This window comes from Anomalospiza imberbis, chromosome 30 (assembly GCF_031753505.1).
Source record: "Anomalospiza imberbis isolate Cuckoo-Finch-1a 21T00152 chromosome 30, ASM3175350v1, whole genome shotgun sequence".
NCBI lineage: Eukaryota > Metazoa > Chordata > Aves > Passeriformes > Viduidae > Anomalospiza > Anomalospiza imberbis.
In genome coordinates this window covers 2,492,826-2,634,482 of record NC_089710.1, presented here as the reverse complement: position 1 = coordinate 2,634,482, position 141,657 = coordinate 2,492,826, and the positions used below count along the sequence as shown (strand labels likewise).

Genomic DNA, 141,657 nt, shown 5'->3' with positions numbered 1-141,657 from the left:
TGTAGTCAATCTGCCAGGCCCCCCCATACCTGTACTTGGACCACTGCCCACCATACCACAGGGGCTTCACTCACTTGGCCTGCTTGATCTCAGTGCACATCTCACAGTCATGGATAACCTGAGAAACACTGTCCATGGTTAAATCCACCCCTCGGTCTCATGCCCACTTAGAGGTGGCATCTCTATCCTGCTGGCCTGAGGCATCATGGGCCCATTGAGCTAGGAACAACTCCCCCTTGTGTTCCCAATCCAGGTCTATCTTTGACACCTCTATCATTGCAGCCTGATCTACCTGCTCCTTGTTTCGGTGTTTCTCATTAGCCCGACTCCTGGGGACATGGGCATCTACATGACAGACTTTCACAGACACATTTTCTACCCAAGAGGCAATGTCTTTCCACTCATCAGTAGCCCAGATTGCTTTTCCTCTACGCTGCCAGGTGGCCTTTTTCCACCTTTCCAGCCAGCCCCACAGAGCATTAGCTACCATCCAAGAATCCATATAAAGGTCGAGCTTTGGTCACTTCTCTCTCTCAGCAATGTCCAGGGCCAGCGGAACGGCCTTGACTTCAGCAAGTTGACTTGATCCACCTTCTCCTTCGGTAGCTTGTGCTACATGTTTTGTGGGGCTCCATACGGCTGCTTTCCACTTCCAGTTCATCCCTACGATGCCACAGGAACCGTCCGTGAAAAGAGCGTATCGAGTTTCCTCTGCTGGTAGTTGGTTGCATGGTGCACCTTCTTTAGCCCTTGTCACTTGTTCCTGCTGCTCTCCGTCAGTGAGACCAAAGTTGTCACCAGCAGCCAGTTTGTAATTATCTCCAAAATCCCAGGGCGATTCAGGTTTCCAGTCCGGGTGTGCTGCATGATGAGAGTAATCCATTTGCTCCATGTGGCAGCAGTGTCATGGAGGGTAGTGGGAACCTTTCCTTTAAACATCCACCCCAGTGCTGTCAGTCAGGGTGCCAGGAGGAGTGGTGCTTCTGTGGCAATCACCTCGGAGGCAGCTTGAACTCCTTCATAGGCAGCCAAGATTTCATTCTCTGTGGGAGTGCAGTTGGCTTCAGACCCTCTGTAATTTCAGCTGCAGAATCCCAGTGGTCGGCCTCGAGTCTCCCCAGGCACCTTCTGCCAAAGGCTCCAGGACAAGCCATTGTTCCCAGCTGCAGAGTAGAGCACATTCTTCATCTCTGGTCCCATCCTGACTGGGCCAAGGGCTACTGCCTGAGCATTCTCCTGCTTGATCTGGGCGAAAGCTTGTTGCTGCTCAGGGCCCCAGAGGAAATCGTTCTTCTTGCAGGTGACCAGGTAGGGAGGGCTCATAATCTGGCTGTACTCAGGAATGTGCATTCTCCAAAAACCTATGGCACCAAGGAAAGCTCGTGTTTCCTTCTTGCTGGTTGGTGGAGGCATCGCAGTGATCCTTTTGGTGACCTCAGTGGGAATCTGACACAATCCGTCTTGCAACTTTACCCCCAGGAACTGGATCTCTCAGGTAGGTCCCTTGACTTTGCTCTTCTTGATGGCAAAGCCGGCTTCCAGCAGAAACTGGATGATCCTCTCTCCTTTCTCAAATACTTCCATTGCCGTGTTCCCCCACACAATGATGCCATCGATGTACTGCAGGGGTTCTGGAGCTTCACCCTTTTCCAGTGCAGCTTGGATCAGTCCATGGCAGATGGTGGGGCTGTGCTTTCACCCCTGGGGCAGTCGGTTCCAGGTGTACTGCACGCCCCTCCAGGTGAAAGCAAACTGAGGCCTGCATTCTGCTGCCAGAGGAGTGGAGAAAAACGTGCTACCAATGTCAACAGTGGCGTACCACTTTGCTGCCTTGGACTCCAGCTCGTACTGGAGTTCCAGCATGTCCGGCACAGCAGCGCTCAGTGGTGGAGTCACTTCATTCAATGCATGGTAGTCCACTGTCAATCTCCATTGTCCTTCAGATTAACGCACAGGCCAAATGGGGCTTTTAAAGGGTGAGTGGGTTTTGCTGACCACTTCTTGGCTCTCCAGCTCTCGAATCATCTTAAGGATGGGAACCACAGCATCTCGAGTTGTTCTGTACTGTCGGCAATACACTGTTGAAGTGGCAATTGGTACCTTTGGTCTTCTCCCTTCAGAAGTCCTACTGTAGTTGGATTCTCGGACAGTCCAGGCAAGGTGTTCAATTGATGGACGCCCTCTGTCACTGCAGCTGCTATCCCAAATGCTCACCTCAGTCCTTTTGGGTCTTTAAAATACCACCTTTGGAGGTAATCTATGCCCAAAATGCATGGGGCCTCTGTGGCAGTCACAATAGGGTGTTTTTTCCACTCATTTCCAGTCAGGCTCACCTCAGCTTCCACCAAGGTAAAGTCCTGTGATCCCCCTGTCATGCCAGCGATGGAGACAGGTCCTGCCCCCACGTCTCGATGGGACTAATGTGCATTGTGCACCAGTATTGACCAAAGCCTTCTATTTTTGTGGTTCTGATGTGCCAGGCCAACGAATCCACACAGTTCAGAAAACACGGTTTTCCCTCGCCTCTACCTGGCTAGAGGCAGGGCCCCTCTAAGCCTGTTTATCCTTCTTTCCTTGGGCATATGTCTTAGAGCTTCCTTCAAGGGGATCGGACATGTCATCATCATCATCATCATCATCATCATCATCATCATACCTGGCAGCTTGGCTATGGGCAACTGGAGCTGCTTTCCTTTTGGTGGAACTTCCTCTCTGAGTCTTGCCTTCCTTCAATTCACGCACCTGTTGTGCCAGAGCAGCAGTAGATTTTCAGTCCCATCTCCTCATGTTTTCTCCGCAATCACTTAGGAAGAACCACAGCTCAGCTCGTGGGGTGTACCTTCTCTCCCCATCTGGGGAACGTCTGCGTTGGATACCAGGGCCTCTAATTTGTACTGCCGACATTTGGAGAAGGTCCTCTTTAATCTCCTCCCTGAGTTTCTTGTGATTCTCCTCTATCTTGTCTTCTAATTTCTGCAGACGTGTTTCCACTGCTGCAATTCTGGCGTCTGTTGGGCCATGCACAGCATCTGCATATGCCCGGAGCTTCTTTGCCATATTGAGCACGGTCTCATCCATCTCATCCGGCTTCATTATTGCTAAAGCAGAAGCACATTCATGTGGCCCCAGCCGTACAAGTTTTCACCACATCACAGATGTACATGGTACCATGTCTGAATTCCTAGTTGTTATGTCATCTGAGAAGATAATCTCTGCCACTGCCATTTCTCTCAGGCGTTGGATCCCTTGCTCTATAGTCTTCCACTGGGTCTGCTGCATATGAAGATCATCTGCACACAGGTATCTTTGTGCTACACTTTCCAGGAGCCGTGCCCAGAGGCTGTGAGGTTTAGCCCCCCTCATCATTCCTTGGTCGATGACAGGATCATGTGACAGGGATCCCAAATGCCTCACTTCAGTGGCGTCCAGAATTGTAACTTCACCTGCAGCATCCCAAAGACAGACCAACCAGCTAATTATAGACTCATCAGGTCAGCGAATGTAATCCTTTCTTAGGCCACGGAGGTCCTTTAGGGAAAAGGACTCAATATTGGCCTCTGATCTTGTATCAGTTTCTTTGACTCCAGATTTTATGTCAGGGGGCGTTGAGGGTCCTTCTCCTGCATCATAATCATCATCGTCATCCACTGGTCGATCAGTCTTGTCTGTGCACTTTCCACTTCTCGTGCTGGTAGCAACAGCCACTGGTTTAGCTGCTGGCCTCGAGCCTGGGCTGTTGGCTGCAGCCTGAGTGACTGGGATCGCTGCTGATTTATCTCCCTGCCCCCCTTCCTCTGCTGCCCTACAGGACCTAGCAGAGTGTGATAAGCATATGCCAGGGCCCAGCTCACTGCAGTGATCTTTTTCTCCTTAGGGGTATCATGGCACTTCTCTTTCAGGTACTTTGTCACCTCAGCTGGGTTCTGAATTTCTTCACATGGAAAGTCCCAGACTATAGGGTCAAAAAACTCCTTTAAGATTTGGCCCATTCCCCACACCACTCAGGATTTCTCACGCCTGGGTCTACTCCTGGGTCAGGGGTCTCATCAGCCCTTCTAGAAATCTCAGCCCTCATTCTAGAGAAGCTGCAGACTGTATAGAGAAAGCTTACCAAATTAAATACCAGAAAGATGGTCTCTTTAACATTCAGGGGAAACTGAACATTCTCCAATAGGGATGTAACAGATTCAGAGGAGAAGAAGGAAAGCAAAGGCTGAAAAGCCTCATCTCCTGCTTCTTCTCTGACAAACTGGGTGCACAACCGTAACCATGAACCAAACATTCCTGGAACAGACTCCAGCACCTTTATAAACCTCCTGCAAGCCATTACAACCAAGCCCAGCCCAATGGATATTCTGGTCAGTGCCCTTCTACTGCAAAAACTACATATTAGGGACAATACCAGAACTATTTCGGGATAAGAAAATAAACCTAAGGACCATAGAGGTACTACGACCTCAAAAAACCCTAGGGACCAGAAACACATGCACGCCTGCACCTCAAGAGACATTATGAATTCAAAAAGCATAGCCAGTAACTCTCTATACCAGCCCAGAGTAATTTCAACCAAAATATGATTAGAACAGGGTTTTTTCCACTCTCTCGAGCCACGAGTTGGGTGCCAAAATATTTGTCCTAGATTAGGGCAAATTTGGGAGAAGACCTCCGGAAGGAGCCCCCAGAAAGCAACCCCCCCACGGCCCCTCACCCACCTGGTTCAGGAAGAATTTCCTGGGAGAGAAGTGGAAAAAAAAACCACATTTATTTAACAAGCAAAACACTCCCCAATACAAAAAACAACACCAGATGACAAAACTCTTTCATCATTCTGAAGAGATGACAAATTCAGAAAGTCTCTCTGGGAGTGGTCGCCCAGTTATCGGTCTCCGGTGCTGGGGATGGCTGCTGCAGGTCACAAAATGCAGGCTCTCGGTGTTTCTTGGTGTTTCCCAGGTTCCAGTCTGGAGCAGGTTGGGATGGTATTCAGGAAAGGGAAAGGAAAGAAAAACAGTCCAGGGTAAAAATTGGATTGCCTAGCTAAACTAACTAATAAGCAAAAGCAAAAAGCAGGAGTGAGAGCAAAGCAAAACAAGCAAGCCAGCAAGCCAGCCAGCCTCCCCTAGACACAGACCATGGCGGGGAGTTGAGCCGGCTGATAACAAGACAAAACAAACCTTCACTTTCAGGGTCAGTCCTGAAGGCACAGAATGTAATATCAGGTACAAACAGAACACACGACTGGGGATGCAAGCACCATAACGTCACCTAGGACACTAACCGAGGGAGTTCCACTAAAGTGAAGATAGTCTCAGCCTCCCATGACTGAGCAGCTGGGTATGATCTGTCAGATCCCATTGAAGATACCTCTAACATGTATGTCCAGGAAAGAAATAATAACCAGGGTTAGAGCCTCTAGCCAGAAAGAGGCACAGGAAAACTGGATCTCCTGGATGGTGTGGATCCAATGGCCTGGCATATCAGAGCCACAAAAATGCGACGCCTTAGTTGACACTGGTACGCAGTGTACCCTGATACCATCAGGACATGTGGGAGTTGAACCCGTTTCCATTGCTGGGGTGATGGAGGGATTACAGCAATTGGCCCTGTTGGAAGCTGAGGTGAGCCTGACTGGGAAGGAGTGGCAGAAACAGCCTATTGTGAGCGGCCCAGAGGCCCTGGGTATTCTGGGCATAGACTTCCTCCAGAACAGCTATTACAAAGAACCAAAGGGACTCAGGTGGGCTTTTGGCATAGCTGCTGTAGAGGCAGAGAACATTAGGCAATTGAACACCTTGCCTGGACTGTCAGAGCACCCATCTGCAGGAGGACTCCTGAGGGTGGAAGAGCAACAAGTACCAATTGCCACCTCGACAGTGCACTGCTGGCAGTATCGGATGAATCGAGGTGCCATGATCCCCATCCACAGAATGATCCGTGAGCTGGAGAGCCAAGGGGTGGTCAGCAAAACCCACTCACCCTTCAACAGTCCCATTTGGCCTGTGCACAAGTCTCAATGGAGATTGACTGTGGACTATCGTGCCTTGAATGAAGTGACTCCACCACTGAGCGCTGCTGTGCCGGACATGCTGGAACTCCAGTACGAGCTGGAGTCCAAGGCAGCAAAGTGGTACGCCACTGTTGACATTGCTAACACGTTTTCCTCCACTCCTCTGGCAGCAGAATGCAGGTCTCAGTTTGCTTTCACCTGGAGGGGCGTGCAGTACACCTGGAACCGACTGCCCCAGGGGTGGAAGCACAGCCCCACCATCTGCCATGGACTGATCCAGGCTGCACTGGAAAAGGGTGAAGCTCCAGAACACCTGCAGTACATCAATGGCATCATTGTGTGGGGGAACACGGCAATGGAAGTACTTGAGAAAGGAGAGAGGATCATCCAGTTTCTGCTGGAAGCCGGCTTCGCCATCAAGAAGAGCAAAGTCAAGGGAGTTGCCCGAGACATCCAGTTCCTGGGGGTAAAGTTGCAAGACGGATTGTGTCAGATTCCCACTGAGGTCACCAAAAGGATCACTGCGATGTCTCCACCAACCAGCAAGAAGGAAACACGAGCTTTCCTAGGTGCCATAGGTTTTTGGAGAATGCACATTCCCGAGTACAGCCAGATTGTGAGCCCTCCCTACCTGGTCACCTGCAAGAAGAACGATAATTCCTCTGGGGCCCTGAGCAGCAACAAGCTTTCACCCAGATCAAGCAGGAGAATGCTCAGGCAGTAGCCCTTGGCCCAGTCAGGATGGGACCAGAGATGAAGAATGTGCTCTACTCTGCAGCCGGGAACAATGGTCTGTCCTGGAGCCTTTGGCAGAAGGTGCCTGGGGAGACTTGAGGCCGACCACTGGGATTCTGCAGCTGAAATTACAGAGGGTCTGAAGCCAACTGCACTCCCACAGAGAATGAAATCTTGGCTGCCTATGAAGGAGTTCAAGCTGCCTCCGAGGTGATTGCCACAGAAGCACCACTCCTCCTGGCACCCTGACTGACGGCACTGGGGTGGATGTTTAAAGGAAAGGTTCCCACTACCCTCCACGACACTGCTGCAGCATGGAGCAGATGGATTACTCTCATCATGCAGCACACCCGGATTGGAAACCTGAATCGCCCTGGGATTTTGGAGATAATTACAAACTGGCTGCTGGTGACAACTTTGGTCTCACTGACGGAGAGCAGCAGGAACAAGTGACAAGGGCTAAAGAAGGTGCACCATGCAACCAACTACCAGCAGAGGAAACTCGATACGCTCTTTTCACGGACGGTTCCTGTGGCATCGTAGGGATGATCTGGAAGTGGAAAGCAGCCGTATGGAGCCCCACACAACACATAGCACAAGCTACCGAAGGAGAAGGTGGATCAAGTCAACTTGCTGAAGTCAAGGCCGTTCAGCTGGCCCTGGACATTGCTGAGAGGGAGAGAAGTGACCAAAGCTCGACCTTTTTATGGATTCTTGGATGGTAGCCAATGCTCTGTGGGGCTGGCTGGAAAGGTGGAAAAAGGCCAACTGGCAGCGTAGAGGAAAAGCAATCTGGGCTACTGATGTGTGGAAAGACATTGCCTCTTGGGTAGAAAATGTGTCTGTGAAAGTCTGTCATGTAGATGCCCATGTCCCCAAGAGTCGGGCTAATGAGGAACACCGAAACAAGGAGCAGGTAGATCAGGCTGCAAAGATAGAGGTGTCAAAGATAGACTTGGATTGGCAAAACAAGGGGAAGTTGTTCCTAGCACGATGGGCCCATGATGCCTCAGGCCATCAGGGTAGAAATGCCACCCACAAGTGGGCACGAGACCGAGGGGTGGATTTAACCATGGACAGTGTTTCTCAGGTTATCAATGACTGTGAGACGTGTGCTGAGACAAGCAGGCCAAGTGAGTGAAGCCCCTGTGGTATGGTGGGCAGTGGTCCAAGTACAGGTATGGGGGGGCCTGGCAGATTGACTACATCACACTGCCCCAGACACGCCAAGGCAAGCGCTACATGCTCACAATGGCAGAAGCCACCACGGGATGGTTGGAGACCTACCCTGTGCCTCACGCCACTGCCCGGAGCACCATCCAGGGCCTTGAAAAGTAAATCCTGTGCAGGCATGGTACCCCTGGTAGGACTGAGTCTGACAACGGGACTCATTTCAAGAACAGCCTTATCAACACCTGGGCTAGGGAACATGGCATTGAGTGGGTATACCATATCCCCTACCATGCACCAGCTGCAGGCAAAGTGGAGAGGTACCATGGACTGTTAAAAACCACCTTGAAAGCATTGGGTGGGGGATCTTTCAAGAACTGGGAGCAGCATTTAGCAAAGGCCACCTGGTTAGTTAACACCCGAGGTTCCACAAGTGGAGCAGGTCCTGCCCAGTCTGAGTCCCTGAATATAGCAGACGGAGATAAAGTCCCAGTGGCACATATCAGAGGTTTGTTAGGGAAGACAGTGTGGATCAATTCTGCCGCGAGTACAGACAAACCCATTGGTGGGATTGTCTTTGCTCAGGGACCAGGTTGTACACGGTGAATAATGCAGAAATATGGAAGAACACGATATGTACCTCAGGGAGATCTGATTGTGGGGTGAGACTCATAATGCAAATATCACTGTTTGCTGGATGTTACTGCCACTGTCTGTACATTAAACCACACAGACATGAGACAGAAGGAAATGTGTAATTGTCATAGGTTTGAGCAAGAGTGATAGAAGGAAATGTGTAAGTGTCTAAGGTTTGAGCAAGTGAGGTGGAAGGGTGGGTAAGTGAAAGATGGAAGTTTTAACTTGATGTAGTTTTTTACATGATGTTTGGTAGTTATGTTGATGATTCGGAGATAAGGGGTGGAATGTCCTAGGGTGACATTATGGTGCTTGCATCCCCAATCGTGTTTTCTGTTTATGCTTGATGTTATGTTCTGTGCCTTCGGGACTGGCACCAAAAAGTGAAGGTTTGTTTTGTCTTGTTATCAGCCAGCTCACCTCCCCCATGGTTTGTGTCTAGGAGAGGCTAGGTTTCCTTGCTTGCTTGCTGGCTTGCTTGCTTTCGCGTTGCCCTTGCTTTTGCTTTTGCTTATTAGTTAGTTTTTTTTTTTTTTTTTGTTGGTTTTTTTTTTTTGTTTTGGTTTTTTTTTTTTTTTGTTTTTTTTTTTGAATTGGGGAGTGTTTTGCTTGTTGAATAACAGGGTTTTTTTCCACTTCTCTCCAAAGAAATTCTTCCCAAACCAGGAAGGGGAGGGGCCGTGGGGGGGGGGGGATTACTTTCTGGGGGCTCCTCCTGGAGGATTTCTCCCAAATTTGCCCTAAACTAGGACACCTTGGCATGTCAAGTGCTGCTTCTCACCTGCCCTGAAGCACTGGGGCTCGTGGCTTTCCTTCCTATTGGAGAGAACTCTCCTTCTCCTCCCGTGACCCAGAGCCAAAACCGGGATTCCTTCTCCAAATTTCTTTATATGCAAAGATTGTTCCCAGATGAAATCTGCCAGGAGAGACAGGTCTGGCTGCCTTGGCCACTCAGGGCCCACCTCTCATCTGCCTTTGAGACACTGGGACCATGTACTTTTCTTTCTTATGGGAAAAAACATCCATCTCAACTAGGCACCCATGGCCAAAATTGGGCATCTGCCTCCAGAATTCCCTATATCCAAGGATAGCTCCCAGATAAAAGCTGCCAGGGGAGACAAGTCCGGCTGGCCTTGGCTTCCTGAGGGCTGGCACTCATGCGCCTCTGAAATGCTGGGGCTCTGTGCTTTCCTTCCTAATGAAAAGAACTCATCTTCCTGTCCAGGCGCCACGGCCAAAATTGAGATTCCACTTCCAAAATGCCCTGTGTCCAAGGATAGCCCCTAGACAAAAGGTGCCAGGACAGACAAATCTGGGTGGCTTGGCCTAAGGGTGGCCACCTTTCATCTTCTTCCAGAACACTTGGATTTTGTGCTTTTCTTTCCTATAGGAAAAAAACATCTATACTGACCCGGCACCCATGGCCAAAATTAGGATTCCACCTCCAAAACTCTGTACATCCAAGGATTGCTCCCCAGTGAAAGCAGCCAGGACAGAAAGGTCTGGATGCCCTTGGCCTCTAGGGAGCTGCTTCTCACCTGCCACAAAACACTGGGACTCGATGCTTTCCTTCCTATGGAAAAGAACCATCCATCTTCTCAAGGTGTCCATGGTCAAAATTGAGATTCCTCCTCCCAAATTCCATATATCCAACGATCCTTTCATGACAAAAGATGCCAGTACAAGCAGGTCTGGCTGGCTTGGCCTCCCAGGAGCCACCTCTCTCCTCTTCTGCCTTTGAAACACATGGGTTCTGTGCTTTCCTTCCTATGAAAAAGAACCGTCCTTCTTATCTATGCAGAAATGGCTGAAATTTGGGTTCCAACTCCCAAATTCCCTATATCCAAGGGTTGCTTTCAGAAAAAAGCTACCAGGACAAAGGTCTGGCTGGCCTTGGCCTCTGGTGGCCACATTTCATCTGCCCCTGAAACACCGGTGTTCTGTGCTTCTCTTTGTATGGAAAAGAACTGTGCTTCTCCTCCGGGTGTCCATGTCTGAAATTGGGATTCCACTTCTAAAATTCCCTATATCCAAAGGTTGTTCCCAGCCAAAATCTGCCAGTACCATCATGTCTGGCTAGCCTTGGCCTCTGGTGGCTGCTCCTGCCACACTGGGGCTCGGTTCTTTCCTTCCCATGGAGATCACTGTGACACGGTGGGGACCTCATGGAAGCAAGGGGATCATTGTGGCACCACTGGAGCCCATGGAACCAAGGGGCCATGGTGACACAGCGGGGCTTCATGGACCCAGAGACCATTATGACTCTGTGGGGCCTGATGGAACCATGGAGGCCATTCTGACCCTTCAGGGCCTCGTGTCACCAAGGGGGCATTGTGACACCTCAGGGCCTCATGGAAGCAAGGGACCATTGGGACACTGTGGGGCCCCATGGAACCGAGGGAACATGGAACAGGTCTGGCTGGCTTGGCCTCCCAGGGGCCACCTGACAGGTCTGGCTGATGTTGGAATGCCAAGGGCTGCCTCTCATCAGCTCCTGGAGCACTGGGGCTCGGTGCTTTCCTTGCTATGGGAAAGAACTGTCCCTCTTTTCAGATGCCCATTGCTAAAACTGGTAAGCTCCCTAAAAAATTCCTCCATGCAAAGGTATCTCTCAGAGCAAAACCTGCCAGCTCTGGCTGGATTTTGCCTCTGGTAGTCACCTCTCATCTGCCCCTACAACAGAGGGTTCTGTTCCTTCCTTCCTATGGAAAAAAACCCAGCCTTCATGCCAAGGACCATGGCAAAAATTAGAATTTGGCCTCCCAAATTCCATATTTCCAAGGATCACTCCAAGACAAAAGTAACCAGGACAGACAGGTCAGGCTGGCCCTGTCCTCTGGTGATTTTCTTAGATTATGAGCTGAATGTTTTCATTTGAAAACATCTTGGAGAGGGCCCAGAGATCCCCCAAGGTGGGGTTTTGGGGCCTCGGGCACATGACCACTACATATGGGCAAAGGAGCTCTGTGCTCTGTGCTGTTGTGGTGGTTTTGCATCATGGAAGTGATGTCCTGAGAGAAGCTGCTAGCAGTTTCCTTGGTGTTTGACAAAAAAAGCAATCAGTAATTAGTTTTAAGAGCTGACAATCTGTTAAACCACTAAGGAAACTGCACACGCCTCTGTGAAGACACAAGTTAAAGATGAGAAAGCCTGGCTGGGTCTGTTTCCCTTCTGGCCAGCAAAGAGGTGACCAGGCCGGCCCAGCCCCTGTCTTAGCCAGGCGTGAGCCCCGTGGTGCATTTGGAGCTGAGACCTGGAACCTCAGACCCTGAGAGGAGATTGCACAAACCTTTCCAGGAGTCTAAGTCAGAAGAAAACTCCAAAGTGTCTCAAAGCATAAATGGGTCCCACGGAAGTTCATCCCCAACACAGGCTCCTCATGGACTCCTTGGAGGAGAGAACTGGAGGCCAGGATTGCACAAAAACCTCTCAGAGACTCAAAATGGCACAAAAACCTCTCAGTGTGGAAAGGAAAATCCAAAGTACCTTAAACTCCTTGAGTATCTCAAAGCATTAATGAGCCCCACTGAGTGTCAGTGCAAAGCTCTCAAGGGACTCGTTAAAACAGATAATTGGGGCCACGATTGCACAAACCTCTCACAGAGTCTGGATCAAAAGGGAAACACCAAGTACCTTAAAAGAACTGAAGTACCTTGAAGCATTAATGAGCCCCACTGAGTGTTGTTCCTGACAAAGCCTCTCCAGGGACTAATTACAGCAGATAATTGGAGGCCATGATTGCACAAAGCTCTCAGAGACTGCAAGGCAAAAGCCAAAGCCAAAGTGCTTTGAAAAACCTGCAGTCCCTGGGAGCATGAAGGAGCCCCCAGGGCCATTCCTGAGCAAGGCTCCCCAGGGACTCCTTCCAGCAGATCCTTGAGGCCACTGGGATGTGGGCTAGGGGGGGATGCTGAGGGCAGGACAAGGGGCTGACAGTGCCCAGCCTGGCTGGGGCTGTGCCAGGAGGCCCCAGTGCCTCAGGACAAGGTGTCTCCTGACAGCCCTTGGTGGCACAGAGCCTGCTGTGCCCCAGGGCACCAGGACTTGGCTTCTCTTTGTCCCCACCTGTCATCAGTGCCTCCAGTTCTCTGCTCTGCCTGGGGCCTGGGGACACTTTCTCAGTCGTGTCCCTCAGTGGGACCCATTAAAAGTCAAAGAAACTTTGGAGTTGGATTCTGACTTGGAGCTCTGGAGAGGTTTCTGCAGCTCCCTCTCAGGGCCTGATGTTCAGGGCCTGAGCACAAAGCCCCAGTGCCCCAGTGCCCCAGTGCCTCAGGACAAGGTGTCTCCTGACAGCCCTTGGTGGCACAGAGCCTGCTGTGCCCCAGGGCACCAAGACTTGGCTTCTCTTTGTCCCCACCTGTCATCAGTGCCTCCAGTTCTCTGCTCTGCCTGGGGCCTGGGGACACTTTCTCAGTCGTGTCCCTCAGTGGGACCCATTAAAAGTCAAAGAAACTTTGGAGTTGGATTCTGACTTGGAGCTCAGGAGAGGTTTCTGCAGCTCCCTCTCAGGGCCTGATGTTCAGGGCCTGAGCACAAAGCCCCAGAGGGTCATTAAAGTCCTTGTGCTGTGTCTGTGCTGCTGAGCTGGGCCGGGCTCCTGGCCCAGAGGGTGATACTGGTAACCAAGGAGAGCTTCAAAAGCACATTTCTCTGGATGAGCAGCTCTTCTCCCAGCCCAGCAGGGCTGGGGCACTGCCTGCAGCCAGCCCGGGCACAGCACAGAGGCACAGGGAGCTTCCATCAGTCAGGGCTGGGAAGGTGCTGAGAAGTGCCTGGGGCAGAATCCCTGGCAGCCCTTGGCACAGGAACCTCTGGCTGCAGGACAATGCAGCTGCAGCTCCTGGAGTGATCTCCTACAGCTGGAACATCCCAATGCCCACAGACACTGTGAGTGCATTCTCTGATCATCTCTTGTGCAGAGCAGCCAGGGGTGCCCAGGGCTGTCCTGCAGAGCAGGGTCCTGCAGCCCAGGGCGCTGTGCTGGGCCAGGGACTCTGCTGCCTGCCAGGGACAGCTCTCAGCCGGCCCGGGGAGCTGCTCCCAGCGCTGGGGGACAAGATGTGGGTGGAAGGAGACAGCTGGTAAGGCTTGGAAGTGTTCTCCATGTGTGCTGAGGATGCTGCATTGTTCAGGACTGCTCCCAGCATGGCATTTAACTGCAGAACATTTCCAAGTAGATTAAATGGGAGCACAGCAAGGCAGGGGCAGCATAAAAGGGAAAATCCTGCTTTTTTAATCTACTGACCTGTGTGGATTGGATGGGAAATTGCACATAGATATTCATCACTCAGTTCAGGCTGAGAGAAAAATAAAAATGTTTTCTCTCAGGAGTTAATAAACCAGGCACTGACAGAAATCAGCACAGAGCCCCTCACAGGCAGCATCAGTGCTGCTTTTCCAGCCTCCTCCGGGTTGCTCTTGCGTTGCCATCAGAGCCTGCAGAGCTTAAGCTGCTTCTGGGCAGTGCCAGAGCTGGGAAGGGTGTGCAGGGCAGAGCTGAGCCCCCAGGGCTGGGCTGGGCTCTGGCAGCACTGGCAGGGCCCAGCCCTGGGCACAGGGAAGCAGCTGCTGGCAGGGACAGCTCCAGGCAGCAGAGCCCTGGGCAGGCAGAGAGGGAAAGAGCCCCCAAGCTGGGCTGGGATATTTAAAGTCCTCTCAAAACCCAACTGTTCCATGATTACTTTTCTTACAGGTCCCCATGTGCAGCCACAGCCAATGTCCAACAGCAGCTCCATCAGCCACTTCCTCCTGCTGGCACTGGCAGACACGCGGCAGCTGCAGCCCCTGCACTTCTGCCTCTTCCTGGGCATCTCCCTGGCTGCCCTCCTGGGCAACGGCCTCATCATCAGCGCCGTAGCCTGCGGCCACCGCCTGCACACGCCCATGTTCTTCTTCCTGCTCAACCTGGCCCTCAGCGACCTGGGCTCCATCTGCACCACTGTCCCCAAAGCCATGCACAATTCCCTCTGGGACACCACCACCATCTCCTACGCAGGATGTGCTGCACAGGTGTTTCTGCTTATCTTCTTGATGGGAGCAGAGCTTTTCCTCCTGACCGTCATGTTCTACGACCGCTACGTGTCCATCTGCAAACCCCTGCACTACGGGACCCTCCTGGGCAGCAGAGCTTGTGCCCACATGGCAGCAGCTGCCTGGGCCAGTGGCTTTCTCACTGCTCTGCTGCACACGGCCAATACATTTTCCCTGCCCCTGTGCCATGGCAATGCCCTGGGCCAGTTCTTCTGTGAAATCCCACAGATCCTCAAGCTCTCTTGCTCCAAATCCTATCTCAGGGAACTTGGGCTCATTGCTATTAGTGTCTCTTTAGGACTCGGCTGTTTTGTGTTCATGGTTTTCTCCTATGTGCAGATCTTCAGGGCTGTGCTGAGGATCCCCTCTGAGCAGGGACGGCACAAAGCCTTTTCCACCTGCCTCCCTCACTTGGCCGTGGTCTCTCTGTTTGTCTGCACTGGCATACTTGCGAACCTGAAGCCCCCCTCCATGTCCTCCCCATCCCTGGATCTGGCCCTGTCAGTTCTGTACTCGGTGGTGCCTCCAACCCTGAACCCCCTCATCTACAGCCTGAGGAACCAGGAGCTCAAGGCTGCAGTGTGGACACTGATGACTGGATGCATTCAGGGACATTAAACTGCTGGCCAATTTCTGCAAATCACTTTTAATAAAAGTCATCTCTGGAACTTCTTGTTAGTTTCATTTTGGAGGTTCATATTTTTACTTTTTTGATATTGTCCACAAATAAAAAATAGACTCTGTGCCATTTCTCACTCTGTGCCATTTCTCACTTTGTTTCTCTCCACCTCCCCTGTGGCCACAGACTGTGCCAATGAGGGGCTGCACTCTTGGTGGCTTTAAAGGAACTCAAGGATCTCCCAGCAAAGTTTTCTGCAGAGATGCCCTTTTGTTGCCTTCTCTGGAGCTGCAGCAGCAATGTCTGTGTGCAGAGCTGGGGGCAGATCAGTGCTGGCACAGCAGCTGTGCCCAGCAGCAGCAGCACTTGGTGTTGCCAGTGCTGCTCCCGTGGCCCTGCCCCGCTGCCCTGGTGGCCCTGGTGTTGCTGCAGGGCCTGAGTGCTCTCGGGGCTGGGCACAGTCCTGGGGGTGGCAGTGCCGGGGCTGCAGCAGGGACAGCCCATGGGCACTGCTGGGGCAGCGCTGACGCCTCAGGCCAGGGCCTGGGGGCTCCAGGCTCCTTGCCCAGGCTCTCTCAAGAACACGGCCAGGCCAATGCTCAGCACAGAAAACCCCCGTGAGCAGCCCCAGGCTGGCCGTGGGCAGGCTGGGGGCAAACAGCATGGCTGGTGCTCTGCAAGGGCCCTGGGGGAGACGGGAAGGAGCAGCAGAGCAGGGGCTGATCCATCCCCAGTGCGCTGGACAGCCCAGGGCAGCGTCCCAGAGCGTCCTCATGGAGCTGCCAACAACATCCCCCCTCTGCAGCCCTGGCCTCTCCCCCAGCTCACACAGGTGCCGCATCCTTGCAGGCACAGCCACGGCAGCGCTGGCTCAGGAGCCCCTGTTTGCATTGCACACAGCAGGCGGGAGCAGCCCCATGCTGCTGCTGTGGGGACATGAACCTGAGCGAGCACAAATGCCATCAGCCCCTGGGGCCAGGAAGGGCTGGGGGACGCCAGGGAAACCACTCAGCTTTGTCCTGGCCTCTGCAGTCAGCCAGAAAGTTTGCTCCCATCAGCTGGGAGTTTCCTGTCCCACTGCAGACGCTGTTGCTCAGAGCCAGGGCTGTCTGGCAGCCACCCCCAAACTGCCCTGAGCATTTCCTTGGCTTCTCCTTTGCTTTCTTTGCTCTTTCTGCTACAAATTTCTTTCCATTGCCCATCCCTGTTCCTTCCCCTGCAAACAGCCCATCCCTGTTTGCCCTTTCCTCTCTGGCCCCACTCCCCATTCCAGTTCCTGACTTGGCACCATGGGATCGTCCCTTGGGGAGCAGGATCATCCCACAAGTGCTGCAGGAATTGTCTGCAGGCTTCTGCAGTGCCTCGCGCTGCTCCCTTGCCAGAGGCAGCCCAGGCCAGGGGGACACATCTGGGCTGCTGTGTCTGGCTGTGGGGCTGCCTGTTCTGGGCAGTGAGGAGGGGCTGCAGAGGCTCTGCAGGACTGACAGGATGGGCTTTGGGGCTGTGAGGAGAAGCTGAGGGACCTGGGCTGCTGGAGCTTCTGAAGAGGAGGCCCAGGGCTCCTCCTGCAACTGCTCCAAGGGTGGTTTCACAGAATCCCAGAATCAGCAAGGCTGGAAAAGACCTTGGAGATCATCAAGTCCAACCTGTGCCCTGACACCGCCTTGTCTCCCCTGAGCCTCCCCTTCTCCAGGATCAACAACCCCAGCTCCCTCAGCCGCTCCTCACAGGACTTGTGCTCCAGACCCCTCACCAGCCTTGTTCCCCTTCTCTGGACACGCTCCAGCCCCTCCATGTCCTTCCTAAATTGGGGGCCCAGAACTGGACACAGCATTCAAGGTGCTGCCCAACCAGTGCCCAGCACAGGGGAAGAATCACTGCCCTGGTCCTGCTGGCCACACCATTCCTGATCCAGGCCAGGAGCCATTGGCCTTCTTGGCCACCTGGGCACACTGCTGACTCATGTCCAGCCTGCTGTCCATCAGTCCCTGCAGGTCCCTTTCTGCCTGGCTGCTGTCCAGCCACTCTGTCCCCAGCCTGTAGCGCTGCAGGGGTTGTTATTTCCAAAGTGCAGGATCCAGCACTTGGACTTGTTCAACCTCACCTTGTTGGATTTGGGCACTGGATCCAGCCTGTCCAGGTCCCTGTGCAGAGCCCTACTTCCCTCCAGCAGATCCACACTCCCCGCCAACTTGGTGTCACCACGGTTCCATGAGGACCCAGAGTGTCCCAATGGTCTCCATGATTCCATGAGGCCTCCCAGTGTCACAATGTCCCTTTGGTGTCACAAAGTCCCTTGGATCCTTGGGTCCTGCAGTGTCACAATGGCACCGTGGTGCCCCAGGGCCCTGCAGTGTCACAATGGATCCTTGGTTCCATGAGGTCTGGCAGGGCAGCAATGCTCTCCTTGGTTCCCGCTGTCTCCCACACCTCCCACTGTCAGGCTATAGAAGGACACCTGGCTGATGAAGGGAATGGGAGTGGGTACCTACTCGAGGAGGTAATAATAAAAATCCCTCCCAACCGCCTCTCCCAAGCCAGGTGCCCCTTCAGATTCGGTATGATCCCCTGGATCTGGAGAGTCAGCCAGATGGTTTAGAAGAAAATTATCTGCCGAGTGAGCCTCCCAATTATGATTCATCTGTGAGACAGATCAGCACCTCTAACATCAAAAAGGAAAGAAGGGTAATCGTGGTGGGTGACTCCCTCCTGAGGGGAACAGAGGGCCCCATATGTCGACCAGACCCACCCCACAGAGAGGTCTGCTGCCTCCCTGGGGCCCGGGTACGGGATATCACTGACACACTGCCTGGGCTGATTCAGCCCTCTGATTATTGCCCACTGCTGATACCCCAGGCTGGCAGTGATGAGATTGAAAAGAGGAGTGTCAGGGCAATTAGAAGGGACTTTAGGGCATTGGGTCAGGTGGTTAATAGGACAGGGGCACAGACAGTCTTTTCCTCAGTCCCTCTGGAGTCTGAGAAAAACGCTGAAAGCAATAGGAGAGCTCACATTATCAATGAGTGTCTCAAGGGTTGGTGTCATTGGCCAAATTTCGGATTCTTTAATCATGGGGCAACTTTCACAGCACCTGGCCTCCTTGGACCAGACGGGTTCCATCTTTCTGTGAAGGGCAGAAGAATTTTAGCTCATGAACTGTCAGAACTTGTTGAGAGGGCTTTAAACTAGGTCTGAAGGGGAAGGGGATGCAGCTGGGTTTTCTGGAAGCAGGCTCATGGGTGGTAAGCCTGAGTTAGGGGTTAAATCAGCAGCCCAGCTGAGATGCATGTACACCAATGCACACAGCATGGGTGACAAACAAGAAGAGCTGGAGGCCATGGTGCAGCAGCAGAGCTGTGATGTAATTGCCATCACAGAAACAGGGTGGGACGACTCACATGGCTGGAGCGCTGTACTGGATGGCTGCAAGCTCTTCAGGAGAGACAGGAGAGGGAGAAGAGGTGGAGGGGTGGCCCTTTACATTAGGGAGGCTTTTGATGCTACAAATGTTGAAACTAATGATGATGGAGTTGCATGTCTATGGGTAAGACTTAGGGGGAAGGCCAACAAGGCTGACATCCTACTGGGAGTCTGTTATCATCCACCCAGCCAGGAAGAAGAGGTGGACAACTCATTCTATAAGAAGCTAGAGAATGCTTCTAGATCATCAGCCCCTGTTCTTGTAGGTGACTTCAATCTGCTGGACATCTGCTGGGAACCTAATACAGCAGAAAAAAGGCAGTCCAGGAAATTTTTAGAGTGCTTGTAGGAGAACTTTTTGTTTCAGCTGGTGAGTGAGCCCACCAGGGGAAGGACTATGTTCGATCTGCTGTTTTCAAATCGAAATGGGCTGGAGGGAGATGTGGTGGTTGAAGGCTGCTTGGGGCACAGTGATCATGAAATTATAGAATTCTCAATATTTGGTGAAGTCACGAGGAACACTAATGAGACTTTTACATTGGACTTGGGAGGGCAGGCTTTGGCCTACTTAGGAGACTTATTCAGAGAGTTCCTTGGGAAGGAGCCCTTGAAAACAAAGGAGTTCAGGAAAGGTGGGAAGCTTCAAAACAGAGATCTCGAGAGCACAGGAACACACTGTCCCTCTGTGCCCAAAGATGAATCGACAAGTCAAACATCTAGCCTGGATGGGCAATGAGGTTTTGAAGGAACGTAGGAATAAAAGGAGGATGTATCATCTTTGGAAGGAGGGTCAGGTCTCTCAGGAAGTATTTAAGGGGCTTTCTAGGGCATGTAGGAAAGAAATTAGGGAAGCCAAACCTCAGTTTGAACTTAAAATGGCAGCTTCTGTAAAGGCTAATAAAAATGTTTTTACAAATATATCAATGGTAAAAGGAAGGGTAAGACAAACCATTGTTTGTTATTAGATACGGAAGGGATTTTAATAACTGCAGATGAGGAGAAGGCAGAGGTGCTTAATGCCATTTTTTGCCTCAGTTTTTAGTGAGAAAACGATTTGCCTTCAGGACAACTGTCCTCCTGGGCTGGTAGATGGTGTCAGGGAGCAGAGTGGGCCACTGTTATCCAAGAGGAGGCAGGCAGAGGACTGCTGAGCTGCTTGGATGTTCATAAATCTCTGGGACCAGATGGGATCCACCCCAGGGTGATGAGGGAGCTGGCAGATGAGCTTGTCAAGCTGCTCTCCATCATTTACCAGCAGCCCTGGCTCACTGGTGAGGTCCCAGATGACTGGAAGCTGCCCAGTGTGACACCCATTCACAGCAAGGGTGGGAAGGAGGATCCTGGTAATTACAGGCCAGTCAGCCTGAGCTCAGTACCCGGTAAGGTCATGGAACAGTTCACACTGAGTGTCATCACACAGCACTTCCAGGATGGCCAGGGTGTCAGACCCAGCCAGCAGGGGTTTAGGAGGGCTAGGTCGTGTTTGACCAACCTGGTCTCCTTTCATGACCAGGTGACCCTCCTGGTGGATGCAGGAAAGGCTGTGGATGTGTCTCTTTGGACTCCAGCAAGGCCTTTGGCACTGTCTCCCACAGCACACTCCTGGAAAAGCTGCAGCCCACGGCTGGGACAGGAGCACTCTGTGCTGGGTTCAGAACTGGCTGGATGGCCGGGCCAGAGAGTGGTGGTGAGCGGTGCTGCATCCAGCTGGGGACAGTCACCAGTGCTGTCCCTCAGGGCTCTGTGCTGGGCCAGCTCTGTTCAATATTTTTATTGACCACATGGATGAGGGGATTGAGGCTTTCATTAGTAAATCTGCAGATGACACTAAGCTGGAAGCTTAGTTTCCTACTCCTACCATCTGTTGGAATGCAGGAGGGCTCTGCAGGGAGACCTGAACAGTGTGATGGATGAGCAGATTCCAGTGGGATGGAGTTTAATAAAATGACTTGCCAAATCCTGCATTTTGGCCACAAAAACCCCCTGCAATGCTCTAGGCTGGGGACAGTGTAGCTGGACAGTGCCCAGGCAGAAAGGGACTTGGGGGCACTGGTCGACAGCAGGCTGGACATGAGCCAGCAGTGTGCCCAGGTGGCCAAGAAGGCCAATGGCTCCTGGGCTGGATCAGGAATGGTGGGGCCAGCAGGAGCAGGGCAGTGATTCTTCCCCTGTACTCGGCACTGGTGTACTTGGCATTCTTCCCCTGTAGTGGCACCATTCCTCGAGTGCTGTGTCCAGTTCTGCCCCCTCTGTTTGGGAAGGACGTTGAGATGCTCGAGAGAAGAGCGACAAGGCTGGTGAGGGGCTTGGAACACAAATCCTGTGAGGAACAACTGAGGGAGCTGGGGTTGCTTAGCCTGGAGAAAAGGAGACTCAGAGGTGACCTTATCGCTCTCTACAACTTCCTGAAAGGTGGCTGCAGTCAGGTGGGGTTGGTCTCTTTCTCCAGGCAACAAATGTCAGAACGTGAGGACACAGTCTCAAGCTGTGTCTGGGGAAATATAGGTTGGATACTAGGAAGAAGTTTTTCACAAAAAGACTGATAAAATATTGGAATGGCCTGCCTGGGGAGGTGGGGGAGTCACCATCTCTGGGAATGTTCACAAAAAGACTGGATATGGCACTTGGTGCCATGGGTCAGTTAAGGTGTTTAGGGCATGGGTTAGACTTGATGATCTTGAAGGTCTCTTCCAACCCAGTCATTCTGTGATGCTGTGAAAGCAGCCCACACCTAAAGTCAACATCTGTGCAGACCAAAAGGCAATGCTGTCATCCTTCCTCAGCCCGCTCTCCCTGACCAGGCTGCCTTGCAGTTGGCATGGGTGGTGGGGCAGCAGGGTCATGACATGCACATGCGTCACAATGGCCTCTGGGCACGATGTCACCGCGGGTCACAAAGGCCTGGTGGGCATGGCCGCCTTTCTGCCAGAGGCCTGGTGGTTTCCATGCAGATGTCCCTGGACACAAAGGCCTTCTTAATGCCTTTGCCCCTTGACTTTGCCTACTCTTGTTCCTCTCTCAATGATCTGCAGCTCTCTCTTGTCCCACCTTTGTTCCTCCCCTCAACATCCTCAAGGAAGCTCTGTGCCAAAGTGCCAAAGTGCTTTTCCCACCCAGCCCACCCTGGGTCCCAGCACTCGACCCCAACTTTCTGGCAAAAGATCATCAGGAAGGCAAAAGCTCCATTTGGATTAAATCTGGTGGCTACTGTGGAAGACTATAAAAAGTGTGTTTTTAAAAAAGATTAATAACAATGTAGGGCCAAGGAAAATGTCCATTCTCTATTGCAGGGATTGGGGGCTGGGTGGGGAGGAAGGGATTCTGGTCAGGAATATGCCAGGGGCATCCTGGTTGTCTGTGCCAGCCACAGTGTGGGCAGCAGGACCGGGCTCTGATTGTCCCTCTCTGCTGGGCACTGGGGAGGCCACACCTCATATCCTGTGCCCAGCTCTGAGTCCCTTTACCCTGTGGCTACATTTAATACAAATTACCAACTCCTTGAACGGTAATTCAGTTATCTCTTGTGTCTTTGTCAAAAATATGTGGCATATTGCAGATTAGAGGTAAGGGTGAAATTAATTGATAAGTTTTCTAATTTATGGTTCAGAAATACTGCAATTATATAACATTTCATGTACTGAGTTCATTGTATGTGGTTTACATGTTGGATGGATATAATTTGGTTTATCTTCTGACAGGATATGCAGGATTATTATAAACAGGAAACAGAATAAAGCCTAAATAAACAAAGCTACAATTGGATGCAGCATTAAATTCAAAATTCCAGTTGCTCTGTGTGGCCATCCCAAAATAGTTTCCCACCAGCAATGTTCTCTATCTTTCTTCCCTCTTTCCAGGACATGGTGTATCTTCTCTGCCTGACGATGGGTGGTAATGTGGGTTCCTTGTCTGGTGTGCTGTTGTCCATTTCAGCATGGACTCAGACCATTGCAACAGTTTCTTGCCAATGCCAGATTCACTCCAGCAGTGACAGGCAATGAAACTTGACACGGTGTGCAGTTGGACTGTAGCAATTGGTGAGTTGTGAGGGAGCTGAATTGTTAAAGCTGCAGCCCATCATTTTGCTAAAACTACAGATACAGCTATTAGAGCGATCAGATGTCTCTCAGGTGGTGTTTTCTGTAAACATAGAATCACACAGAGTTCTCATACAGATACATCCATTTCCAACATATGCAAGTACAGTTGCTGGGGTTTCAACACATATTGACATTTTCTTAAAGGTCAAGGCAAATGTCTTAGTTGTCAATAGTATTATTTTCACAAAGAAATCCTTGCTGTTCCTGTCCAGTCAGGCATCAACATCCACAGCTGGCCATGTGCTCCCATTTGGGGCTCACACTGGTATGTTCTAACAGGCAGAGGACAGTTCCATTGGGATTTAATCAGCACTATAACTGGATATAAGGCATAGAGTATTGTTAAAAGAAAAGCTGTGGCTTTACCCTCAATGGGATAATAAGTGTCACTAACAAGATGTCACCAAGATTGGAAACCCCTTGAAAGAGACTGTCATAATCCCAAATTACCTTTAGTTTATCAGTGGTAAAGATGCCGTTATCACCTTCCCTTTTAATTGCTATTACAGCAGATTGCAACCACATCTGTGGAAGACATGTGGTGCATGGTGTAGAATTGAACTAAAGCTACATTTATTATGATTTATGCTAATCAATTGGCATAAATAAAGTAGTAAGGGTCTTCAGCGTGCGGGTCAAGCTGTGTGTATGTGTATTTTGGGTTCTCCTTTGAGAACGATCAGCAGTCCAGGAGATAGTCTACAAAAGTCAACAACAGGGAATTTATTTAACAATAAATGTGCGGCAGACAGATAGAAAGGGATAGGAGACAGGAGAGTGAGAAGGAAAGAGTGGGGGTGCACGGGTGTGGGGAAGATCAGGAGTGGGGTGGGGAAGAGATCAAACAGAGGACAGCACACGACTCTTGGCTCCAGCAGTGTCCCATCCATCCTTGGTCACCCTGCGCTTCTCTGAACTGGAGTCACGGTGGTTCTTGTGGAGGTGGGGAAACAAGGTCATTCATCTGGGGTTATCTTTCTCTGGTCCATGTTGCAGGTGGCCAGGGAACCGTTTTCCTCTTTGCCATGTGAAGAGAGAATGGGTTTGCCTTCATTTACCTGCAATGCTGAGGCCCAAGGAGCATTTCTAAGCTCCTAAACCACCCTCCCTGGGGCAGGATGGGGATGCACCTCCATAATGCCGTTTAGCAGGTGGGTTGTGCTGTGCTCGTTCGTCCGCGCGGGCGCACGGTGGGGTTTTTCTCGGCTGCGGTGTGAAGCTGGGGCTTTAAAAGAGGCCTCTGGGGAGTGCGGTGACCCGGAGCAGGAAAGCAGGGGCATGGCACGGCTTTGAGGGCGTGGCATGGCAGTTTGTGTAGCAGTTTGCACTGCAGTTTGCGCAGGCAGGGTTGCAGGTTTCCAGGTGGCCCCTGTTGGAAAGGTTTGCTGTGTGTTGCTTTCGGTGTTTTTGTTGTTTGGTTGCAGGGTTTCTGTTAGTAATGGTCTTCACACAACCAAAAACGCTAGTTAGTGCAAATCTGTGTAACCAAAAGCAACTCTCCAGTAGGGATGTGTTTGTACAGACTCATTCTTGTGTGGACTGTTTGAGCTTAGCAGTGGTTTCAGGGACAGTGCAGAGGAAATCTGCCTGCGGTGTGAACAGGTGAATGATCTCCGCATCCTGGTGGCCAAGCTTAGAGAGGAAATTGAAAGACTAAGGAGTATCAGGGAAAGTGAAAGGGAAATAGATTGGTGGAGTTCAGCCCTTCCATCCTTACGGGAGGCCCACCAAGGGTCAGAGGACTCCCATGCCTCCCACTGTCAGGCAATAGAAGAATGCTTGGGAGATGAAGGGGACTGGAAATGGGTCCCTGCTTGGGGAAGTATTAATAAAAACTCCTCTCAGCCCCCATCCCTTAGTCAGGTGCCACTTCAGAACAGGCATGAGCTCCTGGATCTAGAGAGTCAGGAAGATTTAGAAGAAAATTATCTGCCCAGGGAGCATCCCAATTCATCTGTGAGACAGATCAGCACCTCTAAGACCAAAAAGGAAAGAAGGGTAATCGTGGTGGGTGACTCCCACCTGAGGGGAACAGAGGGCCCCATATGTCAACCAGTCCCACCCCACAGAGAAGTCTGCTGCCTCCATGGGGCCCGGGTACGGGATATCACTGACACACTGCCTGGGCTGATTCAGCCCTCTGATTATTGCCCACTGCTGATACCCCAGGCTGGCAGTGATGAGATTGAAAAGAGGAGTGTCAGGGCAATTAAAAGGGACTTTAGGGCATTGGGTCAGGTGGTTAATAGGACAGGAGCACAGACAGTCTTTTCCTCAGTCCCTTTGGAGTCTGAGAAAAACGGTGAAAGCAATAGGAGAGCTCACATTATCAACGAGTGGCTCAAGGGATGGTGTCATTGTCCAAATTTGGGATTCTTTAATCATGGGGCAACTTTTACAGCACCTGGCTGCTTGGACCAGATGGGCTCCATCTTTCTGTGAAGGGCAGAAAAAGTTTAGCTCATGAACTGTCAGAACATGTTGAGAGGGCTTTAAACTAGGTCTGAAGGGGAAGGGGATGCAGCTGGGTTGTCTGGAAGCAGGCTCGTGAGTGGTAAGCCTTAGTTAGGGATGAAATCAGCAGCCCAGCTGAGGTGCATGTACACCAATGCACACAGCATGGGTAACAAACCAGAAGAGCTGGAGGCCAAGGTGCAGCAGCAGAGCTATGATGTAATTGCCATCACAGAAACAGGGTGGGACGACTCACATGGCTGGAGCGCTGCACTGGATGGCTGCAAGCTCTTCAGGTGAGACAGGAAAGGGAGAAGAGGTGGAGGGGTGGCCCTTTACATTAGGGAGGCTTTTGACACCATAAGTATTGAAACTTATGAGATGAAGTCAAATGCCGATGGGTAAGACTTAGGGGGAAGGCCAACAAGGCTGACATCCTACTGGGAGTCTGGTATCAGCCACCCAGCCAGGAAGAAGTTGTGGACAGGTTATTTTTCAAGCAGCTAGAGAATATTTCTGGATCACCAGCCCTTGTTCTTGCAGGTGACTTCAATCGGCTGGACATCTGCTGGAAACCTAATACAGCAGAAAAGAGGCAGTCCAGGATATTTTTAGAGTGTATGGAGGACAACTTTTTGTTGCAGCTGGTGAGTGAGGACAACAGGAGAGGGACTATGTTGGATCTGTTGTTTGTAAATAGAGATGGGCTGGTGGGACATGTGGTGGTTGGAGGTCACTTGGGGCACAGTGATCATGAAATGATAGAGTTCTCAATATTTGGTGAAGTCACAAGGAACACTAATAAGACTTTTACATTGGACTTTGGAGGGCAGACTTTGGCCTACTTAGGAGACTTATTCAGAGAGTTCCTTGGGAAGCAGCCCTTAAAAACAAGGGGCTTCAGGATGGTGGGCATACTTCAAAACAGAGATCTCGAGGGCACAGGAACAGACTGTCCCTGTGTGCCGAAACACGAGTCGACGAGACAAACATCCAGCATGGATGGGCAACGAGGTTTTGAAGGAACTTAGGAAAAAAAGAGGATGTATCATCTTTGGAAGGTGGGTCAGGTCTCTCAGGAAGTATTTAAAGGACTTGCTAGGGCATGAAGGGAAGAGATTAGGGAGGCCAAAGCTCAGTTTGAACTTTAAATGGCAGCTTTTGTAAAGGATAATAAAAAAGGTTTTTACAAATATATCAATGGTGAAAGGCAGGGTAAGACCAACCATTGTTTGTTATTAGATGTGGAAGGGAATTTAATACCTGCAGATGAGGAGAAGGCAGAGGTGCTAAACACCATTTTTTGCCTCAGTTTTTAGTAAGAAGACAATTTGCCTTCAGGACAACTGTCCTCCTGGGCTGGCAGATGGTGTCAGGGAGCAGAGTGGGACACTGTTATCCAAGAGGAGGCCATCAGAGAACTGCTGAGCTGCTTGGATGTTCATAAATCCATGGAACCAGATGGGATCCACCCCAGGGTGATAGGGAACTGGCAGATGAGCTTGCCAAGCTGCTCTCCATCATTTACCAGCAGTCCTGGCTCACCGGTGAGGTCCCAGATGACTGGAAGCTGCCCTATGTGACGCCCATTCACAGCAAGGGTGGGAAGGATGATCCTGGTAATTCCAGGCCAGTCAGCCTGACCTCAGTACCCGGTAAAGTCATGGAACAGTTCACACTGAGTGCCATCACACAGCACTTCCAGGATGGCCAGGGTGTCAGACCCAGCCAGCAGGGGTTTAGGAGGGCTAGGTTGTGTTTGACCAGCCTGGTCTCCTTTCATGACCAGGTGACCCTCCTGGTGGATGCAGGACAGGCTGTGGATGTGTCTGTTTGGACTCCAGCAAGGCCTTTGGCACTGTCTCCCACAGCACACTCCTGGAAAAGCTGCAGCCCACGGCTGGGACAGGAGTACTCTGTGCTGGGTTCAGAACTGGCTGGATGGCCGGCCCAGAGAGTGGTGGTGAGCGGTGCTGCATCCAGCTGGGGACAGTCACCAGTGCTGTCCCTCAGGGCTCTGTGCTGAGCCAGCTCTGTTCAATATTTTTATTGACCACATGGATGAGGGGATTGAGCTTTTCATTAGTAAATCTGCAGATGACCCTAAGCTTGGAGCATGTGTCCATCTGTTGGAAGGCAGGAGGGCTCTGCAGGAACACCTGGAACAGCTGGATAGATGGAAGATTCCAGTAAGATGATGTTTAATCAGTCCTAGTGCCCAGTCCTGCATTTTGGCCACAATAACCCCCTGTACTGCTCTGGGCTGGGGATGGTGTGGCTGGACAGTGCCCAGGCAGAAAGGGACCTGGGGGTACTGGTTGAATGCAGGCTGGACATGAGCCAGCAGTGTGCCCAGGTGGCCAAGAAGGCCAATGGCTCTTGGCCTGGAGTAGGAATGGTGTGGCCAGCAGGAGCAGGGAGGTCATTCTTCCCCTGTACTTGGCACTGGTGTACTTGGCATTCTTCCCCCGTACTGGCAACGTTCCTCGAGTGCTGTGTCAAGTTCTGGGCCCTTCCATTTAGGAATGACATGGAGGAGCTGGAGCATGTCCAGAGAAGGGCAACAAGCTGGTGAGGGGTCTGGAACACAAGTCCTGTGAGGAATGCCTGAGCGTGCTGGGGGTGTTCAGCTAGGAGAAGACTCAGAGGTGACCTTATCACTCTCCACACTCCCTGAAAGGTGGTTGCAGTCAGGTGGGGGTCGGTCTCTTTCTCCTCACAGCAACTGACAGGACCAGAGGACAGTGTCTTAAGCTGCACCAAGGGAAATTAAGGTCGGATATTAGGAATTTTTTTTTTTATGGAAAGGGTGATAAAGTACTGGAATTGTCTGTCCAGGGAGGTGGTGGATTCACCATCATGGGATGTGTTTAAAAAAAGACTGGATGTGGCACTCAGTGCCATGGTTTAGCTGAGGTGGTGTAAGGGCATGGGTTGGACTTGATGACCTTAAAGGTCTCTTCCAACCCAGTAAATCTGTGATTGTGTGATTGTGTGACATCACAGACCATCATATAGTTGGCTGTGACATCACTGGTTTATTATGTGACATCACAGAGCAGGCTGTGACATCTCAGAGCAGGCTGTGACATCATAGAGGAGGTTGTGATGTCACAAGTCGGCTGTGATATTACAGGCTGGCACTGTGACATCACAGAATGGGCTGTGAGGCCACTGAGAAGACTCTGCCATCATAGAAAAGGGCTCTGTGACATCACAGAGCAGCTGTGTGATGTCACAGAGAAGGCTGAGACAATGGAGAGTGGGTTGTGACATCACAGAGCTGACTATGACATCACAGAGCAGGCTGTGACATCACAGCGAGGCTGCATAACATCACAAAGGTGGCTGTGACATCATAGAGATGGCTGTGACATCACAGGGTGTCTGTGACATCACAGGCTGGGCTGTGACATCACAGGGCAGATTTTGTGATATCACAGAGCAGACTGGGACATCAAAGAGCAGGCTGTGACCTCACAGGACACCTGTATGAAATCACAGGTGGCCTGTTGCATCGCAGAGTGGGCTGTGTGACATCACAGGTGTGTGACATCACAGGGGCTGTGTGAGGTCACTGGGGAGGTCACTCCGCCCCAGTCCCCCCTCCCAGTTCCCCCAGAGAAGTCCAACGCTGTTCGTGCACTGCGGGGTCCCCTGTCCGCCCGGGTCCCCCCGCCCCCGGCGCCGCAGCCTCCCCCAGAGGATGTTCCACGAGATCGACCCCAGAGCCTGACACGGGGATGGGAGCTGGGGCTGTGGGGTTGGGACAGGGGGACAGGGACCCCCTGGCAGCGTCCCCGTGTCCCCCAGGGCCAGAGCCTGGGCCAGGGCTCCTTCAACCTGTTACCAACGAGGGCTTGAGAGCGCTGAAAAAATCCCCAGCAAGGGATCAGCAAAAACCAGATTTAATATTAAGCGACAGCACGGCAAAGTTCCGTGCCAAGAGTCACTCTGCTCCTGGAGCCGTTGTGATGGTTGCTTGCCATGGAAACCTGCCCTGGCCCCTTGCTCAGGGCTGGTGTCACTGCCCAGAGCCAGAGGGGATCCCTTGCTGGGGGCTTGTGCCATGGCCACCTGCCCTGTGCCGCGCTGGCCGGTCAGGCGCCGCGGAACCAGCAGCAAACGCCAGGGCCAGGGCCAAAGGCCAGGTCAGCCAGACAGAAAGGGGCAGTGCTGGGCACTGTTTCCATGGCAGCCCTCACTGGGGGTGACACCTGGGTCACCTGTCCTGGCAGTTGCCATGGAAACCCGGCTCATTGGGAATACAAGGGTGGACAAAGGTTTTAGTAGGGCCTGGCACAACGGGACAAAGGGGGGTGGTTTTAAACTAAAGGAAGGGAGGTTCAGATAAGAACAGATAAGGAGGAAATGTTTGATGATGAGGGTGGTGATACACCAGGACAGGTTCCCAGGGAGGTGGTCAGTGCCCCATCCCTGGAAACATTCAAGTCCAGCTGGGACAGGGCTCTGAACAACCTGATCTGGTGAAAGATGTCCCTGCTCATGGCGGGGTTTGGATGAGATGAGCACTGCAGAGCTCTTCCCATCCAAACCATTCCAGGACTGCATGGGCAGAAGGGGCTGCTCAGTGCACTCCATCCACTGCCTTGACTCCTCATGGTCTCTGCTGGACCCCACATCCCACAGCCAAACCCAGCCCCTTCTCTGCCTTTCCTCCCCCTGCCCCAGGGGCTGGCACAGCCAGGGGGGCACAGGTGACCTTTGGGCTTTGCAGGGCTCAGGCACAAGGGCCATGGCAGAGTCAGGGCTGAGGTCACACTCTGTGGGCTGGGGCCGAGCCCAGCCAGAAATGAGCCCTGAGGCAGCAGCTCTGCAGTGCTGGCCACCAGGCCGGCTTGCCAAGGGAGGCTTCTGGCCATGCCCTGCAAGCAGCTGCTGCTGCCAAGGCGCCTTTGGTGCCTCAGGCTCTCCCTGGCACAGCTCCCAGCACGGCACTCTGCCCTTGCGCCCGAGGCCTTCCCTGTGCTGGGGCTGGCCTGGGGCTTTTCCTGCAGCGGGACCTGCCCTGCTCCTGGCGCAGGAAAGGCAGTTCCTGCTGGAGCAGGAGGCTCTGCCTGCAATGGGCTCAAACCACTCCTGCAAGGCCCTGTTTGCAAAGCCCCAGTGGGAAATGAAGGAGGGGGGTCACGCTGCTGTTGGGGTGAATAATGCTCAAACCAGCCTGACTCCTCCATCCCAAAGTTCCACATCCTCAGAGGGAGCTGAAGCTGTGGCAGGGCTGGAAAAATCCCCAGAGAAAGGAACAACCAAGTGACACCACTGAGAGCTCCTGCAGAGCTGCTGAGCTGGCCCAGCCTGGGAACATCTGACTGACAGGGCAGCACTTCAGACTAGAAAAGCCCCATCCAAATTTTAATGGCAGTGTCTCCTGACATTTCCCTTCTTGGAGGCTGTGGAGATTCCTCCCTGCAGTGGGGACACCCCTCAAGGTCACTGCTCCAGGCTGAGCCAGAGATTTGCCCATGGTGGTTGGTCGGGGGGAGTGACATCAATCTCTGCTTAAGAACTGGTGTTTGTTTAATACAATTGCTTCAAAATTGCTTCCTGTTTCAGCCTGAGTGTCCCTGCAAGAACAGGGCATCTTTCAGGCAGTTCCAGAAGCTCAGGGATCTCATTTCATGAGGAATCTGGGATGCAAATGGCCTTGTAAGAAGGACAAAAGCAGAAGCAATGGACTAGAAATAATTAGAACAAATTACCCTTCTGCCAGACAAAGTGCACCAAGTCATTCCCTGCATTTCTCCTTTTCAAATCCATTCCGTCACCTACTCTCAGAGGTCCAGCCTGTTCTGATGCTTATCATGAACTGACTGTGCTCTTGATTTATACCAGCACTGGAGATGTAGAATCACCCAAACTGAACACAGAAACAAACTCCCTCTGTCCCATTTTCATGTTCTAGATCACTTTCCAGGTGTCCATGGAGATGTGGGAATGATTATCACACAACTCTCCATTTCTGGCTGCGGGCTCTGGAGATTCCTTCTCTGCATTCAGTCAGGCTTGCATTCCCTAACAAGTCCTGGTTCCACCTCCTGTTTCCCAAGGCTGGAACAGTCACAATGAAAACCTCACCAATGGCACAACTCCCCAGCTCACCAGGAAAAGAATGGACAAGCTGTCAAGTTCTCCAAACCTTTGTCCTGCTCTGCTGCAAGTCCTGCTGCACACCCGCTGTGGAAAGCCAAGAGAAGCTGCAGGTGGTGGCACATCTTGTGACAAGAGCTCAACCTGGTTCTCCAGGAAAGGTTCTTGAGAAGAGCAGACAGGACTGTGGAGAAGATTCCTGGAAAACTGAAACAGCTTTCCAGAAGTGAAATGAAAATTGAAAGAAACAGTCCAAGATGTTTTCCTCTATTTATTTCTCTGCTCCCTTTTTCCATCTTGCACTACTTCTCCATCCCATTAATTCCAAATGCATCTCACCTCTAAGATCAGTGACTTAGCGAGTTCTAGACACTCTAAAGTACCATGAGCCACACAGTTTGCCTTCCAGTTTTTGCTGGAAAGCAACACTGGAGCCATAAGTGCAGGACCAGGACCAGGGAATCCTTCAGCCAGGAAATGTGCCCCGACAGGGTTTGATCCTCAGCGGGGACAATGCACAGCAGCGACCGAGGAGATACCTCTGCCCCCGTGCAGGAGTCCAGACTCTGGGTCTGGGCTGAACACGGCAAAGTTCCCGTGTTTGGACAGGCTCAGGGGCTGCCCCCGGGGAGCGGGGGGCTGGGCGTGGGGGTGAGCGGGCAACGGAAAAACGGACACGGGGACAAACGGCCCCGGAACTTCAGTTGCAGCAGCAGCAGCGGCGGCGGCAGCAGCAGCAGCAGCGGCAGCAGTGATTTTGTTGACTTCCGATTCTTACTCCTCTCCCTCTCCTTCTCCCGCTGTCCCGCTCTCCCTTTCCCGCTGTCCCGCACCGTCTCCAGCTCTCCCTTTCCCGCTGTCCCCTCCTCTCCCAGTCTCTCTCTCTCCCCATTCCCGGCCGGGCCATGCCCCCGGCCCGCCCCCGGCTCCGGGCGGGGCTGCCCCATCCCCGCCCCCGGCCGTCCCGCCGGGGTCTCGCCTCCGCCCGGCTCTGGCCGTGCTGGCGGTGGCGCTTCTGGGCGGGCATCGGTGCCTGGGGCTGGGGCGGCATCGCCTCGCTCTGGCTCCGCCTGGCCCGAGCCTGGCCCCGGCCCCGGCTCCTCCCGGGCCCCGCGGAGGACACACGCGGCGCGGCCGCTGCCGCCGCCTCCGCTGCGGCTTCCCCGGCCCGAGCTCCGCCGCTCGGCAGCGCGGCCGCCGCCCCCGAGCCGCCGCTGTCCCGTTGCCGGGAGCGAACGCCTGGGGAGGGCCGGCCCGGGGCGGTCGGGGGGCGCTCGGGGGCCGCTCCTGGCCCCGGGCCGAGCGCTGACAGCCGCGTCCCGCCCGCAGGGAAGGCGCAGCAGGGCCTGAAGGAGCGGTACCGGCTGGGTTCGCTGCTGGGCAGCGGCGGCTTCGGCAGCGTCTTCGCGGCCACGCGGCGCTCGGACGGCGCCCCGGTGAGCGGCGGGGCCGGCGGCGGGCGGAGGAGGAGGAGGAGGAGGAGGGAGAGGAGGGGGAGGAGGTGGGATAGAAGGAAAAGGAGAAGGGAGAGGGGGAGAGGGGGGAGGAGGAGGAGGAGGAGGATGGGGCTGGAGCTGGGGCTGGGGCTGAGGCTGGGCATGGCGGGCGGCGAGCTCAGCCCGCTGCTGCTCTTGGCTTGCAGGTGGCCATCAAAAGGGTGCCAAGGAACCGCGTCCGGCACTGGGGCGAGCTGGTGAGTGAGCGGGGCCAGCGGCAGAAGCCGGGCCGTGCCGGGCGGGGATGAGCCGAGGCCCAGCAGGGTGGGAGCCACCAGGACGCCTCGAGGGAGAGCGGGCGTGGGGCCAGCGCAGGGCGCAGAGCATCCCGTGCTGGGTGAGGGGTTCCTGACCCCCGGCATGGCATCAGCCCCACTGACGGCATCGTGCTCCTCCTGCAGCCCAACGGCACCAGCGCACCCCTGGAGATCGTGCTGCTGGAGAAGGTGTCCACTGGCTTCCCCGGTGTCATCCAGCTGCTGGAGTGGCTTGAGCTCCCCAAATACATCTTGATCGTGCTGGAACGCCCGAAGCGGTCTCAGGACCTGCATCATTTCATTCGGGCACGGGGGTTCCTGTCCGAGGAGGTGGCGCGGGATCTGTTCCGCCAGGTGCTGGAGGCCGTGCAGCACTGCACCAGCTGTGGGGTCCTGCACAGGGACATCAAACCACAGAACATCCTGGTGGACCTGGCCACCGGGCAGGCCAAATTGATTGACTTTGGCTGTGGCACCTACCTGCAAGACACAGCCTACACTCGCTTTGCAGGTGAGCCCATGCAGGGGTGTGCTCTCGGTCCTGGCATCTCATGGCCCAACATCTCACAGCCCAAGCTGGGTGTGGCAGCGGGGATTCTCCCTTTTGCTGCCCTTCATGGCACTGAGATTTCAGCTGAGTTGCATTTGAGCAGGGCTGGGTGGGGAGCCAGCTTCCAGCCCTGCTGGCAGCCTTTGCCCACCTCTCTGGGCAGGACTGAGGCTGGGGCTGGGGCAGCCAGCCCAACAAAAACACGGGTGGGTGGGGGTAGCAGAGAGGGGGGCCGTAACCTGTGTCCCAGCCGGTTTGGTGTGCAGGTGAGAAAGGGCTTGGACTGCTCCACTCACCTGGTTTGTTTTCGATTCATGATGTTTTTTGGGCAGTGCAGGCAGGGAGGATGAAGGCATGGTTTTCCCAAGAACTGGGTGGGTTTTTCCTCCTTATGGTCGGGCCTTGCCGGGACTTCTGCTTCCCTCTTCCAACCCCAGTGGCTTCTTTTCCAACCCCGAGTCTGTACACAAGTCCCAGGTGCTGGCGAGAGGGCGGCGGTCACCCCGTGTGCCACTGGGGCAGCCCCCACACGCCCAGGGATGCTGGGGCCAGGCTCTGGGAGCAGCAGCATCCCCCTGATGAACCCCATCTGTATTCCACAGGAACACCGTCGTACAGCCCCCCGGAATGGATCCACTTTGGATTTTACTACGGCAAGCCAGCTACCATCTGGTCCCTGGGCATCCTGCTGCACCAGATGGTCTGCGGGCAGCACCCTTTCAGGAGGAGCCAGAACATCAGCTGGGACCATCAGCTCTCGCTGCCACAACGGCTCTCTCAAGGTGGATCCTCATCTCTGGCCACGGGGGCAATGGCAGTGCTGGGAGACAGCAGCAGGTCGTGAGCATCCCGCTCTGGCAGCTGCTGAGGAGGTGGCACATGTCCTGCTCTCCTGCTCTCCTCCAAAACAGGGAATTGATGGGGAAGTTTAGGCCCAGCTCTGAGCACATCCAGCATGGCCTGGGCACGGGAATAGTGGGGCAAAGCCAACAGGAGCCTTCTCCAGCTGACCGGCGGGTTCTGGTTTCTCTGCCCAGAGTGCCAAGATGTGATCAGGCGGTGTTTATCCATGCTGCACTCGGACAGGCCCTCGTTAGAAGAGCTGTTCTGTGATCCCTGGCTGCAGGATATTGATCGGCCCTAGAAGAAGGGAGAGAGCCACAGGCACACTTTGATGCAAGGCCCTGGTAAGTTGCAGCTCCACACATGCCTTGGCAATCAGAAGCAAAGGAACCCAGACATTTTGTCCTGCCTGAGTCACTGCCCAGGGGTCATCAGATGGGGACATGCAGCCCTTGTGCTGGAGCTGAGCTGCTCTGCCCAGCACTGGTGGCCGCCATCTGAGCTGGTTTTGCTTGTCCTGGTTCCCTGACAGCTCTGGGCCCTGGGCAGAACCCTGACAGCCTGGGCTCACCCCCAGGGAAGGAGAAGGAGCCCCTGGAGAAGCTGTACCAGGTGGGGCTGCTGCTGCTGGGGACAGCGAGGATGACATCAAGGATGACAACCTCTTCCTCCACCTGGCCACCGGCAGCTGAGGATGATGGACTTTGATTCTGGCACCTTCTCCAAAGCCAGGCTCCACAGGAAATTTGCAGGTGAGTCCACACGCAGGGGGATGCTCCCAGATTTGGGCATTGCACAGCCTGGCCAGGAACCAAAGGTTCCCCCTTTGCTGGGGCAGATGCAGCTGATCCTTCAGTCGGCTGCCAGGCTGCTTTTGGCAGGGCTGGAGGGATGGGCTGGGGTGGTGATGAAATGGGAGTGGGCTCCTGGCCCTGCCAACAGCCCCAGCACCCACCGTGCCCCGGGCTGGGGCTGGGGCAGCCAGCCCAACACAAATAAACCCCCATGGTGGGAGCAGAGGTGGGACTCCAGAACCTGTGCAGGGGCTGCTTTGCTCTGCAGGCAAGGAAGGGCTTGGGCTGCTCCACTGCCCCTGTTTGCTTTGGGATCACCGTTATTTTGGGGGGCAGTGCAGGGGGGAAGGGAGAAAGTCTGGGCTTCCCTCACCTGTGGGTGGGTTTTTCCCTGGCATGCAGGGGTTGGGCCTTCCTCAAGTCCCTGACAGTAATATGATTTATGACCTTTTTTCTTGTTCCCCTTTTTGTCTGTAATCTATTTTCAATAATTTGTTGTGTGTTTTTCTAGAGGAAGCGTTCTAGATGTGGTCCAGTCTGGTTGGGGAAGTGCTTGGGAGCAGCTGTGGTGTGGATGGGCCGTGCCCTTGGAGAAGGCTGAGGACATGGTTTGGGACCAGCTTTTCTTCCAGCGGGGGATGGCGTCAGGTGGGTCCCATCTGTTTGGAATGGTGGGATCAGAGCTTTGGGGAGATGGCAGCGAGCACGGGAGCATCCTGCTCTGGGCAGCTGCTGAGGGCTGGATGTGCCGTGGCCGGCTGCAGGCTGGGCACATGTCCTGCCCTCCTGCTCTGCTCCCAAAGGCAGCAGGGATGGGCAGCTCTGGGCACAGCTCTGGGCACGGCCAGCATGGCCTGGGCACCGCGGGCGGCTGGGACAAGGGGACAGGAGCCTTCAGCTGACGGGCGCTTTCTGGTTTCTCTCCTTGCAGCCGGGCTCTGCGGGTGCTGAGGCTGCTCTGGGCTCTGCCAGGGCTCTGCTGGAGCTCAGCACCGGGCCGCAATCAGCCAAAGAAGAAATGGGGTGACCTGCAGCACAGACCTGCTGGAGCATTTCAGCAACACAGCTCAAGTGTGCAGAGTGTACACCTCCCAGGGAAAACATGACACCACCCCAAAATAAACTTGTTCAATAGCTTCTGAAATGAAATCAATCTGGGATGACCCCAAATGACATTTTGCAGCTTGCTCAAGGTGTAGCTCAGCCCTTCTTTGAACTGTTCTCTCCCCCACCTGCCTTTTACTTCCCAACAGCTCCCTCTTTTCCCCCAGTGAGTTCCCAGCCCATGGCAGTCTCCATCACACTGTTGCCTTCCTTGGTGCCCCTCACCACGAGGAAGGCTGAGCCCCAGGCTTAGGGACTCATCCTGTCACTGGCTGAGGAGCAGCAATGTCTCAGAGGTCCAGTGGGATTTTAGTGTCATTCAGAGCTGCTCTCCAGCCCTCAGCTCTCCTCACTGCTCAGTTCCCACTCCCTTTTCCTCGTCCTTGCAGCAGGATGAGCTCTGTGAATCCCCTTGAGCCTCCCCACTCTTCCCAGCCCACGCACCCACCTCAGTTAGGCTGAAGCTGCAGCTTCTCTGTCTCCTCTGGCACACCAGTCCAGTCCCCTGTGCGGGGAGCCCCAGCCCCAGAGCACAGCACTCAGCAGTGCAGTCCGGGCTGGAGCAGTTGCCCTGCAGCCCTGGCTTGGCTGTTTATGGCAAGGGAATGCTCCCTGTTTGCAGCTGTCCCTGCAGGATGGCCCCAGGGCCGAGCCCAGCCAGGCTCCCACTGCAGCCCCTGAAACTTGGGGTAGACAGTGGTTCCAGAGCTGAAGTTCACGGGGAGCACCCAGAGCTGTGGCTTGCAGTCAGTGTTGGCAAATGTTGTGTTCTCATCTCCTGCAGCCTGTGGGGAAAGCCACCTGTGCTGCCAAACCTGTGTGTGCCAGGCCTGTGTGTGCCAGGGGCTCTTGGATGTCTCTGTACCCATGGACAGAAGGCTCTGTGTGTGCCAGGGGCTCTTGGATGTCTCTGTACCCATGGACAGAAGGCTCTGTGTGTGCCAGGGGCTCTTGGATGTCTCTGTACCCATGGACAGAAGGCTCTGTGTGTGCCAGGGGCTCTTGGATGTCTCTGTACCCATGGACAGAAGGCTCTGAGTGTGCCAGGGGCTCTTGGATGTCTCTGTACCCATGGACAGAAGGCCCTGTGTGTGCCAGGGGCTCTTGGATGTCTCTGTACCCATGGACAGAAGGCTCTGTGTGTGCCAGGTGCTCTTGGATGCCTCTGTACCCATGGACAGAAGGCTCTGTCTGTGCCAGGGTTTCCATAATGTCTCTATACCCATGGGTAATGGAATAGCATGGGCCCTGAAAGTGTCAGTCCTGTTGCTTGCACGCTCCTTCCTTTGTATACAAGACGCATCCATGCACACCCCCATGTACAGATACATTAAAACGTCAGGGAGGGACAGAGATTTCCCACAGAGCTCTAACTCGGGCATAACTCACCTTTTAGCCAGTGGCCAGGGGATTTTTTTCCCAGCTTTGTGTGAGAAGGTGTCCAGGAGCTGAAGGAGCAGCATTTAGAAGCAGTTTCAGGATTTCTAGGCAGGAAGTGGAGCTGACAACCATCCACGTAACTCACCGTATTCATCAGGATGTGCTGCTGGTTCTTTGGGAATATGGCCCAATGGAGACATGAGCCTTGGAAAAATCCCAGCTCTCTGTGGGTTTGTGCAAAGGGGGAGCAGCAGAAGCACTTTGTGTCTGCTCTGGGGACACAAGGCCCAAGGAGCTGCAGTGGCAGAGGGTGACCTGGGCTGGTGGCAGGTGAAGTCCTGGTTCATGACATCCCAGAGTGGCACAGGACAAAGCTCCAAGCCCTCCCAACCCCACTGATGAAGTCTTTGTGATGCTGCGCATCCTATAGGAAAAGCTGCTGTCACACAATACACTGGGATTTGTAAGTTTCATTTTCAATACTTTAGGTCCAAGTTTCAAACTGCAATATTTTTGTACTCAAGACACAGTCGTGCACAATTCATCTCTCATCCTCCTATTGCTTCAACTCCAATTAAAAAAAAAAATCTTAATATTGGAAACAAAACCCAAAGTCTTTAAAATGGATGCTGATGTCAGTCCGTAAGATGGATCCAGGCATGAGAACATGCACAAAGTATATGAGTTCTCCCTTTAAAAAGATCAGTTACCTCTTAATCCAAAGTTTAAGAAGATTTCACTACACATTTGTTTCTTTTTTTTCTCTTTAATATTTTTCTCGGGTTTTTTTTCTTTTTTCTTTTTCTTTTTAAGAAGATAACACATTCTGAAAAAGAAATGTTCAGCAAAATGAGATATATTTCTGATAAATAATGAAAATATTTACTCCTCTGTTTACTTTTCTCTGGATACCCCGATGTAAAAAATCTAGCAGATATGAGCAGAGGTGTAAAGTGTTTGCTTTGGACTAAGCTGGAGTTCAGCACTGCTGACATCCTGCTCCAGCCAAGAGTTGCAGAATTCTTTTGCACACCTTGAGCCATGTGTTTGCAGGCACAGCACCTGCAGAGCTGACACACCAGTGCACGTGAATAACTCTGTTACTCCCTCACAGAATTTGGGCTCTGCCCCAGAACGAGGTGCTCCAGCCCTTGGCTCCTGGTTCCCGTGGGGAGCAGCTCCCTTCCCTCTGGCTGAGCTGCTCAGGCAGAGCCCGGCAGCTCCTGGCCCTGCAGGGCTGAGGCTTTTCCCCGTGGCTGGGCACAGACGGATGGAGCAGCACTGCTGGACACGGGCACACAGAGGGACCAGCAGCAGCTGCCTTTGGCCACCTGAGGCTCCAAGGCCCAAACTCTGAGCAGACAGGGCTGGAAGAGACTCGCAGGCTCCCTGCTGGCTCTGCTGCCCCACTTGTGCCCACCTGGGAGCCCCCAGGGCCAGCAGGGACTTGAGATGGCAGCCCTGGGCTCCTGGAGGTTGTGCAAGGAACGGAGCTGGGGACTCCCTGTCCATGGGCAGCTTCCAGATGGAAAAGGCTGCTGTGCCCAGGCAGCTCCAAGGGCAGAGAAAGGAGGGTCTCGACCACGGGATCCGTGCCAGTCCCACAGTCCTGGGCAGCAGCCACCGAGCCCTGGGGGAGCAGAGGGCACAGCAAGAGGGACAAAAGCAGGCAAGGTCAGAGACTGGAGAGAGCCAGACCCGGCAGCAGGAACAGCTGCTCCATTGCACTCTTGGAGAAAGCTCCTGGCTGGTTCAAAGTGCTGAAAGGCGCGAAGGGCAGGGAGGAGGCCACAGCAAACACTGCTCCTGTTTCCACAGCCTCCCCTCTCCGTGTCCCAGAAGGAATTGGATGGACTGTGTTCTTCTCTCCGAGTCGTCCTGTTCAGCACGAGCAGCTGAGCACCAGGAGCTGAAGGAGCTGAAGCCTCAGGCCACAAGAGCTGGGCCTGAGGAGACTTTGTGAGCAAATGAATGCTGCTAACATGGACCTGGCTGAATGCAGCAGATGGAATCATGGAATTGTTATGTGTATTTTAGATAATTCGTGCTTGTGAGAAATAGATGTATGAAAAATGTTATATTGATAAGAAATATTCTGTAAGTTTTTTTAAGCACCCCACCAAGGACGGGAAGGTTGCTTCACAGTATTTCAAACCCGCAGCTGGCAGCAGGGAGAAAAGGACCTAATTTGCAAACGAATGGACGTGGCCAGCTCGGAGATGGGTGCTTTTCAGCACTGGTGGGTTCCTTTGTCTCCCTGGTGCTACACTGCAGCTCCTGGCATGTAGATGTTAGCAAAAAGGATTCTCTTTGCGGAAAGATCTAATACTCAGATCCTTTGGCATTCATCATTTTTCAAGTATCTTATGTTACATTTTACATATTTGTCGTGGTTTGACATGGAAATGAATTTTTTCAGGAAGTTGGGTCAAACCAATCAGTGGTCAGGTTTGGATATTGGCACACTATTTTGAATTCTTCTGATGAAAAGCACCTACTTGGCTGCAGGCTCTTTACTGCCAAGCTCTCAGCAGGGTGGCTGGCTGGAGGTTTGCTTTGTCCCTCATCAGCTTCAAGGAGAAACCATCTCACCACCACAGTGACTGCTCAATGTCCCAGTGCAGAATTTTTAAAACACGGGGCTTCTGTTCCCCTCCTATTCTCCAGCATTAGCCAAGGTATTTCAGAATGTTTGTACTGATTTGCTGAATCCCTCTGGACATTTAGAAAGTAAAACATTACTGAACTGCTTTGCTGGCTGCTTTTGTTTTATTGGGAGCTGCACATTTGAGCTGGTAAAACGGTTTGCTGTTGCTATTCCAAACTTTGTTCACTAACCTACCATGCTATTCTATATGCTAATCTTTTTGTTTCTCTCTTCATTCTCTTTCCCTCACGCATCTCGTCTTTTTCTCATTTTATGAGCCAATTCCCTTTCTCTAATTCCCTTTTTCTGCGTCAAATCCCATATATAACAAAGTGTCCGAGATTTTACTCTGCAAGTTGTTGTATGTAATAAACTTCTGTATATCTTATCCAGCTGAACACAATGGCACCACTTACACGCCCTAAGTGACATGTACATGTTTGGAACGCCCAAGGAGAAACACGCTATAAGTAGTTGAGAGTGAGATAACCAGACCATCAGGGAGATACATCTGAATACCGAACTCCAGGAGCACGATCGATTGGACGGGTTCTGTTCAACTTGCCACAGTGAAGGAACTCCACATGAATAGGTGCAGCCCAGAAAAGAAGAAAGAGACTTTGCCTCAGGCAAGAAAAACCATCTATAAATCACTTGGACAGAACAGTCGGGGTGAACATAGGGGACCCTATGCTGTAGTGGTCAAACCTGTGTCTCACCCAGCGCCGATCCCGGGCTTGGCACTGACCTTTTTTTGATAGTGGCTTTTCGTTGTTTTTCTCTAAATTTATATTTGGACAATTTAATAAATTTTCTTTAATTAATAAATTGGAGCATTCATTTATAACAATCTTGAATCCATCTATAACATACTAAAAATCCTAAAGCTTAAATTTCTTACCCATGTGACATACTAAACTCCTCTCTACAATCTCTACAATCTATTTCACACTTTTGTGGTTTCTAGTTTACCTTGAGGCTTTGGAAGTTTTCTCCATGAATGAGGGTCAAAGTCAGTGCTCCCCTGGGGGTCAGGACACCCCAGAGCAGACAGAGAAATCCTCCCGGTGTCCTGGGTTCCCACAACATCCCTTCCTCCTTTATTCATTATACACAATTCACAAAGTTCTATTGTGACATTTGGGTCTTGGCCAGTCCTTTTCTGTAGGGTATTCAGTGTCACAGTGAGCAGCCAAAGGTGACATATTAGCATTGTCAGCCTTATTTCACATTATCAATTTTTAATTCTATCTGAAAAAAAAATGTATAATCATGTTCTATTTTTATATAACTGTTATTAATGATGATAATAATAGTATTATATTTCACTTGCACAAATGAACCTGAGCTCAAGTTTTAACCTTCCTCTGTCCCTCCATGTGGGAGCATTCCAAAAGCAATTCTTCCTTCTGTTGGTGCTGTTTCCAATGTGCCATTTACAAACTTCACCCACATATTCCCAAACCCACAATTCTTTGCCTTCTTCCACATGCAATTTTTGGATGCATTTGAAGACATCCAGGGGTTCAGCCTCTTTTAACAGAGTGCCCCACTGCTGACACCAGTGCTCTGACCTCAGCCCACTCCAGAGCCAGGGAACTCCAGGGAAGGGCTTCCCATCTGGGAATTTCTGATGGGACTGATTCCTCACATTTACATTTAAAAAGTGACATTTTGTTGCGATCTGGCCAGACAGTGCCAGTTTTGTTTCACCAGTGGGCAGGGTCAGCACCAAAGACACAGACACCAACTGAAGGACTCAGTGTCATTGACTGTAGCTCAAAGCAGCAAAGAATCACAAAAGGAGCAGCTCGGCAATGCACCCAGCCATCAGCACCAAAGATTGCAGCAGTGATTAAGAAAGATCCAGCAGCAGTTACCCTCAGGCTTTACCATGCCCCAGATCCACACAGCAGCTGGGAAAGCTGTCACAGCCAAGGGCTGCAGAGCCACTCCTGGACACTGGGAATTCCTGCAGGTGCCTCCAGCCACAGGTGAGGCTCCAGCCTCGCTGGGAGAGGGCCCAGCTCTGACAGTGCTGAATGAACAAACTGACAGCGCTGCTGGTGCGGGAACATCTGGTTTCATCCTCCTCCTGGGTTCCTCCCAAAGCCTGGCCAGGGCCCAAGAGGAACCAAGGGAGGTGACTTTGACCATTCAGCCCCAGACAAGGCCAGATGTCAGATTTCATGGCCTTGTCTGGCTTCTAAACACAGAAAGGTCAATCCATGTTTCACTAATGAGTGGATACATCTATCACAGCGCTAATGACCATGCATATTTCATTAGTGAGCAGATACAAAGATAACCTTTGGTTGGAAGGTTCATCCAGAGGCCACCTTTGGCTCAGGGCCTCACTCAGGGCTGTTGTCCAGGCCTTGGCACTTCAGGGACGTGGTTTAGTGCTGGGCTCGACTCTGCTGGGTGACCGGCTGGACTGGATGAGCTCAGAGGGCTTTTCCAACAGAAAAGATTATGTGATTCCATGACTCCATCTGCTGCATTCAGCCAGGTCCATGTTAGCAGCATTCATTTGCTCACAAAGTCTCCTCAGGCCCAGCTCTTGAGGCCTGAGGCTTCAGCTCCTTCAGCTCCTGGTGCTCAGCTGCTCGTGCTGAACCGGACGACTCGGGGAGAAGAACACAGTCCATCCAATTCCTTCTGGGACACGGAGAGGGGAGGCTGTGGAAACAGGAGCAGTGTTTGCTGTGGCCTCCTCTCAGCCCTGCACACCTTTCAGCGCTTTGAACCAGCCAAGAGCTTTCTCCAAGAGTGCAATGGAGCAGCTGTTCCTGCTGCCGGGTCTGGCTCTCTCCAGTCTCTGACCTTGCCTGCTTTTGTCCCTCTTGCTGTGCCCTCTGCTCCCCCAGGGCTCGGTGGCTGCTGCCCAGGACTGTGGGACTGGCACAGATCCAGGGGTCGAGACCCTCCTTTCTCTGCCCTTGGAGCTGCCTGGGCACAGCAGCCTTTTCCATCTGGAAGCTGCCCATGGACAGGGAGTCCCCAGCTCTGTTCCTTGCACAAGCTCCAGGAGACCAGAGCTGCCATCTCAAGTCCCTGCTGGCCCTGGGGGCTCCCAGGTGCCTCAGGCTGCTGTGACACCGCTGCACAGGGGAGGGAAGAGTGGCAGGGGCTGTGCTGAAATTCAGCTCCACGTGCTGCTGCTGCTGGGGGTCATTTGTCCAGCCCTGCCCCAGAGACAGGGATCAGATCCAGGCCCTGCTGCTGCTCCCTCGGGATCAGCCCCAGTTTGGGTGTTGCTGTCTGGGCCAGCAGAAGCGGTGGCTGCAGCAGCGGGTGCTGACGGTGCCCCAAGCCCCGGGGCTGGAGGGGTCCCTGGGCTGGGGCTGGGAGGGAGCTGCTCCAGCCCGGAGTGCACTGCTGAGTGCTGTGCTCTGGGGCTGGGGCTCCCCGCACAGGGGACTGGACTGGTGTGCCAGAGGAGACAGAGAAGCTGCAGCTTCAGCCTAACTGAGGTGGGTGTGTGGGCTGGGAAGAGTGGGGAGGCTCAAGGGGATTCACAGAGCTCATCCTGCTGCAAGGACAAGAAAAATGGGAGTGGGAACTGAGCAGTGAGGAGAGCTGAGGGCTGGAGAGCAGCTCTGAATGACACTAAAATCCCACTGGACCTCTGAGACATTGCTGCTCCTCAGCCCGTGACAGGATGAGTCCCTAAGCCTGGGGCTCAGCCTTCCTCGTGGTGAGGGGCACCAAGGAAGGCAACAGTGTGATGGAGACTTCCATGGGCTGGGAACTCACTGGGGGAAAAGAGGGAGCAGGTGGGAAGTAAAAGGCAGGTGGAGGAGAGAACTGTTCAGAGAAAGACTGAGCTACAGCTTGAGCAAGCTGCAAAATGTCATTTGGGGTCATCCCAGATTGATTTCATTTCAGAAGCTATTGAACAAGTTTATTTTGGGGTGGTGTCATGTTTTCCCTGGGAGGTGTACACTCTGCACACTTGAGCTGTGTTGCTGAAATGCTCCAGCAGGTCTGTGCTGCAGGTCACCCCATTTCTTCTTTGGCTGATTGCGGCCCGGTGCTGAGCTCCAGCAGAGCCCTGGCAGAGCCCAGAGCAGCCTCAGCACCCGCAGAGCCCGGCTGCAAGGAGAGAAACCAGAAAGCGCCCGTCAGCTGAAGGCTCCTGTCCCCTTGTCCCAGCCGCCCGCGGTGCCCAGGCCATGCTGGCCGTGCCCAGAGCTGTGCCCAGAGCTGCCCATCCCTGCTGCCTGTGGGAGCAGAGCAGGAGGGCAGGACATGTGCCCAGCCTGCAGCCAGCCACGGCACATCCAGCCCTCGGCAGCTGCCCAGAGCAGGATGCTCCCGTGCTCGCTGCCATCTCCCCAAAGCTCTGATCCCACCATGCCAAGCAGATGGGACCCACCTGACGCCATCCCCCGCTGGAAGAAAAGCTGGTCCCAAACCATGTCCTCATCCTTCTCCAAGGGCACGGCCCATCCACACCACAGCTGCTCCCAAGCACTTCCCGATCCAGACTGGACCCCACCTGGAACACTTCCTCTAGAAAAACACACAACAAAATTTTGAAAATAGATTACAGACAAAAAGGGGAACAAGAAAAAAGGTCAAAAATCATATTACTGTCAGGGACTTGAGGAAGGCCCAACCCCTGCATGCTAGGGAAAAACCCACCCACAGGTGAGGGAAGCCCAGGCTTTCTCCCTTCCCCCCTGCACTGCCCCCCAAAATAACGGTGATCCCAAAGCAAACAGGGGCAGTGGAGCAGCCCAAGCCCTTCCTTGTCTGTAAAGCAAAGCAGCCCCTGCACAGGTTCTGGAGTCCCACCTCTGCTCCCACCATGGGGGTTTGTTTGTGTCGGGCTGGCTGCCCCAGCCCCAGCCCGGGGCACGGTGGGTGCTGGGGGCTGTTGGCAGGGCCAGGAACCCACTCCCATTTCATCACCACCCCAGCCCATCCCTCCAGCCCTGCCAAAAGCAGCCTGGCAGCCGACTGAAGGATCAGCTGCATCCACCCCAGCAAAGGGGGAACCTTTGGTTCCTGGCCAGGCTGTGCAATGCCCAAATCTGGGAGCATCCCCCTGCGTGTGGACTCACCTGCAAATTTCCTGTGGAGCCTGGCTTTGGAGAAGGTGCCAGAATCGAAGTCCATCATCCTCAGCTGCCGGTGACCAGGTGGAGGAAGAGGTTGTCATCCTTGATGTCATCCTCGCTGTCCCCAGCAGCAGCAGCCCCACCTGGTACAGCTTCTCCAGGGGCTCCTTCTCCTTCCCTGGGGGTGAGCCCAGGCTGTCAGGGTTCTGCCCAGGGCCCAGAGCTGTCAGGGAACCAAGACAAGCAAAATCAGCTCAGATGGCGGCCACCAGTGCTGGGCAGAGCAGCTCAGCTCCAGCACAAGGGCTGCGTGTCCCCATCTGATGACCCCTGGGCAGTGACTCAGGCAGGACAAAATGTCTGGGTTCCTTTGCTTCTGATTGCCAAGGCATGTGTGGAGCTGCAACTTACCAGGGCCTTGCATCAAAGTGTGCCTGTGGCTCTCTCCCTTCTTCTAGGGCCGATCAATATCCTGCAGCCAGGGATCACATAACAGCTCTTCCAACGAGGGCCTGTCCGAGTGCAGCATGGATAAACACCGCCTGATCACATCTTGGCACTCTGGGCAGAGAAACCAGAACCCGCCGGTCAGCTGGAGAAGGCTCCTGTTGGCTTTGCCCCACTATTCCCGTGCCCAGGCCATGCTGGATGTGCTCAGAGCTGGGCCTAAACTTCCCCATCAATTCCCTGTTTTGGAGGAGAGCAGGAGAGCAGGACATGTGCCACCTCCTCAGCAGCTGCCAGAGCAGGATGCTCACGAGCTGCTGCTGTCTCCCAGCACTGGCATTGCCCCCGTGGCCAGAGATGAGGATCCACCTTGAGAGAGCCGTCGTGGCAGCGAGAGCTGATGGTCCCAGCTGATGTTCTGGCTCCTCCTGAAAGGGTGCTCCCCGCAGACCATCTGGTGCAGCAGGATGCCCAGGGACCAGATGGTAGCTGGCTTGCCGTAGTACCAGCCAAACTGGGTCCATTCTGGGGGGCTGTATGATCGTGTTCCTATGGAATACAGATGGGATTCATCAGGGGGATGCTGCTGCTCCCAGAGCCTGGCCCCAGCATCCCTGGGCGTGTGGGGGCTGCCCCAGTGGCACACGGGGTGACCACTGCCCTCTCGCCAGCACCTGGGACTTGTGTACAGACTCGGGGTTGGAAAAGAAGCCACTGGGGTTGGAAGAGGGCAGCAGAAGTCCTGGCAAGGCCCGACCATGAGGAGGAAAAACCCACCCAGTGCTTGGGAAAACCATGCCTTCATCCTCCCTGCCTGCACTGCCCAAAAAACATCATGAATCCAAAACAAACCAGGTGAGTGGAGCAGTCCAAGCCCTTTGTCACCTGCACACCAAACCGGCTGGGACACAGCTTACGGCCCCCCTCTCTGCTACCCCCACCCACCCGTGTTTTTGTCAGGCTGGCTGCCCCAGCCCCAGCCTCAGTCCTGCCCAGAGTGGTGGGCAAAGGCTGCCAGCAGGGCTGGAAGCTGGCTCCCCACCCAGCCCTGCTCAAATGCAACTCAGCTGAAATCTCAGTGCCATGAAGGGCAGCAAAAGGGAGAATCCCTGCTGCTACACCCAGCTTGGGCTGTGAGATGTTGGGCCATGAGATGCCAGGACCGAGAGCACACCCCTGCGTGGGCTCACCTGCAAAGCGAGTGTAGGCTGTGTCTTGCAGGTAGGTGCCACAGCCAAAGTCGATCAATTTGGCCTGCCCGGTGGCCAGGTCAACCAGGATGTTCCCTGGTTTGATGTCCCTGTGCAGGACCCCACAGCTGGTGCAGTGCTGCACGGCCTCCAGCACCTGGCGGAACAGATCCCGCGCCACCTCCTCGGACAGGAACCCCCGTGCCCGAATGAAATTGTGCAGGTCCTGAGACCGCTTCGGGCGCTCCAGCACCATCAAGATGTCGTTGGGGAGCTCAAGCCACTCCAGCAGCTGGATGACACCGGGGAAGCCAGTGGACACCTTGTCCAGCAGCACGATCTCCAGGGGTGCGCTGGTGCCGTCGGGCTGCGGGAGGAACGCAATTCCGTCAGTGGGGCTGATGCCGTGCCAGGGGTCGGGAGCCCCTCACCCAGCACGGGATGCTCTGCGCCCTGCGCTGGCCCCACGCCCGCTCTCCCTCGAGGTGTCCTGGTGGCTCCCACCCTGCCGGGCCTCGGTTCATCCCCGCCGGCACGGCCCGGCTTCTGCCGCTGGCCCCGCTCACTCACCAGCTCGCCCCAGTGCAGGACGCGGTTCCTTGGCACCCTTTTGATGGCCACCTGCAAGCCAAGAGCAGCAGCGGGCTTAGTTTGCCACCCGCCCTGCGCAGCCCCAGCCCCAGCCGCAGACCCAGCCCCATCCTCCTCCTCCTCCTTCTTCCCCTCCTCCTCACCCTCCCTCTACTCCTCCCCCTCCTCTCCCTCCTCCTCCTCCTCCTCCTCCTCCTCCTCCGCCCGCCGCCGGCCCCGCCGCTCACCGGGGCGCCGTCCGAGAGCCGCGTGGCCGCGAAGACGCTGCCGAAGCCGCCGCTGCCCAGCAGCGAACCCAGCCGGTACCGCTCCTTCAGGCCCTGCTGCGCCTTCCCTGCGGGCGGGACGCGGCTGTCAGCGCTCGGCCCGGGGCCAGGAGCGGCCCCCGAGCGCCCCCCGACCGCCCCGGGCCGGCCCTCCCCAGGCGTTCGCTCCCGGCAACGGGACAGCGGCGGCTCGGGGGCGGCGGCCGCGCTGCCGAGCGGCGGAGCTCGGGCCGGGGAAGCCGCAGCGGAGGCGGCGGCAGCGGCCGCGCCGCGTGTGTCCTCCGCGGGGCCCGGGAGGAGCCGGCGCCGGGGCCGGGACTGGAGCCCACGTCGGGGCCGGGGCCGGGCTCGGGCCAGGCGGAGCCAGAGGGAGGCGATGCCGCCCCTGCCCCAGGCACTGATGCCCGCCCAGCAGCGCCACCGCCAGCACGGCCAGAGCCGGGCGGAGGCGAGACCCCGGCGGGACGGCCGGTGGAGGGGACGGGGACGGGAACCGGGGCGGGGACGGGGACGGGGGCTGGGACGGGGGAGGGGCAGCCCCGCCCGGGGCCGGGGGCGGGCCGGGGGCATGGCCCAGCCCAGCAGGGGAGAGGGAGACTGGAAGAGGAGGGGGCACAGGGAAAGAGAGGGCGGGAGAGGGTGTGGGACAGCGGGAGAGGGAGAGGAGAAGCAATAGAAAGTAAATAAAGTCGCTTCTTTCACTGCTGCTGCCGCCGCTGCTGCTGCCGCTGCTGCAACTGAAGCTCCGGGGCCGTTTGTCCCCGTGTCCGTTTGTCCGTTGCCCGCTGCCCCTGCGCCCAGCCCCCCGCTCCCCGGGGGCAGCCCCTGAGCCTGTCCAAACACGGGAATTTTGCACTGTTCAGCCCAGACCCAGAGTCTGGACTCCTGCACGAGGTCAGAAGTATCTCAGAGGTCCCCGCTGAGGATCAAACCCTATCGGGGCACATTCCCTGGCTGGAGGATTCCCTGGTCCTGGTCCTGCACTTATGGCTCCAGCGTTGCTTTCCAGTGAATACTGGAAGGCAAACTGCGTGGCTCATGGTACTTTAGAGTGTCTAGAACTCGCTAAGTCACTGATCTTAGAGGTGAGATGCATTTGGAATTAATGGGATGGAGAAGTAGTGCAAGATGGAAAAAGGGAGCAGAGAAATAAATAGAGGAAAACATCTTGGACTGTTTCTTTCAATTTTCATTTCACTTCTGGAAAGCTGTTTCAGTTTTCCAGGAATCTTCTCCACAGTCCTGTTTGCTCTTCTCAAGAACCTTTCCTGGAGAACCAGGTTGAGCTCTTGTCACAAGATGTGCCACCAACTGCAGCTTCTCTTGGCTTTCCACACCATGTGTGCAGCAGGACTCTTGCAGCAGAGCAGGACAAAGGTTTGGAGAACTTGACAGCTTGTCCTTTCTTTTCCTGGTGAGCTGGGGAGTTGTGCCATTGGTGAGGTTTTCATTGTGACTGTTCCAGCCTTGGGAAACAGGAGGTGGAACCAGGACTTGTTAGGGAATACAAGCCTGACTGAATGCAGAGAAGGAATCTCCAGAGCCCACAGCCAGAAATGGAGAGTTGTGTGATAATCATTCCTACATCTCCATGGACACCTGGAAAGTGATCTAGAACATGAAAATGGGACAGAGGGAGTTTGTTTCTGTGTTCAGGTTGGGTGATTCTACATCTCCAGTGCTGGTATAAATCAAGAGCACAGTCAGTTCATGATAAGCATCAGAACAGGCTGGACCTCTGAGAGTAGGTGAAGGAAAGAATTTGAAAAGGAGAAATGCAGGGAATGACTTGGTGGACTTTGTCTGGCAGAAGGGTAATTTGTTCTAATTATTTCTAGTCCATTGCTTCTGCTTTTGTCCTTCTTACAAGGCCATTTGCATCCCAGATTCCTCATGAAATGAGATCCCTGAGCTTCTGGTACTGCCTGAAAGATGCCCAGTTCTTGCAGGGACACTCAGGCTGAAGCAGGAAGCAATTTTGAAGCAATTGTATTAAACAAACACCAGTTCTTAAGCAGAGATTGATGTCACTCCCCCCGACCAACCACCATGGGCAAATCTCTGGCTCAGCCTGGAGCAGTGACCTTGAGGGGTGTCCCCACTGCAGGGAGGAATCTCCACAGCCTCCAAGGATGGAAATGTCAGAAGTCACTGCCATTAAAATTTGGATGGGGCTTTTCTAGTCTGAAGTGCTGCCCTGTCAGTCAGATGTGCCCAGGCTGGGCCAGCTCAGCAGCTCTGCAGGAGCTCTCAGTGGTGTCACTTGGTTGTTCCTTTCTCTGGGGATTTTTCCAGCCCTGCCACAGCTTCAGCTCCCTCTGAGGATGTGGAACTTTGGGATGGAGGAGTCAGGCTGGTTTCAGCATTATTCACCCCAACAGCAGCGTGACCCCCCTCCTTCATTTCCCACTGGGGCTTTGCAAACAGGGCCTTGCAGGAGTGGTTTGAGCCCATTGCAGGCAGAGCCTCCTGCTCCAGCAGGAACTGCCTTTCCTGTGCCAGGAGCAGGGCAGGTCCCGCTGCAGGAAAAGCCCCAGGCCAGCCCCAGCACAGGGAAGGCCTCGGGCGCAAGGGCAGAGTGCCGTGCTGGGAGCTGTGCCAGGGAGAGCCTGAGGCACCAAAGGCGCCTTGGCAGCAGCAGCTGCTTGCAGGGCATGGCCAGAAGCCTCCCTTGGCAAGCCGGCCTGGTGGCCAGCACTGCAGAGCTGCTGCCTCAGGGCTCATTTCTGGCTGGGCTCTGCCCCAGCCCACAGAGTGTGACCTCAGCCCTGACTCTGCCACGGCCCTTGTGCCTGAGCCCTGCAAAGCCCAAAGGTCACCTGTGCCCCCCTGGCTGTGCCAGCCCCTGGGGCAGGGGGGGGAAAGGCAGAGAAGGGGCTGGGTTTGGCTGTGGGATGTGGGGTCCAGCAGTGACCATGAGGAGTCAAGGCAGTGGATGGAGTGCACTGAGCAGCCCCTTCTGCCCATGCAGTCCTGGAATGGTTTGGATGGGAAGAGCTCTGCAGTGCTCATCTCATCCAAACCCCACCATGAGCAGGGACATCTTTCACCAGATCAGGTTGTTCAGAGCCCTGTCCCAGCTGGACTTGAATGTTTCCAGGGATGGGGCACTGACCACCTCCCTGGGAACCTGTCCTGGTGTATCACCACCCTCATCATCAAACATTTCCTCCTTATCTGTTCTTATCTGAACCTCCCTTCCTTTAGTTTAAAACCACCCCCCTTTGTCCCGTTGTGCCAGGCCCTACTAAAACCTCTGTCCACCCTTGTATTCCCAATGAGCCGGGTTTCCATGGCAACTGCCAGGACAGGTGACCCAGGTGTCACCCCCAGTGAGGGCTGCCATGGAAACAGTGCCCAGCACTGCCCCTTTCTGTCGGGCTGACCTGGCCTTTGGCCCTGGCCCTGGCGTTTGCTGCTGGTTCCGCGGCGCCTGACCGGCCAACGCGGCACAGGGCAGGTGGCCATGGCACAAGCCCCCAGCAAGGGATCCCCTCTGGCTCTGGGCAGTGACAGCAGCCCTGAGCAAGGGGCCAGGGCAGGTTTCCATCGCGACCAACCATCACAACGGCTCCAGGCCTTGGTTGCCGTGGCACCAAACTAAGGAACGGGTCCCTGTGGCCATTGCCATGGCACCTGGCGGCACCAACGAGTGTCCCTGCAATTGGACCTGGAACAGCCGCGGCACCGCTTTGTCCTGAGGGCTGCCATGGCCGCCGAGGGCAGCAACAGCTCTGCAGGCAAGTGGCTGTGAAACCTGGCTGCAGAAATGGCTCCTTGGGGTGGTTCCCAAGGAAACCTGAACAGATGAGTGATGCCATGGCACCCAAACCCAGCAGTGGGGTCAGTGCAGTGTCCATGGCAAGAGCCCCTTGCAATGGCCCAGTGCAGGTTGGGATGATGATCCACCCTCACAGCTGGCCCAGCGCAGGTCTGCAGTGGTCTTGGAGGCACCTTGGGCTTGGCACACAGCTGAGGAGGTTGTCTGAATTCAATAGAGAAACTCAGGTCATTTAGAGTGCTTCAAAAATAAAAGAAGGAAAATCCCTCTTCGGCTGATTGCAGCCAGTTCTCTGAGCAAAGCAGTGAGAGTGAGGAGAGACAGGATGGGCTTGGCGAATGTGGAGCACAGTTGTCCACACTGGGTCAGAGCTCAATGCACACCTTCTCTGACCTGGCCAGACAAACTCAGGAGAGTCCCTGGGTCAGTATCAGTGAATACTGCAATCACCACTTGTGTAATAAGAGAAGTAGTAAAATGCCCCCTTTAAATAGGAATACATATTTCCCATAAACTCTTTGAAATATTTCTTTATAACTGCAGTAGGAAACCTTCCTGATGAACTGCACTAGAGCAGAGGGGAATCAAGGCAGAGCCATGGTTTGTCAGGACTTGCTTGATCCTCATGAGCCCCATGGTGCATTTGGAGCTGGGCCCTGGAACCTCAGACCCTGAGAGGAGATGGCACAAACCTTTCCAGGAGTCAAAGGCAGAAGAAAACCCTGAAGTGGTTGGAGTCTCAAACCATAAATGGGACTGCCTGAGGTCCATCTCCAACACAGGCTCCTCAGGCAGTCCTTGGAGGAGAACTTTGGAGGCCAGGATTGCACAAAAACCTCTCAGAGACTAAAAATAGCACAAAAACCTCTCAGTGTGGAAAGGAAAACCCAAAGCACCTTAAACTCCTTGAGTAACTCAAAGCATCCATGAGCCCCACTGAGTGTCAGTACAAAGCTCTCAAGGGACTCGTTAAAGCAGATAATTGGGGTCATGACTGCACAAACCTCTCACAGAGTCTGGATCAAAAGGGAAACACCAAGTACCATAAAAGAACTGAAGTACCTTGAAGCATTCATGAGCCCCACTGAGTCAAAGCCTCTCCAGGGACTAATTACAGCAGATAATTGGAGGCCATGATTGCACAAAGCTCTCAGAGACTCCAAGGCAAAGCCAAAGTGCTTTGAAAAACCTGCAGTCCCTGGGAGCATGAAGGAGCCCCCAGGGCCATTCCTGAGCAAGGCTCCCCAGGGACTCCTTCCAGCAGATCCTTGAGGCCACTGGGATGTGGGCTAGGGGGGGATGCTGAGGGCAGGACAAGGGGCTGACAGTGCCCAGCCTGGCTGGGGCTGTGCCAGGAGGCCCCAGTGCCTCAGGACAAGGTGTCTCCTGACAGCCCTTGGTGGCACAGACCCTGCTGTGCCCCAGGGCACCAGGACTTGGCTTCCCTTTGTCCCCACCTGTCATCAGTGCCTCCAGTTCTCTGCTCTGCCTGGGGCCTGGGGACACTTTCTCAGTCGTGTCCCTCAGTGGGACCCATTAAAAGTCAAAGAAACTTTGGCATTGGATTCTGACTTGGAGTTCTGGAGAGGTTTCTGCAGCTCCCTCTCAGGGCCTGATGTTCAGGGCCTGAGCACAAAGCCCCAGAGGGTCATTAAAGTCCTTGTGCTGTGTCTGTGCTGCTGAGCTGAGCCAGGCTCCTGGCACAGAGGGTGATCCTGGTAAGCAAGGAGAGCTTCAAAAGCACATTTCTCTGGATGAGCAGCTCTTCTCCCAGCTCAGCAGGGCTGGGGCACTGCCTGCAGCCAGCCTGGGCACAGCACAGAGGCACAGAGAGCTTCCATCAGTCAGGGCTGGGAAGGTGCTGAGAAGTGCCTGGGGCAGAATCCCTGGCAGCCCTTGGCACAGGAACCTCTGGCTGCAGGACAATGCAGCTGCAGCTCCTGGAGTGATCTCCTACAGCTGGAACATCCCAATGCCCACAGACCCTGTGAGTACATTCTCTGATCATCTCTTGTGCAGAGCAGCCAGGGGTGCCCAGGGCTGTCCTGCAGAGCAGGGTCCTGCAGCCCAGGGCGCTGTGCTGGGCTAGGGACTCTGCTGCCTGCCAGGGACAGCTCTCAGCCGGCCCGGGGAGCTGCTCCCAGCGCTGGAGAGAAGCTGTGGGGGGAAGGAGCCACCCTGAGCAGGGCAGGTGCTGCTGTTGAGAGCTGCTGGCTGGGGCAGGGCTGCTCCCAGCTCCAGAGCACCCTGGGCACAGCTCCAGAGGACACTTCCCAAAGAAGGTAAACCTGGGATTGCGGTAAAGGTCAGGAGCTTTCCTGAGAGTGTTTTCAATTTCCTGCTTGGGTGGGAAAGCTGGGGTGATGACAAAATCATTTTTGCTTTTATACATTTTTCATATAGTCGTATCTCTGTAAATTACTATTATATACTTATAAAAATATAACCCTTATATTGTAAATGTAGGTAAACTTAATGGGAAGAAATGATGATGTCTAACATCAGTTTAGAAGGCTGAATGATTTCTTTATTATAACTATGCTATAATACATTAATATACTATATAAAAGAAGATACTAATACTACATACTTACTTTCTTAAACTAATATATCTAACTAGTAATAACCTGTGATCCTGTTCGTGAGAGTCTACACACAGGTGAATTGGATTGGCCATCAGGCTCAAACAATCCTCACTAGAATCTAATCAAGCAATCAACCCAGGTAAACAATTCTCTAAACACATTCTACATAGGAAAAACAAGGAGTAGAAATAGAAATTGTTTCCCCTTTCTCTCTGTGCACCTCTATGAAAAATCCTGAGAGTGGGAGAAATGTGCTACCACACCCTTACCTAACTCTTAATTAACTCTATTTAACTACTATTATAAACTTAATATAATTATAATCCTTAATTAACTCTAGTACATTTCCTAACCTTTCTCTTAGATTTTAGGACAATAAGCTGAATGTCTAAATACATTCCTGAAACACTGTATAGTCTTATTATCAGGAAGAGGACCTAGAAGAAGAACATTTTGGTTTTTGACCAGAATGTGAGCAGTCACAACAAAAAGTGAAGGCAAAGAAGCCCTTGGACCTACTCCAATGGGTTGAGCCAGGGGTGTGTAACTGGGTCAACTGAATCTCCTATTGGATGCTCCTGTTAAATATCCTAATTAATTAACCTTAATAAATTGTTGAAATCAGGGGCTGGGTTTGCCCCATCCCCACTGGGACACCTGGAAACTTCCAATAAAGGTCTGGTTTTTACTTTATTGGTCTAACACTATTACTAGGAATTTTTTTTTCTCTTTTGACTATAAACAACAGGGGGATGAAAGAAGCAGAACAGGAATTGTAATCCCAGAATGACAGAACATTCTGAGTTGAAAGGGACACACAGGATCATCAAAGGAATGTTTGAACATTTACAGAGACTCCAGAACTGTGACTTTGGGTGGTCAGTCTCTCTGCTGGCAGCCTCCCAAAGGGCCTTCAGCCACTCCTCAGCCCTGGACAGCAGCAGCATCACCTTTGCAGGGCCCAGCAGGGCTCTCCTGAGCTGCCCTCGCCCAGCTGCACACAGACCCTGCCCCAGCCAGGGCCCTGCACACAGGCAGGTTTCTGTAGGGCCGGGCCGAGGGCACACAGGATGGGATGGGCTCTGTGAGTGCTGGCAGGGACAAGGCACCTCTCAGGAGGGAATGTCCAGGCCCAGGGAGATGCTCAGGGAAGCAGAGGGGGCTGAACAGAGCAGTGCTGGGGCAGGAGGGCACTGTTGGTGTGTGGGAGGTGCCGGGCACAGCTGGGCACGGGAACACTGTCCTGAGTGCCCGGCTGTCTCTGCCCTGCCCTCTCAGGCACAGCACCACAACATCTTCTCCTGTTTCTGCACTCCCCTGATATTGTCAGTGTTTTCTGGTGCTCTCAGGGAGGCTCTGGCATTTGCAGCAGCTGAGTCAGGCACTGCCCTTGGCATTCCTGCCAGGCAAGGCTGTCCATGGGAATGGGATGTCCAAGCTTCCCTGGGACCTGTGGGGCTGTGGGCAAAGCAGTCCATGGGAAAAGGGAAATGAGCTGAGCCCCTCCCTGAGATCCCATCATAGGCACAGCCGGGGATCTCCTTGCTGTGCCCTTCCCAGCTCTGAGCTGCCCTCCTGGGTGCAGAGCTGTGCCAGAGCCTCTGGGAGTTCCCTGAATGTCCCACGGGGAAGTGCCAAGCTGCCACAGCTGAGGAAATGCTGCTGGGTTGGCCAAGGGAGCCGTGAGTGTCCGTGGCACAAGGGGGTGCTGAGAGCTTGCCCAGAGACCTTTGGAGAGGGTGAGACATTCAGGGATCCCTCTGCTCTGGGCAGGGTCTGGTTTATCCCAGGGTGACCCGGGAGTGTGATTGTGCTCTGATTGCAGCCAAAGGTGCAAAGCCAGGGCAGTTGGGAACAAGCCCATTCAGCCCCTCACCTGCCCTCAGCTACAGGGAATCCTTTGCCTCTCACATTTCTCAGTGGCAAACGCTGAGTGCAGCAGGAATGCTGGGGATTTCTGACCTCAGAGAGCCAGGAATGATGTGTGGGTAGGAAAACAATTGCTAAACCAGCTACTGCCAGCCTCTCCTGACTTGTCACTGTCCTTTCTCCATGAACAGGCCCCCATGTGCAGCCACAGCCAATGTCCAACAGCAGCTCCATCAGCCATTTCCTCCTGCTGGCACTGGCAGACACGCGGCAGCTGCAGCTCCTGCACTTCTGCCTCTTCCTGGGCATCTCCCTGGCTGCCCTCCTGGGCAACGGCCTCATCATCAGCGCCGTAGCCTGCGGCCACCACCTGCACACGCCCATGTTCTTCTTCCTGCTCAAACTGGCCCTCAGCGACCTGGGCTCCATCTGCACCACTGTCCCCAAAGCCATGCACAATTCCCTCTGGGACACCAGCACCATCTCCTACACAGGATGTGCTGCACAGCTCTTTTTCGTTCTGTTCTTCATCTCAGCAGAGCTTTCCCTCCTGACCATCATGTGCTATGACCGCTACGTGTCCATCTGCAAACCCCTGCACTACGGGACCCTCCTGGGCAGCAGAGCTTGTGCCCACATGGCAGCAGCTGCCTGGGCCAGTGCCTTTCTCAATTCACTGCTGCACACGGCCAATACATTTTCCCTGCCCCTGTGCCAGGGCAATGCCCTGGGCCAGTTCTTCTGTGAAATCCCACACATCCTCAAGCTCTCCTGCTCCAAAATCCTATCTCAGGGAACTTGGGGTCCTTGCTGTTGGTGCGTGTTTAGCTTTTGGCTGTTTTGTGTTCATGGTTTTCTCCTATGTGCAGATCTTCAGGGCTGTGCTGAGGATCTCCTCTGAGCAGGGACGGCACAAAGCCTTTTCCACCTGCCTCCCTCACCTGGCCGTGGTCTCCCTGTTCCTCAGCACTGGTGTATTTACCTACCTGAAGCCCCCCTCCATCTCCTCCCCATCCCTGGATCTGGCCCTGTCAATTCTGTACTCGGTGGTGCCTCCAGCCCTGAACCCCCTCATCTACAGCCTGAGGAACCAGGAGCTCAAGGCTGCACTGTGGAGACTGATGACTGGATGCTTTCAGGAACATTAAACTGCTGGCCAATTTCTGCAAATCACTTGTAATAAAAGTCATCTTTGATACTTCTTGTTGGTTTAGTTCTGGGGATTTTTTTTCCTTTGTTTTGCTTTTTTTTCATATTGTCCACAATAAATGTCATTTTTGTGCCATTTTTCATTTTGTTTCTCTCCACCTTACCTGTGCCCACAGACTGTGTCAATGAGGGGCTATGCTCTTGGTGGCTTTAAAGGAACTCAAGGATGTCCCAGCAAAGTTTTCTGCAGAGATGCCCTTTTGTTGCCTTCTCTGGAGCTGCAGCAGCAATGTCTGTGTGCAGAGCTGGGGCAGATCAGTGCTGGCACAGCAGCTGTGCCCAGCAGCAGCACTTGGTGTTTCCAGTGCTGCTCCCGTGGCCCTGCCCCGCTGCCCTGGTGGCCCTGGTGTTGCTGCAGGGCCTGAGTGCTCTCGGGGCCAGGCACAGTCCTGGGGGTGGCAGTGCCGGGGCTGCAGCAGGGACAGCCCATGGGCACTGCTGGGGCAGCGCTGACGCCTCAGGCCAGGGCCTGGGGGCTCCAGGCTCCTTGCCCAGGCTCTCTCAAGAACACGGCCAGGCCAATGCTCAGCACAGAAAACCCCCGTGAGCAGCCCCAGGCTGGCCGTGGGCAGGCTGGGGGCAAACAGCATGGCTGGTGCTCTGCAAGGGCCCTGGGGGAGACGGGAAGGAGCAGCAGAGCAGGGGCTGATCCCTCCCCAGTGCGCTGGACAGCCCAGGGCAGCGTCCCAGAGCGTCCTCATGGAGCTGCCAACAACATCCCCCCTCTGCAGCCCTGGCCTCTCCCCCAGCTCACACAGGTGCCGCATCCTTGCTGGCACAGCCACGGCAGCGCTGGCTCAGGAGCCCCTGTTTGCACTGCACACAGCAGGCGGGAGCACCCCCATGCTGCTGCTGTGGGGACATGAACCTGAGGGAGCACAAATGCCATCAGCCCCTGGGGCCAGGAAGGGCTGGGGGACGCCAGGGAAACCACTCAGCTTTGTCCTGGCCTCTGCAGTCAACCAGAAAGTTTGTTCCCATCAGCTGGGAGTTTCCTGTCCCGCTGCAGACGCTGCTGCTCAGAGCCAGGGCTGCCTGGCAGCCACCCCCAAACTGCCCTGAGCATTTCCTTGCCTTCACCTTTGCTTTCTTTACTCTTCCCTTGTACATATTTCTTCCTGTTGCCCAGCCCTGTTCCCTCCCCTGCAAACAGCCCATCCCTGTTTGCCCTTTCCTCTCTGGCCCCACTCCCCATTCCAGTTCTTGACTTGGCACCATGGGATCGTCCCTTGGGGAGCAGGATCATCCCACAAGTGCTGCAGGAATTGTCTGCAGGCTCCTGCAGTGCCTCGTGCTGCTCCCTTGCCAGAGGCAGCCCAGGCCAGGGGGGCACATCTGGGCTGCTGTGTCTGGCTGTGGGGCTGCCTGTTCTGGGCAGTGAGGAGGGGCTGCAGAGGCTCTGCAGGACTGACAGGATGGGCTTTGGGGCTGTGAGGAGAAGCTGAGGGACCTGGGCTGCTGGAGCTTCTGAAGAGGAGGCCCAGGGCTCCTCCTGCAACTGCTCCAAGGGTGGTTTCAGAGAATCACAGAATCAGCAAGGCTGGAAAAGACCTTGGAGATCATCAAGTCCAATCTTTTCCCTGACACCGCCTTGTCTCCCCTGAGCCTCCTCTTCTCCAGGATAAACAACCCCAGCTCCCTCAGCTGCTCCTCACAGGACTTGTGCTCCAGACCCCTCACCAGCCTTGTTGCCCTTCTCTGGACACGCACCAGCCCCTCCAGGTCCTTCCTAAATTGGGGGGCACAGAACTGGACACAGCACTCAAGGTGCTGCCCAACCAGTGCCCAGCACAGGGGAAGAATCACTGCCCTGCTCCTGCTGGCCACACCATTCCTGATCCAGGCCAGGAGCCATTGGCCTTCTTGGCCACCTGGGCACACGGCTGGCTCATGTCCAGCCTGCTGTCCATCAGTCCCTGCAGGTCCCTTTCTGCCTGGCTGCTGTCCAGCCACTCTGTCCCCAGCCTGTAGCGCTGCAGGGGTTGTTGTGGCCGAGGTGCAGGACCTGGCACTTGGACTTGTTAAACCTCACCTTGTTGGATTTGGTTACTGGATCCAGCCTGTCCAGGTCCTTCTGCAGAGCCCTCCTGCCTTCCAGCAGATCAACACCCCCAGACAACTTGGTGTCACCACAGTTCCATGAGACCCCAGAGTGTCCCAATGCTGTCCATGATTCCATGAGGCCTCCCAGTGTCACAATGTCCCTCTGGTGTCACAAAGTCCCTTGGATCCTTGGGCCCTGCAGTGTCACAATGGCACCGTGGTGCCCCAGGGCCCTGCAGTGTCACAATGGATCCTTGGTTCCATGAGGTCTGGCAGTGCAGCAATGCTCTCCTTGGTTCCCGCTGTCTCCCACTCCTCCCACTGTCAGGCTATAGAAGGACACCTGACCGATGAAGGGGAGTGGGAGTGGGTACCTACTCGAGGAGGTAATAATAAAAATCCCTCCATACCCCCTCTCCCAAGCCAGGTGCCATTTCAGATTCGGTATGATCCCCTGGATCTGGAGAGTCAGCCAGATGGTTTAGAAGAAAATTATCTGCCCAGTGAACCTCCCAATTATGATTCATCTGTGAGACAGATCAGCACCTCTAACATCAAAAAGGACAGAAGGGTAATCGTGGTGGGTGACTCCCACCTGAGGGGAACAGAGGGCCCCATATGTCGACCAGAGCCACCCCACAGAGAGGTCTGCTGCCTCCCTGGGGCCCGGGTACGGGATATCACTGACACACTGCCTGGGCTGATTCAGCCCTCTGATTACTGCCCACTGCTGATACCCCAGGCTGGCAGCGTTGAGATTGAAAAGAGGAGTGTCAGGGCAATTAAAAGGGACTTTAGGGCATTGGGTCAGGTGGTTAATAGGACAGGGGCACAGACAGTCTTTTCCTCAGTCCCTTTGGAGTCTGAGAAAAACGCTGAAAGCAATAGGAGAGCTCACACTATCAATGAGTGGCTCAAGGGTTGGTGTCATCGACAAAATTTCAGGTTCTTTAATCATGGGGCAGCTTTTATGGACCCTGACCTGCTTGGACCAGACGGGCTCCATCTTTCTGTGAAGGGCAGAATAATTTTAGCTCATGAACTGGCAGAACTTGTTGAGAGGGCTTTAAACTAGGTCTGAAGGGGAAGGGAGATGTAGCTGGGTTGTCTGGAAGCAGGCTCATGGGTGGTAAGCCTGAGTTAGGGGTGAAATCAGCAGCCCAGCTGAGGTGCATGTACACCAATGCACACAGCATGGGTAACAAACAAGAAGAGCTGGAGGCCATGGTGCAGCAGCAGAGCTGTAATGTAATTGCCATCACAGAAACAGGGTGGGACAACTCACATGGCTGGAGCGCTGCACTGGATGGCTGCAAGCTCTTCAGGAGAGACAGGAAAGGGAGAAGAGGTGGAGGGGTGGACCTTTACATTAGGGAAGGGTTTTGCTGCTGTGGGTGTTGAAACTAATGATGATGGAGTTGAATGTCTATAGGTGAGACTTAGGGGGAAGGCCAACAAGGCTGACATCCTACTGGGAGTCTGCTATCAGCAACCCAGCCAGGAAGAAGTGCTGGACAGGTTATTTTTCAAGCAGCTTGAGAATGTTTCTAGATCATCAGCCCTTGTTCTTGTAGGTGACTTCAACCTGCTGGACATATGCTGGGAACTCAATACAGCTGAAATGAGGCAGTCCGGGAAATATTTAGAGTTTGTGGAGGACAATTTTTTGTCGCAGCTGGTGAGTGAGCCCACCAGGAGAGGGACTATGTTAGATCTGTTGTTTGTAAATAGAGATGGGCTGGTGGGAGATGTGGTGGTTGGAGGTCATTTGGGGCACAGTGATCTTGAAATTATAGAATTCTCATGGTGAAGTCAGGAGGAACACTAATGAGACTTTTACATTGGACTTTGGAGGGCAGACTTTGGCCTACTTAGGAGACTTATTCAGAGAGTTCCTGGGGAAGCAGCCCTTGAAAACAAAGGAGTTCAGGAAAGGTGGGAAGCTTCAAAACAGAGATCTCGAGGGCATAGGAACACACTGTCCCTGTATGCCGAATGATGAATCGACGAGACAAACATCTAGCGTGGATGGGCAAGGAGGTTTTGAAGGAACCTAGGAATAAAAAGCGGATGTATCATCTTTGGAAGGAGGGTCAGGTCTCTCAGGAAGTATTTAAGGGGCTTGCTGGGGCATGAAGGGAAGAAATTAGGGAAGCCAAAGCTCAGTTTGAACTTAAAATGGCAGCTTCTGTAAAGGATAATAAAAATGTTTTTACAAATATATCAGTGGTAAAAGGAAGGGTAAGACCAACCATTGTTCTTGATTAGATGTGGAAGGGAATTTAATAACTGCAGATGAGATAAAGGCAGAGGTGCTTAACGCCATTTTTTGCCTCAGTTTTTAGTGAGAAGATGATTTGCCTTCAGGACAATTGTCCTCCTGGGCTGGTTGATGGTGCCAGGGAGCTGAGTGGACCACTGTTATCTAGGAGGAGACAGTCAGAGAACTGCTGAGCTGCTTGGATGTTCATAAATCCATGGGACCAGATGGGATCCACCCCAGGGGGATAGGGAGCTGGCAGATGAGCTTGCCAAGCCACTCTCCATCATTTACCAGCAGTCCTGGCTCACTGGTGAGGTCCCAGATGACTGGAAGCTGCCCAGTGTGACGCCCATTCACAGCAAGGGTGGGAAGGAGGATCCTGGTAATCACAGGCCAGTCAGCCTGACCTCAGTACCCGGTAAGGTCATGGAACAATTCACACTGAGTGTCATCACACAGCACTTCCAGGATGGCCAGGGTGTCAGACCCAGCCAGCAGGGGTTTAGGAGGGCTAGGTCGTGTTTGACCAGCCTGGTCTCCTTTCATGACCAGGTGACCCTCCTGGTGGATGCAGGAAAGGCTGTGGATGTGTCTATTTGGACTCCAGCAAGGCCTTTGGCACTGTCTCCCACAGCACACTCCTGGAAAAGCTGCAGCCCACAGATGGGACAGGAGCACTCTGTGCTGGGTTCAGAACTGGCTGGATGGCCGGCCCAGAGAGTGGTGGTGAGCGGTGCTGCATCCAGCTGGGGACAGTCACCAGTGGTGTCCCTCAGGGCTCTGTGCTGGGCCAGCTCTGTTCAATATTTTTATTGACCACATGGATGAGGGGATTGAGCCCTTCATTAGTAAATCTGCAGATGACACTAAGCTGGGAGCGTGTGTCCATCTGTTGGAAGGCAGAAGGGCTCTGCAGGGAGACATGAACAGTGTGATGGATGGACAGATTCCAGTGGGATGGAGTTTAATAAAATCACTCGCCAAATCCTGCATTTTGGCCACAAAAACTCCCTGCAATGCTATAGGCTGGGGACAGTGTAGCTGGACAGTGCCAGGCAGAAAGGGACCTGGGGGCACTGGTCAACAGCCAGATGAACATGGGCCAACAATATGCCCAGGTGGCCAAGAAGGCCAATGGCTCCTGGCCTGGATCAGGAATGGTGTGGCCAGCAGGAGCAGGGCAGTGATTCTTCCCCTCTACCCCGCACTGGTGTACTTGGCATTCTTCCCCTGTAGTCGCACCGTTCCTCGAGTGCTGTGTCCAGTTCTGGCCCCTCTGTTTGGGAAGGACGTTGAGATGCTCGAGAGAAGAGCGACAAGGCTGGTGACGGGCTTGGAACACAAATCCTGTGAGGAACAACTGAGGGAGCTGGGGTTGCTTTGCCTGGAGAAAAGGAGACTCAGAGGTGACCTTATCGCTCTCTACAACTTCCTGAAAGGTGGTTGTAGTCAGGTGGGGTTGGTCTCTTTCTCCAGGCAACAAATGTCAGAACGTGAGGACACAATCTCAAGCTGTGTCTGGGGAAATATAGGTTGGATATTAGGAAGAAGTTTTTCACAAAAAGACTGATAAAATATTGGAATGGCCTGCCTGGGGAGGTGGGGGAGTCACCATCCCTGGGAATGTTCACAAAAAGACTGGATATGGCACTTGGTGCCATGGGTCAGTTAAGGTGTTTAGGGCATGGGTTAGACTTGATGATCTTGAAGGTCTCTTCCAACCCAGTCATTCTGTGATTCCGTGAAAGCAGCCCACACCTAAAGTCAACATCTTTGCAGACCAAAAGGTAACGCTGTCATCCTTCCTCAGCCCGCTCTCCCTGACCTGGCTGCCTTGCTGTTGGCATGGGTGGTGGGGCAGCAGGGTCATGACATGCGCATGGGTCACAATGGCTCGGGGCACGATGTCACCGCGGGTCACAAAGGCCTGGTGGGCATGGCCGCCTTTCTGCCAGAGGCCTGGTGGTTTCCATGCAGATGCCCCTGGACACAAAGGCCTTCTTAATGCCTTTGCCCCTTGACTTTGCCTACTCTTGTTCCTCTCTCAATGATCTGCAGCTCTCTCTTGTCCCACCTTTGTTCCTCCCCTCAACATCCCCAAGGAAGCTCTGTGCAAAAGAGCCAAAGTGCTTTTCCCACCCAGCCCACCGTGGGTCCCAGCACACAGCCCCAACTTCCTGGAGAAAGTTCATCAGGAAGGCAAATGTGGATATTCTCAGTTCAGTCAGAGAGAAAAAGAGAAGGTTTTCTAACCAGGCGAGAGCCTGGGAGACAGTTGGGAGAGAATGTAAATAATTCTCTAATCTATCTTGTTGTTCACATTGTTGATAGATAGGTTCTGCCACTGTGCGTCATTCACTGCACACCAATGGTGTGAGATGTTTTTACTCTAAGACCAACGAAATCAGTCTGCACGATGTTCTCTATAAATAGAGCGGTGCATTTGAAAAAAATCAGAGTTCATTCTCTTTGCCTTTGATTTGGAGTCATTTTTGTTCCCGTCCTGCTCTACAGCGACACCACTCCTTCTGCTTTTGTCCTTCCTAACAAGGCTATTTTCATCCTAGAATCCCCATGAAATGGGAACCCGGAGCTTGTGGAAGTGCCTGAAAAATGCCCTGTTCCTCTGCAGGGACACTGAGGCTGAAACAGGAGCCGGAGCCCTCTCTGGGGAAGCCTCCTCCGAGCTGGAATGTGTGCCGTGCTGGGAGAGGAGCAGGAGGGGGAGAACGCTGGGCGCTGTGAGGCAGGAGCAGGAGGTTTGGGCCGCAGGACATTCCGTCTGTGCTGCTGCCCCGCAATGGGCGGCCGTGCCCGGGGCTCTGGGCCTGGCCCCGTGTGCGCTGAGCTCCCGACACTGCGGGAGCTCCCCGGGCTGGGCTCAGGTTCCTGCTGCTGGGACTGGGCAGCAGGCTGGGCTCCACTGGGATCAGCAGCAGCTGGGAATATCTCTGGGCATCTCCACTTTCTGCTGCTGCTAGGAAGAAACAATAAAGCGAGCCGAGAAGTTCTGGTTTCTCTTTCTCCTGGTGGATTTTTTCATTGTATTTGACACTCCAGAGGCAAATTCCTTGATGGCCTCTGTCAGCTGATCCTAGTTCAGCAGCAGCAGCAGCAACAGGGCTGTGTTTGAGCACTGCAGATGTGGCCTGTGTGGGTTTAATTCTCCGTGACTTAGTGCTCAGGGACTTGAGAGCATTTCAAGATCTGCTAATCATGATGCCTGTGACAAAATGTCTGAGTTTCCTGTCAGAAAAGCACTCTGGGTAGCACTGACAAAATTGCTGGCCAGCTTCTGCAAATCATTTGTAAGAAAAGTAATCTTTGATTGTTCCTGTTGGTTTGGTTGTGGGGTTTTTCCCCTGTGTTTTAGTTTTTTAAGATTGTCCACAAAGACCATTCCTTGTGCCATTTCTCATTTTGTTTCTCTCAACCTTTGCTGTGGCCCCAGACGGTGTCAATGAGGAGCTGTGCTCTCAGTGGCTTTAAATGAACTAAAGGATCTCCCAGGAAAGTTTTCACCAGAAATCCTCCTTTTGTTCCCTCCTCTGGAGCTGCAGCAGCAATGTCTGTGTGCAGAGCTGGGGGCAGATCAGGGCTGGCACAGCAGCCCTGCTCCTGCTGGCCACACCATTCCGGATCCAGGCCAGGAGCCATTGGCCTTCTTGGCCACCTGGGCACACGGCTGGCTCATGTCCAGCCTGCTGTCCATCAGTCCCTGCAGGTCCCTTTCTGCCTGGCTGCTGTCCAGCCACTCTGTCCCCAGCCTGTAGCGCTGCAGGGGTTGTTGTGGCCAAGGGGCAGGACCCGGCACTTGGACTTGTTAAACCTCACCTTGCTGGATTTGGGCCCTGGATCCAGCCTGTCCAGGGCCCTCTGCAGAGCCCTCCTATCCTCCAGCACATCCACACCCACACCCAGCTTGGTGTCATCTGCAAATTTGCTGATGCTGGACTCAATCCCCTCATGCAGATCATCCATGCAGATATTGAAATCCACGCTGGCTGGCTCTGACCCCTCGGCCATCCTGTGGGTGCCCTGTGATGGCACTCAGGGTGATCTGTTCCAGAACCTTGCCGGGCACCGAGGTCAGGCTGACAGGCCTGGAGTTCCCCATATCCTCCTCCCAGCCCTTCTTGGGGATGGGCTCACACTGGCACCTCCAGTGCTCTGGGACCTCCCTGGTGAGCCAGGACTGATGGTAAATGATGGAGAGCAGCTTGGGGAGCTCATCCACCAGCTCCCTCATCCCCCTAGGATGGATCCCATCTGATCCCATACACCTGTGAGTATCTGAGTGGTCCAACAGGTCCCCAGCTGCTTCCTCCTGGATTCCAGAGGCCTGATCTGCATTCTGATCCCATCTGCCAGCTCAGGAGAACTCTTCTCCTGAGGACAACCTGTCCTAATATTGAAAATTGATACAAACAAGGTGTTAAGTAGCTTGGACTTTTCCTTATCTTTAGTTCCTATATTCTCCACTGCATCCAATAAAGAGTAGGGGTTCACCTTATTCCACATTTTGCCATTAATTTATTCATAGACACATTTTTATTGTTTTTCACAGTAGTGGCCAGGTTAATCTCTAATTGAGATTACACCTCTTTCTTTTTTTTTTTTTTTTTCTGCATGACCTGACAACATCCTTAAACACTTGCTAAGTTGCCTGACCATTTGTCCAAAGTTAATACACCCTCTTCTTTCCCTTAAGTTCCCACAAAAGCTCCATGGGCAGCCAGGGCAGTCATTTTCCTCACCAGCTCATCTTTGGCCACACTGGGACAGGCTGCTCCTTCCCCCTTAAGATTATTTGCTTGAAATGTGTCCCTCCTCCCTGGACCCCTTTGTTTTTAAGGGCTGTTTCCCTTTAAAAAAATCAGTACCTGATTCAGTACTTCCCAAATCTGCATCCTAAATAGGCCAAAGTCTGCCCTTCCTAATTCCAGTGTGGAAGTTTTGGTGCTGCCCCTCCTTCTTTCACAGAACATTGAAAACTTGATTATTTCATGGTCACTGTGCCCCAGGCAGCCAATGACCCCCACATCTGCCACCAGCCCTTCTCTGTTTGTGAGCAGCAGGAGACAGAGCTTTCCTTGGCAGTGGAGTGTTACCAAAAATTCGGTAAAACAGAAAACTCCTTCACACCAATGCAGCATTAAGAAGCAGCATTCTTTATTCAGCCGGGTGCACGGGGGATAGCTCCTCCCAAAGCCGAGCATACTGAGTACAGGAAAGTTTCTGTTCATATTCTGTATTTTGCACACATATTCATTGATTGTCCTGGACTAAACACACATCTGATAATCATTTCCCCAAAATCATTAACATATTTCCCCTCCCCTTTTCCCATGCTCTCTTCTGTCCTGGGGGTCTCTTTCGTGGTCCCTGGTGGTCGTGGACCCCAATGTTCCAGGGGGCCTGGCTGAGCTGGCAGGACACTGAGGCTGGTGAACTTCCAGTTCCCCTTCTGACACAATGGGCATTGTGTGGTTTCCATAGGCCTGGGGTTTTGGAGAACAAGCTCCAGGTGTCAGCTCACCTGGTGGAGACAATTTATCATCTGGTAACATGAGGTCACAGAGTGGGCTATGACATCACATGAGTGATCTATGATGGAATGGTCCATGACATCACAGAGTGGTTTATATGAAGTCATCAAGAAGCTATGACATCATAGGCCATCTCTGTGACATCACAGAGCAGGCTTTGGCATCACAGGACAGATGTCTGACATCACAGAGCAGATTATGACATCTCACCGCAGGCTGTGACATCACAGAGGGGCTGTGTGACATCCCAGGAGGGCTGTGTGAGGTCACTGGGTTGGTCACTCTGCCCCAGCTCCCCCTCACAGTTTCTCCCAACAAGTCCAGTGCTGCTCATGCCCAGCGGGGTCCCTGTCCCCTGGTATCCCCCCTGTCCACCTGGAGCCACAGCCTCCACCAAAGGATGTTCCACAGGATCCACCCTAGAGCCTGACATGGGGAAAAGGGGCCAGGGCTGTGTGACCAGGACATCAAGGACGTGGATTATCCAGGTCCCTGTGGCCTGGGTCAGGTTCCCTAGGGCAGGAAAGATGTCTGGCAGCTGGAGCAGGGTTAGGGAAGGGCCTCCAAGGTGGGGCTGGAGCCCTTGGGCTGTGAGCAGAGGCTGAGGGAGCTGGGCTTGTCCAGCCCGGAGCAGGGAAGGCTGAGGGGCTCCTCATCCCAGCCTGGCAGTGCCAGCGAGGAAGGGATGGAGAACACAGAGCCAGGCTCTTCACCAGGGGCCTGGTGGGAGACAGAAGCCAATGGGTGGAAGGGGAAAGAGAGGAGATCAGCCAGGCCAGGAAGAGATGAAATGAGTCAGGCTGGTTTCAGCATTTCCTCAAGACCAAAAGCAGCCTGACCTCCCTTCTCCATCCACCACTGACAGCTTTGCAAATCAGGAATTGTTTGAGCTTTTTTGCCCCCACTCCAGGACGAGCATCCTGATGCAAGAACTTAATTGTGTTTATTATTTACCACAGAACTACATTTGTCTAAAATTAATTTTAATATGGAAATCACTTGTGGATGGTGGACTCATCAGACACTGCTGGGACATTGCACATAGCTCAGGGAAGAGTGTGATTGTTATTAAATTGTGTTCTGTTCAACCGTGGTCTGTTGGCCATGAAGAGAAACTTTCTGTGCCTCTGACTCTCACCAGTTTCCGACCCCCAAAGGTCACAAACCTGGTGAGTTGTGGTTCCCAGTCCAGTGGTGGCGCTTGGACCTCCCTCCATCCCCAGAGCAGAGCTCCATTGTCCCAGAAAGTCCCTTGCAATGCAGGGATGAAGGAAACAGGACAGGCTGTGGGGATCAGGGGCAGGGCACAGCCAGGGATTTGGGGTGGTTGTGAGCCCAGGGTAGGACCCGGCCCTTGGCCTTGGTGAACCTCATCCAATTGTCCTGGGCCCATGGCTCCAGCCTGTCCAGATCCCTCTGCAGAGCTTCCTGCCCTCCAGCACAGCCACACTCCCACCCAGCTTGGGCTCACCTGGGAACTGCCTGAGGGTGCCCTCGATGGCCTCATCCAGATCAGCAATAAAGAGATTTCACTGACCTGGCCCCAATCCTGAGCCCTGGGGACACCCCTGGGAGTGACTCCATTCCTCAGCTGCTCTGAGTGCCAGGGGTTGGATGAGGGAAATGGTGGGGAGGGGGTAGGGACAAAGTGTTATTGATTGTCAGCCATGGAGGGTCTTGATTTACACATCTATTCAGACTGCATTAGGAGGTGCTGGGGGTCAATATCAATTGGACATTGCTGATATCCATCTCTAAACAGGAAAAACTGGAATAGAAAACAGGACAAAACAGTTCTCTCTGCATAGTTTGCAAAACAGTATATTCACTTTAAATACACTACTGAAATCTGTCTAATTCATCACAGAAGAATTGAAAACTTCAATTATTCCCATGGGCTTTTCTTGTTTGGAAGTTTTAAACAAATCTTTATGAGCCTTTCTCACTGAATTCCTGAACTGAAGAGCTCAAGAAAGAATAGGCCTCTGGAGTAGTAAAATTCATCAACAACCTCCAAGTGGCTGAGGCCCCATCCCCATCAGAGAAGCAATGAACAGAAATGGGCACAGATTAGATTGTCCTAGATTAGGGCAAATCTGGGAGAAGACCTCCGGAAGGAGCCCCCAGAAAGGAAACCTTCACGGCCCCTTCCCCACCTGGTTTGGGAAGAACTCCCTGGGAGAATAGTGGAAAAAAAACTGTTTATTTAACAAGCAAAACACTCCCCAGTACAAAAACACCAGATGACAAAACTCTTTCACTGTTCTGAAGAGATGACAAATTCAGAAAGTCTCTCCTGGGAGTGGTCACCCAGTTCTCGGTCTCCGGTGCAGGGGATGGCTGCTGCAGGTCACAAAGTGCAGGCTCCTGGTGTCTCTTGGTGTTTCCCAGGTCCCGGTCCGGAGCAGGTTCAGATGATATTCAGGAAAGGGAAAGGGAAGGAGGAAAAAAAACAATCCAGGGTAAAAATTGGACTGCCTAGCCTAGCTAAACTAACTAATAAGCAAAAGCAAAAGGAAAGCGAAAAGCAAGCAAGCAAGCAAGCCAAGCCTCTCCTATACACAGACCATGGGGGGAGGTGAGCCGGCTGATAAAAAGACAAAACAATCCTTCCTTTTCAGAGTCAGTCCTGATGGCACAGAATATAATATCAGGCATAAACAGAACACATGACTGGGGATACAAGCACCATAACGTCACCCTAAGACAGCTTTGTGGCTTCCCCAGCTCTGGGATGGGCCCTGGGCCTGGAGCAGGAGCAGCTCTGGAGGGCCCCAAGGCCGGGCTCTTGTGCTGGCCTGGGCAGATGGGATGGCAGCAGGGGCTGCAGAGCTCTCAGCACCTCAGCCCGACGGGAGCGGGGCACCCAGGGAGCCTCCTTTGGCCTTGGCCAAGCCCCTTCCCCCATGGCTGGGGCTGAGTCCTGGCTGAGCTGCAGCTGCTGCTGTGCCCTGGCCAGGGGCTGAGGCCGTGGGGCCAGTGGCCAGAGCAGCCTGGGCTGAGCAGAGCTGTGGGGCCAGAGCCGGCTGGGCTGTGCTGGGGAGAGGCCCTTGGTGCTGCACAGAGCTCAGGGCAGCTGGCAGAGCTTGCAGGGAGCTGGGCTGGGCTCAGAGAGCCTGGCACAGAAACCATCAGTGTCCATCCCAGCCTGGCTGAGCGTGCAGGGCAGGACTCAGCCCAGGCCTTGTGGGGCAGGGCCAGCGCCTGTGCAAGGCATGGAAAACAGGCAAGTGCCCGAGAGAGGAGGCTGCTCTGTGCCCTTGGGGGCATGGACACAGCAGGAACACTCAGGAGCCCAAAGAGCCTCCACAGCTGTGCTGGAGACCAAGGCTGGAGCAGGGAAATGCAGGGCTGCTGCGCCATGGGGAGGGCATTGAATTCCAGCACGCACCTCAGCTCTCTGATGGTCCTGGCACCATGCTGGGCCCTGTTTCAGGCTGGAGCAGAGCAGATGTTGATGGCACAGGAGCCCTGCGGGGCTGGCAGGGACCTGCAGCTTGCAAGGTGCTCTGCTCTCCCTCAGCTCCTCTCTGAGAGATCCAATCCCAGCTCGGCAGCTCAGGGCACAAGTGGCACTGCCTGGTCATGGGCACACAGCTGATGTCTGCCTGGAAACGGGGCAAAAGTTTTAATATCTTTTATTTTAATAATATACAGGCACATTTTTATTATCTAGGTCACTTGAGTATTTTTAAGAAATAGCAAAGTTTTCCCTCCAGGAACAGGAATTTCCTGGAAGTGTACTGATGGGAGAAGAAGAAATACTGATCTTCCTGTCTACTTGAGTCACCAATATTCTGTTTATTATATCATCTCTCTCTTCCTTCAGGTGTTTCCCACTCTCCTGTTTAAATGGCCTTGTTTAAGGAAATCTCTTCACTCGACCAGCTGGATCTATGTACTTCCTATTGCTCCAAGTTTTTCTCCTCCAGATGCTTTCTGGTCATTCAAGTGCCTCTCACCTGACTGGTTTCATGCTTTGAGCTTCAGGGAGTGGTCCAATCTTTCCGAAGTTCAAAAAAATATCATATTAGTCAACATCCTTATTAGTGTTCATATCTATCATAGAATTACCTTTTCTTGTGTCTTTGTCTAAAACTGTTCCTGTACAGAAATCCCTTGGGAATGGGGGACATGTCAGATGCTGCTGGGACATCACAGAGAGCTGAGGGAAGAGCTGGGATGGTTATTAAACTGTTCAAATGTTCAGCTTGTGTTTCTTGGCAAGAAACCTTTCTGTGCCTCTGAGTGTCACCATCCCTGAGCCCAAAGGACACAAACCTGATGAGTTGTGGTTCCCACTGCAGGGGGATTTGGACCTTGGCTCTGCACAGGAGAGCTCTTCATCCACTTTCCCTCTTTTCTTCCCTCTGGGCATGGAGGGAGCTCCTGACTTCAGCCTGTGACTCGTGTGTGCAAAGAGCAAATCTGGGCAGAATCGGGGCAGGGAGGGTTTGGGGGGCCTTGGGATCTGTGCTGGGCTCAGAAGGTGTTTTCCATTGCTCTGAGACTGTCTGCTGTGCACAGTGGAGTTAATATCCAGCAGAGGAATGACTTTTGCATTTGATGGAGCTGTGCCTTCCCTTGGCTTTGTTGGCTGACAAGAAATGAACATCCCTCTGTGTCTCGGGCAGTTCCTTCTCCAGGGAAAGCAGGTGGGAGTTGGAGCCAAGGAGCTGAAACCTGCAGGTGCAGCCTGGGCTGGAGGGAGCTCAGATTTGCACAAGGCTGCTCTGAGTGCCAGGGCTTGGATGGGGGAGATGGTGGGGTGGGGGTAGGGACAGAGTCTGATTGATTGTCAGCCATGAAGGGTCTTGATTTTCATATCTATTTCAACTGCATGAGGAGGTACTTGGATTCAGTGTCAATTGGAGAGTGCACTTATTAATGTAAAAACAAGGAAAAAAAAACCTAAACAGGACCTGAAAAATATTTTCTCACTGTCTTCTAAAATGTAGTGTATTCACTTTGAAGAGGCTTCTGTAATTGGGCTAATTAACCACAATTATTTGAACATTTACATTATTCCCAGAGGCTTGGCTTGTTAAGGTGTTTTGAATGTTAATGAGCTCTGGGACACTGAATTCCTGAACTGAAGAGCGGAAGGCTGAAGAAGCCTCTGGAGCAGTAAAATTCAGCAGCAGCCTCCAAGGTGCTGAGGATGTCAGCAGCCCCCACTGAGGCCATCCCTGCCCAGAGACCGTGGGGGAATGGGCAGACAAGGAGAGCGTCCCTGGGGCTGGGGCAGCAGAACTCAGAGGCACCAGCGGCTCCAGCTGGGAAATGGAGCGTGGAATGGGGCTGTGAAAGCCCTGCCTGGGCTGTGCCAAGCAGGACACACAAGCCATGATCCCCATCCCTCAAACAATTATCTCAAGGAGACATTTAAGAGGAATTGCAATTGTTTGTGTCCTCTGAGTTGGATGCACTGGAGAAATACCAACAAGAGATTCTCAGGAGCTCAAAACAACAAAACAGCCTTTATTGGGAACTTTAGAAGAGCAGAGAAACTTTGGCAAAATGTCTTATACAACATTTAATCAACAAAAACACTTCTCAAAGCATTAACTTGGCCCATTCAACATCACAAACTCTAAACCTGTTCAATTTTAAGTTAATCAAAATTCACAACAAGACACAGAAATAGAGAAAAATATGATTTAGAGAAGCACACACAGAGCTACCAACTCCTAGATTCCAGTGGTTCTAAAAAAAATAGAAATTCCAAGAGGAGGTAGAGTCAAGACGTGTGCTTGCCTTGTGCTCAGCCTTAAATACCCCTTGGTGTTCCTGGGCCCTTCCCCCAGGTGGGACTTGGGGTCATTTGGTCACTCAGGAGCTGGGCTGGGGGCTCCAGAGGTGGCTGTGGAGCATTGCCTGTGCTGTGCCAGGGACTGGCAGACACTGCTGGGCTGGGATAGAGGCTCTGGGGGGATTGGGCTTCCAGGGCAGGGCAGGGCTGGGGTTCCAGGGCAGGGCAAGGCTGGACCTGCCCCTTCCTCCCCCACACATGAAATGTTTCCAGCCAACAATCTCCTCCAGTCTGTCACAACAGGCAGTGTTGGAGGTGAAATCCCAGTTCTGGCCATGGGCACCTGGACGAGAAGGACAGTTCTTTTCCATAGCAATGAAAGCCCCAGGTCTCAGCTCATTTCTGGTTTGATTGCCTGGATTTTGTTTGGTTTTGTTGTTGCTTTGTTTCCTTGGTGTGCCTGAAGTGTCCAGTCAGGAGCAGAGTGACTCTTGCCAAGGAACTTTGTGGTGCTGTCACTTAATATTAAATCTGGTTTTTGCTGATTCCTTGCTGGGGATTTTTTCAGCGCTCTCAAGCCCTCATTGGTAACAGGGTGAAGGAGCCCTGGCCCAGGCTCTGGCCCTGGGGGACACGGGGACACTGCCGGTGGGTTCCTGTCCTCCTGTCCCACCCCCCAAAGTCTCAGCCCCCGTCCCCGTGTCAGGCTCTGGGGTCGATCTCGTGGAACATCCTCTGGGGGAGGCTGCGGCGCCGGGGGCGGGGGGACCCGGGGGGACAGGGGACCCCGCTGTGCACGAGCAGCGTTGGACTTCTCTGGGGGAACTGGGAGGGGGGTCTGGGGTGGAGTGACCTCCCCAGTGACTTCACACTGCCCCTGTGATGTCACACAGCTGCCCTGTAATGTCACACAGCCCACTCTGAGATGTAACAGGCCACCTGTGATATCAGACAGGTGTCCTGTGAGGTCACACCCTGCTCTTTGAGGTGCCAGTCTGCTCTGTGATGTCACAAAATCTTCCCTGTGATGTCACAGCCCAGCCTGTGATTTCACAGACACCCTGTGATGTCACAGCCAGCTCTATGATGTCACAGCCACCTTTGTGAAGTTATGCAGCCTCGCTGTGATGTCACAGCCTGCTCTGTGGTTTCGCAGTCAGCTCTGTGATGTCACAACCCACTCTGTATTGTCTCAGCCTTCTCTGTGACATCACACAGCTGCTCTGTGATGTCACAGAGCCCTTTTCTATGATGGCAGAGTCTTCTCTGTGGCCTCACAGCCCGTTCTGTGATGTCACACTGCCAGCCTGTAATGTCACAGCCAACTTTGTGACATCACAACCTCCTCTATGATGTCACAGCCTGCTCTGTGATGTCACAGCCTGCTCTGTGATGGCAGAACTCACTTAACATGTCACACAGCACCTCTGTGGGCTCACAGACCCACCCTGTGATGTCACAACACCTTCAGTGATGGAACACAGCCACCCTATAATGTCACAGCACACTCTTTGACCTCACAGCTTGCTCTGCTCTGTGATGTCATACAGGCATCCTGTGATGTCACATCCTGCTCTGTGATGTCACATAATAAACCAGGGATGTCACAGCCAACTATATGATGTCACAACCTGGTCTGTGATGTCACACAATCACAGAATTGCTGGATTGGAAGAGACCTTTAAGATCATCAAGTCCAGCCCATGCCCTGACACCACCTCAGCTAAACCATGGCACTGAGTGCCACATCCAGTCTTTTTTTAAACACATCCCAGGATGGTGACTCCACCACCTCCCTGGACAGACAATTCCAGTACTTTATCACCCTTTCCATAAAAAACTTTTTTTCTAATATAAAACCTAAATTTCCCTTGGTGCAGCTTAAGACACTGTCCCCTGGTTCTGTCAGTTGCTGTGAGGAGAAAGAGACCGACCCCCACCTGACTGCAACCACCTTACAGGGAGTGTGGAGAGTGATAAGGTCACCTCTGAGTCTTCTCCAGGATAAACAACCCCAGCTCCCTCAGTCATTCCTCACAGGACTTGTGTTCCAGACCCCTTGTAACAGATAAGAGAAGTCTCTTTGTTCATCATTAAACAGGAACTCAGGCAAAGGAAGAGGTTTTTTGTGAATAACAGGAAACCCGAGGATATGCTGACTCCTTAAGTTGATTGTACAACGAGGGTCGGGAGGTGTGTAACCATCTATGGAAAGATTGTTACAGGGTCATAAACCCCCAGCGAGGAAGAGGAGGAGAGCCTTCATCCAGACGACCACCAGAGAGCAGGCGGCGACCCCCTAGCAACTGGAGGCGCACGCGCAGAGTACTCCCGGAAAAGCCACAAACGCGGAAGAAGGGGGAGAATAAAGGACCGTGGGAAAAGGGAAGCGGTGTGAGCCTTGGCGGAGCACTGACTCCCCGGCTGCACCCAGCGCTGTTTGCTTGTCATTGCTTGCTGTAATCAATAAAATTCTTTTTATCAATCCCTAAAGGATCAGACAAATTATTTACTTTAACTTATAACACCCGTTCCCTGCTCTTGCTGCTGCCCCATCTTCAAAGCCTCTCCCTCGGGCTCTTCCTCCCGTGCAGAGCAGCTCTCCTGGACAGGGACGGCAGATGGCACAGCTAGGAAGCAAAGGGAGCACTGAGTCAGTATGGGGACGTTTTCCTTGGCAGCAGCTGCACTTCCATCAGGGAAGGGAAGATCTCAGAGCCTCCCCAGGAGGGTCAGAAAGAAAAAGCAGCCGAGCGGGCCAGGCTGTGGTGAGCGCAGCCGCGGCGGGACTGTCCCGCAGCCCCGGCAGCCCGGCACAGCCGGCACAGCTCCCGGGCCCTGCCGGCACAGCTGCCTTGCCCAAGGACAGCCCCTGTGCCGGCCGGGGCAGCTGCGCTGAGCAGCCCCAGCACGGGCAGGGCCCGCTGCTGCCCCGCCGGGCAGTGCCCACGGCCACAGCCCACGCCACCCTCAGCCCCACCCTGCCTCCCCGGCCCTGTGGCCTCACCCGGGCTCTCTCCAGCGTGGCAGCAGCAGGTCCCCATTCCCTGCTCTTGCTGCTGACCTTCAGCTTCTCCCTGCTGGCTCCCGTCAGTCTCCGGCTGTCCTCAAGGTCTCCGCTGCAGCTGTGGCAAAAGCGGAGGCTCTGCAACTGGTTCCAAGGCCTGGCAGAGCTGCAGTCCCGGAGCCCTCTGTGTTCCCTGCCGGCCCCCTCCATCCCCTCAGCCCCGCCATGCTCTCGGCAAAGCCCCAGCCCCTTCAGTTTCTTCAGCCCCTCACAGTCCTCTCAGCCCCTCAGTCCCTTCTGACCCATCCCGTCCCCCTAGACCCGCCACCCCTCGGCCTGTGCCACTTCCCTGTCACCTCAGTGCCACCATCGCCCTCGGCTGCCCCACAGCCCTCAGCCCCAGCAGCACCTCAGGGTCACCGTCCCTTCAGCGTCACCGCCCCCTCAGCCCCCTCAGTCTCACCGTCCTTCAGCAGCTCCTCAGGGGACACTGCCTGGGGCCACCGGCAGCTCCCACCGCTCCAGGGACACCCGGGGCTGGAACTGCTGCTCCGCCCGGCCCGGCCGCCAGCTCGGACCCAGCACAGGGAGAGGGGACACAGGGGGCACGGGGGAAAAGCAAGAGGTGAGGGAGGAAGCAGAGCAGGGGAAAAGGTTAAAAAGAGGCCTACACCTATACAGATATCAATCTATGTAACTAAACCCCCATATATCAATATAAATATGCCTATCTACAAATATAACTATATATATGTAAATGTGACTATACACGTGTATAAATGCAACTACGGACATCTACAACTATAAATGCACATCTAAAAATATAAATATATACACCTAAAACTAAAAATAAATTAACTAGACAAATATCTATGTAGATAGAAAAATGTAACTACATAAACCTATAAATACAACTACATATATCAATAAGTAGAACTATACACATCTACAAATATAACTAGAGAGAGAGGAATTCTACCTGCCCAATGGTCACAGGCTCTCCCTCTGTCTCTTCCTGGCACACAGGGCAGCCCTCCTGGACAAGTTGATCACACGGGATCTGGGAAGCAAAGGGAACACTGAGACAATACTGGCCCTTGCGCAAGTGTCCCTTGAGCACCAATTGTCCTTCTATCAGGGACATTAAAAGACGGCCTGAAAGGCAGACTCTCACTTGGCAATTTGAAGCCTGCTCTATAAAGAACACGGATCCTTCCAAGTTTTCAAAACGGAACTGTGTAAAGTATTTAAGTATTCTAATAAAGTCTCAGCACCCACAGTGCAAATGGCACCCACGAGAGCTTGAAACACAGACAGTCCCAGTGACAGAGAGACCACAGTCCTCACTGAAATGGCTGAAGGCTGCTGGGGGCTGAGGTATGAACCAGACTGGGACACCCAGCTTGGTGGCATAACTCCCACAAGGTCAGGTTTATTCCCTGCTCTCTTGCCACAGCAGAGGACTCAGTGCCCAAGCCTCTGGCGAAGCGTGGAGGGCAGAGCTCGGGCAAGTTGTGCATGTGCCTTTGAACTAAAGGCACCAGGAAGCACCAACCCTGCAGACAAGAGCTCAACTCTTCTCGTCTCCCTTCCTGCCAGAGGCAGGCTCAGAGCAGCCGTCTCACACCTCTCTAAACCAACGGGGGCTCTGTCCTTACCAGGCTCCTCGGGCTCTGGGGAACTGTTCTCGCAGCTCTCGGTGCCAGATGAAGTTTCCTCTGCTGCAGCCCGGTTCACAGGCTCCCCTCCTGAAGACTCAGGGGCAACATTCATATTGTCCTTGAAAGAACAATAGAAAAAAAGAAAACTAAAGATCATTCAGTATTTTGCTGGAATCGCATCAAGGATACAGTTACTCTCCTTCTCCATGTAACAGCGTTCAAAAGCTTTCAGCCCAGCCTCTTCCATTCCCCTCCAATGGGTTACCTGAGCAGAGGGAGACCTTTCATGCAGGGATCTCCTGATCTCCCGGATCATTTGCTCCACGGCAAAGCCAAGATCCACTGGTGGCAATTGCTCTTCACCAGGTGCATTCCAGGCTGAGCCGGAGGCCGTCGATGCTGCACAACCTGCACTGCCAGGTGGAGCGCTGGGGGCTGAAGTGCCCGAGGTGGCTGCAAGAATACAAAGACATTGGTCACACTCCACAACGTGGCTCTGGGACACAGATCTCTGTTGCTGCCTTGGATCAACCATCACAGGAAGCAGGCAGGAAAACCAGGCAGAGAATCTTTTGCCTTTCTAGGTGCCCCTTCTAAATAAGCTTGAGAATTTTGGGCCGAGAATGACAGAGCCTTGTGGAAAAATACTCCAAACAGTCACTTTTCATGACCTTTTGGAAAAGCAAGGCTACAACTCTTTTCCTACCTCGCGGGTCGTGGGCTGGGGGCTGCTGCTCTCTGTGGAGCTGCTGGAAGCTGCAGGGCTGGATCCTGAGCACCTCCCGGTCGATGGGAGGCAGCTGCCCCCCGTAGAGCTGCTGGAAGCGGCTGCGAGGCCCCTCCCGCCCGAGCGGCAGCAGCGGCTCCCCGTAGAACCCGAAGAAGCCGCAGGGCGGGATGCGCAGCAGCTCCCGCTCGGCGGGCGGCGGCCGCTCCCCATAGAGCTCCTGGAAGCGGCTCGGCCCCTCCCGCCGGGCCGGCACCGGCCGGTCCCTGTGCAGCAGGTGGAAGCCGCAGGGCGGGCGCCGGGCGAGCAGCGGCCGCTGCCCGGGGGGCGGCTGGAAGCGGCCAGGCCGGGGGCTGCGCAGCTCCCGCCCGTCCGGCAGCGTCCGCTCCCTGTGCAGCAGCAGGAAGCCGCTGGGCGGGCGCCCGGGCGGCAGCGGCGGCCGCTCCCTGGAGAGCGGCTTGAAGCGACCGCGCCCGTCCCGCCCGTGCGGCAGCGGCCGCGCCCCGGGGAGCTGCTGGGAGCCGCGGGGCGGGCGCCTGCGGCCCTCCCGCCCCGCCGCCGGCCGCTGCCTGTTGGCCGCGCTCCGGCGCCTGATGCGGAGCAGGAGGTCGGGGCGGTCGCGGCGAAAGCAGGGGTTGCTGTAGTGGAGCCAGCTGCCGGCATCGCCCGGCGCAGCTGAGCCAACCCGGCCCGGCACCCTGCGGAAGCCGTAGCGGTAGAGCTGGCGCACGAAGCTGCGGAACTGCATGGCCCTGAAGGTGTGCGGGGCCGGGCCCTGGGCGTCGCCCGGGCTGAGCAGCTCCCGCTCGAAGAGGGAGCGGTGGATGAGCAGCCCCCGGGCCCGGCTGTCCCAGCGCACGGAGCGGACGCGGGGGCTGTTCACCAGGCGCCACAGCTTGGCGGGGAAGGCGCTGGCTCTGAGCCCGGCGGGCAGCGGCAGCTCCGCCATGGCGCCGCTCGCCGGCTGTCGCCACAACGGCCCCGGCGCAACGGCCGCGTGGGGATACCATAGGGACAGAGCCAACGCGGGGATTTGGAGCCTGGGGGTGCTGGCACCAAAGTCCTGCTCTTGAGAGGGGTGCAGGGACACAGGGGCTGTCAGAGGACAATGAGAGACAGGGGACATGAGGCCATAATGGGCCAAGCAAGATCCTGCCCAGCGTGGCAGCAAAGACATTTCCTCCCCGTGGCCTTGGCACTCCAGGGCACCCCAAAAAGGGCCGAGGAGTCCTGTGTGTAACCAGGAGGGATGACTGACATCACTGTGGGTCCCGGCATTCCCCAGTCCCTTGCTGGCCATTCAGTGCACACTGGGGCCGCTGGGCATGTGTGGAACATGGGGATGGGGTGCACAAAATTAAAGGGGGACCCCAAAGTGGAAGGAGTGGAAGCCAAAATCGCTGGGTGGAGACCCCCAAAACGGAGGTGTGAGATCCCAAAATGGAGGGAGGAACCCACAAAATTGGGGCAACGCCCCAAAAACCCACATGAAGCTGTTCTCTCCCTCCATTGTTTACCAACAAGAGTTCCATCTACCAACTCTAATTTCAGCAAATAATTCCAAGTGTTTTAGCTGAAACTCATTCTGAGCAAACTTTGTAGAAGTGATCACAGAATCACAGAATGTTCTGTGTTGGAAGGGATCCACCGAGTCCAATTCTGAAGGGAATGGCTTGCTGGCAGGGTCAGCACCAAAGACACCCACCCCAGCTTAAGGAAGAAGTGTCATTGACTGTAGGGCAAAGCAGCACAGAAGTACAAAAGGATAAGCTAAGCAATGCACCTGATTATTACTAGAAAAGATTGCCTGTAGGGATTGAGAAAGATACATCACCAGTTACCCTCATACTTGACCATTGTCCTGACACACACGTCAGCTGGGGATGCCCTGTCACACCAAGGGATTGGAGAAGCACTCCCAGTAACTGGGAATTCCTATGTGGTTCGCCCACCCTCAGGCGAGGCCGCCAACTTTGCTGTGAGAGGGCCCAGATTTTATACTGTTGAATAAACAACCTACCACAACTTCTAGTGTGGGAACATCTGGTTTCATCCTCCTCTTGGCCAGGGCTCAGGGAGGAACTAAGGGAGTTTGCTTTGAGCCTACACCTTCAAACAAAGCCAGATAGAGATGTGATAAATGAATATGATTTGTGCCAATAATTGTAACTATATTGATAATTTTAGAAAATATTTGTTAAAAAGTAATAGGGGAAAGTGATATGTAATTAGCATCACAAAACAGCTGTTCGCAGATGTTCATAAGATCCAGGATGGAGTATTGAGATATTTTAGCACAAAAAGCCTTGGGAAGGACAAAGCTGGGAAAAACTCCAAGAGTGGAATTGACATTGAGACGAATGAAAGTCCAGGCAACTTCTTCTTAGGTAAGATTGGCCTTGAAGACAATTAAGCTGCCCATACCACTCAGCACCAGAGAAACCTGGCTTGACCCTCCACACCTCGCAGTCAGGCTCGGTAGGAGTTCAGGCCAGAGCCAGACTGGCACCGGCTCTGCCCACGTCTGTATTTAAGCAGCGAGGGGGGACATGTCACAATCCTGCGCTCGGTGATGTCACCCTCCATCAGGAGGCCATGTCCACGCCAGTGCATGTTGATAGGAGAAAGAAGAAAACTTCTGCACTTCCATATTGCTCCGCCTTGGCCACCTGTGTCATGTGTCCATGGCCGTGTCTCATCCCTGCTCCTGACACCTTGCCAAGGTTTTCTGTGAGGAGCGGAGTGGTGGGAGCTGTCAGCATGAACGGCCTGTGGCTGGATGATGTCTCCTCCTGTCACTGCCTTTCCGTGGCAGTGCTGGGATTTGGAGAACCTGGGTGCTGGTGGCCAGCCCGGGGTGAGAGTGTCCCCCTCCATGGGACAGGGTTGTGTCCCTGCTTCAGGGAGAAGCAGGAAGGAATGTTTTGCTCCAGCCCCATCCACTCCCGCTGGCACTTGCCCACAGTGCCGGGTCCCTCTGCACTTCCCAAGTTTGTGTTTCTGGAGTTCAGTGCCTTTGTGCTCCTTTCCAGAGCCTCAGGAACGACCTGGAGTTGCTGTCCCAGCAGAGTGGGGTACAAGGGCCAGAGGAACCCTGTCGTGACTCTGGAGAGCCCAGGACCCATCACCGCGTGGGCCATGCTATGCCATCATCCCTTCCTGCCTCTGGCTATTGTCATCCCTGAGAGTCATCAGCCCAAGCAGTTCTTTCTTCACTTGGAACTAACTGCTCCTGGTTTGAGGCTTGGCTGCTGTGAGGCAAGGATTCTGTGTGCAACCACCATGTGGCTCTGCCTCAGGGTGCAGAGATCTCTCTTCAAACCTGTGCAAATGGAGGATGTCCATTGCCATACTTTGGTGCTTAACAATACACAAGGAAAAAGACGGAAGTTTGTTCATCAGGACTTCTTTGTGTTGTTATGGGGAGGGTGTTTCTCCTTGCTTGAGAAAGTGCCTCTTAAAATATGCAGTTATATTCCATTTCATTTGGAATTGGACTTTTAACGGTCTAAATGTGCAGGCAGCAGCTGGAATTTCAGAGTACCAAAATATTCCCTTTTTCCTGGGGTAACTAATGCGCCCCAGGAGGTGCATTTCATGCTTTAAGAGGACTCTTGGCCAAGGTGCTGGTTTGATCTTGAGTTCCTTGCGCATCTGTGGCCCAGAATATCCCCCCATTAACTTGCTGCCATGATCCCATTTCATTTCTTTTTCTCTCCTGTCCCGTGGGCCCTGAAATGATGAAATGACAGAAAGGGTGGGGATGGAAGGGACCTTTAGAGATCATCTAGTCCAAGCCCCCCGCTATGCTCGGGGCCACTCTTCACTAGACCTCACTCCTCAGACCCTCATCCAACCTGACCCTGAACACTCCCAATGAGGGCACATCCACAACAGCCATGGGCATCCTGTTCCTGGCTTTCCCTCGAGCAGAGGGGCAGAACTCCCTCCCTTGACCTGTTGGACATCCCTCTTTAGACACAGCCACAGAGGGCTTTCAGGGCTGCAAGAACACAGCTCACAGCCAATGTTTCCTTCTCAGGGATCTCCCAGTCCTTCCCCACAGGGCTGCTCTCAATCCATGCATCACCCCTGCTGTTCTGCTAAGCTCTGGAATATGCCTTTCTAAAGAGGAGGCATTTCACACACTGGGAAAAAAGTTGTAGGTCTAAGGAAAGGAGGCTGAGCCAAGTGGTGGCATTGAAATACAGGTGGGGTAGACATTCCTCTTTGATGAGAGGAATGGTTTGCAGGTTTGGGGTGCAAAATGTAACATTTGGGGAAGGAGAAAAAGGCACAGAAATTCAGGCTTTCAGCAGCTGAGAGGTGGCAGTATTAGAACACGCAGCAGTTGGTGAAAGCCATCTCTCTCCTTCAGGTTCTCGCTGTGTGGGAAGGTGCTGGGAGTTGTGGTGGCTGCACTCACCCTTTGCTGGGAGGATGATCTGTACCAGGGGAGAGCAGAAAGCTGCCATGGTGAGCAGAACATGCGCAGAGCATTACAGTTCAGAGAATGATACTGCCCCTGAAGTGCAAAAAGCTTGAAAGCATCTCATTCTGTGCAGCACTGTTGTACAAATTTTCTCTTCTAGAACATGCCCCTTTTTGTATTCTGCAGATGAATTATCTGTTTTTATTGAATACATGGGGTTTTTTTCTTAAGGTTTTTGGGAGAACTCTCAAGTTAATTTTTATTTGCAATTTGCATCCAGCATTTATACAGGTTTTTAAGTTGTTCTTTTGTAAATACTTGGGGAACAAATATCCAACCGTTTTTTATTCCTTTGGGATATTGTGATTAGTATTCTTGGAAAGAAAACTTGCTGAACAACTGTGATAACACAGAGAGCAGGAAAACAGAGATATAAAGGAATGAAGATTGTAAAATTGCGCTGTGCAGAAGAGACCCACAGACAGCCACTGTAAACACAGCTGAGAGATTCAGCCTGGAGTAGAGTGGAACACATTCACTGAAGATCTCTGGTGCACAGGAATGCAAAGACTGAGGAGAAAAGGAGAAAGTCATTCAGTCATTTAGACTCCTGGAAGCATTGTCTAGAGATCTAAAAAGCTATTACATTACAAACCTAAAACATCCCCAAATGGATTGATAAGTGTGATGTGCACATCTCTGCTGTTTTCAGAGCCAATGAAACTGACAATTAGGAATGGGAACCCAGATGTTTATCTCCATTACTCTAACAACACCTTAACAAGGCACTTTAGGAGCTGAGCACTAACATTCTCACCCTGCTGTATTTCCTTTACATTTGAATTCCAGCTGGTAGAAGAAGAGATCTGGCTCTAATTGCTCCCCAAGTTAGCCGTTGCACTTTCAGGTTAGGAGTACGTGTAAAATTCAGCTAATAAATCTCTCTATCCATGAATATTCCACTACTGAACTGACATACAGAAACATCCTTTTTCTCTTTGTACCTTCCTAAGTGGTGCCCTAATTAACAGGAGATTTGTGTAACTCACACAGGGAATCACCAAAATTGCTGAAATTGACTCTCAATTTAATTAAAAAAGGCTTCTGAGGAAAGGCTTGACAGGATCACTAAAAAAACTGAAACTTGGAAGAGAAACATGCATTTTAGCACTGATCAAGAGAAAATAAGAATAAATCCTATCAAAACTGCAAGTAGGAGATAAGGAGAAAGACAGGAAGCACAGGGAGAAAAAGGCCCTGTCAGATGACCTGTGGAAGGTAACTTTGTGCCCCAGCACTGTTGAGGACATTCCCTGCCATTGGTGCCAGCAGCTGGAGACATAAATACTGATGGATTTGGGGGCCACAATCTTGGTAGTGCAGTGTCGCCGTAGAGCAGGACGGGAACGAAAATGACTCCAAATCAAAGGCAAAGAGAATGAACTCTGATTTATTTCAAATGCACCGCTCTATTTATAGAGAACATCGTGTGGACTAATTTCATTGGTCCTAGAGTAAAAACATCTCACACCATTGGTGTGCAGTGAATGACGCACGGTGGCAGAACCTATCTATAAACAATGTGAACAACAAGAGAGATTAGAGAATTATTTACATTCTCTCCCAACTGTCTCCCAGGCTCTCACCTGGTTAGAAAACCTTCTCTTTTTCTCTCTGACTGAACTGAGAATATCCACAGAGGACATGGTTTGGGACCAGCTTTTCTTCCAGCGGGGGATGGCGTCAGGTGGGTCCCGTCTGCTTGGCATGGTGGGATCAGAGCTTTGGGGAGATGGCAGCGAGGACAGGAGCATCCTGCTCTGGGCAGCTGCTGAGGGCTGGATGTGCCGTGGCTGGCTGCAGGCTGGGCACATGTCCTGCCCTCCTGCTCTGCTCCCAAAGGCAGCAGGGATGGGCAGCTCTGGGCACAGCTCTGGGCACGGCCAGCATGGCCTGGGCACCGCGGGCGGCTGGGACAAGGGGACAGGAGCCTTCAGCTGACGGGCGCTTTCTGGTTTCTCTCCTTGCAGCCGGGCTCTGCGGGTGCTGAGGCTGCTCTGGGCTCTGCCAGGGCTCTGCTGGAGCTCAGCAGCGGGCCGCAATCAGCCAAAGAAGAAATGGGGTGACCTGCAGCACAGACCTGCTGGAGCATTTCAGCAACACAGCTCAAGTGTGCAGAGTGTACGCCTCCCAGGGAAAACATGCCACAACCCCAAAATAAACTTGTTCAATGGCTTCTGAAATGAAATCAATCTGGGATGACCCCAAATGACATTTTGCAGCTTGCTCCAGCTGTAGCTCAAGCCCTTATCTGAACAGTTCTGTCCCCCACCTGCCTTGTACTTCCCAACTGCTCCCTCTTTTCCCGTAGTGAGTTCCCAGCCCATGGCAGTCTCCATCACACTGTTGCCTTCCTTGATGCCCCTCACCACGAGGAAGGCTGAGCCCCAGGCTTAGGGACTCATCCTGTCACTGGCTGAGGAGCAGCAATGTCTCAGAGGTCCAGTGGGATTTTAGTGTCATTCAGAGCTGCTCTCCAGCCCTCAGCTCTCCTCACTGCTGAGTTCCCACTCCCTTGTCCTCGTCCTTGTAGCAGGAGGAGCTCTGTGAATCCCCTTGAGCCTCCCCACTCTTCCCAGCCCACGCACCCACCTCAGTTAGGCTGAAGCTGCAGCTTCTCTGTCTCCTCTGGCACACCAGTCCAGTCCCCTGTGCGGGGAGCCCCAGCCCCAGAGCACAGCACTCAGCAGTGCACTCCGGGCTGGAGCAGCTCCCTCCCAGCCCCAGCCCAGGGACCCCTCCAGCCCCGGGGCTTGGGGCACCGTCAGCACCCGCTGCTGCAGCCACCGCTTCTGCTGGCCCAGACAGCAACACCCCAACTGGGGCTGATCCCGAGGGAGCAGCAGCAGGGCCTGGATCTGATCCCTGACTCTGGGGCAGGGCTGGACAAATGACCCCCAGCAGCAGCAGCACGTGGAGCTGAATTTCAGCACAGCCCCTGCCACTCTTCCCTCCCGTGTGCAGCGGTGTCACAGCAGCCTGAGGCACCTCGGAGCCCCCAGGGCCAGCAGGGACTTGAGATGGCAGCCCTGGGCTCCTGGAGCTTGTGCAAGGAATGGAGCTGGGGACTCGCTGTCCATGGGGAGCTTCCAGATGGAAAAGGCAGCTGTGCCCAGGCAGCTCCAAGGGCAGAGAAAGGAGGGTCTCGACCCCTGGATCTGTGCCAGTCCCACAGTCCTGGGCAGCAGCCACCGAGCCCTGGGGGAGCAGAGGGCACAGCAAGAGGGACAAAAGCAGGCAAGGTCAGAGACTGGAGAGAGCCAGACCCGGCAGCAGGAGCAGCTGCTCCATTGCACTCTTGGAGAAAGCTCTTGGCAGGTTCAAAGCGCTGAAAGGCGCGAAGGGCAGAGAGGAGGCCACACCAAACACTGCTCCTGTTTCCACAGCCTCCCCTCTCCGTGACCCAGAAGGAATTGGATGGACTGTGTTCTTCTCCCCGAGTCGTCCGGTTCAGCACGAGCAGCTGAGCACCAGGAGCTGAAGGAGCTGAAGCCTCAGGCCACAAGAGCTGGGCCTGAGGAGACTTTGTGAGCAAATGAATGCTGCTAACATGGACCTGGCTGAATGCAGCAGATGGAATCATGGAATCACAGAATCCTTTCTGTTGCAAAAGACCTCTGAGCTCATCCAGTCCAGCCGGTCACCCAGCAGTGTCGAGCCCAGCACTAAACCACGTCCCTGAAGTGCCAAGGCCTGGACAACAGCCCTGAGTGAGGCCCTGAGCCAAAGGTGGCCTCTGGATGAACCTTCCGACCAAAGCTTATCTTTGTATCTGCTCACTAATGAAATATGCATGGTCATTAGCACTGTGATAGATGTATCCACTCATTAGTGAAACATGGATTGACCTTTCTGTGTTTAGAAGCCAGACAAGGCCATGAAATCTGACATCTGGCCTTGTCTGGGGCTGAATGGGCAAAGTCACCTCCCTTGGTTCCTCTTGGGCCCTGGCCAGGCTTTGGGAGGAACCCAGGAGGAGGATGAAACCAGATGTTCCCGCACCAGCAGCGCTGTCAGTTTGTTCATTCAGCACTGTCAGAGCTGGGCCCTCTCCCAGCGAGGCTGGAGCCTCACCTGTGGCTGGAGGCACCTGCAGGAATTCCCAGTGTCCAGGAGTGGCTCTGCAGCCCTTGGCTGTGACAGCTTCCCCAGCTGCTGTGTGGATCTGGAGCATGGTAAAGCCTGAGGGTAACTGCTGCTGGATCTTTCTTAATCACTGCTGCAATCTTTGGTGCTGCTGGCTGGGTGCATTGCTGAGCTGCTCCTTTTGGGATTCTTTGCTGCTTTGAGCTACAGTCAATGACACTGAGTCCTTCAGTTGGTGTCTGTGTCTTTGGTGCTGACCCTGCCCACTGGTGAAACAAAACTGGCACAGTCTGGCCAGATCACAACAAAATGCCACTTTTTAAATGTAAATGTGAGGAATCAGTCCCATCAGAAATTCCCAGATGGGAAGCCCTTCCCTGGAGTTCCCTGGCTCTGGAGTGGGCTGAGGTCAGAGCACCCTGTGAGCAGTGGGGCACTCTGTTAAAAGAGGCTGAACCCCTGGATGTCTTCAAATGCATCCAAAAATTGCATGTGGAAGAAGGAAAAGAATTGTGGGTTTGGGAATATGTGGGTGAAGTTTGTAAATGGCACATTGGAAACAGCACCAACAGAAGGAAGAATTGCTTTTGGAATGCTCCCACATGGAGGGACAGAGGAAGGTTAAAACTTGAGCTCAGGTTCATTTGTGCAAGTGAAATATAATATTATTATTATCATCATTAATAACAGTTATATAAAAATAGAACATGATTATACATTTTTTTTTCAGATAGAATTAAAAATTGATAATGTGAAATAAGGCTGACAATGCTAATATGTCACCTTTGGCTGCTCACTGTGACACTGAATACCCTACAGAAAAGGACTGGCCAAGACCCAAATGTCACAATAGAACTTTGTGAATTGTGTATAATGAATAAAGGAGGAAGGGATGTTGTGGAAACCCAGGACACCGGGAGGATTTCTCTGTCTGCTCTGGGGTGTCCTGACCCCCAGGGGAGCACTGACTTTGACCCTCATTCATGGAGAAAACTTCCAAAGCCTCAAGGTAAACTAGAAACCACAAAAGTGTGAAATAGATTGTAGAGATTGTAGAGAGGAGTTTAGTATGTCACATGGGTAAGAAATTTAAACTTTAGGATTTTTAGTATGTTATAGATGGATTCAAGATTGTTATAAATGAATGCTCCAATTTATTAATTAAAGAAAATTTATTAAATTGTCCAAATATAAATTTAGAGAATAACAACAAAAAGCCACTATCAAAAAAAGGTCAGTGCCGAGCCCGGGATCGGCGCTGGGTGAGACACAGGTTTGACCACTAGAGCATAGGGTCCCCTATGTTCACCCCGACTGTTCTGTCCAAGTGATTTATAGATGGTTTTTCTTGCCTGAGGCAAAGTCTCTTTCTTCTTTTCTGGGCTGCACCTATTCATGTGGAGTTCCTTCACTGTGGCAAGTTGAACAGAACCCGTCCGATCGATCGTGCTCCTGGAGTTCGGTATTCAGATGTATCTCCCTGATGGTTCTGGTTATCTCACTCTCAACTACTTATAGCGTGTTTCTCGTTGGGCATTCCAAACATGTACATGTCACTTAGGGCGTGTAAGTGGTGCCATTGTGTTCAGCTGGATAAGATATACAGAAGTTTATTACATGCAACAACTTGCAGAGTAAAATCTCGGACACTTTGTTATATATGGGATTTGACGCAGAAAAAGGGAATTAGAGAAAGGGAATTAGCTCATAAAATGAGAAAAAGACGAGAATGGAGATGCGTGAGGGAAAGAGAATGAAGAGAGAAACAAAAAGATTAGCATATAGAATAGCAGGGTAAGTTAGTGAACAAATTTTGGAATAGCAACAGCAAACCGTTTTACCAGCTCAAATGTGCAGCTACCAATAAAACAAAAGCAGCCAGCAAAGCAGTTCAGTAATGTTTTACTTTCTAAATGTCCAGAGGGATTCAGCAAATCAGTACAAACATTCTGAAATACCTTGGCTAATGCCGGAGAATAGGAGGGGAACAGAAGCCCGGTGTTTTAAAAATTCTGCACTGGGACATTGAGCAGTCACTGTGGTGGTGAGATGGTTTCTCCTTGAAGCTGATGAGGGACAAAGCAAACCTCCAGCCAGCCACCCTGCTGAGAGCTTGGCAGTAAAGAGCCTGCAGCCAAGTGGGTGCTTTTCATCAGAAGAATTCAAAATAGTATGCCAATATCCAAACCTGACCACTGATTGGTTTGACCCAACTTCCTGAAAAAATTCACTTCCATGTCAAACCACGACAAATATGTAAAATGTAACATAAGACACTTGAAAAATGATGAATGCCAAAGGATCTGAGTATTAGATCTTTTCTCAAAGAGAATCCTTTTTGCTAACATCTACATGCCAGGAGCTGCAGTGTAGCACCAGGGAGACAAAGAAACCCACCAGTGCAGAAAAGCACCCATCTCCGAGCCAGCCATGTCCATTCGTTTGCAAATTAGGTCCTTTTCTCCCTGCTGCCAGCTGCGGGTTTGAAATACTGTGAAGCAACCTTCCCGTCCTTGGTGGGGTGCTTAAAAAAACTTACAGAATATTTCTTACCAATATAACATTTTTCATACATCTATTTCTCACAAGCAAGAATTATCTAAAATACACATAACAATTCCATGATTCCATCTGCTGCATTCAGCCAGGTCCATGTTAGCAGCATTCATTTGCTCACAAAGTCTCCTCAGGCCCAGCTCTTGTGGCCTGAGGCTTCAGCTCCTTCAGCTCCTGGTGCTCAGCTGCTCGTGCTGAACCGGACGACTCGGGGAGAAGAACGCAGTCCATCCAATTCCTTCTGGGACACGGAGAGGGGAGGCTGTGGAAACAGGAGCAGTGTTTGCTGTGGCCTCCTCCCTGCCCTTCGCGCCTTTCAGCGCTTTGAACCAGCCAGGAGCTTTCTCCAAGAGTGCAATGGAGCAGCTGTTCCTGCTCCCGGGTCTGGCTCTCTCCAGTCTCTGACCTTGCCTGCTTTTGTCCCTCTTGCTGTGCCCTCTGCTCCCCCAGGGCTCGGTGGCTGCTGCCCAGGACTGTGGGACTGGCACGGATCCAGGGGTCGAGACCCTCCTTTCTCTGCCCTTGGAGCTGCCTGGGCACAGCAGCCTTTTCCATCTGGAAGCTGCCCATGGACAGGGAGTCCCCAGCTCCGCTCCTTGCACAAGCTCCAGGAGCCCAGGGCTGCCATCTCAAGTCCCTGCTGGCCCTGGGGGCTCCCAGGTGGGCACAAGTGGGGCAGCAGAGGCAGCAGGGAGCCTGCGAGTCTCTTCCAGCCCTGTCCGCTCTGAGTTTGGGCCTTGGAGCCTCAGGTGGCCAAAGGCAGCTGCTGCTGGTCCCTCTGTGTGCCCCCGTGTCCAGCAGTGCTGCTCCATCCGTCTGTGCCCAGCCACGGGGAAAAGCCTCAGCCCTGCAGGGCCAGGAGCTGCCGGGCTCTGCCTGAGCAGCTCAGCCAGAGGGAAGGGAGCTGCTCCCCACGGGAACCATGAGCCAAGGGCTGGAGCACCTCGTTCTGGGGCAGAGCCCAAATTCTGTGAGGGAGTAACAGAGTTATTCACGTGCACTGGTGTGTCAGCTCTGCAGGTGCTGTGCCTGCAAACACATGGTTCAAAGTGTGCAAAAGAATTCTGCAACTCTTGGCTGGATCAGGATGTCAGCAGTGCTGAACTCCAGCTTAGTCCAAAGCAAACACTTGACACCTCTGCTCATATCTGCTAGATTTTTTACATCGGGATATACAGAGAAAAGCAAACAGAGGAGTAAATATTTTCATTGTTTATGAGAAATGTTTCTCATTTTGCTGAACATCTCTTTTTCAGGATGTGTTATCTTCTTAAAGAAAAAGAAAAGAAAAATGAGAAAAATATGAAAAACAAGAAAAAAATTTGTAGTGAAAATCTTCTTAAACTTTGGATTAAGAGGTAACTGGTCTTTTTAAAAGGAGAACTCATTTGCTTTGTGCATGTTCTGATGGTCTGGATCCATCTTACGGACTGACCTCAGCATCCTTTTTTGAAAGACTGGGTTTTGTTTCCAATATTAAGATTTTTTTTTTTTTAATTGGAGTTGAAGCAATAGGAGGATGAGAGATGGATTGTGCACGACTGTGTCTTGAGGCCAAAAAAAATTGCAATTTGAAACCTGGACGTAAAGTATTGAAAATGAAACTTACAAATCCCAGTGCATTGTGTGACAGCAGCTTTTCCTATAGGATGTGCAGCATCACAAAGACATCATCAGTGGGGCTGGGAGGGCTTGGAGCTTTGTCCTGTGCCACTCTGGGATGTCATGAACCAGGACTTCACCTGCCACCAGCCCAGGTCACCCTCTGCCACCGCAGCTCCTTGGGCCTTGTGTCGCCAGAGCAGACACAAAGTGTTTCTGCTGCTCCCGCTTTGCACAAACCCACAGAGAGCTGGGATTTTTCCAAGGCTCGTGTCTCCATTGGGCCATATTCCCAAAGAACCAGCAGCACATCCTGATGAATACGGCGAGTTACGTGGATGGTTGTCAGCTCCACTTCCTGCCTAGAAATCCTGAAATTGCTTCTAAATGCTGCTCCTTCAGCTCCTGGACACCTTCTCACACAGAGCTGGGGAAAAAAATTCCCTGGCCACCGGCTAAAAGGTGAGTTATGCCCAAGTTAGAGCTCTGTGGGAAATCTCTGTCCCTCCCTGACGTTTTAATGTATCTGTACATGGGGGTGTGCATGGATGCGTCTTGTATACAAAGGAAGGAGTGTGCAAGCAACAGGACTGACACTTTCAGTGTCCACGCTATTCCATACCCATGGGTACAGAGACATTATGGAAACCCTGGCACACTCAGAGCCTTCTGTCCATGGATACAGAGACATCCAAGAGCCCCTGGCACACACAGAGCCTTCTGTCCATGGGTACAGAGACATCCAAGAGCCCCTGGCACAGACAGAGCCTTCTGTCCATGGGTACAGAGCCATCCAAGAGCCCCTGGCACGCACAGGCCTGGCACACACAGGCCTGGCAGCACAGGTGGCTTTCCCCACAGGCTGCAGGAGATGAGAACACAACATTTGCCAACACTGACTGCAAGCCACAGCTCTGGGTGCTCCCCATGAACCTCAGCTCTGGGACCACTGTCTGTCCCAGGATTCAGGGGCTGCAGTGGGAGCCTGGCTGGGCTCTGCCCTGGGGCCATCCTGCAGGGACAGCTGCAAACAGGGAGCATTCCCTTGCCACAAACAGCCAAGCCAGGGCTGCAGGGCAGCTGCTGCAGCCTGGAGTGCACTGCTGAGTGCTGTGCTCTGGGGCTGGGGCTCCCCGCACAGGGGACTGGACTGGTGTGCCACAGGAGACAGAGAAGCTGCAGCTTCAGCCTAACTGAGGAGGGTGCATGCACTGGGAAGAGTGGGGAGGCTCAAGGGGATTCACAGAGCTCATCCTGCTGCAAGGACGAGGAAAAGGGAGTGGGAACTCAGCAGTGAGGAGAGCTGAGGGCTGGAGAGCAGCTCTGAATGACACTAAAATCCCACTGCACCTCTGAGACATTGCTGCTCCTCAGCCCGTGACAGGATGAGTCCCTAAGCCTGGGGCTCAGCCTTCCTCGTGGTGAGGGGCACCAAGGAAGGCAACAGTGTGATGGAGACTGCCATGGGCTGGGAACTCACTGGGGGAAAAGAGGGAGCAGTTGGGAAGTACAAGGCAGGTGGGGGAGAGAACAGTTCAGAGAAAGACTGAGCTACAGCTTGAGCAAGCTGCAAAATGTCATTTGGGGTCATCCCAGATTGATTTCATTTCAGAAGCTATTGAACAAGTTTATTTTGGGGTGGTGTCATGTTTTCCCTGGGAGGTGTACACTCTGCACACTTGAGCTGTGTTGCTGAAATGCTCCAGCAGGTCTGTGCTGCAGGTCACCCCATTTCTTCTTTGGCTGATTGCGGCCCGCTGCTGAGCTCCAGCAGAGCCCTGGCAGAGCCCAGAGCAGCCTCAGCCCCCGCAGAGCCCGGCTGCAAGGAGAGAAACCAGAAAGCACCCGTCAGCTGAAGGCTCCTGTCCCCTTGTCCCAGCCGCCCGCGGTGCCCAGGCCATGCTGGCCGTGCCCAGAGCTGTGCCCAGAGCTGCCCATCCCTGCTGCCTTTGGGAGCAGAGCAGGAGGGCAGGACATGTGCCCAGCCTGCAGCCAGCCACGGCACATCCAGCCCTCAGCAGCTGCCCAGAGCAGGATGCTCCTGTGCTCGCTGCCATCTCCCCAAAATTCTGATCCCACCATGCCAAGCAGACGGGACCCACCTGACGCCATCCTCCGCTGGAAGAAAAGCTGGTCCCAAACCATGTCCTCAGCCCTCTCCAAGGGCATGGCCCATCCACACCACAGCTGCTCCCAAGCACTTCCCCATCCAGACTGGACCCCACCTGGAACGCTTCCTCTAGAAAAACACACAACAAATTATTGAAAATAGATTACAGACAAAAAGGGGAAACAAGAAAAAAGGTCAAAAATGATATTACTGTCAGGGACTTGAGGAAGGCCCAACCCCTGCATGCCAGGGAAAAACCCACCCACAGGTAAGGGCAGCCCAGGCTCTCTCCCTTCCTCCCTGCACTGCCCCCCAAAATAATGGTGACCCCAAAGCAAACAGGGGCTGTGGAGCAGCCCAAGCCCTTCCTTGCCTGCAGAGCAAAGCAGCCCCTGCACAGGTTCTGGAGTCCCACCTCTGCTCCCACCATGGGGGTTTGTTTGTGTCGGGCTGGCTGCCCCAGCCCCAGCCCGGGGCATGGTGGGTGCTGGGGCTGTTGGCAGGGTCAGGAGCCCACTCCCATTTCATCACCACCCCAGCCCATCCCTCCAGCCCTGCCAAAAGCAGCCTAGCAACCGACTGAAGGATCAGCTGCATCCACCCCAGCAAAGGGGGAACCTTTGGTTCCTGGCCAGGCTGTGCAATGCCCAAATCTGGGAGCATCCCCCTGCGTGTGGACTCACCTGCAAATTCCCTGTGGAGCCTGGCTTTGGAGAAGGTGCCAGAATCGAAGTCCATCATCCTCAGCTGCTGGTGGCCAGGTGGAGGAAGAGGTTGTCATCCTTGATGTCGTCCTCACTGTCCCCAGCAGCAGCAGCCCCACTTGGTACAGCTTCTCCAGGGGCTTCTTCTCCTTCCCTGGGGGTGAGCCCAGGCTGTCAGGGTTCTGCCCAGGGCCCCAGCTGTCAGGGAACGAGGACAAGCAAAACCAGCTCAGATGGCAGCCACCAGTGCTGGGCAGAGCAGCTCAGCTCCAGCACAAGGGCTGCGTGTTCCCATCTGATGACCCCTGGGCAGTGACACAGGCAGGACAAAATGTCTGGGTTCCTTTGCTTCTGATTGCCAAGGCATGTGTGGAGCTGTAACTTACCAGGGCCTTGCATCAAAGTGTGCCTGTGGCTCTCTCCCTTCTTCTAGGGCCGATCAATATCCTGCAGCCAGGGATCACACAACAGCTCTTCTAACGAGGGCCTGTCCGAGTGCAGCATGGATAAACACCGCCTGATCACATCTTGGCACTCTGGGCAGAGAAACCAGAACCCGCCGGTCAGCTGGAGAAGGCTCCTGTTGGCTTTGCCCCACTATTCCCGTGCCCAGGCCATGCTGGATGTGCTCAGAGCTGGGCCTAAACTTCCCCATCAATTCCCTGTTTTGGAGGAGAGCAGGAGAGCAGGACATGTGCCACCTCCTCAGCAGCTACCAGAGCGGGATGCTCACGAGCTGCTGCTGTCTCCCAGCACTGGCATTGCCCCCGTGGCCAGAGATGAGGATCCACCTTGAGAGAGCCGTTGTGGCAGCGAGAGCTGATGGTCCCAGCTGATGTTCTGGCTCCTCCTGAAAGGGTGCTCCCCGCAGACCATCTGGTGCAGCAGGATGCCCAGGGACCAGATGGTAGCTGGCTTGCCGTAGTAAAATCTAAAGTGGGTCCATTCTGGGGGCCTGTATGATGGTGTTCCTGTGGAATACAGATGGGGTTCATCAGGGGGATGCTGCTGCTCCCAGAGCCTGGCCCCAGCATCCCTGGGCGTGTGGGGGCTGCCCCAGTGGCACACGGGGTGACCCGCTGCCCTCTCGCCAGCACCTGGGACTTGTGTACAGACTCGGGGTAGGAAAAGAAGCCACTGGGGTTGGAAGAGGGCAGCAGAAGTCCTGGCAAGGCCCAACCATGAGGAGGAAAAACCCACCCAGTGCTTGGGAAAACCATGCCTTCATCCTCCCTGCCTGCACTGCCCAAAAACATCATGAATCCAAAACAAACCAGGTGAGTGGAGCAGTCCAAGCCCTTTCGCACCTGCACACCAAACCGGCTGGGACACAGGTTATGGCCCCCCTCTCTGCTACCCCCACCCACCCGTGTTTTTGTTGGGCTGGCTGCCCCAGCCCCAGCCTCAGTCCTGGGCAGAGTGGTGGGCAAAGGCTGCCAGCAGGGCTGGAAGCTGGCTCCCCACCCAGCCCGGCTCAAATGCAACTCAGCTGAAATCTCAGTGCCATGAAGGGCAGCAAAAGGGAGAATCCCCACTGCCACACCCAGCTTGGGCTGTGAGATGTTGGGCCATGAGATGCCAGGACCGAGAGCACACCCCTGCATGGGCTCACCTGCAAAGCGAGTGTAGGCTGTGTCTTGCAGGTAGGTGCCACAGCCAAAGTCGATCAATTTGGCCTGCCCAGTGGCCAGGTCAACCAGGATGTTCCCTGGTTTGATGTCCCTGTGCAGGACTCCACAGCTGGTGCAGTGCTGCACGGCCTCCAGCACCTGGCGGAACAGATCCCGCGCCACCTCCTCGGACAGGAACCCCCGTGCCCGAATGAAATGGTGCAGGTCCTGAGAGTGCTCTGGGCGTTCCAGCACCATCAAGATGTCATTGGGGAGCTCAAGCCACTCCAGCAGCTGGACGACACCGGGGAAGCCAGTGGAGACCTTCTCCAGCAGCACGATCTCCAGGGGTGCGCTGGTGCCGTAAGGCTGCGGGAGGAGCACGATGCCGTCAGTGGGGCTGATGCCATGCCGGGGGTCAGGAACTCCTGACCCAGCCCGGGATGCTCTTCGCCCTGTGCTGGCCCCACGCCCGCTCTCCCTTGAGGTGTCCTGGTGGCTGCCACCCTGCCGGGCCTCGGCTCATCCCCGCCGGCACGGCCCGGCTTCTGCCGCTGGCCCCGCTCACTCACCAGCTCGCCCCAGTGCCGGACGCGGTTCCTTGGCACCCTTTTGATGGCCACCTGCAAGCCAAGAGCAGCAGCAGGCTGAGCTCACCACCCACCCTGCGCAGCCCCAGCTCCATCGCCATCCTCCGCCCCCTCCTCCTCCTTCCCCTCCTCCTCCTCCTCCTCCTCCTCCTCCGCCCGCCGCCGGCCCCGCCGCTCACCGGGGCGCCGTCCGAGAGCCGCGTGGCCGCGAAGACGCTGCCGAAGCCGCCGCTGCCCAGCAGCGAACCCAGCCGGTACCGCTCCTGCAGGCCCTGCTGCGCCTTCCCTGCGGGCGGGACGCGGCTGTCAGCGCTCGGCCCGGGGCCAGGAGCGGCCCCCGAGCGCCCCCCGACCGCCCCGGGCCGGCCCTCCCCAGGCGTTCGCTCCCGGCAACGGGACAGCGGCGGCTCAGGACCGTCGGCCGCGCTGCCGAGCGGCGGAGCTCGGGCCGGGGAAGCCGCAGCGGAGGCGGCGGCAGCGGCCGCGCCGCGTGTGTCCTCCGCGGGGCCCGGGAGGAGCCGGGGCCGGGGCCAGGCTCGGGCCAGGCGGAGCCAGAGGGAGGCGATGCCGCCCCAGGCGCAGGCACCGATGCCCGCCCAGAAGCGCCACCGCCAGCACGGCCAGAGCCGGGCGGAGGCGAGACCCCGGCGGGACGGCCGGGGGCGGGGATGGGGCAGCCCCGCCCGGAGCCGGGGGCGGGCCGGGGGCATGGCCCGGCCGGGAATGGGGAGAGAGAGAGACTGGGAGAGGAGGGGACAGCGGAAAAGGGAGAGCGGGAGACGGTGCGGGACAGCGGGAGAAGGAGAGGAGAATCAAGAGGGAGTCTCTGCTTTGGCTGCTGCTGCTGCTGCTGCCGCCGCTGCTGCCGCCGCTGCTGCTGCTGCTGCAACTGAAGCTCCGGGGCCGTTTGTCCCCGTGTCCGTTTTTCCGTTGCCCGCTCACCCCCACGCCCAGCCCCCCGCTCCCCGGGGGCAGCCCCTGAGCCTGTCCAAACACGGGAACTTTGCCGTGTTCAGCCCAGACCCAGACTCTGGACTCCTGCACGGGGGCAGAGGTATCTCCTCGGTCGCTGCTGTGTATTGTCCCTGCTGAGGATCAAACCCTATCGGGGCACATTCCCTGGCTGGAGGATTCCCTGGTCCTGGCCCTGCACGTATGGCTCCAGTGTTGCTTTCCAGCAAAAACTGGAAGGCAAACTGTGTAGCTCATCGTACTTTAGAGTGTCTAGAACTCACTAAGTCACTGATCTTAGAGGTGAGATGCATTTGGAATTAATGGGATGGAGAAGTAGTGCAAGATGGAGAAAGGGAGCAGAGAAATAAATAGAGGAAAACATCTTGGACTGTTTCTTTCAATTTTCATTTCACTTCTGGAAAGCTGTTTCAGTTTTCCAGGAATCTTCTCCACAGTCCTGTTTGCGCTTCTCAAGAACCTTTCCTGGAGAACCAGGTTGAGCTCCTGTCACAAGATGTGCCACCACCTGCAGCTTCTCTTGGCTTTCCACAGCGTGAGTGCAGCAGGACTCTTGCAGCAGAGCAGGACAAAGGTTTGGAGAACTTGACAGCTTGTCCTTTCTCTTCCTGGAGAGCTGGGGAGTTGTGCCATTGGTGAGGTTTTCATTGTGACTGTTCCAGCCTTGGGAAACAGGAGGTGGAACCAGGACTTGTTAGGGAATACAAGCCTGACTGAATGCAGAGAAGGAATCTCCAGAGCCCGCAGCCAGAAATGGAGAGTTGTGTTATAATCATTCCCACATCTCCATGGACACCTGGAAAGTGATCTAGAACATGAAAATGGGACAGAGGGAGTTTGTTTCTGTGTTCAGTTTGGGTGATTCTACATCTCCAGTGCTGGTATAAATCAAGAGCCCAGTCAGTTCATGATAAGCACCAGAACAGGCTGGACCTCTGAGAGTAGGTGATGGAAAGAATTTGAAAAGGAGAAATGCAGGGAATGACTTGGTGGACTGTGCCAGGAGCAGGGCAGGTCCCGCTGCAGGAAAAGCCCCAGGCCAGCCCCAGCACAGGGAAGGCCTCGGGCGCAAGGGCAGAGTGCCGTGCTGGGAGCTGTGCCAGGGAGAGCCTGAGGCACCAAAGGCGCCTTGGCAGCAGCAGCTGCTTGCAGGGCATGGCCAGAAGCCTCCCTTGGCAAGCCGGCCTGGTGGCCAGCACTGCAGAGCTGCTGCCTCAGGGCTCATTTCTGGCTGGGCTCTGCCCCAGCCCACAGAGTGTGACCTCAGCCCTGACTCTGCCACGGCCCTTGTGCCTGAGCCCTGCAAAGCCCAAAGGTCACCTGTGCCCCCCTGGCTGTGCCAGCCCCTGGGGCAGGGGGAGGAAAGGCAGAGAAGGGGCTGGGTTTGGCTGTGGGATGTGGGGTCCAGCAGAGACCATGAGGAGTCGAGGCAGTGGATGGAGTGCACTGAGCAGCCCCTTCTGCCCATGCAGTCCTGGAATGGTTTGGATGGGAAGAGCTATGCAGTGCTCATCTCATCCAAACCCCGCCATGAGCAGGGTCATCTTTCACCAGATCAGGTTGTTCAGAGCCCTATCCCAGCTGGACTTGAATGTTTCTAGGAGTGGGGCACTGACCACCTCCCTGGGAACCTGTCCTGGTGTATCACCACCCTCATCATCAAACATTTCCTCCTTATCTGTTCTTATCTGAACCTCCCTTCCTTTAGTTTAAAACCACCCCCCTTTGTCCCGTTGTGACAGGCCCTACTAAAACCTTTGTCCACCCTTGTATTTCCAATGAGCCGGGTTTCCATGGCAACTGCCAGGACAGGTGACCCAGGTGTCACCCCCAGTGAGGGCTGCCATGGAAACAGTGCCCAGCACTGCCCCTTTCTGTCGGGCTGACCTGGCCTTTGGCCCTGGCCCTGGCGTTTGCTGCAGGTTCCGCAGCACCTGACCGGCCAGCGCGCCACAGGACAGGTGGCCATGGCACAAGCCCCTAGCAAGGGATCCCCTCTGGCTCTGGGCAGTGACACCAGCCCTGAGCAAGGGGCCAGGGCAGGTTTCCGTCGCGACCAACCATCACAACGGCTCCAGGAGCAGAGTGACTCTTGCCAAGGAACTTTGTGGTGCTGTCACTTAATATTAAATCTGGTTTTTGCTGATCCCTTGCTGGGGATTTTTTCAGCGCTCTCAAGCCCTCGTTGGTAACAGGGTGAAGGAGCCCTGGCCCAGGCTCTGGCCCTGGGGGACACGGGGACGCTGCTGGGGGGTCCCTGTCCCCCTGTCCCACCCCCCACAGCCCCAGTCCCCATCCCCGTGTCAGGCTCTGGGGTCGATCTCGTGGAACATCCTCTGGGGGAGGCTGCGGCGCGGGGGGCAGGAGGACCTGGGGGGACAGGGGACCCCGCTGTGCACGAGCAGCGTTGGACTTCTCTGGGGGAACTGGGAGGGGGGTCTGGGGTGGAGTGACCTCCCCAGTGACCTCACACAGCCCCTGTGACATCACACAGCCCCTGTTATGTCACAGAGCCAACTCTGAGATGTAACAGGCCTCCTGTGATTTCATACAGGTGTCCTGTGAGGTCACAGCCTGCTCTTTGAGGTCCCAGTCTGCTCTGTGATATCACAAAATCTGCCCTGTGATGTCACAGCCCAGCCTGTGATGTCACAGACACCCTGTGATGTCATAGCCAGCTCTATGATCTCACAGCCACCTTTGTGATGTTATGCAGTCTCGTTGTCATGTCGCAGCCTGCTCTGTGATTTCACAGTCAGCTCTGTGATGTCACAACCCACTCTGTATTGTCTCAGCCTTCTCTGTGACATCACACAGCTGCTCTGTGATGTCACAGAGCCCTTTTCTATGATGGCAGAGTCTTCTCTCTGGCCTCACAGCCTGTTCTGTGATGTCACACTGCCAGCCTGTAATGTCACAGGCGACTTTCTGACATCACAACCTCCTCTGTGATGTCACAGCCTGCTCTGTGATGTCACATAATAAACCAGTGATGTCACAGCCAACTGTATGATGTCACAGCCTGGTCTGTGATGTCACACAATCACATAATCACAGAATTGCTGGGTTGGAAGAGACCTTTAAGGTCATCAAGTCCAACCCATGCCCTAACACCACCTCAGCTAAACCATGGCACTGAGTGCCACATCCAGTCTTTTTTTAAACACATCCCATGATGGTGACTCCACCACCTCCCTGGACAGACAGTTCCAGTACTTTATCACCCTTTCCATAAAAAACTTTTTTCCTAATATCCAACCTAAATTTCCCTTGGTGCAGCTTAAGACACTGTCCTCTGGTCCTGTCAGTTGCTGTAAGGAGAAAGAGACCGACCCCCACCTGACTGCAACCACCTTTCAGGGAGTGTGGAGAGTGATAAGGTCACCTCTGAGTCTTCTCCAGGATAAACAACTCCATCTCCCTCAGTCATTCCTCACAGGACTTGTGTTCCAGACCCCTCACCAGCCTTGTTGTCCTTCTCTGGACACGCTCTTGCTCCTCCGTGTCCTTCCTAAATTGGAGGGCCCAGAACTGGACAGAGCACTCGAGGAACGGTGCCAGTACAGGGGAAGAATGCCAAGTACACGAGTGCCAAGTACAGGGGAAGAATGACCTCCCTGCTCCTGCTGGCCACACCATTCCTGATCCAGGCCAAGAGCCAGTGGCCTTCTTGGCCACCTGGGCACACTGCTGGCTCATGTCCAGCCTGCTGTCGACCAGTGCCCCCAGGTCCCTTTCTGCCTGGGCACTGTCCAGCCACACCGTCCCCAGCCTAGAGCTGTGCAGGCGGTTATTGTGGCCAAAATGCAGGACTGGGCACGTGGACTTATTCGACTTCATCTTACTGGAATCTTCCATCTATCCAGCTGTTCCAGGTGTTCCTGCAGAGCCCTTCTGCCTTCCAACAGATGGACACATGCTCCAAGTTTAGTGTCATCTGCAGATTTACTAATGAAAAGCTCAATCCCCTCATCCATGTGGTCAATAAAAATATTGAACAGAGCTGGCCCAGCACAGAGCCCTGAGGGACAGCACTGGTGACTGTCCCCAGCTGGATGCAGCACCGCTCACCACCACTCTCTGGGCCGGCCATCCAGCCAGTTCTGAACCCAGCACAGAGTGCTCCTGTCCCAGCCATGGGCTGCAGCTTTTCCAGGAGTGTGCTGTGGGAGACAGTGTCAAAGGCCTTGCTGGACTCCAAACAGACAACATCCACAGCCTTTCCTGCATCCACCAGGAAGGTCACCTGGTCATAGAAGGAGACCAGGTTGATCAAACACGACCTAGCCCTCCTAAACCCCTGCTGGCTGGGTCTGACACCCTGGCCATCCTGGAAGTGCTGTGTGATGGCACTCAGTGTGAACTGTTCCATGACCTTACCAGGTACTGAGGTCAGGCTGACTGGGCTGTAATTACCAGGATCATCCTTCCCACCCTTGCTGTGAATGGGCACCACATTGGGCAGCTTCCAGTCATCGGGAACCTCACCAGTGAGCCAGGGATGCTGGTAAATGATGGAGAGAGGCTTGGCAAGCTCATCTGCCAGTTCCCTATCACCCTGGGGTGGATCCTATCAGGTCCCATGGATTTATGAACATCCAAGCAGCTCAGCAGGTCTCTGACTGCCTCCTCTTGGATAACAGTGGTCCACTCTGCTCCCTGACACCATCTGCCAGCCCAGAAGGACAGTTGTCCTGATGGCAAATTTTCTTCTTACCAAAAACTGAGGCAAAAAATGGCATTAAGCACCTCTGCCTTCTCCTGATCTACAGTCATTAAATTCCCTTCCACATCTAATAACAAATAATGGTTGGTCTTACCCTTCCTTTTACCATTGATATATTTATAAAAACATTTTTTATTATCCTTTACAAAAGCTGCCATTTTAAGTTCAAACTGAGCTTTAGCCTCCCTAATTTCTTTCCTTCATGCCCTAGCAAGTCCTTTAAATACTACCTGAGAGACCTGACCCGCCTTCCAAAGATGATACATCCTCTTTTTATTCCTAAGTCCCTTCAAAACCTCGTTGCCCATCCAGACTGGACGTTTGTCTCGTCGACTCATCTTTCGGCACACAGGGACAGTCTGTTCCTGTGCCCTCGAGATCTCCGTTTTGAAGCATGCCCAACTTTCCTGAACTCCCTTGTTTTTAAGGGCTGCTTCCCAAGGAAACCTCTGAATAAGTCTCTTAAGCAGGCCAAAGTCTGGCCTCCAAAGTCCAATGTATAAGTCTTGTTAGTGTTCCTCGTGACTTCACCAAATATTGAGAACTCTATAATTTCATGATCACTGTGCCCCAAGTGACCTCCACCCACCACATCTCCCACCAGCCCATCTCTATTTACAAACAACAGATCCAATATAGTCCCTCCCCTGGTGGGCTCACCCATCAGCTTCAACAAAAAATTGTCCTCCACAAACTCAAAAAATTTCCTGGACTGCCTTTTTTCAGCCCACCTCAGCTGAGCTGCTGATTTCACCCCTAACTCAGGCTTACCACCCATGAGCCTTCTTCCAGACAACCCAGCTACATCTCCCTCCCCCTTCCGACCTAGTTTAAAGCCTTCTCAACAAGTTCTGACAGTTCATGAGCTAAAATTCTTCTGCCCTTAGGAGAAAGATGGAGCCCATCTGGTCCAAGCAGGCCAGGTGCTGTAAAAGTTGCCCCATGATTAAAGAATCTGAAATATTCTGCCGGCAACACCAACCCTTGGGCCACTTGTTAATAACTTGAGCTCTCCTATTGCTTTCAGCATTTTTCTCAGACTCCAGAGGGACTGAGGAAAAGACTGTCTGTGCCCCTGTCCTATTAACCATTTGACCCAATGCCCTAAAGTCCCTTTTAATTGCCCTGACACTCCTCTTTTCAATCTCATCACTGCCAGCCTGGGGTATCAGCAGTGGGTAATAATCAGAGGGCTGAATCAGCCCAGGCAGTGTGTCAGCGATATCCCGTACCCGGGCCCCAGGGAGGCAGCAGACCTCTCTGTGGGGTGGCTCTGGTCGACATATGGGGCCCTCTGTTCCCCTCAGGAGGGAGTCACCCACTATGATTACTCTTCTTCTCTTTTTGGTGTTACAAGTAGTGATCTGTCTTACAGATGAGTCATAACTGGGAGGCAGATAACTTTCTTCTAAGTCTTCCTGACTCTCCTGATCCAGGAGCTCACGCTTGTTCTGAAGTGGCACCTGACTAAGGGATGGGGGCTGGGAGGAGTTTTTATTAATACTTCCCCGAGCAGGGACCCATTTCCAGTCCCCTTTATCCACCAAGAGTTCTTCTATTGCCTGACAGTGGGAGGCATGGGAGTCCTCTGACCCTTGGTGGGCCTCCCGTAAGGATGGAAGGGCTGAACTCCACCAATCTCTTTCCCTTTCCCTTTCCCTGATACTCCTTAGTCTTTCAACTTCCTCTCTACGCTTGGCCACCAGTGTGAGGAGATCATTCACCTGTTCACACCGCAGGCAGATTTCCTCTGCAATGCCCCTGAAACCACTGCTAAGCTCAAACAGTCCACACAAGAATGAGTCTGTACAGACACATCCTTCCTGGAGGGTTCCATTTGATTACACAGATTTGCACTAACTAGCGTTTTTGGTTGTGTGAAGGCCATTACTAACAGAAACCCTGCAACCAAACAACAAAAACACCGAAAGCAACACACAGCAAACCTTTCCAACGGGGGCCACCTGGAAACCTGCAACCCTGCCCGCGCAAACTGCGTGCAAACTGCTACACAAACTGCCATGCCAAACCCTTCAAGCCGTGCCATGCCCCTTCTTGCCTGCTCCGGGTCACCGCACTCCCCAGAGGCCTCTTTTAAAGCTCCTGCTTCACACCGCAGCTGAGAAAAACCCCACCGTGCACCCGCGCGGACGAACGAGCACAACACAACCCACCTGCTAAGCGGCATTTTGGAGGTGCATCCCCATCCTGCCCCAGGGAGGGTGGTTTAGGAGCTTAGAAATGCTCCTTGGGACTCAGCATTGCAGGTAAATGAAGGCAAACCCATTCTCTCTTCACATGGCAAAGAGGAAAACAGTTCCCTGGATACCCGCAACATGGAGCAGAGAAAGATAACCCCAGATGAATGACCTTGTTTCCCCACCTCCACAAGAACCACTGTGACTCCAGCGCAGAGAAGCGCAGGGTGACCAAGGATGGATGGGACACTGCTGGAGCCAAGAGTCGTGTGCTGTCCTCTGTTTGATCTCTTCCCCACCCCACTCCTGATCTTCCCCACACCCATGCACCCCCACTCTTTCCTTCCCCACCCCATCCTCCATCTTTCCCCTCTTTCCTTCTCACTCTCCTGTCTCCTATCCCTTTCTATCTGTCTGCCACACATTTATTGTTAAATAAATTCCCTGTTATTGACTTTTGTAGACTATCTCCTGGATTGCTCATCGTTCTCAAAGGAGAACCCAAAATACAGATACACACAGCTTGACCCACACGCTGAAGACCCTCACTTCTTTATTTATGCGAATTAATTAGCATAAATCATAATAAATATAACTTTAGTTCAATTCTACGTCATGCACCACATATCTTCCACAGATGCGGTTGCAATCTGCTGTAATAGCAATTAAAAGGGAAGGTGATAACGGCACCTTGACCACTGATAAACTAAAGGTAATTTGGGATTATGACAGTCTCTTTCAAAGGATTTCCAATCTTGGTGACATCTTGTTAATGACACTTATTATCCCATTAAGGGTAAAGCCACAGCTTTTCTTTTAACAATACTCTATGCCTTATACCCAGTTATAGTGCTGATTAAATCCCAATGGAACTGTCCTCTGTCTGTTAGAACATACCAGTGTGAGCCCCAAATGGGAGCCCATGGCCAACTGTGGATGGTGATGCCTGACTGGACAGGAACAGCAAGGATTTATTCGTGAAAATAATACTATTGACAACTAAGACATTTGCCTTGACATATAAGAAAATGTCAATATTGTGTTGAAACCCCAGCAACTGTGCTTGCATATGTTGGAAATGGATGTATCTGTATGAGAACTCTGTGTGATTCTGTGTTTACAGAAAACACCACCTGAGAGACATCTGATCGCTCTAATAGCTGTAGCTGTAGTTTTAGCAAAATGATGGGATGCAGCTTTAACAATTCAACTCCCTCACAACTCACCAATGGCTACAGTCCAACTGCACACCGTGTCAAGTTTCATTGCCTGTCACTGCTGGAGTGAATCTGGCATTGGCAAGAAACTGTTGCAATGGTCTGAGTCCATGCTGAAATGGACAACAGCACACCAGACAAGGAACCCGCATTACCACCCATCGTCAGGCAGAGAAGATACACCATGTCCTGGAAAGAGGGAAGAAAGATAGAGAACATTGCTGGTGGGAAACTATTTTTGGATTGCTACACAGAGCAACTGGAATTTTGAATTTAATGTTGTAGTTTTGTTTGTTTTGGCTATATTCTGCTTACTGTTTATATTCATCCTGTATATCCTGTCAGAAGATAAACCAAATTATATCCATCCAACATGTAAACCACATACAATGAACTCAGTACATGAAATGTAATATAATTGCAGTATTTCTGAACCATAAATTAGAAAACTTTTCAATTAACTGTAGCCTTACCTCTAATCTGCAATACGCCACATATTTTTGACAAAGATGCAAGAGATAACTGAATTACCATTCAAAGAATTGGTAATTTGTATTAAATGTAGCCACAGGGTAAAGGGACTCAGAGCTGGGCACAGGATATGAGGTGTGGCCTCCCCAGTGCCCAGCAGAGAGGGACAATCAGAGCCCGGTCCTGCTGCCCACACTATGGCTGGCACAGACAACCAGGATGCCCCTGGCATATTCCTGACCAGAATCCCTTCCTCCCCACCCTGCCCCCAATCCCTGCAATAAAGAATGGACATTTTCCTTGGCCCTACTTTGTTATTAATCTTTTTTAAAAAACCACACTTTTTATAGTCTTTCACAGTAGCCACCAGATTAAGTCAAAATGGAGCTTTTGCCTTCCTGATGTTCTTTCTCCAGGAGGTCGGGGCTGAGGGCTGGAACCCAGGGTGGGCTGGATGGGAAAAGCTCTTTGGCACTTTGGCACAGGGATACCTTGGGGATGTTTAGGGGAGGAACAAAGGTGGGACAAGATGTCTCTGGGAGGAAGGGCGGCCATACCCACCAGGCCTTTGTGACCCACGGTGACATCGTGCCCAGAGGCCATTGTGACGCGGGTGCATGTCCTGACCCTTGGGGCTGCCAGTCCCTGCAGTGGCCACTGCCAGGAGAGCAGCTCTCTGAGGAGGCAGCAGCTTCTCTGGAGGCAGCAGCTCCCCTGGGTGATTGTGGCCAGTGTTCACCAGAGCACTGCCACAATGCTGAAGGAGGAGGAGGAGAATGCCCACGGTCAGCCCCGTGAGGGGCAGCCACTCAGATCCATGCAGCAACAGGTGAGGGACAGGGATGGAGGGACAGCTTCCAGAGGGACAGCCCTGGGGCAGAGACAGCCAGGCCGGGCACCAGGCCATGCTCTGTGGAGGGGACAGTGCTGGGATGGGCCAGGCACAGCAATGCCCCAGAGGCAGCGAGCCCAGCTGGGAACCCGGCCCAGCCTGGCTGCTGTGGCCAGCACCTGCCCTGGGGCCAGGCCTGGGCATGCTGGCACATGGGGGACACTGTGCCCACACAGCCACCTCCATCCCGTGCCTCCTCCTGCTTCCCACAGGTGACCCACAGGCAGCCACAGGCAGCACCTCAGGTCACCTGGACGAACAACACGCCTCACAGCAGTGCCACAGGGCCACAGAGACTGTCCGTGTCGGACTTGCTGTCTCTCCGTGGCCCTCAGCTGCCACTGGTACCTCCCTGCCTGCTCAGCCCTGAAATGCAAAGAGCAGCCTCTGCGAGGGTCAAGCTGCCCCATCTGCCAGCACCAGCAGCAGGAGCAGCCCCTGGGTTTTCTCCCGGAGGCACAGCACGTGCTTTGGGCCCCGTGGCCAGAGGCCAGCCAGAGAGGGTACCACCTTCACCAAGGGGCACTCTGGCTGCTGCTGGGGCCTGGGAAACGCCTTCCCTGGCAAGGAGAACAGAAGGGCTCTGGTGTGGCTCAGCAGCAAGGCAGGGCCATCACCTGCCACCGGTGCAACCCGCACACAGCCTGCAGATCCGCACTGGGACCCAGGCGGCTTGGAAGCACCTGGGGCGCTCTGAGATAGAGGAGCTTGTCAAGGTGCAGGAAGGGCAGGGGGGCAACACCTGCAGTGACCTGTTGAGAGGCCTGGGCCCATACCTGCGTGAGAACAGGTCCGTCAAGTCCACCTTGAGAACCCCCAAGTGGTTAAGTGCCCGCCAAGAGGCAGGGGGAATTCATCGGCCAGCGGAGGAAATTGTGCGGCTCAAGCGGCTGTGCCCAGAGGATGAGGAGGCTTTGATGCAGCGTCTGCGGAAAAAGAGGGAGGAGCTGGAGGAGGTGGAAGACAAAGTCCAAAAAAAGATGTTTAGAGCCATCTTCTCCTCCTTGGATGTTGCAGAAAGCCCCATGAGGTCCAAGTGCATCCTCAAGGATGCATCAAGCCTCACCCTGGAGCCAGCTGCAGGCCCCTGAGTCCCGCACAGCAGTTGCAGTGTGATCGATGATGCCACAGGAGAGACACAAATCTCCTCAGAACTTGTGTCTCTTGACCAGTTGCTGGCTGAGCTGTGCCCTGTCTGGGACAACTCGCTGTCATGCGATGCTCTCCTCAAGGATTCCACAGGAGAGACAGGAAACAACTCAGGGATTGCACATCCTGACCTGTTGGCAGGCCTGTGCCCTGTCTCTGGTGACTCGCCATCCTGCGCCTTTCTAGACGAGCTCCTGGAAATGTGGGAGGAAGAAGAGCTCCAAGACAGAGCAGTGGCAGGAGGAGTGACAGCGAGCCAGAGAGCCCGTTGTCTCTCCCACTGCAAGAGAAGGAAGCAGAACCACCAGCTTCTCCCATGGACAGCGATCCCTGCATCGAGCTGCACAGTGAGCCCCTCCCCACGGCCTCACTCGAAGACCCAAATATGTCTGTGGGTTGTGCCTTGCCTGCTGGCCCTGCGGACAAGGCTGAAGAAGCTGGCATGGAGGCTGGCCGTGCCCAGCCTGCCCCTCCCCAGGAAAAGCCCTGCGGGGATGAGCTGCCGGCAGGAGCTTGCCCGGTGCCTGCCCAGCCCCTGGCACGCAGCGTTCCTGCCTGCCCCGCTGGCAGTGCAGCTGTCCCGCAACCCCCGGCCCCACGGCGATGGCGCTCCATGCCCAAGACAGCCCAGTGGGCTCTGCGCCGGCTTTTCTCCTTCAGCTGCCTAAGGGGGCAGCCAGAGGAGTGAGCCCGGGGCCAGCACCAGGACGATGCCCAGAGATCCCGGATCACCCTGAGGACGCCCAGCTCCCAGGGACAGCAGCAGCTCCCAGAGCTAACGGCAGCAGGGAGAGAAAAACCCGGGGCACACAGCAATGGGTGGGTGGGTGGCACCCAAGGCAGGGTGACAAGGAGCAACGTGACACTGCTGGAGACAAGAGTCTGGACCTGTACTTCGTTCAGAGGGCTGAATCAGGCCAGGCAGTATGTCAGTGATATCCCGTACCCGGACCCCAGGGAGGCAGCAGACCTCTCTGTGGGGTGGGTCTGGTCGACATATGGGGCCCTCTGTTCCCCTCAGAAGGGAGTCACCCACCACGATTACCCTTCTTTCCTTTTTGATGTTAGAGGTGCTGATCTGTCTCACAGATTAATCATAATTGGGAGGCTCACTGGACAGATAATTTTCTTCTAAACCATCTGGCTGACTCTCCAGATCCGGGGGATCATACTGAATCTGAAGTGGCACCTGGCTTGGGAGAAGGGGTTGGGAGGGATTTTTATTATTACCTCCTCGAGTAGGTACCCACTCCCACTCCCCTTCATCGGCCAGGTGTCCTTCTATAGCCTGACAGTGGGAGGTGTGGGAGACAGCGGGAACCAAGGAGAGCATTGCTGCCCTGCCAGACCTCATGGAACCAAGGATCCATTGTGACACTGCAGGGCCCTGGGGCACCACGGTGCCATTGTGTCACTGCAGGGCCCAAGGATCCAAGGGACTTTGTGACACCAGAGAGACATTGTGACACTGGGAGGCCCCATGGAATCATGGAGACCATTGGGACACTCTGGGGCCTCAAGGAACCGTGGTGACACCAAGTTGTCTGGGGGTATTGATCTGCTGGAAAGCAGAAGGGCTCTGCAGATGGACCTGGACAGGCTGGATCCAGGAACCAAATCCAACAAGGTGAGGTTTAACAAGTCCAAGTGCCAGGTCCTGCACTCTGGCCACAACAACCCCTGCAGAGATACAGGCTGGGGACAGAGTGGCTGGACAGCAGCCAGGCAGAAAGGGACCTGCAGGGACTGATGGAAAGCAGGCTGGACATGAGCCAGCAGTGTGCCCAGGTGGCCAAGAAGGCCAATGGCTCCTGGCCTGGATCAGGAATGGTGTGGCCAGCAGGACCAGGGCAGTGATTCTTCCCCTGTGCTGGGCACTGGTTGGGCAGCACCTTGAGTGCTGTGTCCAGTTCTGGGCCCCCCAATTTAGGAAGGACATGGAGGGGCTGGAGCGTGTCCAGAGAAGGGCAACAAGGCTGGTGAGGGGTCTGGAGCACAAGTCCTGTGAGGAGCGGCTGAGGGAGCCGGGGTTGTTTGTCCTGGAGAAGTGGAGGCTCAGGGGAGACAAGGGGGTGTCAGGGAACAGGTTGGACTTGATGATCTCCAAGGTCTTTTCCAGCCTTGCTGATTCTGTGATTCTCTGAAACCACCCTGGGAGCAGTTGCAGGAGGAGCCCTGGGCCTCCTCTTCAGAAGCTCCAGCAGCCCAGGTCCCTCAGCTTCTCCTCACAGCCCCAAAGCCCATCCTGTCAGTCCTGCAGAGCCTCTGCAGCCCCTCCTCACTGCCCAGAACAGGCAGCCCCACAGCCAGACACAGCAGCCCAGATGTGCCCCCCTGGCCTGGGCTGCCTCTGGCAAGGGAGCAGCACGAGGCACTGCAGGAGCCTGCAGACAATTCCTGCAGCACTTGTGGGATGATCCTGCTCCCCAAGGGACGATCCCATGGTGCCATGTCAGGAACTGGAATGGGGGAGTGGGGCCAGAGGGGAAAGGGCAAACAGGGATGGGCTGTTTGCAGGGGAGGAAGAGGGGTGAGGAAGAGAGATAAATTTGTAGGAGGAAGAGTAAAGAAAGCAAAGGTGAAGCCAAGGAAATGCTCAGGGCAGTTTGGGGGTGGCTGCCAGGCAGCCCTGGCTCTGAGCAGCAGCATCTGCAGTGGGACAGGAAACTCCCAGCTGGTGGGAACAAACTTTCTGGCTGGCTGCAGAGGCCAGGACAAAGCTGAGTGGTTTCCCTGGCATGCCCCAGCCCTTCCTTGCCCCAGGGGCCGATGGCATTTGTGCTCCCTCAGGTTCATGTCCCCACAGCAGCAGCATGGGGGTGCTCCTGCCTGCTGTGTGCAATGCAAACAGGGGCTCTTGACGTTTCTTTGTGGACAACATTAATATGTAAAACAAAGAAAAAGAACCTCCAAAAGGAAAACAACAAGAAGTATCAAAGACGACATTTATTAGAAGTGTTTTGCAGAAATTGGCCAGCAGTTTAATGTTCCTGAAACCATCCAGTCAGCAGTGTCCACACTGCAGCCTTGAGCTCCTGGTTCCTCAGGCTGTAGATGAGGGGATTCAGGGCTGGAGGCACCACCGAGTACAGAACTGACAGGGCCAGATCCAGGGATGGGGAGGACATGGAGGGGGGCTTAAGGTAGGCAAGAGTGCCAGTGCTGAGGAACAGGGAGACCACGGCCAGGTGAGGGAGGCAGGTGGAAAAGGCTTTGTGCCGTCCCTGCTCAGAGGGGATCCTCAGCACGGCCCTGACGATCTGCACATAGGAGAAAACAATGAACAAAAAACAGCCTAAATATAGAAGAGCACTTAGTACAATAAGCCCAGCTTCCCTGAGTTTGCAGTGTGATCTTGAGGATCTGGGGGATTTCACAGAAGAACTGGCCCAGAGCATTGCCATGGCACATGGGCAGGGAAAATGTATTGGCCGTGTGCAGCAGAGCATTGAGAAAGGCACTGGCCCAGGCAGCTGCTGCCATGTGGGCACAAGCTCTGCTGCCCAGGAGGGTCCCATAGTGCAGGGGTTTGCAGATGGACACGTAGCGGTCGTAGCACATGATGGTCAGGAGGGAAAGCTCTGCTGAGATGAAAAAGACAAAAGAAAATACCTGTGCAGCACATCCTGTGTAGGAGATGGTGCTGGTGTCCCAGAGGGAATTGTGCATGGCTTTGGGGACAGTGGTGCAGATGGAGCCCAGGTCGCTGAGGGCCAGGTTGAGCAGGAAGAAGAACATGGGCGTGTGCAGGTGGTGGCCGCAGGCTACGGCGCTGATGATGAGGCCGTTGCCCAGGAGGGCAGCCAGGGAGATGCCCAGGAAGAGGCAGAAGTGCAGGAGCTGCAGCTGCCGCATGTCTGCCAGTGCCAGCAGGAGGAAGTGGCTGATGGAGCTGCTGTTGGACGTTTCTTCGCTCTGGGAATCATGGACTATTGAAAGAAGATATTGACAAGACGGGAAAGATTTCAGTGTGTCATTCCTATATTTTTTAATTAGGAATCCCCCCCAAAATACTTCTCCTTGTTGGCTGAACTTTGCTCAGCCTTTTTTCGCTGAGGTCAGGTTTGTGCTGCTGCCTCATCTTTGACACTGCTCTCAGCCTGAACACTGGGGATCCCATAGGGAAAACAGGGCTCGCTGTGCCCCAGTGCAGTCAGAGCTGCGGGTCCCACACAGGACCCCTTTGCTCATTTCATCTTCCTCTGTTTCAGGGTGATCAAACTTCCAACATGCTTGAACAATACAGTGGCCTTTTTGAAGACTTCAGTTTCATTGTCAGCATCTCTAAATTCTTCTACCTTTCCCTGTGCAGCTGGGAATGGAGGGATACCAAGGGTTGGTCTGGCTCTCTGCTTTTTTTGTCAGTGCTACCCAGAGTGCTTTTGTCACAGGAAACTCAGACTTTTTGTCACAGGCATCATGATTAGCAGATCTTGAAATGCTCTCAAGTCCCTGAGCACTAAGTCACGGAGAATTAAAGCCACACAGGCCACATCTGCAGTGCTCAAACACAGCCCTGTTGCTGCTGCTGCTGCTGCTGAAATAGAATCAACTGACAGAGGCCATCACAGAAATTGCCTCTGGAGTGTCAAATCAAATGAAAAATTCCACCAGGAGAAAGAGAAGCCAGAACTTCTTGACACACTTCATTGTTTCTTCTGAGCAGCAGCAGAAAATGGAGATGGCCAGAGATATTTCCAGCTGCTGCTGATCCCAGTGGAGCCCAGCCTGCTGCCCTGTCCCAGCTTTCCCACCCTCCAGCAGACGCCCTGGTTCCCTGCAGGTGCCGTGGGATGGCACTCAGGAGGATCTGCTCCAAGGCCTTCCCCTGGAGCACGCTCAGGCTGCCAGGCCTATGGATCCTGGATCATCCTTCCCACCGAGCCTTCCTGTGCACGGCTGCTCCATTTGCACCTTTGCGCTCAGCTCGGACTTCTCCACTTCACCAGGAGTGCTGGGAAAGGATGGAGAGCAGCCTGGCAAGCTCTTTCTGCAGCTCCCTCTTTACCCTTGGGGAGGGAGAACATTCCACAGGAAAGCAACTGGTGCCACAAGGAGCGGGTGGCCTCAGGCACCTTTGGGGATGAAACAAGGCCTTGGTTTGTCATAAGTAAGCACAAGCAATTCACATGAGTAAACAAGTAATTAGCACAGACATGCCTAAGTACTTAGCAGCAGTTAGCATTACAAAAACCTGATGGCCTAACTTGACATGAGAGTGACCTGACAAAAAGCTTTAGACACAGTCTACCAGAAGAACTAAGGGCAAGTGTGGAATCAGCCCTGTGCAGGGAAGCCCTGAGGAAGACTTTGTGCTGCTTTGGGGCATCGAGACCGCTCCTGGCCAGGGCCAGGACATCAGCTTCAAGTATGGGAATCTGACACAATGCATTTCTAACCCGCTGCCTATGGAATGACCTCAGCAGTGTAAAGATGGATGGTGATTTTGATACAACTCCTACATCAACCCACTGACATTTATATGTGGCAGAGAAACACTTTAGTGGGATGCAGACCCCTGCCCTCCTGCCAGGTCAATCAAAGGGCTTTTGGCTGACAATGCATTTGTCTGCCGATTTGTTTGAATGAGGGAGACCCCTCAGGACTGCTGTATCCTGAGGGAACACCATTGGCCTTGGCCTGTAGGCACCTGCACAAGCTTAAAATCAGCTGCCTCAGCTTCCAGGACCTCTCTTGGCCGGCATCCTGACGTGGATGGAGGACTGCTGTGAGGCACTGCTGGGACCCAGCGGGACAGGACCGGCTGTCTCGTGTCCACGTAGCACCCCTCACACAGCCAGGGCCATCCCGAAACCAGACAAACACTCACGTGTCAGCACAGGGGAGCATGGAGCACTGGGCTCCTCTCAGGGTATCTCAGCTGGGCTCGCTCCACAACACACCCCCACTTTCAGGCCTGCTGATGCCCAGCTGCCAGAAATGCCTACCTTGTTCTCTCCAGGGTGCACAGGGAGAGCCAATGAGTAGGACGCCTTGGGAGGCAAACCTTCCCAGCCTTTTCTGAGGCCAGGGACACACCAAGATCAGCCAAGACTCTCCACGCTGCCTGGCCCACCCAGCTCAGCTCTGTGCTGGCCCTGGGCCACAGCAGCTTCCACCAAGCAAGAGCCACATGCACATTGCCAAGAGTTGAAACACAGCAGACAGGGAAGAGGTGAAAAGTGTGTGTGTAAAGGCCTTTTAATTCACAGCTCTCAGAGAGAGCTCTGGGGCTCACGGCTGGACAGAGACGCTCCTGCTCACGCCTCTGTCCAAAGGGGGGAACACACCCTGCTGCAGGTGCTTGGGTTGGTCTCCACAGGTCCAGGTGGATGCCAAACCTGCTCTTCACAGCCTTCTCCCTTGCCCTGCCCCTCTGCCAAGTGCAACGGGCCTCAGGCAGTGAAAGGACCACAGAGAGCCAAAGGAGGACCCTTGCACCCACATTACTGGGAGCTCCCTGGGAAGCACTTTCCTTGAGAAGCAAGCCCCTTTCCTCCAAAGGCATTTCCCCAAATGTGTAGCTGTCCTGGGGAACACCAACACACTCTTAAGAAAAGCTGGCAAGGCTGAATGACTTCAGGTCCTTTCAGGACAGGCACTCCAGCTGTAGCTCGTATTCCCCCAAGTGTGTTTCCAGATGGAGGTTCAGAGGGGCAGCCCCAGGCCCTCTACAAACACAAGCTGCCTGCTGCCTCTTCACCTGCCTCAACTCCTGCCTGTGGTCACTGCAGCAAAACCAGGCTGTTCCAGCCAGAGCCCAGAGCCCTGTTCCCGCAGGACGCTCTTGCCAGCACCTTCCAAGACTCTCCGCTGTGCATGCAGCACTTTTCATGCCAGCTCTCAACAGGCTTTGGAACGCAGAGCACAACCTGGCTGGCTCTGCCACCAGCACAGCCCAAACACAGGGGGAGGAAGAAGCAGCAGGGGTTGTTTTGCGGCCATGCCCAAGAGAAACTGGAAGGGTGCCCTCCCTCTGGTCTCCCTTGGTTGGCTTTCTGACTGGGTCTGAGGCTGGGGCTGCCATTCCTCGGTTCTGGGGACCAGAACCACACCCGGGATCCCAGCACTGCCTGACAGCGCTCCGGGCACTGGCACGGTCACATGTCTGAGTCTCGGGCACAGCACTGCTGCTTCAATTGCTCTTAGGCACATCCAGAGCTCTCTGTTAAGCCCAGATGGTCTCTGGTTCTGCTCTCTTCCTGATCCTGTGCAGGGATGGAGCACTGCTGTGCTTTCAGGAAGCTATTCTTGAAAACTTGCAGCATTCCAAGCTCCTTTGCCCTCCGTTGGATGCTTGCCATGGAATCCCTCACAGCTGGGTTCAGAGCATCCTCAGCTTGGCTCTTCCAAAATCCAGGGGCTCCAGGGTGCTCAGCAAGATCTGTAACTCCACAGTGTTGTGGAACTGGACCTTCAGCACAGGGTCCTTCCCAGCCTGATCTGCCCTCGTTCCTCTGAGTGTGTGCACAAAACACGGCGTGGAAGAGAACGGCAGCAGGGGCCTGTGTGTTCCAGGGCCCTGGATTTGCATCGCTTCAGCTCCACAGAGATGCAGGTAAAGCGAAGAAGCCAAAGTGTTCATTAATGGAAGGTGAAGCAAAGGGATGAGCTGGGAGGGAAGAAAGGGGATGGGCAGGGCCTGAGGGCTGCAGGGAGGGAGCTGTCAACAGGGAGGGAGAAGGCAGGAGCTATGGGAGCTTCCCACAGGCTCAGCTGTGCCAGTCATCAGCTGTGCCTGGAGCTCCAGCTGGTCTCCTCTGGTCTCCAGGTGGTCTCACCTTCCAAGGGATCTGCAGGTCTTAAAGAGACACTGGTTCTTCTGAGCCAGCAGATGAAAGTAGTTCTGCAGCTCTTCCCTCCAACATCACCTGAACAAATGTGCTTCTGCAGGAGGGGCTGTTGTTTTCACTCAGGGCTTGAAGGGCTGGAAGAGAGAGGAACAGAGCCACGGTCAGAGCCTGGATCTGCTGGAATCCAAGGAGATCTTTCTGCCAGGGCCATCCCACCTAGACTGGACACAAGAGGAGAGGAATTTCCCTCCCAGGTCAGGGCTGTGGTGCAACATGTCCCCAGAAGGAGCCTGGAGCAGCCCAAGGCTTTGTGTGGCCAGGCAGGGGCAGGCAGGAGGCAGAGCTGTCAGCAAAGGAAGGGGTCAGCGAGGTGGGGCAGCCGGGGGATGACGACAGCCTGCAGGGACAGAGGCCAGGGCAGGGACACCGCAGGACAGCCTGGGCTGCACAGGGCACAGGGATGTGCAGCAGCTGCAAGGCCCTGACAGAGCCAACCTGTGCAGCCCTTTGGCCATGGCTGCTGGCCCTGGGCCTGAGGCCACGAGGGGACAAGTGACCCTTGCAGCCCTGGGGCCTCATGGCCTCCTTGTCCCTGCTCAGCAGCCTGGCAGGGGCCGCCCCATGGTCCTGCCCTTGGCATGGCACATCCCCACATGGCAGTGCCCATCCCGGGAAGAGCCCTGAGCAAGGAGGGAGGGACAGGATCTGCCTTGCCAGGGGCTGGGGCTCAGCCTTGGCCCTTTGCATTCCTGAAACACATCCAGGTTCGCTCAGCGCCAGAGACACCTTTGCCTTGTTTGTCCCCACCTGTCATCAGTGCCTCCAGTTCTCTGCTCTGCCTGGGGCCTGGGGACACTTTGATATGAATTGTGTCCTTGAGTGGAACCCATTAACAGTTAAAGAAAGCCTGGACTTTGAATCTGACTTTTTGAGTTCTTGAGAAGCTCTTTGAGCACACTCTGAGGGACTGGGTCTGATGCAAACAGCACCAAAGCCCCAGAGGTCATTAAAGTCCTGGTGCTGTGTCTGTGCTGCTGAGCTGGGCTGGGCTCCTGGCCCCGAGGCAGCTCCTGGCAAGGGCAGCGCTGCAGAGACAGCTCTGGCCAGGAGCAGCTCCTGTGCACAGCCCAGCGGGGCTGGGGCACTGCCAGGGCATCCCAGGGACACGAGCAGGGCACAGACAGAGCTCACAGGGGCTCAGCACTGGCAGGGGCTGTGGGGTGTCCCAGAGGGGGCTGTGTCACAGCAGCGCCTCTGTGGCTGTGTCACGGAGGCACAGAGCAGCTGTGATGTCAGAGAGGGGCTGTGTGACTGCACAGAGTGGGTTGTGTGAGGTCACAGACTGGGCTATGACATCACAGAGCGTGTTGTGTGAGGTCATCAAGCAGCTATGGCATGACAGAGGGGACTGTGTGACATCACAGAGCAGGCTGTGACATCATGGCATGGCTGTATGACATCATAGGGCAGGCAGTGAGGTCAAAGTGTGTGCTGTGACATTACAGAGTGGCAGCATGACATCACAGGGAGGGTTTTGTGACATCACTGAGGGGGTTGTGACACCACAGGGCAGGCTGTGACGTCATAGAGAAGGGTATAAGGCAATAGAGCAGATCCTGCCATCATAGAGGGTGGCTCTGTGACAACAGAGAGCGGGTTGTGACATCACCGGGTGGCTGTGTAATGTCATAGAACAGGCTGTGACACCAAAGAACAAATAGTGACATTGCAGGGTGACATTGTGACATATCACAGTCTTCTGTGACATCACAGAGCAGGTGTATGACATCACAGGGTGACAACTCAGAGTTGGCTCTGTGACATCACAGGGGCTGTGTGACATCACAGGGGCTGTGTGACGTCACAGGAGCTGTGTGACATCACAGGGGCTGTGTGAGGTCACTGGGGAGGTCACTCCACCCCAGCCCCCCCTCCCAGTTCCCCCAGAGAAGTCCAACACTGCTCGTGCACAGAGGGGTCCCCTGTCCCCCCGGGTCCCCCCGACCCCGGCGCCGCAGCCTCCCCCAGAGCATGTTCCACGAGATCGACCCCAGAGCCAGACATGGGGACGGGGGCCGGGGCTGTGGGGGGTGGGACAGGGGGACAGGGACCCCCCGGCAGCGTCCCCGTGTCCCCCAGGGCCAGAGCCTGGGCCAGGGGTCCTTCACCCTGTTACCAATGAGGGCTTGAGAGCGCTGAAAAAATCCCCAGCAAGGGATCAGCAAAAACCAGATTTAATATTAAGTGACAGCATGGCAAAGTTCCTTGGCAAGAGTCACTCTGCTCCTGACTGGACACTTCAGGCGCACCAAGGAAACAAAGCAACAACAAAACTAAACAAAATCCAGGCAATCAAATCAGAAATGAGCTGAGACCTGGGGCTTTCATTGCTATGGAAAAGAACTGTGCTTCTCGTCCAGCTGCCCATGGCCAGAATTGGGATTTCACCTCCAACACTGCCTGTTGTGACAGCCTGGAGGAGATTGTTGGCTGGAAACATTTCATGTGTGGGGGAGGAAGGGGCAGGTCCAGCCTTGCCCTGCCCTGGAACCCCAGCCTTGCCCTGCCCTGGAACCCCAATCCCCCCAGAGCCTCTAGCCCAGCCCAGCAGTGTCTGCCAGTCCCTGGCACAGCACAGGCAATGCTCCACAGCCACCTCTGGAGCCCCCAGCCCAGCTCCTGAGCGACCAAATGACCCCAAGTCCCACCTGGGGGAAGGACCCAGGAACACCAAGGGGTATTTATGGCTGGCCACAAGGCAAGCACACATTTGACCCTACCTCCCCTTGGAATTTCTATTTTTTTGAGAACCACTGGAATCCAGGAGTTGGTAGCTCTGTGTGTGCTTCTCTAAATCTTATTTTTCTCTATTTCTGTGTCTCCTTGCGAATTTTGATTAACTTAAAATTGAACAGGATTGGAGTTTGTGAAGTTGAATGGGCCAAATTAATGCTCTGAGAAGTGTTTTTGTTGATTAAATGTTGTATAAGACCTTCTAGCAAAGTTTCTCTGATCTTCTAAAGTTGCCAGTAAAGGCTGTTTTGTTGTTTTGAGCTCATGAGAATCTCTTCTTGGTATTTCTCCAGTGCATCCAACTCAGAGGACACAAACAATTGCAATTCCTCTTAAATGTCTCCTTGAGAGAGTTGTTTGGGGGATGGGGGTCATGGCTTGTGTGTCCTGCTTGGCACAGCCCAGGCAGGGCTTTCACAGCCCCATTCCACACTCCATTTCCCAGCTGGAGCCGCTGGTGCCTCTGAGTTCTGCTGCCCCAGCCCCAGGGACGCTCTCCTTGTCTGCCCATTCCCCCACGGTCTCTGGGCAGGGATGGCCTCAGTGGGGGCTGCTGAAATCCTCAGCACTTTGGAGGCTGCTGCTGAATTTTACTGCTCCAGATGCTTCTTCAGCCTTCAGCTCTTCAGTTCAGGAATTCAGTGTCCCAGAGCTCATTAACATTCAGAACATCTTAACAAGCCAAACCTCTGGGAATAATGTAAGTGTTCAAATAATTTGTGGTTAATTAGCCCAATTACAGAAGCCTCTTCAAAGTGAATACACTACATTTTAAAAGACAGTGAGAAAATTTTTTTTGGTCCTGTTTAGTTTTTTTTTCCATGTTAATGCATTGATATGTGCACTCTCCAATTGACACTGAATCCAAGTACCTCCTCATGCAGTTGGAATAGATATGAAAATCAAGACCCTTCATGGCTGACAATCAGTCAGACTCTGTCCCTACCCCCACCCCACCATCTCCCCCATCCAAGCCCTGGCACTCAGAGCAGCCTTGTGCAAATCTGACCTCCCTCCAGCCCAGGCTGCACCTGCAGGTTTCAGCTCCTTGGCTCCAACTCCCCCCTGCTTTCCTTGGAGAAGGAGCTGCCCGAGACACAGGGGGATGTTCATTTCTTGTCAGCCAACAAACCCAAGGGAAGGCACAGCTCCATCAAATGCAAAAGTCATTCCTCTGCTGGATATTAAATCCACCTTGCACTGCAGACAGTCTCAGAGCAATGGAAAACACCTTCTGTGCCCAGCACAGATCCCAAGGTCCCCCCAAACCCTCCCTGCCCCAATTCTGCCCAGATTTGCTCTTTGCACACACGAGTCACAGGCTGAAGTCAGGAGCTCCATCCATGCCCAGAGGGAGGAAAAGAGGGAAAGTGGATGAAGAGCTCTCCTGTGCAGAGCCAAGGTCCAAGTGCCCCTGCAGTGGGAACCACAACTCATCAGGTTTGTGTCCTTTGGGCTCAGGGATGGTGACACTCAGAGGCACAGAAAGGTTTCCTGCCAACAAACACAAGTTGAACATTTGAACAGTTTAATAACCATCCCAGCTCTTCCCTCAGCTCTCTGTGATGTCCCAGCAACATCTGACATGACCCCATCCCCAAGGGATTTCTGTACAGGAACAGTTTTAGACAAAGACATAAGAAAAGGTAATTCTGTGATAGATATAAGCACCATAAGATGTGTTTAACATTTATTTGAACTTCAGAAAGATTGGGCCACTCCCTGATGAGCAAAGCGTGGAACCTGTCCATTGAGAGACATTTGAATGACCAGAAAGCATCTGGAGGGGGAAATCTGGGTGCAACAGGAAGTACATAGATCCACCTGGTCTAGTGCAGAGATGTCCTTAGACATGGCCATTTCAACAGGAGAACTGGAAACACCTAAAGGAAGAGGGAGAGGAAAGAATAAACAGAATATTGGTGACTCAAGGAGACAGGAAGATCAGTATTTCTTCTCCTTCTCCATCAGTACATCAGAAAATTGCTGTTTCTTAAAAGTACTGAAGTGACCCAGATAATAAAAATGCCCTTGTATTATATGAAATGTACAAGAATTTTAACCTGTGCCCCTTTCCAGGCAGACATCAGCTGTGTGCCCATGACCAGGCAGTGCCACTTGTGCCCTGAGGTGCCGAGCTGGGATTGGATCTCTCAGAGAGGAGCTGAGGGAGAGCAGAGCACCTTGCAAGCTGCAGGTCCCTGCCAGCCCCGCAGGGCTCCTGTGCCATCAACATCTGCTCTGCTCCAGCCTGAAACAGGAGCCAGCATGGTGCCGGGACCATCAGAGAGCTGAGGTGTGTGCTGGAATTCAATGCCCTCCCCATGGCGCAGCAGCCCTGCATTTCCCTGCTCCAGCCTTGGTCTCCAGCACAGCCATGGAGGCTCTTTGGGCTCCTGAGTGTTCCTGCTGTGCCCATGCCCCCAAGGGCACAGAGCAGCCTCCTCTCTCGGGCACTTGCCTGTTTTCCATGCCTTGCACAGGCGCTGGCCCTGCCCCACAAGGCCTGGGCTGAGTCCTGCCCTGCACGCTCAGCCAGGCTGGGATGGACACTGATGGTTTCTGTGCCAGGCTCTCTGAGCCCAGCCCAGCTCCCTGCAAGCTCTGCCAGCTGCCCTGAGCTCTGTGCAGCACCAAGGGCCTCTCCCCAGCACAGCCCAGCCGGCTCTGGCCCCACAGCTCTGCTCAGCCCAGGCTGCTCTGGCCACTGGCCCCACGGCCTCAGCCCCTGGCCAGGGCACAGCAGCAGCTGCAGCTCAGCCAGGACTCAGCCCCAGCCATGGGGGAAGGGGCTTGGCCAAGGCCAAAGGAGGCTCCCTGGCTGCCCTGCTCCCCTCGGGCTGAGGTGCTGAGAGCTCTGCAGCCCCTGCTGCCATCCCATCTGCCCAGGCCAGCACAAGAGCCCGGCCTTGGGGCCCTCCAGAGCTGCTCCTGCTCCAGGCCCAGGGCCCATCCCAGAGCTGGGGCAGCCACAAAGCTGTGCCCATTGCTGGTCATTGCTGCTCTGATGGGGATGGATCCTCAGCCACTTGGAGGTTGCTGATGAATTTTACTACTCCAGAGGCCTATTCTTTCTTGAGCTCGTCAGTTCAGGAATTCAGTGAGAAAAGCTCATAAATATTTGTTCAAAACACCCAAGACAAGAAAAGCCCTTGGGAATAATTGAAATTTTCAATTCTCTGTGGTTAATTAAACAGATTTCAGTAGTGTATTCAAAGTGAATATACTATATTGAAAACAGTGCTGAGAGAATTGTTCTTTTCCTGTTAATGGATTTATATCAGCAATGTCCAATTGATATTGACCCCCAGCACCTCCTCATGCAGTCTGAATAGATGTGAAAATCAAGACCCTTCATGGCTGACAATCAATCATACTTTGTCCCCAACCACTCCCCACCATTTCCCTCATCCAAGCCCTGGCACTCAGAGCAGCTGAGGAATGGAGTCACAGCCAGGGGTGTCCCCAGGGCTCAGGACTGGGGCCAGGTCAGTGAAATCTCTTTATTGCTGATCTGGACGAGGCCATCGAGGGCACCCTCAGTCAGTTCCCAGGTGAGCCCAAGCTGGGTGGGAGTGTGGCTGTGCTGGAGGGCAGGAAGCTCTGCAGAGGGATCTGGACAGGCTGGAGCCATGGGCCCAGGACAATTGGATGAGGTTCACCAAGGCCAAGGGCCGGGTCCTGCCCTGGGCTCACAACCACCCCAAATCCCTGGCCATGCCCTGACCCTGATCCCCACAGCCTGTCCTGTTTCCTTCATCCCTGCATTGCCAGGGACTTTCTGGGACAAGGGAGCTCTGCTCTGGGGATGGAGGGAGGTCCAAGCGCCCCCGCTGGAGTGGGAACCACAACTCATCAGGTTTGTGTCCTTTGGGGGTCAGGCACTGGTGAGACTCAAGAGGCACAGAAAGTTTCTCTTCATGGCCAACAGACCACGATTGAACAGGACACAATTTAATAACAATCACACTCATCCCTGAGCTATGTGCAACGTCCCTGCAGCGTCTCATGAGTCCACCATCCACAAGTGATTTCCATACTAAAATTGATTTGAGACAAATGTGGTTCTGTGGTAGAAATAAACACAATTAAGATCTTGTATCAGGATGCTCGTCCTGGTGTGGGGTCAAAACAGCTCAAACAATTCCTGATTTGCAAAGATGTCAGTGGTGGATGGAGAAGGGAGGTCAGGCTGCTTTTGGTGTTGAGGAAATGCTGAAACCAGCCTGACTCATTTCATCTCCTCCTGGCCTGGCTGATCTCCCCTCTTTCCTCTTCCACTCATTGGCTTCTGTCTCCCACCAGGCCCCCGGTGAAGAGCCTGGCTCTGTGTTCTCCATGCCCTCCTCGCTGGCACTGCCAGGCTGGGATGAGGAGCCCCTCAGCCTTCCCTGCTCGGGGCTGGACAAGCCCAGCTCCCTCAGCCTCTGCTCACAGCCCAAGGGCTCCAGCCCTACCTTGGAGGCCCTTCCCTAACCCTGCTCCAGCTGCCAGACATCTTTCCTGCCCTAGGGAACCCAACCCAGGCCACAGGGACCTGGATAATCCACGTCCTTGATGTCCTGGTCACACAGCCCTGGCCCCTTTTCCCCATGTCAGGCTCAGGGGTGGATCCTGTGGAACATCCTTTGGTGGGGGCTGTGGCTCCAGGTGGACTGGGGGGATACCGGGGGACAGGGACCCTGCTGGGCATGAACAGCATTGGACTTGTTGGGAGAAACTGTGAGGGGGAGCTGGGGCAGAGTGACCAACCCAGTGACCTCACACAGCCCTCCTGGGATGTCACACAGCCCCTCTGTGATGCCACAGCCTGCTCTGTGGTGTCATAGCCCATTCTCTAAAGTCACACAGCTGGTCTCTGATGTCACAGCCAGCTCTGATGACACTCTGTGATGTCATAGTCTGTTCTGTGATTTCAGACCTCTGCCCTGTGATGTCACAGCCATCTCTGAGAGGTCACAGAGGCAGTTTATGTCATAGCTGCTCGATGACCTCACAAAAACCACTCTGTGATGTCATGGACCATTCTGTCATAGATCACTCATGGGATGTCATAGCCCACTCTGTGACCTCATGTTACCAGATGATAAATTGTCTCCACCAGGTGAGCTAACACCTGGAGCTTGTTCTCCAAAACCCCAGGCCTATGGAAACCACACAATGCCCATTGTGTCAGAAGGGGAACTGGAAGTTCACCAGCCTCAGTGTCCTGCCAGCTCAGCCAGGCCCATGGGAATATTGGGGTCCACGACCACCAGGGACCACCAGAGAGACCCCCAGGACAGAAGAACACATGGGTAAAGGGGAGGGGAAATATGTTAATGATTCTGGGGAAATGATTATCATATGTGTGTTCAGTCCAGGACAATCAGTGAATATGTGTGCAAAATACAGAATATGAACAGAAACTTTCCTGCACTCAGCATGCTCGGCTTTGGGAGGAGCTATCCCCCGTGCACCCGGCTGAATAAAGAATGTTGCTTCTTAATGCTGCATTGGTGTGAAGGAGTTTTCTGTTTTACCGAATTTTTGGTAACACTCCACTGCCAAGGAAAGCTCTGTCTCCTGCTGCTCACAAACAGAGAAGGGCTGGTGGCAGATGTGGGGGTCGGAGGCTGCCTGGGGCACAGTGACCATTAAATAATCAAGTTTTCAATGATCTGCGAAAGAAGGAGGGGCAGCAACAAAACTTCCACACTGGAATTAGGAAGGGCAGACTTTGGCCTATTTAGGATGCAGATTTGGGGAGTACCGAATCAAGTACTGATTTTTTAATGGGAAACAGCCCTTAAAAACAAAGGGGTCCAGGAAGGAGGGACACATTTCAAGAAAGTAATCTTAAGGGGGAAGGAGCAGCCTGTCCCAGTGTGGCCATAGATGAGCTGGTGAGGAAAATGACTGCCCTGGCTGCCCGTGGAGCTTTTGTGGGAAGTCAGGGGAAAAAAGAGTGTGCATTAACTTTGGACAAATGGTCAGGCAACTTAGCAAGTGTTTAAGGATGTTGTCAGGTCATGCAGTAAAAAAAAAAAAAAGAAAGAGGTGTAATCTCAATTAGAGATTAACCTGGCCACTACTGTGAAAAAAAATAAATATGTGTCTATGAATATATTAATGGCAAAATGTGGAATAAGCTGAACCCCTACTCTTTATTGGATGCAGTGGAGAATATAGGAACTAAAGATAAGGAAAAGTCCAAGCTACTTAACACCTTGTTGGTATTAATTTTCAATATTAGGACAGGATGTCCTCAGGACAAGAGTTCTCCTGAGCTGGCAGATGGGGTCAGAATGCAGAACAGGCCTCTGGAATCCAGGAGGAAGCAGCTGGGGACCTGCTGGACCACTCAGATACTCACAGGTGTATGGGATCAGATGGGATCCATCCTAGGGGGATGAGGGAGCTGGTGGATGAGCTCCTCAAGCTGCTCTCCATCATTTACCATCAGTCCTGGCTCACCAGGGAGGTCCCAGAGCACTGGAGGTGCCAGTGTGACCCCATCCCCAAGAAGGGCTGGGAGGAGGATCTGGGGAACTCCAGGCCTGTCAGCCTGACCTCGGTGCCCGGCAAGGTTCTGGAACAAATCACCCTGAGTGCCATCACAGGGCACCCACAGGATGGCCGAGGGGTCAGAGCCAGCCAGTGTGGATATCAATATCTGCATGGATGATCTGCATGAGGGGATTGAGTCCAACATCAGCAAATTTGCAGATGACACCAAGCTGGGTGTGGGTGTGAATGTGCTGGAGCATAGGAGGGCTCTGCAGAGGGACCTGGACAGGCTGGATCCAGGGCCCAAATCCAGCAAGGTGAGGTTTAACAAGTCCAAGTGCCAGGTCCTGCACTTTGGCCACAACAACCCCTGTAGCACTACAGGCTGGGGACAGAGTGGCTGGACAGCAGCCAGGCAGAAAGGGACCTGCAGGGACTGATGGACAGCAGGCTGGACATGAGCCAGCAGTGTGCCCAGGTGGCCAAGAAGGCCAATGGCTCCTGGCCTGGATTCGGAATGGTGTGGCCAGCAGGAGCAGGGCTTCTGTGCCAGCCCTGATATGCCCCCAGCTCTGCACACAGACATTGCTGCTGCAGCTCCAGAGGAGGGAACAAAAGGAGGATTTCTGGTGAAAACTTTCCTGGGAGATCCTTTAGTTCATTTAAAGCCACTGAGAGCACAGCTCCTCATTGACACCATCTGGGGCCACAGCAAAGGTTGAGAGAAACAAAATGAGAAATGGCACAAGGAATGGCCTTTGTGGACAATCTTAAAAAACTAAAACACAGGGGAAAAACCCCACAACCAAACCAACAGGAACAATCAAAGATGACTTTTCTTACAAATGATTTGCAGAAGCTGGCCAGCAATTTTGTCAGTGCTACCCAGAGTGCTTTTGTCACAGGAAACTCAGACTTTTTGTCACAGGCATCATGATTAGCAGATCTTGAAATGCTCTCAAGTCCCTGAGCACTAAGTCACGGAGAATTAAAGCCACACAGGCCACTTCTGCAGTTCTCAAACACAGCCCTGTTGCTGCTGCTGCTGATGCTGAAATAGAATCAACTGACAGAGGCCATCACAGAAATTGCCTCTGGAGTGTCAAATACAATGAAAAATTCCACCAGGAGAAAGAGAAACCAGAACTTCTCGACACACTTCATTGTTTCTTCCGAGCAGCAGAAGAAAATGGAGATGCCCAGAGATATTTCCAGCCGCTGCTGATCCCAGTGGAGCCCAGCCTGCTGCCCAGTCCCAGCGGGAACCTGAGCCCAGCCCAGGGAGCTCCTGCAGTGTCGGGAGCTCAGCACACACGGAGCCAGGCTCAGAGCCCCGGGCACGGCTGCCCATTGCGGGGCAGCGGCGCAGACGGAATGTCCTGCGGCCCAAACCTCCTGCTCCTGCCTCACAGCGCCCAGCGTTCTCCCCCTCCTGCTCCTCTCCCAGCACGGCACACATTCCAGCTCAGAGGAGGCTTCCCCAGAGAGGGCTCCGGCTCCTGTTTCAGCCTCAGTGTCCCTGCAGAGAAGCAGGGCATCTTTCAGGCACTTCCACAAGCTCCGGGTTCCCATTTCATGGGGAATCTAGGATGAAAATGGCCTTGTTAGGAAGGACAAAAGCGGAGGGAGTGGACTGAAAATTATTAGGAAAAAATGACCATTCTTACAGACAAAGATCACCACGTCATTGCCTGCATTTCTCCTTTTCAGATTCTTTCAGTCATCTCCTGAGAGATCCAGCTTGGTCTGGTGCTTGTCATTAATTGATTGAACTCTTGAATTATATCAGTGCATGAGACGTAGAAGCATCTAAAGTGAATACAGAAACTAACTCCCCTGTCAGCCCATTTTCATCTTCTACATCACTTTCAAGATGCCCATGGGGATGTTGGAATGATTATCCCACAGCTCTCCATTTCTGGCTGCAGGCTCTGCAGATTCTTTCTCTGCATTCAGTCAGGCTTGCATTCCCTAATAATTTCCGGTAGCCCGTCATGGATTCTTACGGTATCACAGTAACAATGAAAACCTCACCGATGGCACAACTGCCCAGCCCACAAGGAAAAGAAAGAACAAGCTGTCAAGTTTTTCTAATATTAGTCCTGCTTTGCTGTAAGAGTCGTGCTGCACTCACGGTGTGGAAAGCCAAGAGAAGCTGCAGCTGGTGGCACATGTTGTGACAGGAGCTGCACCTCGTTCTCCAGGAAAGGTTCTTGGAAAGAGCAAACAGGACTGTGGAGAAGATTCTGGGAAAACTGAATGAGCTTTTAGGAAATGAAATGAAAATGGAAAGAAACAATCCAAGATGTTTTCCTCTGTTTATTTTTATGCTCCCCTTTTCCATCTTGCACTGCTTCTCCATCCCATTAATCCAACTGGATCTCACCTCTAAGATCCATGACATGGCAAGTTTGAGACACTGTAAAATACCATGAGCTACACACAGTTTGCCTTCCCCTGGTTTGCTTGGAAAGCAGTGCTGGAGACTAAGTGCAGTGCTTGGGTCAGGCACAAATTCTGCATTCAGGGAATGTGCTCCGATAGTGTTTGACCCTCAGCAGGGACAATGCACAGCAGCGACCAAGAGGATTTCTGTGCCGCTGTGCAGGAGTCCAGACTCTGGGTCTGGGCTGAACACGGCAAAGTTCCCGTGTTTGGACAGGCTCAGGGGCCGCCCCCGGGGAGCGGGGGGCTGGGCGCAGGGGCGAGCGGGCAACGGACTAACGGACACGGGGACAAACGGCCCCGGAGCTTCAGTTGCAGCAGCAGCAGCAGCGGCGGCAGCAGCAGCAGCAACGGCGGCAGCAGCCAAAGCAGCGATTTTGTTGATTTCCTCTTGATTCTCCTCTCCTTCTCCCGCTGTCCCGCACCGTCTCCCGCTCTCCCTTTCCCGCTGTCCCCTCCTCTCCCAGTCTCTCTCTCCCCATTCCCGGCCGGGCCATGCCCCCGGCCCGCCCCCGGCTCCGGGCGGGGCTGCCCCGTCCCCGCCCCCGGCCGTCCCGCCGGGGTCTCGCCTCCGCCCGGCTCTGGCCGTGCTGGCGGTGGCGCTTCTGGGCGGGCATCGGTGCCTGGGGCTGGAGCGGCATCGCCTCGCTCTGGCTCCGCCTGGCCCGAGCCTGGCCCCGGCCCCGGCTCCTCCCGGGCCCCGCGGAGGACACACGCGGCGCGGCCGCTGCCGCCGCCTCCGCTGCGGCTTCCCCGGCCCGAGCTCCGCCGCTCGGCAGCGCGGCCGCCGCCCCCGAGCCGCCGCTGTCCCGTTGCCGGGAGCGAACGCCTGGGGAGGGCCGGCCCGGGGCGGTCGGGGGGCGCTCGGGGGCCGCTCCTGGCCCCGGGCCGAGCGCTGACAGCCGCGTCCCGCCCGCAGGGAAGGCGCAGCAGGGCCTGAAGGAGCGGTACCGGCTGGGTTCGCTGCTGGGCAGCGGCGGCTTCGGCAGCGTCTTCGCGGCCACGCGGCGCTCGGACGGCGCCCCGGTGAGCGGCGGGGCCGGCGGCGGGCGGAGGAGGAGGAGGAGGAGGAGGGAGAGGAGGGGGAGGAGGTGGGATAGAAGGAAAAGGAGAAGGGAGAGGGGGAGAGGGGGGAGGAGGAGGAGGAGGAGGAGGAGGATGGGGCTGGAGCTGGGGCTGGGGCTGAGGCTGGGCATGGCGGGCGGCGAGCTCAGCCCGCTGCTGCTCTTGGCTTGCAGGTGGCCATCAAAAGGGTGCCAAGGAACCGCGTCCGGCACTGGGGCGAGCTGGTGAGTGAGCGGGGCCAGCGGCAGAAGCCGGGCCGTGCCGGGCGGGGATGAGCCGAGGCCCAGCAGGGTGGGAGCCACCAGGACGCCTCGAGGGAGAGCGGGCGTGGGGCCAGGGCAGGGCACAGAGCATCCCGTGCTGGGTGAGGGGTTCCTGACCCCCGGCATGGCATCAGCCCCACTGACGGCATCGTGCTCCTCCTGCAGCCCAACGGCACCAGCGCACCCCTGGAGATCGTGCTGCTGGAGAAGGTGTCCACTGGCTTCCCCGGTGTCATCCAGCTGCTGGAGTGGCTTGAGCTCCCCAAATACATCTTGATGGTGCTGGAACGCCCGAAGCGGTCTCAGGACCTGCATCATTTCATTCGGGCACGGGGGTTCCTGTCCGAGGAGGAGGCGCGGGATCTGTTCCGCCAGGTGCTGGAGGCCGTGCAGCACTGCACCAGCTGTGGGGTCCTGCACAGGGACATCAAACCACAGAACATCCTGGTGGACCTGGCCACCGGGCAGGCCAAATTGATTGACTTTGGCTGTGGCACCTACCTGCAAGACACAGCCTACACTCGCTTTGCAGGTGAGCCCATGCAGGGGTGTGCTCTCGGTCCTGGCATCTCATGGCCCAACATCTCACAGCCCAAGCTGGCTGTGGCAGCGGGGATTCTCCCTTTTGCTGCCCTTCATGGCACTGAGATTTCAGCTGAGTTGCATTTGAGCAGGGCTGGGTGGGGAGCCAGCTTCCAGCCCTGCTGGCAGCCTTTGCCCACCACTCTGGGCAGGACTGAGGCTGGGGCTGGGGCAGCCAGCCCAACAAAAACACGGGTGGGTGGGGGTAGCAGAGAGGGGGGCCGTAAGCTGTGTCCCAGCTGGTTTGGTGTGCAGGTGAGAAAGGGCTTGGACTGCTCCACTCACCTGGTTTGTTTTCGATTCATGATGGTTTTGGGCAGTGCAGGCAGGGAGGATGAAGGCATGGTTTTCCCAAGAACTGGGTGGGTTTTTCCTCCTTATGGTCGGGCCTTGCCGGGACTTCTGCTGCCCTCTTCCAACCCCAGTGGCTTCTTTTCCAACCCCGAGTCTGTACACAAGTCCCAGGTGCTGGCGAGAGGGCGGCGGTCACCCCGTGTGCCACTGGGGCAGCCCCCACACGCCCAGGGATGCTGGGGCCAGGCTCTGGGAGCAGCAGCGTCCCCCTGATGAACCCCATCTGTATTCGACAGGAACACCGTCATACAGCCCCCCGGAATGGATCCACTTTGGATTTTACTACGGCAAGCCAGCTACCATCTGGTCCCTGGGCATCCTGCTGCACCAGATGGTCTGCGGGCAGCACCCTTTCAGGAGGAGCCAGAACATCAGCTGGGACCATCAGCTCTCGCTGCCACGACGGCTCTCTCAAGGTGGATCCTCATCTCTGGCCACGGGGGCAATGCCAGTGCTGGGAGACAGCAGCAGCTCGTGAGCATCCCGCTCTGGCAGCTGCTGAGGAGGTGGCACATGTCCTGCTCTCCTGCTCTCCTCCAAAACAGGGAATTGATGGGGAAGTTTAGGCCCAGCTCTGAGCACATCCAGCATGGCCTGGGCACGGGAATAGTGGGGCAAAGCCAACAGGAGCCTTCTCCAGCTGACCGGCGGGTTCTGGTTTCTCTGCCCAGAGTGCCAAGATGTGATCAGGCGGTGTTTATCCATGCTGCACTCGGACAGGCCCTCGTTAGAAGAGCTGTTCTGTGATCCCTGGCTGCAGGATATTGATCGGCCCTAGAAGAAGGGAGAGAGCCACAGGCACACTTTGATGCAAGGCCCTGGTAAGTTTCAGCTCCACACATGCCTTGGCAATCAGAAGCAAAGGAACCCAGACATTTTGTCCTGCCTGTGTCACTGCCCAGGGGTCATCAGATGGGGACACGCAGCCCTTGTGCTGGAGCTGAGCTGCTCTGCCCAGCACTGGTGGCCGCCATCTGAGCTGGTTTTGCTTGTCCTGGTTCCCTGACAGCTCTGGGCCCTGGGCAGAACCCTGACAGCCTGGGCTCACCCCCAGGGAAGGAGAAGGAGCCCCTGGAGAAGCTGTACCAGGTGGGGCTGCTGCTGCTGGGGACAGCGAGGATGACATCAAGGATGACAACCTCTTCCTCCACCTGGCCACCGGCAGCTGAGGATGATGGACTTTGATTCTGGCACCTTCTCCAAAGCCAGGCTCCACAGGAAATTTGCAGGTGAGTCCACACGCAGGGGGATGCTCCCAGATTTGGGCATTGCACAGCCTGGCCAGGAACCAAAGGTTCCCCCTTTGCTGGGGCAGATGCAGCTGATCCTTCAGTCGGCTGCCAGGCTGCTTTTGGCAGGGCTGGGGGATGGGCTGGGGTGGTGATGAAATGGGAGTGGGCTCCTGGCCCTGCCAACAGCCCCAGCACCCACCGTGCCCCGGGCTGGGGCTGGGGCTGGGGCAGCCAGCCCGACACAAACAAACCCCCATGGTGGGAGCAGAGGTGGGACTCCAGAACCTGTGCAGGGGCTGCTTTGCTCTGCAGGCAAGGAAGGGCTTGGGCTGCTCCACTGCCCCTGTTTGCTTTGGGATCACCGTTATTTTGGGGGGCAGTGCAGGGGGGAAGGGAGAAAGTCTGGGCTTCCCTCACCTGTGGGTGGGTTTTTCCCTGGCATGCAGGGGTTGGGCCTTCCTCAAGTCCCTGACAGTAATATGATTTATGACCTTTTTTCTTGTTCCCCTTTTTGTCTGTAATCTATTTTCAATAATTTGTTGTGTGTTTTTCTAGAGGAAGCGTTCTAGATGTGGTCCAGTCTGGTTGGGGAAGTGCTTGGGAGCAGCTGTGGTGTGGATGGGCCGTGCCCTTGGAGAAGGCTGAGGACATGGTTTGGGACCAGCTTTTCTTCCAGCAGGGGATGGCGTCAGGTGGGTCCCATCTGCTTGGCATGGTGGGATCAGAGCTTTGGGGAGATGGCAGCGAGCACGGGAGCATCCTGCTCTGGGCAGCTGCTGAGGGCTGGATGTGCCGTGGCTGGCTGCAGGCTGGGCACATGTCCTGCCCTCCTGCTCTGCTCCCAAAGGCAGCAGGGATGGGCAGCTCTGGGCACAGCTCTGGGCACGGCCAGCATGGCCTGGGCACCGCGGGCGGCTGGGACAAGGGGACAGGAGCCTTCAGCTGACGGGCGCTTTCTGGTTTCTCTCCTTGCAGCCGGGCTCTGCGGGTGCTGAGGCTGCTCTGGGCTCTGCCAGGGCTCTGCTGGAGCTCAGCAGCGGGCCGCAATCAGCCAAAGAAGAAATGGGGTGACCTGCAGCACAGACCTGCTGGAGCATTTCAGCAACACAGCTCAAGTGTGCAGAGTGTACACCTCCCAGGGAAAACATGACACCACCCCAAAATAAACTTGTTCAATAGCTTCTGAAATGAAATCAATCTGGGATGATCCCAAATGACATTTTGCAGCTTGCTCAAGGTGTAGCTCAGCCCTTCTTTGAACTGTTCTCTCCCCCACCTGCCTTTTACTTCCCAACAGCTCCCTCTTTTCCCCCAGTGAGTTCCCAGCCCATGGCAGTCTCCATCACACTGTTGCCTTCCTTGGTGCCCCTCACCACGAGGAAGGCTGAGCCCCAGGCTTAGGGACTCATCCTGTCACTGGCTGAGGAGCAGCAATTTCTCAGAGGTCCAGTGGGATTTTAGTGTCATTCAGAGCTGCTCTCCAGCCCTCAGCTCTCCTCACTGCTCAGTTCCCACTCCCTTTTCCTCGTCCTTGCAGCAGGATGAGCTCTGTGAATCCCCTTGAGCCTCCCCACTCTTCCCAGCCCACGCACCCACCTCAGTTAGGCTGAAGCTGCAGCTTCTCTGTCTCCTCTGGCACACCAGTCCAGTCCCCTGTGCGGGGAGCCCCAGCCCCAGAGCACAGCACTCAGCAGTGCAGTCCGGGCTGGAGCAGCTGCCCTGCAGCCCTGGCTTGGCTGTTTGCGGCAAGGGAATGCTCCCTGTTTGCAGCTGTCCCTGCAGGATGGCCCCAGGGCCGAGCCCAGCCAGGCTCCCACTGCAGCCCCTGAAACTTGGGGTAGACAGTGGTTCCAGAGCTGAAGTTCACGGGGAGCACCCAGAGCTGTGGCTTGCAGTCAGTGTTGGCAAATGTTGTGTTCTCATCTCCTGCAGCCTGTGGGGAAAGCCACCTGTGCTGCCAAACCTGTGTGTGCCAGGCCTGTGTGTGCCAGGGGCTCTTGGATGTCTCTGTACCCATGGACAGAAGGCTCTGTGTGTGCCAGGGGCTCTTGGATGTCTCTGTACCCATGGACAGAAGGCTCTGTGTGTGCCAGGGGCTCTTGGATGTCTCTGTACCCATGGACAGAAGGCTCTGTGTGTGCCAGGGGCTCTTGGATGTCTCTGTACCCATGGACAGAAGGCCCTGTCTGTGCCAGGGTTTCCATAATGTCTCTGTGCCCATGGGTATGGAATAGCATGGGCCCTGAAAGTGTCAGTCCCGTTGCTTGCACGCTCCTTCCTTTGTATACAAGACACATCCATGCACACCCCCATGTACAGATACATTAAAACGTCAGGGAGGGACAGAGATTTCCCACAGAGCTCTAACTTGGGCATAACTCACCTTTTAGCCAGTGGCCAGGGGATTTTTTTCCCAGCTTTGTGTGAGAAGGTGTCCAGGAGCTGAAGGAGCAGCATTTAGAAGCAGTTTCCGGATTTCTAGGCAGGAAGTGGAGCTGACAACCATCCACGTAACTCGCCGTATTCATCAGGATGTGCTGCTGGTTCTTTGGGAATATGGCCCAATGGAGACATGAGCCTTGGAAAAATCCCAGCTCTCTGTGGGTTTGTGCAAAGGGGGAGCAGCAGAAGCACTTTGTGTCTGCTTTGGGGACACAAGGCCCAAGGAGCTGCGGTGGCAGAGGGTGACCTGGGCTGGTGGCAGGCGAAGTCCTGGTTCATGACATCCCAGAGTGGCACAGGACAAAGCTCCAAGCCCTCCCAACCCCACTGATGAAGTCTTTGTGATGCTGCGCATCCTATAGGAAAAGCTGCTGTCACACAATACACTGGGATTTGTAAGTTTCATTTTCAATACTTTAGGTCCAAGTTTCAAACTGCAATATTTTTGTACTCAAGACACAGTCGTGCACAATTCATCTCTCATCCTCCTATTGCTTCAACTCCAATTAAAAAAAAAAAATCTTAATATTGGAAACAAAACCCAAAGTCTTTAAAATGGATGCTGATGTCAGTCCGTAAGATGGATCCAGGCATGAGAACATGCACAAAGTATATGTGTTCTCCCTTTAAAAAGATCAGTTACCTCTTAATCCAAAGTTTAAGAAGATTTCACTACACATTTGTTTCTTTTTTTTCTCTTTAATATTTTTCTCGGTTTTTTTTTCTTTTTTCTTTTTCTCTTTAAGAAGATAACACATTCTGAAAAAGAAATGTTCAGCAAAATGAGATATATTTCTGATAAATAATGAAAATATTTACTCCTCTGTTTACTTTTCTCTGGATACCCTGATGTAAAAAATCTAGCAGATATGAGCAGAGGTGTAAAGTGTTTGCTTTGGACTAAGCTGGAGTTCAGCACTGCTGACATCCTGCTCCAGCCAAGAGTTGCAGAATTCTTTTGCACACCTTGAGCCATGTGTTTGCAGGCACAGCACCTGCAGAGCTGACACACCAGTGCACGTGAATAACTCTGTTACTCCCTCACAGAATTTGGGCTCTGCCCCAGAACGAGGTGCTCCAGCCCTTGGCTCCTGGTTCCTGTGGGGAGCAGCTCCCTTCCCTCTGGCTGAGCTGCTCAGGCAGAGCCCGGCAGCTCCTGGCCCTGCAGGGCTGAGGCTTTTCCCCGTGGCTGGGCACAGACGGATGGAGCAGCACTGCTGGACACGGGCACACAGAGGGACCAGCAGCAGCTGCCTTTGGCCACCTGAGGCTCCAAGGCCCAAACTCTGAGCAGACAGGGCTGGAAGAGACTCGCAGGCTCCCTGCTGGCTCTGCTGCCCCACTTGTGCCCACCTGGGAGCCCCCAGGGCCAGCAGGGACTTGAGATGGCAGCCCTGGGCTCCTGGAGGTTGTGCAAGGAACGGAGCTGGGGACTCCCTGTCCATGGGGAGCTTCCAGATGGAAAAGGCTGCTGTGCCCAGGCAGCTCCAAGGGCAGAGAAAGGAGGGTCTCGACCACGGGATCCGTGCCAGTCCCACAGTCCTGGGCAGCAGCCACCGAGCCCTGGGGGAGCAGAGGGCACAGCAAGAGGGACAAAAGCATGCAAGGTCAGAGACTGGAGAGAGCCAGACCCGGGAGCAGGAACAGCTGCTCCATTGCACTCTTGGAGAAAGCTCTTGGCTGGTTCAAAGCGCTGAAAGGCGTGCAGGGCAGAGAGGAGGCCACACCAAACACTGCTCCTGTTTCCACAGCCTCCCCTCTCCGTGTCCCAGAAGGAATTGGATGGACTGTGTTCTTCTCTCCGAGTCGCCCGGTTCAGCACGAGCAGCTGAGCACCAGGAGCTGAAGGAGCTGAAGCCTCAGGCCACAAGAGCTGGGCCTGAGGAGACTTTGTGAGCAAATGAATGCTGCTAACATGGACCTGGCTGAATGCAGCAGATGGAATCATGGAATCACAGAATCCTTTCTGTTGGAAAAGACCTCTGAGCTCATCCAGTCCAGCCGGTCACCCAGCAGTGTCGAGCCCAGCACTAAACCACGTCCCTGAAGTGCCAAGGCCTGGACAACAGCCCTGAGTGAGGCCCTGAGCCAAAGGTGGCCTCTGGATGAACCTTCCAACCAAAGGTTATCTTTGTATCTGCTCACTAATGAAATGTGCATGGTCATTAGCACTGTGATAGATGTATCCACTCATTAGTGAAACATGGATTGACCTTTCTGTGTTTAGAAGCCAGACAAGGCCATGAAATCTGACATCTGGCCTTGTCTGGGGCTGAATGGTCAAAGTCACCTCCCTTGGTTCCTCTTGGGCCCTGGCCAGGCTTTGGGAGGAACCCAGGAGGAGGATGAAACCAGATGTTCCCGCACCAGCAGCGCTGTCAGTTTGTTCATTCAGCACTGTCAGAGCTGGGCCCTCTCCCAGCGAGGCTGGAGCCTCACCTGTGGCTGGAGGCACCTGCAGGAATTCCCAGTGTCCAGGAGTGGCTCTGCAGCCCTTGGCTGTGACAGCTTCCCCAGCTGCTGTGTGGATCTGGGGCATGGTAAAGCCTGAGGGTAACTGCTGCTGGATCTTTCTTAATCACTGCTGCAATCTCTGGTGCTGCTGGCTGGGTGCATTGCCGAGCTGCTCCTTTTGTGATTCTTTGCTGCTTTGAGCTACAGTCAATGACACTGAGTCCTTCAGTTGGTGTCTGTGTCTTTGGTGCTGACCCTGCCCACTGGGGAAACAAAACTGGCACTGTCTGGCCAGATCGCAACAAAATGTCACTTTTTAAATGTAAATGTGAGGAATCAGTCCCATCAGAAATTCCCAGATGGGAAGCCCTTCCCTGGAGTTCCCTGGCTCTGGAGTGGGCTGAGGTCAGAGCACCCTGTGAGCAGTGGGGCACTCTGTTAAAAGAGGCTGAACCCCTGGATGTCTTCAAATGCATCCAAAAATTGCATGTGGAAGAAGGAAAAGAATTGTGGGTTTGGGAATATGTGGGTGAAGTTTGTAAATGGCACATTGGAAACAGCACCAACAGAAGGAAGAATTGCTTTTGGAATGCTCCCACATGGAGGGACAGAGGAAGGTTAAAACTTGAGCTCAGGTTAATTTGTGCAAGTGAAATATAATATTATTATTATCATCATTAATAACAGTTATATAAAAATAGAACATGATTATACATTTTTTTCAGATAGAATTAAAAATTGATAATGTGAAATAAGGCTGACAATGCTAATATGTCACCTTTGGCTGCTCACTGTGACACTGAATACCCTACAGAAAAGGACTGGCCAAGACCCAAATGACACAATAGAACTTTGTGAATTGTGTATAATGAATAAAGGAGGAAGGGATGTTGTGGAAACCCAGGACGCCGGGAGGATTTCTCTGTCTGCTCTGGGGTGTCCTGACCCCCAGGGGAGCACTGACTTTGACCCTCATTCATGGAGAAAACTTCCAAAGCCTCAAGGTAAACTAGAAACCACAAAAGTGTGAAATAGATTGTAGAGAGGAGTTTAGTATGTCACATGGGTAAGAAATTTAAGCTTTAAGATTTTTATTATGTTATAGATGAATTCAAGATTGTTATAAATGAATGCTCCAATTTATTAATTAAAGAAAATTTATTAAATTGTCCAAATATAAATTTAGAGAATAACAACGAAAAGCCACTATCAAAAAAGGTCAGTGCCGAGCCCGGGATCGGCGCTGGGTGAGACACAGGTTTGACCACTACAGCATAGGGTCCCCTATGTTCACCCCGACTGTTCTGTCCAAATGATTTATATATGGTTTTTCTTGCCTGAGGCAAAGTCTCTTTCTTCTTTTCTGGGCTGCACCTATTCATGTGGAGTTCCTTCACTGTGGCAAGTTGAACAGAACCTGTCTGATCGATCGTGCTCCTGGAGTTCGGTATTCAGATGTATCTCCCTGATGGTTCTGGTTATCTCACTCTCAACTACTTACAGCGTGTTTCTCGTTGGGCGTTCCAAACAGGTACATGTCACTTAGGGCGTGTAAGTGGTGCCATTGTGTTCAGCTGGATAAGATATACAGAAGTTTATTACATACAACAACTTGCAGAGTAAAATCTCGGACACTTTGTTATATATGGGATTTGACGCAGAAAAAGGGAATTAGAGAAAGGGAATTGGCTCATAAAATGAGAAAAAGACGAGAATGGAGATGCGTGAGGGAAAGAGAATGAAGAGAGAAACAAAAAGATTAGCATATAGAATAGCAGGGTAAGTTAGTGAACAAATTTTGGAATAGCAACAGCAAATCGTTTTACCAGCTCAAATGTGCAGCTACCAATAAAACAAAAGCAGCCAGCAAAGCAGTTCAGTAATGTTTTACTTTCTAAATGTCCAGAGGGATTCAGCAAATCAGTACAAACATTCTGAAATACCTTGGCTAATGCTGGAGAACAGGAGGGGAACAGAAGCCCGGTGTTTTAAAAATTCTGCACTGGGACATTGAGCAGTCACTGTGGTGGTGAGATGGTTTCTCCTTGAAGCTGATGAGGGACAAAGCAAACCTCCAGCCAGCCACCCTGCTGAGAGCTTGGCAGTAAAGAGCCTGCAGCCAAGTAGGTGCTTTTCATCAGAAGAATTCAAAATAGTGTGCCAATATCCAAACCTGACCACTGAGTGGTTTGACCCAACTTCCTGAAAAAATTCATTTCCATGTCAAACCACGACAAATATGTCAAATGTAACATAAGACACTTGAAAAATGATGAATGCCAAATGATCTGAGTATTAGATCTTTCCTCAAAGAGAATCCTTTTTGCTAACATCTACATGCCAGGAGCTGCAGTGTAGCACCAGGGAGACAAAGGAACCCACCAGTGCTGAAAAGCACCCATCTCCGAGCTGGCCACGTCCATTCGTTTGCAAATTAGGTCCTTTTCTCCCTGCTGCCAGCTGCGGGTTTGAAATACTGTGAAGCAACCTTCCCGTCCTTGGTGGGGTGCTTAAAAAAACTTACAGAATATTTCTTATCAATATAACATTTTTCATACATCTATTTCTCACAAGCACGAATTATCTAAAATACACATAACAATTCCATGATTCCATCTGCTGCATTCAGCCAGGTCCATGTTAGCAGCATTCATTTGCTCACAAAGTCTCCTCAGGCCCAGCTCTTGTGGCCTGAGGCTTTAGCTCCTTCAGCTCCTGGTGCTCAGCTGCTCGTGCTGAACCGGACGACTCGGGGAGAAGAACACAGTCCATCCAATTCCTTCTGGGACACGGAGAGGGGAGGCTGTGGAAACAGGAGCAGTGTTTGCTGTGGCCTCCTCTCTGCCCTGCACGCCTTTCAGCGCTTTGAACCAGCCAGGAGCTTTCTCCAAGAGTGCAATGGAGCAGCTGTTCCTGCTCCCGGGTCTGGCTCTCTCCAGTCTCTGACCTTGCATGCTTTTGTCCCTCTTGCTGTGCCCTCTGCTCCCCCAGGGCTCGGTGGCTGCTGCCCAGGACTGTGGGACTGGCACGGATCCCGTGGTCGAGACCCTCCTTTCTCTGCCCTTGGAGCTGCCTGGGCACAGCAGCCTTTTCCATCTGGAAGCTCCCCATGGACAGGGAGTCCCCAGCTCCGTTCCTTGCACAACCTCCAGGAGCCCAGGGCTGCCATCTCAAGTCCCTGCTGGCCCTGGGGGCTCCCAGGTGGGCACAAGTGGGGCAGCAGAGCCAGCAGGGAGCCTGCGAGTCTCTTCCAGCCCTGTCTGCTCAGAGTTTGGGCCTTGGAGCCTCAGGTGGCCAAAGGCAGCTGCTGCTGGTCCCTCTGTGTGCCCGTGTCCAGCAGTGCTGCTCCATCCGTCTGTGCCCAGCCACGGGGAAAAGCCTCAGCCCTGCAGGGCCAGGAGCTGCTGGGCTCTGCCTGAGCAGCTCAGCCAGAGGGAAGGGAGCTGCTCCCCACAGGAACCAGGAGCCAAGGGCTGGAGCACCTCGTTCTGGGGCAGAGCCCAAATTCTGTGAGGGAGTAACAGAGTTATTCACGTGCACTGGTGTGTCAGCTCTGCAGGTGCTGTGCCTGCAAACACATGGCTCGAGGTGTGCAAAAGAATTCTGCAACTCTTGGCTGGAGCAGGATGTCAGCAGTGCTGAACTCCAGCTTAGTCCAAAGCAAACACTTTACACCTCTGCTCATATCTGCTAGATTTTTTACATCAGGGTATCCAGAGAAAAGTAAACAGAGGAGTAAATATTTTCATTATTTATCAGAAATATATCTCATTTTGCTGAACATTTCTTTTTCAGAATGTGTTATCTTCTTAAAAAGAAAAAGAAAAAAGAAAAAAAACCCGAGAAAAATATTAAAGAGAAAAAAAAGAAACAAATGTGTAGTGAAATCTTCTTAAACTTTGGATTAAGAGGTAACTGATTTTTTAAAGGGAGAACTCATATACTTTGTGCATGTTCTCATGCCTGGATCCATCTTACGGACTGACATCAGCATCCATTTTAAAGACTTTGGGTTTTGTTTCCAATATTAAGATTTTTTTTTTTTTTAATTGGAGTTGAAGCAATAGGAGGATGAGAGATGAATTGTGCACGACTGTGTCTTGAGTACAAAAATATTGCAGTTTGAAACCTGGACGTAAAGTATTGAAAATGAAACTTACAAATCCCAGTGTATTGTGTGACAGCAGCTTTTCCTATAGGATGTGCAGCATCACAAAGACTTCATCAGTGGGGTTGGGAGGGCTTGGAGCTTTGTCCTGTGCCACTCTGGGATGTCATGAACCAGGACTTCGCCTGCCACCAGCCCAGGTCACCCTCTGCCACTGCAGCTCCTTGGGCCTTGTGTCCCCAGAGCAGACACAAAGTGCTTCTGCTGCTCCCCCTTTGCACAAACCCACAGAGAGCTGGGATTTTTCCAAGGCTCATGTCTCCATTGGGCCATATTCCCAAAGAACCAGCAGCACATCCTGATGAATACGGTGAGTAACGTGGATGGTTGTCAGCTCCACTTCCTGCCTAGAAATCCTGAAACTGCTTCTAAATGCTGCTCCTTCAGCTCCTGGACACCTTCTCACACAAAGCTGGGAAAAAAATCCCCTGGCCACTGGCTAAAAGGTGAGTTATGCCCAAGTTAGAGCTCTGTGGGAAATCTCTGTCCCTCCCTGACGTTTTAATGTATCTGTACATGGGGGTGTGCATGGATGCGTCTTGTATACAAAGGAAGGAGCGTGCAAGCAACAGGACTGACACTTTCAGTGTCCATGCTATTCCATTACCCATGGGTATAGAGACATTATGGAAACCCTGGCACAGACAGGGCCTTCTGTCCATGGGTACAGAGACATCCAAGAGCCCCTGGCACACACAGGGCCTTCTGTCCATGGGTACAGAGACATCCAAGAGCCCCTGGCACACACAGAGCCTTCTGTCCATGGGTACAGAGACATCCAAGAGCCCCTGGCACACACAGGGCCTTCTGTCCATGGGTACAGAGACATCCAAGAGCCCCTGGCACACACAGGCCTGGCACACACAGGCCTGGCAGAACAGGTGGCTTTCCCCACAGGCTGCAGGAGATGAGAACACAACATTTGCCAACACTGACTGCAAGCCACAGCTCTGGGTGCTCCCCGTGAACTTCAGCTCTGCAACCACTGTCTACCCCAAGTTTCAGGGGCTGCAGTGGGAGCCTGGCTGGGCTCGGCCCTGGGGCCATCCTGCAGGGACAGCTGCAAACAGGGAGCATTCCCTTGCCACAAACAGCCAAGCCAGGGCTGCAGGGCAGCTGCTCCAGCCCGGACTGCACTGCTGAGTGCTGTGCTCTGGGGCTGGGGCTCCCCGCACATGGGACTGGACTGGTGTGCCAGAGGAGACAGAGAAGCTGCAGCTTCAGCCTAACTGAGGTGGGTGCGTGGGCTGGGAAGAGTGGGGAGGCTCAAGGGGATTCACAGAGCTCATCCTGCTGCAAGGACGAGGAAAAGGGAGTGGGAACTGAGCAGTGAGGAGAGCTGAGGGCTGGAGAGCAGCTCTGAATGACACTAAAATCCCACTGGACCTCTGAGACATTGCTGCTCCTCAGCCAGTGACAGGATGAGTCCCTAAGCCTGGGGCTCAGCCTTCCTCGTGGTGAGGGGCACCAAGGAAGGCAACAGTGTGATGGAGACTGCCATGGGCTGGGAACTCACTGGGGGAAAAGAGGGAGCAGGTGGGAAGTAAAAGGCAGGTGGGGGAGAGAACAGTTCAAAGAAGGGCTGAGCTACACCTTGAGCAAGCTGCAAAATGTCATTTGGGGTCATCCCAGATTGATTTCATTTCAGAAGCTATTGAACAAGTTTATTTTGGGGTGGTGTCATGTTTTCCCTGGGAGGTGTACACTCTGCACACTTGAGCTGTGTTGCTGAAATGCTCCAGCAGGTCTGTGCTGCAGGTCACCCCATTTCTTCTTTGGCTGATTGCGGCCCGCTGCTGAGCTCCAGCAGAGCCCTGGCAGAGCCCAGAGCAGCCTC

At 53.8% G+C, this 141,657-nt stretch overlaps 3 long non-coding RNA genes and 1 pseudogene across 3 annotated transcripts; 1 reads left to right on the top strand and 3 right to left on the bottom strand.

The window, feature by feature from the left end:
* Positions 1–31,036: 31,036 nt before the first annotated feature.
* LOC137463831 (uncharacterized) lies at positions 31,037–126,879 on the bottom strand. Its single transcript, XR_010993982.1, has 2 exons — positions 126,648–126,879; positions 31,037–31,072 (listed from the first exon to the last, which is right to left on the bottom strand). It is a non-coding gene; the product is annotated as an uncharacterized lncRNA (long non-coding RNA).
* On the top strand, positions 56,432–57,321 carry LOC137463858 (olfactory receptor 14I1-like; annotated as a pseudogene).
* Positions 76,912–78,087, bottom strand: LOC137463809 (uncharacterized). The gene is made up of 3 exons (XR_010993979.1): positions 77,904–78,087; positions 77,636–77,756; positions 76,912–77,037 (listed from the first exon to the last, which is right to left on the bottom strand). It is a non-coding gene; the product is annotated as an uncharacterized lncRNA (long non-coding RNA).
* On the bottom strand, positions 115,306–115,664 carry LOC137463830 (uncharacterized). The gene is made up of 2 exons (XR_010993981.1): positions 115,522–115,664; positions 115,306–115,352 (listed from the first exon to the last, which is right to left on the bottom strand). It is a non-coding gene; the product is annotated as an uncharacterized lncRNA (long non-coding RNA).
* Positions 126,880–141,657: the final 14,778 nt, after the last annotated feature.